The sequence below is a fragment of the Scomber japonicus genome, chromosome 17, assembly GCF_027409825.1.
Source record: "Scomber japonicus isolate fScoJap1 chromosome 17, fScoJap1.pri, whole genome shotgun sequence".
Classification (NCBI taxonomy): domain Eukaryota; kingdom Metazoa; phylum Chordata; class Actinopteri; order Scombriformes; family Scombridae; genus Scomber; species Scomber japonicus.
In genome coordinates, this window is record NC_070594.1 from 27030207 (window position 1) to 27174385 (window position 144179).

The 144179-nt window shown below is 40.2% G+C and overlaps 4 protein-coding genes across 4 annotated transcripts; 3 read left to right on the plus strand and 1 right to left on the minus strand.

Moving 5' to 3' along the window:
* The first annotated feature begins 378 nt into the window (after positions 1–378).
* On the plus strand, positions 379–7082 carry LOC128376889 (midasin-like). Its single transcript, XM_053336743.1, has 10 exons — positions 379–641; positions 888–1114; positions 2828–3052; positions 3714–3821; positions 3930–4122; positions 4668–4877; positions 5465–5596; positions 5715–5818; positions 6564–6678; positions 6909–7082. The coding sequence occupies exons 1-10, from the start codon at positions 546–548 to the stop codon at positions 7080–7082; spliced, it is 1584 nt and encodes a 527-aa protein (XP_053192718.1). The 5' UTR covers positions 379–545.
* Positions 7083–10301: 3219 nt separating this feature from the next.
* Positions 10302–60472, plus strand: mdn1 (midasin AAA ATPase 1). The gene is made up of 92 exons (XM_053336508.1): positions 10302–10466; positions 10652–10747; positions 10975–11087; positions 12669–12817; positions 12918–12978; positions 13199–13410; positions 13505–13608; positions 13692–13836; positions 15044–15140; positions 15268–15381; positions 16395–16542; positions 16713–16820; positions 17180–17331; positions 18617–18795; positions 21000–21208; positions 21739–21885; positions 22077–22218; positions 22304–22438; positions 22602–22740; positions 23747–23879; positions 24164–24294; positions 24481–24619; positions 24792–24906; positions 26198–26458; positions 26551–26748; positions 28261–28469; positions 28570–28692; positions 28841–29038; positions 29395–29502; positions 29607–29795; positions 30530–30619; positions 30727–30990; positions 31082–31346; positions 31446–31605; positions 32023–32139; positions 32223–32431; positions 32518–32666; positions 33486–33685; positions 33779–34002; positions 34263–34376; positions 34636–34765; positions 34885–34991; positions 35195–35328; positions 36060–36226; positions 36399–36519; positions 36683–36896; positions 37268–37508; positions 37611–37734; positions 38001–38162; positions 38259–38473; positions 38552–38939; positions 39264–39376; positions 39588–40257; positions 40388–40549; positions 41101–41380; positions 41518–41756; positions 42111–42206; positions 42380–42474; positions 43277–43401; positions 43551–43703; positions 44524–44633; positions 44728–44801; positions 44913–45096; positions 45233–45377; positions 46425–46571; positions 46676–46802; positions 46975–47080; positions 47244–47359; positions 47775–48182; positions 48296–48522; positions 48618–48755; positions 49335–49525; positions 49700–49861; positions 50347–50484; positions 50638–50773; positions 50864–51042; positions 51877–52008; positions 52144–52285; positions 52664–52983; positions 53064–53222; positions 53755–53856; positions 53956–54154; positions 54245–54421; positions 54505–54662; positions 54910–54999; positions 55344–55459; positions 56509–56683; positions 57695–57768; positions 57854–57968; positions 58351–58417; positions 59086–59228; positions 59317–60472. Exons 1-92 carry the CDS (start codon positions 10374–10376, stop codon positions 59500–59502), a joined length of 15018 nt encoding a protein of 5005 aa, XP_053192483.1. The 5' UTR covers positions 10302–10373; the 3' UTR covers positions 59503–60472.
* A 434-nt stretch (positions 60473–60906) lies between these two features.
* Positions 60907–62422, plus strand: lyrm2 (LYR motif containing 2). The gene is made up of 3 exons (XM_053336509.1): positions 60907–61034; positions 61681–61821; positions 62155–62422. Exons 1-3 carry the CDS (start codon positions 60990–60992, stop codon positions 62233–62235), a joined length of 267 nt encoding a protein of 88 aa, XP_053192484.1. The 5' UTR covers positions 60907–60989; the 3' UTR covers positions 62236–62422.
* Positions 62423–64599: 2177 nt separating this feature from the next.
* On the minus strand, positions 64600–90506 carry ankrd6b (ankyrin repeat domain 6b). Its single transcript, XM_053336510.1, has 15 exons — positions 90381–90506; positions 82944–83042; positions 81292–81390; positions 80242–80340; positions 79781–79879; positions 76253–76351; positions 75761–75859; positions 73749–73826; positions 73080–73184; positions 72295–72408; positions 72033–72203; positions 69255–69407; positions 67037–67150; positions 66487–66784; positions 64600–65289 (listed from the first exon to the last, which is right to left on the minus strand). Exons 1-15 carry the CDS (start codon positions 90504–90506, stop codon positions 64715–64717), a joined length of 2328 nt encoding a protein of 775 aa, XP_053192485.1. The 3' UTR covers positions 64600–64714.
* Positions 90507–144179: the final 53673 nt, after the last annotated feature.

Sequence of the window (144179 nt, forward strand, 5' to 3'; positions counted from 1 at the left end):
ACATGTTCGATTAAAATAAACCAATAAAATAATAAAAAACTCCGTACGTCCCGCCCACTGTTTAGCGGTCCAATCAAATGGGCTTCACTGGGAAAACGTCACTGTACCGTTCACTGGGGCTATATTTATATACTTTTCTCTCTTCATTTCAATTATGTATCTTTTTTTAACGCAATTGAACGTCTGCTTGTGTTTTTGTGAGTATTTTATACACATGTTATCGTCTCTCTAACACTCCCTGTAGTCTTCGACTGTAACGTTACCGTGTTGTTAATAAAGTTGAGGAGGAAGGTTGAGGGACGGGTGGGCGGTTTACTCCGACATGCCCCGGAAGCACTAGCGCTTTGCCTCACATGTGGACAGGATTTTAACCTAACGTACACAGTGACGGGAACGTGTTTGTGTGTTGTGATCCAAACATTAGACAAGACGGACAGACGCGGGATGAGCCTGGCAGTCTGCTGGAATCACAGTAAACAGAGAGCAGAGCTGTTCACACACCGCGCCGAGCTGCCTGTGCTGCTGCAGAGGAGACACATGATACGATGGAGAATCTAGAGTTGAGCCTGTCATCACTGGGCACCATATCCAGACATGTTGACAAAAGTCACAACGAACTGAGCCAATATCTGTCCAAACAGGTAAGATCTGATGATTTGCGAGTTGAAATAAGGTGTTTAGATGTGTTTGTGTTCACACTGTGGCTCCAAATGTATCCTGTGTGCACCATGCTTGAACCCCCCTCCCCACATGTGTACAGATCTCATCATTTTACAACATATTGTGTTATTAAATCTATGCTGCTGTCATGTTAGGTACTGTGATGTAAAGATTTTGGAAGGAATATGGATTTATGTGTGTTTTAACATTGGAATCTGTCTCCTCAGATATGGAGCCAGCAGGACAGGCAGTGTATCCTGGAGTGTTTGGCTCAGCTGCTCTTGGAGAAGGATTACACTTTGCTGATTGCTCGGCACCTGCGCCCGCTGGTCCTGGACCTGCTGGAGCGGAACGCAGAGAGGGTGAAAGCCGGCGGGAGGATCAACCATGACCTCCACGAGCGCCTGTGTGTGGCCCTCAGCAAACTGCTCGGCATCAGTCCTGATGCACAGGCGTAAGTGGGACCCTGTTAATCTTCATCCTGAGAGTGGGACATGTCCTTTCTCTTCAACCCAGCCTGTAAAGATGCTGATGGTCATGTAGGGCGCTGCATGAGGACACATGGCTGGGTTTACTCAGTTGGGGGCCCCGTTTGACACCTCCCACCACTCTTTCACCTTATACCTCATCACATGCATGTAAACAGATTAAACAGGTTTATTTTCATAATATAGATGTAAATAATCTAGCTATCACAACTAGTGTTTGACACATAACCTGAAGATTAAAGGTATAGTTCAACATTTGGAAGGTGTGTTAAATACATAGGTATACACACACACACACACACACACATTTAAAATACAGATTAAACAAACAGGGTACATCATGTTAATCAGTGACCATTAGAGCTGTATGCAGTAGGACCCGGCTGATACTGGGTTTTTGGGGCTGATACTGACATTAGGAAGTGGAACTGTCCCTGAAATTCTGATAATTTGATATATCGATATATTGGCCGATAATCTCGTATGTGCAGAATATATAAATAAAATGCACTTTTTTTGCAATAAAAATAACGGGTGCATATTGGACAACATACATGCTGATACTGATATATCTGTGATAGGCCAATATCTATATAGTATAATATAATATATAGGCTGACCAGTACTGTTTACCTCTGCTTCCAGTCTTTATGCTAAGCTGAATGGGACAAAAAGTGGACAAAAATGCACAGATCAGCAAAGAGCAGCATCCATTAAATGATCAGTCAATTGCCTGAAAATGAATCGCTTACTATTTTGAAAGTGAATTTTTTTTTTAATTCTCTTGTCTCAACTTCATGAATGTGAATATTTCATCATCTGTTTCATCTTCCTTCTGTGACAATAAACAGAATATGTTTGGGTTGTGGACTGTTGGTTGGGACTAGGGCTGGGTATTGTTTTAAAAATGACAATACCAGCACCAATCCAAGTACCTTTTTAAAGTGATACTGATACCAGTTGAGTATTTCATTGATACCCATCATGTGAATAGAAGCATTAGATTGCATAAAATGCCACCACTCCTCCACATCTACATGAAATAATTTTTACACAAATGCATAGTAGACCAATCACATGTTGCATGCATTAAATCAAAGAACGCTTGCATTGATTGGCTGTAGGTAAGTCCATACAAATAGTCATATATTCTAGCTCTGGGTGCAAATATGGATTGCAGGTATCATATGATGGGAGATGTTTCCATACTACTTGGTATATGGAGCACCGTTACCCAGCCATCTAGAAAAACAAGACCTTTGATGTTACAGCTTGGGCTTTGGGAATAATAATATATATGTCGCTGCATGTAACTGCACCGCCATCTTTACATAGTTAATCGATAATGAAAATAATCATCAGTTAGTGTCTATATCAGTAGACACCTAACATATACAAACTGTAATAAGGGAGTTATTATCCTTCTCCATGCATCTTCCTAGCACCCTAAACATCAAGCTTATGGCACAAATGATTTTTTGTTAAAATCTGCAATAATAGATCAACAGAATGAGGTCACATAAGCAGCAATGTTTGTCAGGATATTGTAGTGCACCTCAGAGGGTTGGGTTGGGGGAGATATACGCTGTGTGGAAAAGGAGAGTAATGACACTAAAACCAAAGTGTTTCTGCAGGCTGCATCCACTGTGACTCACTTTCCTTCTTCTCCTCTCCATCAGGTTTGCTGCGAGGTACTTCAACGATGCCCCCCCAGTGTTTCAGAGGCTCTTCTTCACCAGCGAGGAGTCGTCAGCTGTTCATTATGGCCCCAGGAGGATGAAGATGCGTGACCTCATGGGTGCCACCCTGCGCTTCCTCCAGAGTGATTGTGCTAAGTTTCGAATGCTGTGGGATTGGAGTCCCTGTGTGTCCCAGCTGCTCACCAGTGACGTCATGGTTCGAGGGTGAGTACCTGCTTCCTGTTAACACCTGCAGAGGGCTTATGAGACATGTAGTGTCTGATATCTCACAACTGGTGTCCACTAATGTGGCCTCTTGAGCGATATGTGAGCGTGGGTCAGTTCAATAATATTCAAAGCAAATCATCCAGAGTTGTTTTTGACATGTGTATCTTTTCATGCCTTAGGCTCTCTGCTATTAATGAATTACATTAATCATACTTTTTGGAATTATTTTTGTTTTAATATGTCATTGTTTATATTATATAATAAAATCTTATATTATTGCAATTGTATATTATTTATTTTTATTAACATTTTATATTATTATATAAATTATTATCACTGTTATTATTATTATTATTTTATATCTATTATTTTATTTACAATTTTTTATTATTTTTATATTATATTATTAAAATTTGGTGAGTTTTATAAGATATTGTTTTGTTGGAAGTTCACAAACCTAAGATATGAAACAGTCAGCAGTGATGTCAGCTAGTGTGTGGTTATTACAGATTTATAACTTTCCTCTTGCACAAGTTTGTACTTCAAATGACTCTGTATATATCATTCTATAACAATGTTAATAATACGACAGCTTTCTATATAACATCTTTACTTTGTCCAATCATTTGAACACAGTGTATGTTCTTGTCTGTTCCAGGTACACTGCTCATTGTTTAGCACAGGTGTCTCATATGACTGATAATCAGAAAACAATATTTCTGAGGAAGGTGTTGTCAAGTGATGAGATCCTGCACATGAAAATTAAGTATGTACCTTTTATTATTACCTTTCAATTAACTGACTAATCATCCCAGTTGTAAAAATGATGCTTTCTGGGCTACATTTCCTGACTTTCTCTTTGTCCTTTGCTTAGAGCGTTGGAAGAAACTCAGCAGCTGGAGGTAGAGAAAGCCCTGGTGTTAGCAAATCAGGGCTCTGTGATGTGGCGCCAGGAGAAGGCTAATAAGTTTACCAGAGGTCAGGTGGTATCAGAGGACCTGTCCCATAATGTTGTGGCAGTGTGTGGTGTGGTTCTACCCAGGATCGTTCCTAGACAGACTGAACAGGTACGTACACCGTGATTCATCACACACATAGTCTGCTCTTGACCTGTTTAGTCTTAATTAGAGCCCGACCCATATATCTGTCAGCCAACACTGGCCTATCACAGATATATCTGTATCGGTGAACGTGTTGTCTGATAATTGTTGAAGGTTATTTTTAATCACTTCATTTTATGTATACTTGATCCTTTTTCCAAATTCAAGTTTAATACATGTTTTTTTTGTGTGTTTTTTATTCATAGCTAATTATCATGATTGAATTGCCAGCACTGTTTCAGAGCACTCATCAGTCATTTTATAGGATAAAGTTTATTGTTAAACTGTAATAAATCAATATCCATTAAATATCTTTGTCACAACTAATTAATAACCACATTTACGGGATCGCTGCAACTAAAGTGTGTTTATGTATACATTCTTTACATATTTACTTTGCTAATATGTGTAAATATCAGATATTCTTTGGCTCCCTAATATCGGTATCAGCATTGGCCCCTAAAATCATCTATTGGTCAGGCCCTAGTCTTAATGTTGATTTGTGTTGATAGGTGAACCAGAAGGATCTGGTGCTGGTCGACTCAACCTGTCGTAATCTGAGAAGGCTGGCGCTGGCCGTGGCTTCCCAGAAGCCTGTGCTGCTCGAGGGTCCTATTGGATGTGGTAAAACGGCCCTAGTGGAGTTTATGGCTGCTGTCACTGGACATACAAAAGCTACAGAGATTCTCAAAGTCCAGCTGGGGGATCAAACTGACAGTAAGGTGAGAGAACACAGAAGAAACTTAAACCTGATGTCCCACTCCTCCAAAAATGTGTTTTTCTTCTTGTTCCTACAGTGGGATGTTTGTTCTTCTCTGTGTAGAATGAGGCAGTTTGTTTTTTCATACTGCTGAGGGAGGAAAGCTTCTCTGAGCTAATTGGAAGTCTGATTTTAAGGGGCGGGCTTAAGAGCAGAATCTAGTTTGGAGCCAATCCTGGTCCAATATTCAATTTATACAAGTGTGATGTGGAAACTTGAAGCCTCCAGTGAACAAACAAAGAGACATCTGGTGATCAGCTGTTAAACCTTTTGAAATTAAAAATATTTTTATAGATTCTGTATTTTTAACAAGGGAGAAGATGTTGATGTCATTTTTAAAGATTTTAAAGTGGTAATCACACATTTTTCTGTTTTTTTATTTTTTGAAATAACAAACAAGGATTGACACAGAGATATGGTGACCTAGCACACATAAAAATAAAAGACAGACAATACACATTACATAAGTATGTCTTAATACATGTCTGGAGGGGCTCTTTAACATTCAGAGACTGAAACTGTGTGAATGTGTTTGGTTTGGTTTGACAGATGCTGCTGGGGATGTACCGCTGTACTGACATACCAGGGAAGTTTGTGTGGCAGCCAGGGACCCTGACACAAGCTGTATCTACAGGCCAGTGGATCCTACTGGAGGACATAGACCATGCACCTCTGGATGTGGTGAGTTAGAACACATAGATTCCTGATAACGTGTTTTTTTAGTACTACTTGTCTTCATATTACAGCCGTTTATGTCATCACGTCACCGCCTCTAATCACACTGCTGTTATTCATTTAGATCTCCGTGCTCCTGCCTTTGATGGAGAATAAAAAGTTGATGATTCCAGGTCGGGAGGATTGCATTGACGTCGCTCCTGGATTTCAGTTCTTTGCAACGAGAAGGTAAGATTAGCACTCCACTGTAAATGTAGTTATGCAACAGCAGCTCGGCCGTCCTAGTTTTCCATCCACAGCGTTTTAGATGCTGTAGTGTACTGCAGTGACGTGAATATGATCAGGATGATTTTGGCAGGACTGGATTTGTCTTTGGAACATTTATATAAACATATATGATTTTTAGGCTACATGTGCGTCCCAGTTCTACATGCAGTGTTCTTTGGCCTCTGATCTCCTGGTGTTGTTAAGGGCTAGATATGCTATTAGGAAACTAGGTTGTACATGGTATTGTCCTCACATAGAGGAAAGAGTCTCGCAGTTGTAAATGGCCACACATCACACTGCCTCCCTGATCTCACTTTAACAACTCTTTGTAATCTAAAATTAACTGGCTTCCCCTCTAAAGGAGCAGTGTGTAGGATTTAATAACATCTAAGCGGTGAGGTTCAGATTGCATGAGGCCCAGTGAATCATACACGTGCATATGACACATATCACATAAAAAGTGATGGATGTAGTGGTGTGAAGAATGACAAGAGAGCTAGAGAAAGAGACAGCTTGTCTACTTTCACAACTCGTCATACCTGGCCGTTCACTGTGTAAATGCTATATGGACTGTGCTCACATATCAGTCAATCAATCTAACAGATGACCTGCTTTACCTCCTGAGCCACAAGTCAGTACTGCACACAACTTAATGAACTTTTCAGATATAAATAAGGAGTAACTGAGTCATGCTTGTGTCTGACAGGATGTACTACAGTGGTGGCAGCTGGCACAAACCACAGAACTCCCATGCAGCACTGCTGGACAAGTACTGGACCAAGCTGCAAATGGGCAACATGACAAGAGAAGAGCTGAAGAAGGTCAGTGTTGAGATGACATGTGGAATATTTAAACCATGGTTATGTTTTAAGATCTTATTTCTATTATTTGATGTAATAGAGAAGGATTTTTTGAAACTGCTATAATTGGTGTTAATTATTTATTTGCTCTTAAATGCAAATTACAAACAGCTGCACTGACTATACAGCATTCTGGTGATTACAAAGCTTCCCTCATGTATTCTGAGCTCACTATATGTCTTTGCGTGCAGGTGCTCATCAGCAGGTATCCAAAGCTGACGGTGGTGACAGACCGTCTGCTGGATATCTACTGCCAGCTGACTGGAGACAGACACTCTGACCTTGACACTGACAGCCTCCAAAGCACCGATGGCAGCCAGGACAAAACCACATCGCTGGAGGGCAGAGCGCTGTCACTGAGGTGAGGCTCCAGATCACTGCAGGCCTCTGCACTTTTTTTTTTGGTCCTTTTTGTCCGTGTTTCAATTACAGTTAATTCCTCCTTCACATTTGTCACAGTTATTATCATTTTGACCAAGTTCTGTTGGATTGTGGTGGAAACAGCTGTCAAATGTGCCTAGAGTCTGACACTTTTACATATAAATGAACCTCTGTTACATTCAAGCCTTTGCCAAAAGAGTTCACACAATGCTGATTAAGTCCATCACCACCAGATAAATCAGTAGAGAGATGAGGACGAAGAGACACACTCCAGCTTTAAAACATAGAGAGCAGTATTTTTAAACTACAGCTACTCTTCAAAGGCCTTTTTAGTTTTCATTTCCAGAATACATTTTTTGTGTAACATTCAATGCAAGAAGGCCACATGTTAGGACCTAAAACTTTTAACCAAACCACAAAAACATAACATACTTTCATAAATGTGAGCAGCTTCTTAAAACTGATTCATCACCAACACATAATGATATTGACTATTTATTTATATATCCAGCCAGGATATAACCTCCATCATTATCACCTCCAGTAGCACACTCAGTAACACACACAGTAGCGCGCCAAAAGCTGATGTAATATAAGGTCAATATCAACCAGCAGACATACTGATATAATCTACTGTCTGTCTGCCAGTGACTCATAAATAGCACTTGATAGTAACATTAATTAGTATGAAATGATAATAGATAAGTCTCATAGGAGAAATAAAAGTCACCAAAAGTCACCTTAAACCAGAACATACAGTCCATCTGGAAAGTATTCACACCCCTTCACTTCCCCCACATTTTGTTATGTTACAGCCTTATTCTGAAATGGATTAAATTACTTTTTTCTCACCAATCTGCACACAATACTCCATAATGACGAAGCCAAAATGGTTTTTTAGACATTTTTGCAAATTTATCAAAAATAAGAAACTGAAATATCGCATGTACATAAATAAGTATTCACACCCTTTGCTATGACACTCAAAATTAAGTTCAGGTTTTGTCCTATTTCCACTGATCATCCTTGAGATGTCTGTACAACTTGATTGGAATCAACCTGTAGTAAATTCAAATGATTGATCATAATATGGAAAGGCACACAGCTGTCTATATAAGGTCCCACTGTTGACAGTGCATGTCAGAGCAGAAACCAAGCCACGAAGTCAAAGGAATTGTCTGTAGACCTCCGAGACAGGATTTTATCGAGGCACAGATCTGGAGAAGGGTTCAAAAAAATGTCTGCAGCATTGAAGGTCCAGATGAGCACAGTGGTATTCATCATTGGTAAATGGAAGAAGTTTGGAACCACCATGACTCTTCCAAGAGCAGGCCGCCCAGCCAAACTGAGCAATCGGGGGAGAAGGGCCTTGGACATGGAGGTGACCAAGAACCTGATGGTCACTCTGAGAGAGCTCCAGCGTTCCTCTGTGGAGATGGGAGAACCTTCCAGAAGGACAACCATCTCTGCAGCACTCCAATCAGACCTTTATGGTAGAGTGGCCAGACGGAAGCCTCTACTCAGTAAAAGGTACATGACAGCCCACTTGGTGTTTTCCAGAAGGCACCTAAAGGACTCTCAGACCATGAGAAACAAGATTCTCTGGTCTGATGAAACAAAGATTGAACTCTTTGGCCTGAATGCCAAGCGTCATGTCTGGAGGAAATCAGGCACCTCTCATCACCTGGCTAATAGCATCCCTATGGTGAAGCATGGTGGTGGCAGCATCATGCTGTGTGACAGGAAGTGGGAGACTAGTCAGGATCGAGGGAAAGATGGACAGAGCAAAGTAAAGAGAGATCCTTGATGAAAACCTGCTCCAGAGCGCTCAGGACCTCAGACTGGAGCGAAGGTTTACCTTCCAACAGGACAACCACCCTAAGCACACAGTCAAGACTATGAATGAGTGGCTTCGGGACAAGTCTGTGAATGTCCTTGAGTGTTCCAGTCAGAGCCCAGACTTGAACCTGATTGAACATCTCTGGAAAGAACTGAAAATAGCTGTGCAGCGATGCTCCCCATCTAACCTGACAGAGCTTAAGAGGATCTGCAGAGAAGAATGGGAGAAATACCCCAAATACAGGTGTGCCAAGCTTGTAGCTTCATACCCAAGAACACTTGAGGCTGTAATCGCTGCCAAGGGGGCGTCAACAAAGTACTGAGTAAAGGGTGCAAATAGTTTTTTATTTTTAATACATTTGCTGAATTTTCTAAAAAAACATTTGCTTTGTCATTATGGGGTATTGTGTGTATATTAATGAGGAAAACAAAGGAATTTGATATATTTTGGAATAAGACTGTAACATAACAAAATGTGGGGAAAGGGATGGGGTGTGAATACTTTCTGGATGCATTGTACATATATTTAGTTATATGATTGTAAATATTTATTTTCATCATTTTTATTTAATCTTTATCTAGAAAAGCCTGAAAATCTCTATTTAAATTGTGTCCTGGTCACGTATGGAAGCTCATAGAGGACTTTGTTAAAATCATAATTCAAACTTGAACATGAAAATGTAAATCCACAATAGCATTATAATTTTACACATATTTATGTTTTATTGAGGTATATAATCCAATTTTCACTTACGTGATCTTGGCAAACACAACATACATAGAAAGCTTTTGCCCCATTGGCCTCACATCTGTCAGATAACCCCCCACTGCTCCCACCCCCCTCCTCCAATCAAAACTACCAGCCAGTCTGCAGCACTTTAATTAGCTTTCCACTAGCTGCTGCTGCGTTCGATAGATTATTGATTGGACTGTCCTCTGGACGATGGGCTTGAATCGTAGGTCCTGCTGGTCACTCCAGGACATCCTCATTAGATAACAGATTTATAGACACTTCCTCACGTAGCGACACTACTCGTCTGCCTTTTTTTTTTAAAAATTCCATATAGGGGGATAATTAGAAGGTGTGTTGGTTAAGACTCAGCTGTAAATCAATGTGTTTGTAGTTTCCATGCTGTGCACTTCAATAGTATAGATGCTTCTCAGTGGTCAATGTAATTAGCTGTGTAGCTCAGCCCACAATGCTCATATATGCTGGTCCAGGTCATCAGGGTTTATGTTATTGAACAAGATATGTTTAATCTGGGTTAACTGTCTTACTTGCTTCTGTTTACTTATAGCATCAATGATCACTGTTTCATATTATAAGGCACTGATTAACTTTTCCCGCCGAGATCATCATAATTTACTCCCAAGTCGTCCACATTTGAAAGGTTTAAATTCTGCATGCTGAGAAGTCTAAAAATCATGTGTTTTTGATGTTCTGCAGAGACTTACTGAAGTGGTGTGAGCGAATCAGCCTCAACTTTGACGGCACATCCTCAGCCACAGCACAACATGTCTTCCAAGAGGTTAGTAGATTCATGAAGGTAAACCAATAATGACTGAAGTGTCTCTCTTACACAGCTGCCCCCTCCCTAAATATGAACGTGAATTTTTGTTTTAATTTAAGTGTAAAAACTACAAATAGACACGCTGTTGTGATGTAATAGGTTATTTTTATTAATTGAAGTTTGATGGCGTTTCTCTCCGTCAGGCTCTTGACTGCTTCACTGCAATGCTGTCTCGTGCTGACACTCGACTGCGAATGGCTGAGATCATCGGAAGCAAGCTGAATATCTCCAAAGAGAAGGTATAAATTAATCAGTCTTATGGAAGGACAAAACAATGCCTTTGTGCTTAGAACCTCCTGTAAAGCATCGATTGATTGTTTGACATTAATGACATTCCGTACTTCACTGTTTTAGCCCCTTATTCAGTTATGAATTGCTGTAATGAATATTCCCCCCACCTCTGCACTTTCATGGTGAGATATCCTTTTTTTACAAAATAAAACTTAGTTATTCTGTCCTCCTCCAGGCGCAGCACTTCTGCCAGATGTATCAGCCTGGCATCTCGCTGACCGAGCTGGAGGCCTCAGTGGGCAGAGTCACTCTGAGTCGAAAGCAGACAGAAGCAGTGCAGCTCAGTGTGTAAGTGGGACATCCTGTCCACCCGCCCTCTTTGACCCCTGTTTACACCATACATATATCCATCAGTTGCTGTGCCAGCATTCACCAACTGATACAACAAACCGGACTAATGCTGGTAAACAATGAATTGATTTCAAACTACATTATGGTAAACAAAGCCATCTAATGGCTGGCCCATCAGGACATGTCCAAATATCCATATTGATTCTCTCCCAAAGGCCAATGTGAATGGTGTCAAACTTTGGACTGAAAATATGTAAGGAACTGTGGTGACAAATGCATTAAATGTAAGGTGAGGGAGTAATAAAGAGCAGAAATATTTATTCTTTTAGATAATTTTACGCGTGTCATTGTCTGAGATTTAATAAAATGGAAGAGTATCTAGAACATACTTTTACTCAATTTAGGAGTTTTACTGGCACAGCCTTACTAACTAATGTTAGCTAATTTGAGCTAACTTTAGACATTGCTCTTTGACTTCTCCACTTGTTCTACATTTATGCTAGGTATTAGCATTCAATGTTCTTTTGTATTTACTATTTGTGGCCACAGTCAATGCTGTTCAGCAAACTTATGTATTTAAGTTTAGTGTTTTTTGCTCTAGATTAAAAATATCTATTTTTAGGACTCTAGTGAACAGTTTTCACACAGACTATATCTTTGCTTTAAAGTACTTCACATGAAAACGCTCTACAATGAGGTCTGTGGATCATTTTTACATCAACAACCTTTTGTTTTCTTTTGTAAAATTGATATATCATATATATTACTGGCACAGCCTTACTTGGTTTGGTAAGACTACTAGTATTGTTGGGCTATTGTTAGCTAATTTCAGCTAACTTCAGCTTCTCCACTTGTTCTATTTTTATGCTAGTATGTTAGCATTCAGTGTTATTTTGTATTCACTATTTGTGGCTACAGTCAAACCTATGTATATAACAACCTTTTGTTTTCCTGTGTAAAAAAGAAAAAAGATATTTATCCCATTATCTTGTGAAAGCAACTTTTTGTGGATACTTTTTTGGAGTTAATTATCTCTAAAAGGAATTTTAAAAATAACACCTTAGACTGCTGTATTAAGGTAATGTTTTACAAATTGATTTGAATAAAGTAAAAAAATATAATTCATTCAATTAATAGAAAATATACAATGCCTAATAATATACTATTAACTAACAATTGTCAACCTTCAATTTCAGAGATAAAATGATGGAACTTTATAAGATTATTAGAAGTTTTTACCCATTGAACATGTTTCCTTTTGTGTTTTTGAAATGGTGAGCAGAACAGGAGATAAACACAATAGATAGGTAAAAAAGAGAGCCAGATATAAAAACTAAACTTAGTAAAGTCACTGCAAACAAAGTGTAAACAGCAAAGAGTAGGGCTTGTGTGTGAACATTGAAGATAGCATTGAAGGTGTTGACTATCGATTCGTTGTTCGAATATGTTCCAGTATATTATGGTTGAGGGGACTCAACTTTGTCACTGGTGTCTACATACACATATCTACAAAGCATACAACCCTGTGTGTAATCATTAAATATGTGGGGTTCTTTTTTGTTTAATGTCCATAAACAGTGAAAACCAGACGTTTGCTGCCACTCGACCCTCTGCTGTGCTTCTGGAACAGCTGGCAGTGTGTGTGGCCAAGGGAGAACCTGTTCTCCTAGTGGGAGAGACAGGAACTGGAAAGACCTCCACTGTCCAGCACCTGGCCAAAGTTACAGGTGAGCCAGACTGAGGAACCTAGTCACCAGTTTTTGATTCAGATGTTCCGTTTTCTCTTTGCCCGTACAAGTGAAGTTGAACTGGGACTGTTTGTTTCAGGACACAGGTTGCGGGTTGTGAACATGAACCAGCAGAGTGACACTGCTGACCTGCTCGGAGGGTGAGTGATTTGTCCCTCAGATTATTTCAAGTGCTCCACAGATTTAGCTTTGTACAGTATAACATCATCAGACTCATAATGGATGACGAAAAAAGGATAATTTTCCATCATTTAGCAAATTTCATTCATCATATCAAATGTAAGTCAAGGTGGTGCTTGAAGTAAACATCAAGACAACCTGGATAGGCTCAAATGATGGTAATTTGTTTGTCTTTTGTAGGTACAAGCCAGTAGACCACAAGCAGATCCTGCTCCCTCTGCGCGAGGCCTTCGAGGACCTGTTCTCCCAGACCTACTCGAGGAAGCAGAACCTGACTTTCCTGGGTCACGTGCAGACCTGCTTCAGGGGGAAACGCTGGCAGGATCTGCTCAAACTCATGGACCACGTCTGCAAGTCTGCGATCACTAAGGAGCTGCAAGATAAATCAAACGGTATCGTACCAGAAAGAGCTTTCACTGATGACAGTTAGTGTAGCGTCTGCTGTAGCGTGATGACAGACTGATATTTTCCTGTGTGTTTGTGCAGCTGCTTTGCTGCAGGAGCAGTGGGAGGCATTGGCGGGAAAGCTGAGTCAGACCCAGCAGCAGATCCGAGCCTGTGAGACGGCCATGGTCTTTGCTTTTGTAGAGGTAAAGTCCTGAAAAAAAACACAGAAGTATGTGACTCCAGCCTTTGTGGAGCAGCTCTAACATGTGTCTGTGTTCCTCTGTAGGGAACATTAGCCCAGGCAGTGAAGAAGGGCCAGTGGATCCTGCTTGATGAGATCAATCTGGCAGCAGCAGAGACTCTGGAGTGTCTTAGTGGACTGCTGGAGGGCAGCGCTGGCTCTCTGGTGTTGCTTGACCGTGGAGACACCGGTGAGGACCACCATCATCTTTAACTGACATGTGATATGTTACATGTGCTGGTCATTGTACCAGAAACATCTCTGGTGTATTTCTGGCATTTCACAAACAAACACATGAGAGAGACAGAGAAACCAGGAGATTTTCTGTGCTCCCTTATAAATCTGCCGTGTTTGTTGGTAGTTCTAATCATCAGATAAGGAGACACTGGTTTGATACAATGTCATTCTGTTGTGAAGTTGTTATACACATATCAACAGAGGAAACAGAGTGGCAGGCTTTAACTTTTGCAACTTTGTTGTAATCTCAAAATGATTACAAATGATCTAACTGTAAACCTAACAATAATGGAGACAGTGAGGAGAGAGCAGGACAGACATACAGGCCTCATCCTGTTTCCTCCTTTCACCTTTAATCTGCTCTGATGATGAACGCGAGCAAAGTCGACGCCAGCAGCTATCAGCAGCCCATTAGGAGAGAGTCTCCTCAGTGTATGAACCTTTTTAATTTGATTGTGTGGAAATCTGATGTTTACACATCACAGATGATGAAAGACACTTTAACAAAGTCAAACCATGAGAGCTGACATGTAGGTTGGCTATAGGAGCTTAGTGAGTGGCAGTTGTTTATCAACAATTTTAGGCAATGTGTGCTAATATAAAAGCTTTTTCATGTAGAGTGATCAAGTATTTAACACATAAGCTCTAAAATGTTGATTTTGAAGATTAGTGATATACAGTATGTATATGTATATATATATGTATATATATATATATATATATATATATATATATATATATATATATCACATGTTACATACTGTATTATTACCACTATCAGCATAGCAGCTCATTAAGAGTTGCAGCTGGTTCTAGTCCTCAAACTAAAATAATTAAGATAGCTTCTGCAAATGTATTAGCAGAAGAATAAAGAATGTCTGAGAATAACTCCTAATAACATTTTCTCTAATATATACACAATGCTGGCTAATGGTCAATCAATTAAAAATAGTCAAAAATCTAAATTGTCTCTCAAAACTGCCACTATTGAATAATTCATCAAAGTGAAAAGCTTAAGCAATTCACACCATTCTGCATATGGATAAAGATCAGTGAATGGCCTATAGACTCACCTGAAAACTTCATTTGAATCCACCTTATATTTACACTGTTATATTTCTTGGGATTATTGCTGATATTGTTGTGTTTATTGATCACAGAGCCCCTGGTCCGCCACCCAGACTTCCGGCTCTTTGCCTGCATGAATCCAGCTACTGACGTAGGGAAGAGGAACCTGCCTCTGGGCCTCAGGAACAGGTGAGGAGGGCAGAGAGGAGAATGAAGGGAAAAGCTTTTGCTAATGAAACATTCAAACAGTGATATGATAAAGAAATGTGACATGTTTCATGTATAAATCTGCTGTGTGTATGTGTGTTTCTACCAGGTTTACTGAGCTGTATGTGGAGGAGTTAGAGAATGAGGGAGATCTGCGCATTCTGGTTTCAGACTACCTCAAATGCTTGAATCCAAACAGGAACATCATCAGTGGAATCATAAGGTCAGACTCTTAATGTTGTTATTTAAACCATTCAATTCACCACCACAATTAAATACAATCCAGTAATTAAAGGTTTAGAGAATAAAATACTCAATATAATATGATTTTGGAAATGTAATGAAAAAAGGTACATTTAGAGGTTCCCTGACCGGACTTGAACTAGATATATTGTGACATAGGTCAGTTTAGGCAGCTTAGGCCACCAGGATGTCCCTCCACCTCCAGTGTATTTAGTGTGTGCAGCACTCCTGGCTCTATTCAGAGATTATCTGCAGCCATTCACCCAATTCAGCATTTTGAATCAATGGCAGCAGCTGTTGTTGAGGGAACGCTGCCTGTTAAACCTCATGAATCACTGATTCACCCAATAGTTGAGATTTTTTTCCTCATACATCATTTGTATTCTGAGCATTTTACAGGACATTTGCCAGCCAGTTTATTTTATTTTTGTATTATTAGTGCTGTACAAGTTGACAATTTCAGTGTTGTTGGGTGATACAGGTTGCATTGGATTTTATTTTGGGGTGGCACAGCATGTACAGATGTATGTGTAAGTGAGTGTGCACCACTGCCATGATAAAAAAAAATTAGACTGTAAATACAGGGTTTCTGGTGACTGTTACTGTTGTGCATGTTCATGCCTGGAAAAAGACAAAATAAGTAGATCCATGCATCCATTTTCTGCCACTTGTCTAGGACTGGGTAGTGGTAGCTTCAGGCTGAGTTAAGAAACCCAGACATTATTCACCACGGCAACAGCCTCCAGCTCCTCCTAAGGGATCCCAAGGTGTTCCTAAGCCAGCAGAGATATGTAATCCCTCTAGCGTATTGTGGGTCTGCCCTAGTGTCTCCTTCAGGCACCTGGAACACCTCAACCAGGCTTCTTCTTACTAAGCCAGCCCAAACCCAACCCTCAAGCCTGATCCTCATTCCTCATTGTCTACATGTGAGCCTGCAGTAGACTGTGTTGAATTACAGTTTAACATCTCTATAATGGTTGTGTTTGTGTGCAGTTTTTACCTGGCAGTAAGGAGAGAGGCCAACTCACACCTGGTGGATGGAACGGGCCACAGACCACACTACAGTCTGCGTACTCTGTGCAGAGCTCTGAAGTATGTGGCATCAAACCCCTGCAGCAGTGTGCAGCGCTCTCTCTATGAGGTAGGAAACTACACAAACATAATCCATTAGCTATATTGAGACCTAAATTCCTGCGGATTTGTGTAGGCGGGTGCTGAAAGAAGTTGGGATTCACTGTTTTTTGAGTTTGTTTGAGTTTCTGCTGTATGTGTTCAGTCAGAGTAGACACTCTCCCTGCTTCATGTTTACAGGGTTTCTGCCTGAGCTTCCTGACTCAGCTGGACAGAAGCTCCCATCCTCTGGTCCAGAAACTGGTGTGTCAGCACATCCTGTTGGGGAACGCCAAGTGTCTCAAACAGGTAAGACATACTCACAGTTAATGTCTTCCTTTATAAAGTCCTGTCATGTTTTATGAGAAGATATGCATATGTCTAAATGAATGTGTGGATATTTTTCCTTTGATCAAAACTTTAAAACCAGTAATAACAATAGTGATCCAAGCCTTCATTTACCTGAACTGCAGAGGGATTCTAGCCAATGAGACAGGCGTACATTAGAGAATTTTATACATATGGCTTATCATATGTATTTATCATCTAAAATGAAACTTTTTTTCTATTTCAGTTTGCTGCTAAAGCAAAAAACCCACCAATTAATAGTGCATTTGAATCTCAGATGGGTAAATAATTTCGTAACCCTCTTGTTGTGTTTCTTCCAGGCCATCCCTGCACCCTCAGGCCGGCTCTGCGTGGAGGTGGAGGGCTACTGGGTGTCCCAGGGCGAGATGGAGCCGGCTGTGGACCCCAACTACATCCTCACCGCCTCAGTCAAGCTCAACCTGCGCGACCTCGCCAGAGTGGTGTCTGCAGGGTAGGAAAGCTGTGGCGCAGCCTGCACCCACCGCTGCCCACGATTTCACCCTAAATCAATGGGCTCATCTATAAATGTCTAGATGTCTGAGCTAATTCTGGCCTTTTAGGAAAGAGAACAGAAAAAACAAATGTGGTTGAATTGACTTCCCCTGCAGTGAGTGACCTGCAACCGTTTTATGCAACAGTATGACTTCTGACCAGGACAGCTGACCTCCTGAAATCTTAAATAGATATTGATGAGAGATTTGACAGCATATTGGGTGATAAGGTTTGGCTCACAGTCAGTATTTTCCAGTAAACGGGGTTGACACAAAGTTGGAAGAATACAATGTCTAAAATATCACTTTCTTTATTTGAACAAAGCGACCCAGACTATGAAAACTAGCCCCCCAAAAATAGACAAAAAAATATAATAATAAAATAGGAATAAGAATACAAATATAAGAATGTGTGCAGATGTATCTACAACATACTTCACTATAGAAACACTTCCATCAGCAATGTAAACATGCTCAGATCAGTTGTAGTGGTAAGAGTTTGATTGGATTGTCATAAAATTCTTAAAGCTGCATTAATTGATAATTTAAATACATCTGTCAGCAGCAAGGTATTAAAGAAGCATTATTCATAATGACTGAACACTAAAAGCAAGAAGAGATATCCTAAAAACAATATTTTCCTCCATCAATGTTATGAAGTTCATTTGGTGAACATGTTGTTGTTCTTTAACAGGATTACAGTATTCTTTGATGAATTAGTTTTGGTATTTATTTGATTTGCCGCCATATAATTCAATTGAATTGAAAATTGAATTATGCCTTTTGAGCCACTGAAAAGCTTTTAACAGCGTACACAAAAACATCAGAGTAGAAAGGATTGGGGGAAGTTGGGGTTAACTGCAGAGTTGGTGAGTACTCATAGTCAATTGATCCGTTGTTCATATAAAAGTAATGGATTATTACAGCTTTAAAGTATGAATTATTTAATCATTCAATTGGAATCTGGTCACAAACATAAAGGAACAAAATGTGTGTTTTGTCATTTTGCTGGGTTTTAACACTCAGTGCTCGTCATGCATGTAGAGATGTTGTGCTTTTATTATTGTCAGCGCTGGCAGCTGTATGACTCAGTTGTCCCTCCTCACTCAATAGCCATTAAGGTTAGTTTGCTACACTCAGGTTACACATAACTCTACACTGAGTTGATGACAAATCAATAGTCTGGCCTCCCATAACACACTCTCTCTCTCATTCTCTCTCTCTCTCTCTCTCTGTCCCCCACAGGACACACCCGGTGCTGATCCAGGGAGAAACATCCGTGGGGAAGACCAGCCTGATCCACTGGCTGGCTGCAGCCACAGGGAACCAGTGTGTGAGAATCAACAACCACGAACACACAGACATCCAGGAGTACATCGGCTGCTACTCGTCAGACGACAGGGGCAAGCTGATGTTCAAAGAGGGTACGAGTTCTCATGCCGAACTTCCACACTGTCATGCATCCGTTTCACACTGAGACACAGACCTATGATATCTCCACCTTCTATGTGTAGGTGGATGAAGTCAAATCAAAGCAGTATTAAGAGTAACAACCAGAATGTTTAAATTTAAGAAGGAAAATATCCTCACTGACATCAGACAGTGATCAAATCCAAAAAACAAAAACCTGTAACTAGCAGGGGATGCTGGGGATTTTGCCCAGAAAATATCAAAATATACTCCCAATAACTGCAAAACAAAGATATTATGATATGTATCAAAGTATAATATGTAACAAAATCTAACAATTTGCTACCCGCACATTGTGCAGTGAGAGTGCTGTATCCACTTACATTTGTTGTGGAAATTGGGGTCTAGGGCCAACTGAGGTCGAGCATCAACCATAATCACACATTGTTCCATTTCCTATCGTCAATAAATCCCATTAAAAGACCCAAAACAACAGTGAAATTGATCTACTAACAAGTACTGTGTGTGTATCCAAGCCTGATGTATCTTATTCCATGGGATGGAAAAAAAACTGTTAGAGACATCAGTGATGCTCTGGACAGCTGAAGCACATAGACATTTTTATTAACAGTAGAGAGACAGGAAATCATGGGAGAGAGAGGGGGTGTGACATGCAGCATAGGTCCTCTGGCCGGGATTCGAACCGAGGTTCGCTGTGTATGTGGCATGGGCTCTAACCACTCGACCACCAGGGCGCTCCAGAAGTACAATATTTACTATTTAAAGTCATACAACAATCAATAAAGAGAACTTTATTTGTATAGCACTTTTCATACAGTGTAATGTAACACAAAGTGATTTACATATTAAAGAAACTCAAAAAAACACACCTATTAAAAACAGGAAGTGAGGAGACGTTATCATAATCTCATGAATCTGCAGTGAATAAACACCAGAGGTAGGATTAAAATGTAAAAATGAATAATACCTAAATAAAATAAAGTAGGTAAAACCAGAAATGTGAGGATGGGTATTAAAAGGCAAAAGATAAAGGATGAGAGGAAAATCAAATAATAAAACAGCTAAGAGGAAATGTGATGAAGTAAAATCAGACATAAAAGTTGGGTTATGAAGAGGAAAACAATCAGGAGATAATATAGAATAAAAGGATAGTCTAGTTTAATTGAAAGCCAGACTAAAAAGGTTGGTCGTCAGTTTACTTTTAAAAATATCTACACTCTCTGCTCTACATGGGATTTAAAAGACCCATAACAATACTTAGTACTATATACCTAGTAGATACACACACACACGTACACATGGTGAAATGCCCCAATTAATAGAAACGTTCACAGAATTTTCTCTTCCTCTCAAAATCTATCTTTCTAATCTTGTGTGGAGTTGCAGGTTGGACATTAATATGGCTGGTTACAGTCAGTTCTCTAGGTGACATGTTCCTTCATCATCATGAACACTCACTGTATTTCATTTTGACTCAATCCCACACACACCATCCTGCAGCCACAAATACTCATTAGATCACAGAATGTGGATTAATCCGCTGCAGAAAATAGTCCCCAGCAAATGCACTATTTCCTCCTGTTTGAGTAACGTTTGTTAAAAGATACATTGACCAGCTCTCGCAGAAGATTACTGAGACTTCTTGAAAAATGAAACAATATACTTTTGCTGTTGAAATATTTATTTCTTCAGTAGGAAGCAGAAGGTTTGGTGCTGCGAGTCACAAGACAGGGAAGGGAAGTCAGTGAAGTGTTGCGAGACATACTAAGACATTTTGGATTTGGTTTTTATAATGGGATTTATTGAAAGTAACAAAATTATAGGACATTTTCAGACTAATCCTTTATGATTTAGATTCTGGAAGGGGCTGTGACTAGAGACACACATCATAATTATGTCTGTAGAATAAGTCAGATTATTTCATTCAGAATCTAAGAAACTTTATATTATGACTCTGGGTATTAACACATATCTTGCTGATTTTTAGTCACTTACAGTTACATAGACACAATCTATAATTAAGCATTAATACAGTTAAATGCACTAAATGTAAATATGTACAATGTATTCTAGTCATCTGCAGCCACTCACCCACTGTGACACAGCGTAGCAGCATTTCACCAGTTAGCCCCCATCTGCTATTGAACTCTGGCAGCACCCCAGACTAATATGTCGCTTGTTTGTGTAACTGCTGCAGGCGTTCTGATCGACGCCATGAGGAAAGGCTACTGGATCATTCTGGACGAGCTCAACCTTGCCCCCACCGACGTCCTGGAGGCTCTCAACAGGCTGCTGGACGACAACAGGGAGCTCTTTGTGGCCGAGACGCAGGAAGTCATCAAGGCTCACCCCAGATTCATGCTGTTTGCTACCCAGAATCCACCTGGCCTCTACGGTGGTAGAAAGGTATTGTGTTCATTGAGCCGGGGAAAGATTTTTCTGATAGCGTGGGCTCAGTGTGGCTCTGTAGGGTCAGGACAGCACTGATTTTGTCCCTTGTTAAGGTCGATGGTGTCAGTTGGTCATTTTGGTCCATCGTGTAGGTTCAGATGGAGACACGGTGGTAACTGCTGGCCAGATGTGCGTTAAGTTTCACATCGATACTCATGATCCCCAGAGGATGAATTTTAAGGTTTTGGTGACTCCTTCTAGTAACCAACATCAAGAAACATTAAAATAGTATGGACAGATTGCTGTGAAATTTCATCCTCTCAAGAATATAAACTATTCTAATTTTAATGATCTCATAAACTTTCCTACAGCACCATCCACTGGACAAACTACTAGTAAAAGTCTTAAATCATAGAGCATAATAATAATAAGCTTCATAAAGTTACTATTCATTGTGTGGATGTTGTATAATATTTCACTGCTTCTACTTCTGTCAAACCAAATCTAAAAACAGACTCACTAAATGATCTCCATCACACACTCAGGTGCTCTCCAGGGCTTTCAGGAACCGCTTTGTGGAGCTGCACTTTGATGAGCTTCCCAGTGGAGAGCTGGAGACCATCCTCCACCAGAGGTGCAGCCTGCCACCATCCTACTGCACCAAGCTGGTCAAGGTCATGCAAGACCTGCAGGTAACTGTACACTCTTGGATGTTGTTGAATATTGGCCAGATTGTTGTAACTCTGGGTTTATGTGTGACAACAGCCGTCCATTGTGTCTCACAGTAGATGATGCTGAAAGGAATACATTACTTGTCCCTGTTACTGACCTCTTTTTTTGATTCATCCTGACTTCTTGTGTGTTACGTGTTCTCCTCCTCCAGTCCTTACGCAGGGGATCTTCTGTGTTTGCGGGGAAACATGGGTTCATCACCCTCAGAGATCTCTTCCGCTGGGCAGACCGCTACAGGCTGGAGGAGCAGATGGAGGCCTCTCAGGACTGGCTGCAACATCTGGCCGATGATGGTGAGGCTTGTTAAATCGCCAGCAGACACCCCTGTTTCCATCGGAAAAGCCTAAAATATAACAAAGCTTTTGTCCTCCTCATCAGGGTACATGCTGCTGGCGGGACGTGTGAGGAAGCCTGAGGAAGAGTCCACCATCCTGTCCATCCTGGAGAAGCACTTCAAAAGGACGGTGAACCCCAACAACCTGTTCTCTCAGAAACAGGTCACCAGCCAGTTCAGTGAGTGGAGCACTTCTCAGTTTATGCATTGGAACAATTTGATTGAATCATGCCGGATGTTGTAGCTTTTGGATCCACGTGAAATCCCCAAAAATCAAAGGAGGGCCAAAACCATCCAATATGTCTGATGAACTCAGTATAATGCTTGCTTCATGTTTGCCAGGTCCCTTCATTGACAGCATAGCAGGAGTTCCAGAGGAGTTTCGCCACGTTGTGTGGACACACGGCATGAGGAGACTTGCTGTGCTGGTAGGACGGGCAATGAGATTTGGCGAGTCTGTCCTGCTGGTAGGAGACACTGGGTAAGATAACCTCATCTTTAAGGAGGTATATGAATGAGGAGGGACTGTGTTAATAGGTTGGTTTTATTTATTTTTTGACACCGGGTGAATACTTGGGTTGTACGTAAATTTGTGATGCTTGTTTAAAAACGATATATGAGTTAATGAAGGAGTAGTGAGAAAGGGGCAGGAATTTAGAATTATATACCTCTTCCTACTCCTTTTTGAACACTATATGTATATAACATTCATTTAATCAGGCCATCTTGGATTCTAAGAGTGAAATGGACATGGTCATTTTTCTGTAGCTTTTTTAAATAAATTCACTTTACATTTTCTACATACTGTACAATCCATCACACTGTGAACCATAAATGGTAAATTGACTGTACTTATATAACACTTTTCTAGTCTGTTGACCACTCAAAGTGCTTTTACACTACATGTCACATTCACACATTCATACACTGTTGTCACAGCCGTCTGAAGCGACTCTTGGTTAAGTATCTTGTCCAAGCACACTCTATATGTGGGCGACTTACTAAAGGAGGCAAGACAGTCAAGTATTAGCTGACAGTGACTCAAAATTCTCAAGTAGCTGACCAGGTACAAATGTAATGAGAAAGAGTGTGAGACAAAGTCTGTTTTTTTGTTATTGTTTTAAAAAAAATTAAAGTAAGAGATGACTGGAAGTAGTAGTAGGAGGAAGTACGTACGGAAATACTGTGTGCAAAGCGTGAAAGTGTGAAAACATTAAAGAGTCTCAAGTGCTGAGGTTTGTTTTTGCAGTTTCCATTGCACCTACAGTATGTCCTGGCCCTTTTTACACAACACAATAACCACCAATAAACAATAAACACCAGCAACAAGAGAAACAGTTGAAAAGTACTTACAAGAGTCCAATGCTCAGAATGTTCACAATGCTTTGGATCCTTTGATCTTGTGTGTGATATTACCTCCTGCTGTTAAGTCATAGAGTTTTAAGAACTTAATCATTCTCAGCTCTTTTGTCCCATTCCCTCACCAGATGTGGGAAGACTACAATCTGCCAGCTGTTTGCTGCTTTAGCCGGACAGAAGTTTTTCTCAGTCAACTGTCACCTCCACATGGAGACATCTGACTTCCTTGGAGGCCTGCGACCTGTCAGACACACACATCAGGTACTGTGGTGGGCGGGACGGATCAATCTATAACATAGGAACAAGTGTGAGGCACACAGGCAGAGTCTCACAGAAAGATGTAATGATTATGATAAATCTGTCTTTTTATTCCTGGAACGTATTATCATGTTGTTAGGAAAAATACAATAAAATCATATTTATAATAGAACTAGTTCATAATTTAATTTTCATTGCCGCTTTTTTGTCTCACTAGAAGCCTAGAGAAACAATATTAGTGATTATGTGTTGATTATGTGTTCATGTCTGTTTGTGTGTGTGTGCAGGCTGACGGGGAGGACTGCAGGCTGTTTCAGTGGCATGATGGTCCTCTGGTGCTGGCCATGAAAGAGGGAGGAGTGTTCCTCATGGATGAGATCTCCCTAGCAGATGACTCTGTGCTGGAGAGACTCAACAGGTAGATACACACACACGCGCGCATGCACACACATACATAGGCACACTGTTTTTCAATTGACATCAACTGTATGTATTGTGTCTCAAAATGATTTATATGTACATTTACATTTGGAAAGGCACAACCACATACAGGTGCATAACACACTCAGAAAAGCCCCTGACAGTGTGTACTATCTGTTGTCAGTGTTCTAGAGACAGAGAAGTCCCTCGTCCTGGCTGAGAAGGGCAGCGGGGACAACGACGACGTGGAGCTGATAAGTGCAGCTGCAAGTTTCCGTCTGGTAGCCACCATGAACCCAGGAGGAGACTTTGGAAAAAAGGAGGTACGTTAAAAAAAAAAGAAAGAAGTTTCTACACACAGTGTTTTCAGTGGAGATTAGGATCAAGGCAATGAAGTCCTATTTGCTCACAGGAATTTATAATACATATTCTGAATGTAGGAATGTACGATGTCCAAGTTTGTGTTTGTGACTCCTTTTTTTTTTTTTTGCACAGCTCTCTCCTGCCCTCAGGAACCGTTTCACAGAGATCTGGTGTCCTCAGAGCAACAGTCGCAGTGACCTGGTTCAGATCATCCAACACAACCTGCGCTCCGGCCTCTCCATCGATGGTAAACTTAAGCTGAAGCAGTCATTCAGTTACTGCTATGTTAACAGATTTATTTGTAAAAACACCAAAAATGGCTTAATTGTAAATTATCAAATAGTTGACAATCTAAGATTAAGTTGCAGTGATTAGTTTCATAATGTACAATAAATAGTTCAGTTTTTGGGCTGCTAGACCACTGACCAGGTAAACAAGTAATCTGAATGTTTTCTCATTAAAAGTGATAGATAATCAACAACCTACATTTGATTGAACAGCACTGAAAATGTTTTTTTTCTAATAGAGAAAGATTTATTGTTTAGTTTTAAGGGATATGTTAAATGATTTGGAGAACTCAGTCAATCAATCAATCAATCAAACTTTATTTATATAGTTTATATCATACAGGTTAATGTAGTTCAAAGTGCTTCACAGTTGATTGACAAGCTGATAATAAGAAAACAAATGTAGAACAAAAACAACATAAAGAAAAGGAACAAAAACAAAGAAGTAACAAATACAATACAAAAAACCAATGCATGCATGAGAAAAGAATGATAAAATTCTTTTAAAATTGTAAATGAAGTGAAAGAAAGTAAGAGAAAAAATAAATACATTATGAATAAATACATGGAGTAAAAACTAAGTTAAAAAAAGATTGAAAGAAATTGGAGAAACATAACAGTGTGTTCCTTGAAAATGTAGGGCAGAGTTCTGCAGTTTAGAGGCGAACTGTAGCTAGCTGTGGTTTATCAGGAAATCATTTACTGTGTTTCCTGTTCACAAACCTGCTGGCACCATCTGACAGCTGACATCCCCCCTCGCTGTAGTCTTTCTGTCAAGATAGATTTAAAGCTGCACTAATCAGTGTTTCAGTGTAGCCTATTGATTAAATGACTGTATGTAATGTAAAAGGCTTGTAGTGACGAAATCCTAAAAATCATCAACTACTCTGTTCCCTCACCTCTATGGAGCTTTTGCCTCTTTTAGCTCAGCGATTTTAGCATGAATGCTCTTATAAACCCTCTGTCCACTACCTGCTCAGCACCAAACAGCTGGCAACTAGCTGGTGAACATAGTGGAGCATTTTGCAGCTAAAGAGAGTGAGGGTGATTTTTATCATGAGTTGGTGGAGACCAAAAACAGAGCTTATAGAAGAGTGACTATTTTGGAATATAATGGATGACATTGCAGAAAAGCAGTTCAGCCAATAATCATGAAGGCCATATTCTTATAAACTACATGACAAACAGTGCAGGTCATACTGAATATTGAGAACAGTAGTCACAGATGTGCTTCTTTTGAATCAAACACAGGTGGCGATATCGCAGAGCTGATGCTGGACTTCATCGAGTGGCTGACCCAGCAGGACTTTGGCCGGCGCTGCATCCTGAGTGTCAGAGACATCCTGTCATGGGTTTACTTCCTCAATGTTGTGTGCGAGCGGGACGAGGACGGCTTCATGACCATGGGAGCCCTGGAAGACGAAGAAGAGGCAGAGTGGGATCTCCGACTGGACACCGTTACCGCCTTCATCCACGCAGCCTGTCTGGTCTACATAGACGGCATCGGCTCAGGTGAGCTGATGGCTTGTTTTTACTTCCATTCAGAGTTTGACACTCACAGGAGCTGTTTGGAGAATGTGGTCTGAGTCTTCCTTTTCTTGCAGGAACCACAGTGTCCTGTGCAGACAACGCTTTCCTGGCTCGCCGGCTGAGCCTGGGCTTCCTGCAACAGCGGCTGAGCAAGATGACCAAGCTGGATCAGGAGATGCTGGACGCCCTGAGAGTGTATGACACCAGCCTGCCCAGGGAACCACAGTGGGGTGAAGACTTCTTCGGCATCGACCCCTTCTACATTGCCTTAGGTATGGACTGTGATGATTTATAAGATGCTTTGTTAAGATGCATATTTATTCCAAGATGAAGACCATGTCCTCAATCATCTACTTCTTGTGTTTTTGTTCATAACTTACTAGTCATATATCACTTTGAAATGCTTTGTAGCAATACATTCCTGGATCAACTGGTATAGACCCTGCCAACATCTGCCTATAAATCTTTGCCACTTATTGCCCAAATTGAACCAAATATGGTACACCAACCCATTGATTGGGTCTAGACATGTCATGCCAAATTTGGTGCATATCCAACACCTCTTTCCTATTATCTCATGATTAAAGCACCAGTTCACAAATTTTCAAGTCTGTCAAAAACAACAGCCTGGAGCCCAGATGAAACCTGTTTTTCTTGCTGTAATAATTCCTTCTGTTCATACTGACCATTAGAAGATCTCTTCATAATGCACTTACAATGGAAGTGATGCAAAGCAAAATCCACAGTCCTCCTTCTGTGTAAAAATGTATTTAAAAGAAGCTAATATGAAGCTTCAACCATCCAAATGAGTCAAATCTTCATCTTCTATGTTTCAACGTTACAGTGTTTTTAGTAGCAAAGTCTTCTTGTTACTATACTTCCACCACAGCTCAACAGGAAACACTAAGAGGGAATCTGATGCTAAAAAGACTGTAAATCTGTCAGATATCCTCTTTTACAGTTCATATGAACACACACTTTAAGACACACTTGAAATATGAGATTCTCTCCTTTTAATTTATTCAAATTTGGTTGCAACTGGTGTCACATTTTAAAATATTGATTAATAATTGATCTACAACTTAGAATACATTCTCTAAATGAAATCAGATTTGGTATGCACCTCTAGTATAATAGTTTTACAAAATGTTGTACAAATATAACATTCGGTTGCATTATGATATAGTTTTGGTATTAGATCAGCAATTCATTGATCAAATAACACCACATTTCTTATGCAGATCCATTTAGTCCTAAATCACTTTTCTTTTTAATTGAATTTATATGACATTTTGCTTTTCATGGTCTCGTGCTCCCATCTGGTACCCTTCAGAGAACAGGTGCTAACTGTTGTCTCAGCCTGCCATAGTGTACAAACAAATGAAAGCACCTGTCCAATTAAACCATGCTCTTTGCTTCCCTGTCTCTCCAAATTTGCACACATTTGGTTCAGAGATGTGTTGGGTGCTTGGATCCTGGTACACCTGCTTGCAAGTTTATTTAAGTGAAAGAACAGTTTGACATTTTGGGAGCAATACTTTTTTGACTTATATTGACAGTGTTTTAGCATTAGCTGCTTTGTTAAATGCTTTAAACATTTAGCAACATTAGCCCCATATTCCTTCTAAATGAGCTAAAACTTAATTAAACTTCCAAATCAGAGTTGATGTGGATAAATAAACCCTTGGTTATTGCTTTCTTTAGTAATGTTCACATACACTTTAATTTCCTTTTTTCCTGATTGAATAGCTCATTACTCTCTATGTATCCATATTTCCCTTCAGGGCCTCAGACAGAGAGCCGTAACCTGTCAGAGTACGCCATCGCAGCAGGCACTACCGCAGTGAACGCCCAGAGGCTTCTGCGGGCGCTGAAGCTGCAGAGGCCGATGCTGCTGGAGGGCTCACCTGGTGTGGGAAAGACCAGCCTGGTGGCAGCGCTGGCAAAAGCTTCCGGAAACCACCTGGTCAGAATCAACCTGTCGGAGCAAACGGTAACCATTGATAAGAATGTTGACAAGCTCTCCGCTCTGCTGCTGAATGCATTTCAAATAGTGAAAGGCTCCAATGCTGATGATGTGTGATCTCTGGCAGGATGTTACTGACTTGTTCGGAACAGACCTTCCAGTGGAGGGAGGGAAGGGAGGAGAGTTCGCATGGCGAGACGGCCCCCTTTTGGCTGCTTTGAAGGCAGGTCACTGGGTCGTCCTGGACGAGGTAGGCACCACTGTTTAAACATTCCTATACAGCAGATTTCATGGCTGGGAGTGTGTTCTTACTTGTAAACCTCTTTTAAACCAAATTATAATAAAGATACTGAGATAATTTGTGATTTTAAACTGTCCCTGGTTGTTCATGCTGACAGCTGAACCTGGCCTCTCAGTCGGTGTTGGAGGGTCTGAACGCCTGCTTCGATCACCGAGCCGAGATCTACATTCCCGAACTGGGCATGAGCTTCCAGGTTCAGCATGAGAAGACCAAGATCTTTGGCTGCCAGAACCCCTTCACCCAAGGCGGTGGGCGTAAGGGGCTGCCTAAGTCCTTCCTCAACAGATTCACTCAGGTAACAAACATCATTGGGAGATTCAGCACCACCAAATTTTACACCCTGGTCCTTTAAAAAGTGCTCTAAGATAACTTTTGTTGTGATTTGGTGCTATATAAATGAAAATGAGTTGAATACACACATTTTTCATATGTTTACAATGGCTGCTTACATGTTCACAGGTGTTGCAAATATTCCTGATCATAATTCCACAAGTTTATTGACCCCGATTTGAGCCCATAGAATGTGTTGTGAGGACATGTAACACCTCCATAGTCGCCCTCTGAACCTCAAAAAAAGGCCAGAATTTATCTGCTGAGCAAAGTAATTTGTGTTTTCATAAAATCTGACTTGTGGTACCTCTTTGTTTCCAGGTTTTTGTGGACCAGCTTACCAGCAAAGACATGGAGTTCATAGGAGACTCTATCTTCCCCAACATTGATAAGGAAATCATTGCTAAAATGGTGGAGTTCAGTAACAGGGTAGGTTGCCTGTCTGCTGGAGGGATTTTACACTGTCAAGCATCTTTTTACTTGTTAGTGAGTTTAAAAGAGGCCTGAAAGCTTTTTTTTCCTGCCTCCTACAGCTTGTCCAGGAGGTGTGTGTGGAGCGGCGGTGGGGTCAGAAAGGAAGCCCCTGGGAGTTCAACCTGCGTGACATGTTCCGTTGGTGTCAGCTGATGCAGGCCGACCAGTCGCCGGGCTTTTTCAACCCAGGCCAACATGTAGCTGTGGTGTACGCTGACAGGATGAGGACAGAGGCCGACAAGGCTCAGGTACACTGTTTAACCCATGCTGAGCCATGATGGTCCATCTGCAGCATCATTAACTACAGTGATTTCATTCATTTCACAACATTGAGTGGCTGAGACTGGTAGGAAAGTCTGAGGGTATTGGTAGACAGATGGAGATCCTTTTTAGAAAAGCATGAGTCTGGGAATGTGTCACAGTGGAACAGAAACCAAAGAGTGTTTGGCAGTTTTGCCTCAATGAATGACTTAAATAATAACTGAATTATCAAATAGCTTATTCATTTTCCCGTTGATGGTCTGTCAATTAATTCATTATTCAGCTCCATTCACAAACTATGTATTCATTCAAAAAACTAAAAAAAATAGATCAAATACACATTCATGTAATTCAGAAAGGATCATTATGAAGATAAGGCTAAGTAATCAAGTGACCATATGTAATAGATCATTTAATTTAAAAAACAATACCCAATTAATACAAATCTCAAATAAAATTTAAGAAGTAAAAATTAGGATTTGATTCAGCCATATGACTATGCAGTGCAATGCAATGCAATCAGATATGATCCATTTAGTGAGATAATCATTTGGGGAACGAAGTTATTTGTGACCCACTTCTCACCTTTGCTTGACACAATCTTTTTAAACTGAGGTATTTGTCAATCAATTTAGCACATTGAATATTTAAAGTGACCTCTGAATGGTGAACATGGTAAAACATGCAGTTCAGTGTGTGAACCTCTTCCTGTCCCACACAGGTGCTGTCTGTGTTCAGGAAAGTGTTTGGGGAGGACTTTGAGCCGTACACAGGCTCCAGGCAGTTCCACACCACTCCTCTCAACCTGCAGGTTAGTCCAAAAACAAAAATCATCATCATCCTGCTTTTCGCTCGCAGATATTTTAAAAATTGTAAGACAAAGTTAAGGATTTCCTCTCACATGGACTTTCCCCGTAGGTGGGTTACTCAGTCCTGCAGCGCAGCGGCGGAGCCCCTGTGGCCTTGGACCCCCCACTGTCCATCACACACCAGGCCCTGCGGCCGCTGGAGTCCCTGATGAAGTGTGTAGAGATGGGCTGGATGACCATACTTGTGGGCCCCACAGCCAGCGGAAAGACCAGCCTGGTGAGACTGCTGGCTCTGCTGACAGGACACCGCCTGAGGGTCATGGCCATGAACAGTGCCATGGACACCACAGAGCTGCTGGGAGGCTTCGAACAGGTAGTTAGGAACGCAGTTTTCTAGTTTACAAAGCTTGTGCATTTGTCTTAAACATCAGATCACCTCCCTCTGCACTCTCTTCATTTTCCAGGTGGATATCATGCGGCCATGGCAGCAAGTGCTGGAAAGCGTGGACTACATAGTTGCCATGGTAATAAGGCGCGGCCTGATGTCGCTGGATGTCGGCATCCAGGACACAGAGTTCCTGCTGCAGACGTGGGGTCTGTTCTGCCACTGGCTGAAGGAGGAAGGGCTGCAAAGATCTGGGGGAACGGTCAACTCTGAGGCACTGAACAAGCTGGAGGTCATCATCCTCCTCCTGCAGAAACTCAACACCAAACTCAAAGTGTTCACAGGTAATGGTCAACTAATAACTGCATACAGCCTGGTAAAAAGGAAATCTGCATATGAGAATGTGTTTCCAGGGGTGCAACATACTTGTTCTTGTCCTCCAGACATGTCCAAACTGCAGATGGACTTCACACTGCTGAAGGAGCGCCTGGCTCAGCTGGAGGACGGCTGGACCAACGGAGGCTTTGAGTGGTTGGATGGTATGCTGGTCCAGGCCCTGCAGGCTGGTGACTGGCTGCTCATGGACAATGTCAACTTCTGCAGGTGAGGAAACAACAGTGTTCTTCAATCATTTGTCTACTTGTTGATGTATGTGTAGAGAATATTCAAAGATTAGCTTAACATTCTTTAGACATTTTATACAAGGAAGTGGTATTTTAATTGGTCCTTTATTATTTATATTCCTCATAAGAAGCTAACAGTGATATTGGCATGGTTGTGGTAGATAGTAACAAAAAAAGTATACTTAATTAAAAAAACTTAACTTCTTGACTACTTAGAGTTTTACAGCAGTTATGCATATGTGGGAATTCAATATAATTTCAAACTATTTTCAGTTAGTTTGAAAACTAATTTCAAATTTTAATCCAGTAATTTAGGAAAGTCCAAGGTCTGGAAAAAACAACAGATTCACCTTTCCAGCATTTAGTAATTTGAACTAATTGTGTATTATGTGCTCAGTGCATCTGTCCTGGATCGCCTCAATGCTCTGCTGGAGCCCGGCGGATCCCTCACCATCAACGAACGCGGCGTCATAGACGGAAAGACCCCAAAGATCACCCCACATCCTAACTTCAGGTAGTACCCAAAATTGGAGCTTGCTCACTTTTTTGTAAGTCATTAAAGACGTTGGTGCTCAGCTGATGTGTGGGGCTGTGCAGGTTGTTCCTGACCATGGATCCTGTACATGGGGAGCTCTCCAGAGCAATGAGAAACAGAGGGGTGGAGGTTTACATCCCTGGGGAACATGAGGGGGTCTGCTGGGACACACTGGACCTGAAGACCCTGCTTCACACTGCAGGGGTGACCGGGGACTGTGTGTGTGATCTGCTGATTGCAATACACAAAAGCATCAAATCTGCCATCTGGGGTAAGCCTCGACAACATGATAGCAAATGAATATGTCAGGAAGTCAGTCTGCAGAGTTAATCAAAAACACTGGTTTGTACCTTTCAGATTCCCCTGCTTCATCGGTGGCCTCCCTCCTCCATGCTGCCACCCTGCTTTCCTGCCAGCTGCAGAGAGGTGTAGATTTACCCAGTGCACTGCAGCATGCTTGTGGAGAAGCCTACTCCCTCACCCAACGCACCACTGCCAACCAAAAGGTATCAACCCCACCTGTAATATTTCTCCTGTCTCACCATCATCTTTCTAGAGCAGAGATGTCCAAACTCTACAAAAGTTCATGTGGCTGCAGGTTTTCAATCCTACCAAGCAGGAGCACACCAGACTCGACTCATTTAATCAGCTGGTTGGTCGAATCATGTGCTCTTGATTGGTTGGAACAAAAACCTTCAGCCCACATGGCCCTTTGTGGAATAGTGTGGACATGCCTCATCTAGAGGGACCTCCACTCATCACATGTAGTATCCCACAAGTGTCTATTCCTGGACCACTTTGTTTTCTACACATATGCTGCCACTGGATCACTTTTTACAGAAATTTGACATTATATTCTACCTATATGCTGATGACAAACTGCTATATGTTCATATACGCCTGGTGACCTATTTTAACCCAGATCTTATCATGTTTGTGAGTAATTAAAACCTGCACCACTTAACCAGTCTGTATTGGAGATTGTTCTGTTGTTCCTATTGTCTTTCATCAGTTTTATCAAGCAGGCTCATTTAACATTTGAAATGAAGGGCCATGTATCATGTCCACTGGAGAGCTCACAACATTGTAACATCATTACATTACATTAAGTTCATCACAATTTGAATGAAGATTTATTCCATTTAAATCTTTTTTATGTTCATTTTATTGATATCTGTCTCCTGTTTTATTACATCACCATTATTATGAAAGAGCATAAATCCTATTATTATTGTGTACTCACTGACCACTCAAACTGAAATCTAGTGAGTACATTAATGTTCTCCAAAGGATGAATTCACATATGTGCATTATTATCCCTCCAGCAAGCCCAGCAGGTGATCGAGCAGCACTTGGCCATCCTGGACACAGAGGACTGGGGCAGTGGGCTGCTGTGTGCTGGAGTTTGGCCCGACGGTTTCCCCTCCGCCCTCCTCTCCACGGAGGATTCATGCTTCTCCGCTGTCCTCCGAGATGGACAGGTCCTGTCTTTTTGCCTGAACACCCTCAGCCTACAGGGCAAACGGTAAGGATGAAAGTAGTGGCAGTGTCAGTTTATGTATAAACACTCCATCAATGTGAAAAAAGCTTTAACGCTAAACTAATTGTGTTTGCGAAGGAGTCGTCCACTGAGTCTGAATGACCTGCAGAGGGCGCTGCAGAGCAGTGGTGTCCATGAAGGCTTGGTGTTCTCAGGAGGAGTAGTGGATCTGGAGGATGGAGATGCTCTGCGTCTGATTCCCACAGCAGTGAGACTGCTCACAGAGAGAGCCTCTCATGGAGACTGGATCCTCCGCAGCAGCTGGCTCTCACACCTGGGAAAGAGCTACAAATATGCTCCTGGTATGTTACTCTGCACACACAAACACACATATCAACTCAATATTTTAGACTTAAAAGTACAAGAGTTGTATGATTTTCCAAAACAAGGTATTCCTGTGTAATATACTGTACAGTTTCTTGGCAAGAATTAAAGTTGTTTAATTGTTTTTGTCAAACTGCAAATATTCAAGCCCATTGCCGGTCCACATTTATTACATTTCAGTTCATAACTAGACTACACTTCAGAAAGTAAAATGCCATGTGATTCTCGACTCTTCCAGATCCAGCTCTGGTGCAAGTGGAGGCAGGAAACAGAGCTCTGAAGGCTGTGTTTGGTAGCAAACTCGCTACTAAAGGAAAGTCCCTCGCAGAGTTGCTCCAGCCACACAGCATAGGTAAACTTTCTTTCATTTTCTTGTTTTTGTGTGGAAACATTTCTATTTCATTTATTATATCTCCCAGTCTAAAATGCCAACCACCTTTCCATGTAATTTATATATATATTATACAATCTCATAATTCTGAAATTAAAATTGGTATTTGAGTTATGAAACAAAGCCTTGATGGTGTAGTTCATGACAATGCTAATTTTAGGGAATCATCAATGTGATGATTCCGTATGTCTTTTAAATATTATTTTGTGTATATTGCCAGATGAATACAGGATTCTGGTGGACATGCGCTGGAACAAGCAGTACCTGGATATTTTAGCCAACAAGTGTAACTTTGAGGACGAGGAAAGATACATGGAGTTTCTGGAGGCACTGAATGCAGTTGCCAACAGGTAGACCAACTTTATCCTCATCGCCATATGCATCACACAAGCTCAGACATTTCAGCAGTTATTTGGGTAAAAGAGTTCTAATGGTGTATAAAGTTGAATGATTTGTTTGTGTTTTACAGAATTGTTCTGATGATGGACAGAGAGGAGAGGTCTGTCATCTGTACCTGTGCTATCAACCTGTCTGCTCAGAACAGTGCCCTGAGAATAGCCACAGCCTTCAGCAAAGGTTTGCACAGGACACATTGGCCAATTATGAGCTGACTAAAGCATAACCCATATGTAATAGCACGATTCTTGAAACCTGGCATCCACCTGTATAACAGAGTTACATGTTAAACATCTACAAACTGAGCTACAAAGGCTCTGTGATGAGCAAAGCATTGTGTATAAACCATAATGAGCATGAGTTGTGTTTTCCTGTCCTCACAGGGACTGTGGACATTGGTCACCTGCCTCACCCAGTGCTGATGCACCTGCGAAACTTCTTTGACCTGTGGGACTCATTCACTTTGCAGGCCGTGCAGGGAGGACAGCCCTACATCTCAGACCACATCATGTTTGAGGTCAGAACTGTTTCTCTTTATCACTGAGTCACTTTACATTTACAATTTCTCCCCATGGTCATTCTGCTGTTACTGTTACTATTCCTGCTACTGCTGTTATTGCTTCTGTAGCTACTACTACTACTACTACTACTGTGACTGCTACTACTACTACTGCCACTGTTACTGCAAATACTACTGTTACTGCTAGTGCTACTGCTACTGCTAATGGTGCTACTGCTGCTGTTATTGCTACTACTACTATTATAACTGCTGTTGCACTACTACTGCTAAATTATATTATTAATACTGCTATTACCACTGCTATTCTTAATGTTACTGCTACTACCGCTACTATTACTGCTGTTGCTACAACTGTTAAACTACCACTGCTAGCTTCTATTATTAATACCGCTACTACTATTGCTATAGCAGTAGTAAGGCTACTACCTCTACTATTACTTTTACTGCTACTGGTACTACGGTTGCTACAACTGTTACTTCAACCTGCTATTCTTACTACTACTATACTTTTAATTAACTACCACTTTTGCTATGACTGCTGCTACTAAAACAGGAATTCTAATATTATCAGTAACCCACTACTACTACTTAAAATGTAAAAGCCACATTAACTTGAGTAATATTACTTAAAAATCATGAAGAAAAAGCATATCCTCAGTGATTACACAGTGGCCTTCTTTGCTATGTGTCTCCTCACTCATGGTACTCTTCCTGTCTTGTGTGTTTAGATCCTACAGCTACTGCAGTGGCGTGATCGTTTCTGGGATGTTTGCAGCACACTGCCGGCTGACTCTCAGGGCATCTCCGTGTTGTCTCTGCACTGGCAGTGGGTGCAGAAACACCTCATCCTCCGATTGACCCAGCTGCTGCTGGGAGATGCAGAAGTCACTATTGAGTAAATTGATTTCTCCTTATGACATTACACTTATGATGATTTGACTTATTTATTGATTTACCAAATAAGATTGCAATAGGATGTTTTATCTGACATATATTTGTTATAAGTGGTACTGCTTTTTTTCTAGTTAACACTTACTGACACCTGTAATTAATCTACTGTACTCCAGAGGTCATCAGGAGCTGCAGGCGGTCTCAGCAGCCATCCAGACCGTTCTGTCCACCCCGGTGTCTGTGGCCACGGCTCTGAAAGGCATCCAGAAAACTCTGGGAAAAGCTCTGCCATTCAAGGTAGGGAGATACTCCATCTGCACAACTTAGCCACAGACCTAGTCTTCACAGATCATCATTTTTGTTGATTAAGTTTTTGACAGATAATTTAGAGCAATGTTTGTGAATGTTGACCTGAGATAATTTGAATTACTATAAAATTTGTATACATTATCTTCTGCAGTTGGACTCAGTGGCAGAGTGTGCATCTCGGCTCAGGCTCTTGAGTAAAGCCCTGGATGTGAGCGATCTGAGGCTGGATGGTACCACTGGTCCTTGGAAGCAGGAGCTGGTCCGTCTGCAAGGTGCTGGGCTTGGTCTGGACATAAAAGAGAGTCTGCTAGAGGCCTGGGGCCTCGTTCTCCTGGCAAACAACCAACTGGATCCACAGAAGTCTGGTGAGCTCCTGTGAAATGCTGTAAAACAACTTAAATACAAATTCTGGGTGTTAATGTACTTTTGGAGGCATTTTATGGATATATTTGATGGGTTGCACCCTCTCTCTGCTACACAACCAACCTGCTTGCTTGATTCTCATCTGAGTCAGGAGACGGGGAGATAAAAACCTGTGCTAATGTGGAGCAACACCTCAATCATTTATGAGCTCTTTTTCTTCAATAAAATAAAATATATAGAGAGATTGTTAAACTGATAGCTTAGCTATATGCTACTTTGCTACTCCAGACACTAAAAAGCTAAATTACTCATGTTCATGTGAGGGACCAATGTGTGAATTATCACTAAAAGCTGTAATATATTTTCTTATCAGGAGTGATGGAGAGGTTGGTGGCGAGCGTGGAGCAACAGCAGCGCCAGATGACCTCCAGCGGTCTCTTGGAGGTCTGCACCATGTCTGAAGGAGATGAGGCAGGAGATGGAGTCCACCTGTCCAGAGAGGAGCTGCAGCGGCTCAGCCGCAGGGCTCAGCTCTGGCCCCTGATGGAACAACTGGCCATACTCAACCAACTGAGGCTCAGCACAGACCTGCTGCAGCTGGCTCTCTCTCCTGGGTAAAAGCTCTCTCCTTAACCAGACGAAGCAAAAACATTGATGGAGGCTGATCTTGAACTAGTTGCTCGACTGTTTGGTGAACTCTTCCTGTTGTTTTGCAGCGACCAGGAAGCAGAGGACAGCTTACGGCGGGAACTCTCCAGACATCTTCGCTACTGCCTCCAGTCCTCACCAATGAACGTCAGTCAGCTCCAGCCACTCTGGTTCCTGCTCAGCAGTGACAGGGTTAGTAGCAAAGGATAAGGAGTGCAGTATTTGATAATATGCAATCTGCCTGTGCTATGCTGAACACTTGCTGATTCCAGGTTCTTTTCTCTGCTTATATGAACGTAAACTGAACATCTTTGGGTTTGAGAGACTGTGATGGATGTCTGCATGCTTTTATACATTTAGTTGGAGCCACATGTTATTTGCACTAACAAGCAGTTGAATAGGTGTACCCTCATTGAGTAGCCACTGAGTTCATGATGATAATTGTATCTGTCCTCCAGCCGGCAGAGGAGCTGCAGTTTGTGTGGTGTGAGCTGCTGTCTGAGGCTCTGGCTGCTCTGTGGACCAGTAGTGTGACGTCAGACCCTGACCGCTGGCTGAAATGGGACCCAGTGAATCCTGAGACCAAGTTGACTCCAAAGCTGCACCACGGAGCAGATATGGTATCAGCCACTACTACTAATATTTACTGATTATAAAACACAACAGATTCGTGCTGATTTAATGAAATCACTGAGCAACTTTCATGTTGTTTATAGGGACCAGCCCTGCTGAGTAAAGCGGTGTGGTCGCATTGCATGCTGGGAGTGCTGAGCAGCAGTGAGACTGGAGGTCGATGGGAACCGTCAGGGACCGCCCTCCTCACCCTCTCTCATGTCACCCTGGGGGAGTGGAAGGAGAGGATCCAGCAGCTGCAGGATGTGTCTGCAGTGTTGTGGGACAACATGTCCATCCCTGCGCTGGCTGAGTTCAGGTACGTTAAAATATTAAAAATGTTCTTCACAATGACTTCCTTCTTTTTGGTTTTGTTAATCACATCTTGTCTCCACAGAGGCACAGACTTCAGACTGCAGGGGGCGGTCCTGCGCAGGCAGCTGCAGAGCATGGCTGACCTGCTGCCTCCCAGCCTGCAGGAAGGCTACATGGAGAGCTGCGAGAGCCTGGTGGAGGACCCCGACCCACTCATAGCAGCCCAGGAGATCCAGACGGTCTTCCGAGATTTCTTACCTCCCAATATTCTCCCCGACGGTCTGGTGGAGGCCTGCGTCACCTGCCTGCAGCAATACGTCCAAAGCAAAGTCCAAGGCAGCAACTCACTGGCTCGATCTGGAGTCTTCTGGGTCAACATGGGCCTGCTGCTGATCAAAGTGTGGACACCACAGACCATCTTTGACCCAGCTGTGAAGAGGGCCTACAAACTCAACTACGCTCAGCAGGAGGTCAGCAACTGTCTATATTTGGTGCTTTTCATACTATTACATGAATGAAATCCCAATGATCCAAGTGACCCCTGACTTTTCCTTTAATGCTACCATGACGCTGACATTAGTGTACATGTATTTTTCAAACCTGGCAGAATTTAGCGAGTTGTACATTGGTGAAATATGGCAAATAAGAGGTTACCTGCTACAATATCCTCCTTCAGTCCTATCCTGCCTTCAGAAAATGTGAACTCAGATATCAAATCTTTTTAGAATTTTAAGTTATACATGTAATACTTTCACTGATGTTTGAATTGCAATGTTTGTCTCTTGTTCTTGCAGCTGGCTCTGCTGCAGGAGGAGTGGAGAGGACGCAGCCTGTCGTCTCAGCTGATGACTGGAGCAGAGCTGGAGGAGAGCAGCATCACTGATAGTTTCCAGCATCCTCGAATCAGGTCAGAATTAAATACAAGTTGCTGTAGTGGGATAGTGTGGGAGGCTTTAATCATAAGCCGAAAAGCTGAATATCCACATGGGGAAGCTATCATTTTTACTATGAAGAGGAGGAATGATTACAGTCACACAAAACTCTTTCAGTGTACAAATGACACACAAGTTATGATTTAAGAAAAAATTCAAACTTCTCCTTTTAATCTCTGGTTGTAGGTACCTGTGGATCCGCATGCAGCAGGTGAAGGAGCAGATAGCTGAGCTCTCCAGGAAGCAGGCCTGTCGTCCCCATGAACCTCAGTATGGCAGACTCTTCCAGGACCTCCAGCACTACCTGTGCAGCATCGGCCAGGCATCAGCAGTGGAAGACCTGCTGTCCCACCTACTGAAGGCCGTGCAAGGCTCCTCCCCCAAATCCAGGTCAGCGGTGCAGGGTCTGCTGAAGGAGGAGGCTGTGTGGCAGAACTCCCAGCAGCGCTTCTGCCAGAGGCTGCTGGAAGACTACCCCCTGTACCCAGACGTGGTTGGACCGTTGCGGACGGGCATCCTCCAGCTGCGGCATGGCATGAGGCTGGTGGCCTCCCAGGTGGCCGCCTCACTCACGCCTGTACCAGGTCTTCCCAAGCTGGTGTCTTGCCTGCTCGCCTTCCCCTCCCTGTCCCCCAGCCTGCCATCACACCTGGCCCGGGCAGACTTCCTCTGCTCCAGGACTTGTATGGACATTCTGCGCAGCCTCATGAAGCTGCTGCCACAGCAGGACCCCGATCATGTGGTTCCCCAGTCCTCCACACTGCTTCTCAACTCTCTGCTGTATGTGCAGTGTCACACCATGTCCACAGGAGAGTTCAGCAACGAGGCTCAGAGCCTCTTCAGACACATCTGTCAGGTCAGAGTCTCTGATTTCTGAATTAAACATCCTTTTATCTTGCCGATTTATCGCTGAGGCATGATTTTTCTTAACTTTTCAAATTGCACACTTGTTGTCACTATGTTGACTGTATCATGATGCTCTTCAGGCTCTGGTGAACGAGTGGGACGAGCAGGAGAGAAAGCGGAGGGAGCAAGAGCAGATGGAGGCCAGTCTGTACCGCAACCGCAGCCGACTGCACGGCTCAGGACTGACTGAGGACGAGCAGGAGGAGAGAGATTTCAGACGCCAGTTCCCTCAGTTTGATAAGGTATTGTTGATGTTGTTTTTGTAATGAGTCCATCTGCCTCGTCTGTGCCAAAGATTTGGTGAAACTGCAACAGATTGGCCTGGTTGCAGTGCCATAATTAAAATCAAAAAGTGTTGTTTTTCAGACACGAACTGTTTGATTTTGATAAAAGATGGATGGGAAATGCATTGTCAGTTTTATACATTTGATGCTGAGAGACATTGTGACCTTGAACTGAGTATTCGCCAACAAATTGAAACACATTCTTAAAGGTTTTCAAGACTCCTAGTGTCTCCTACAGGCTGTTTATTACAAACCACATTACCTCATAAACATAAAAATATGTTTCTCTTCTTGTTCCTACAGTTATATGCTTGAGCTTTACTGTACATAATAATGTATGTTTTCATATTTAGTTTGGTAGTTGTTTAGATTTGATTCAGAGTAAGATTTCTTGTCCATCTTGAGGATGTGCCTTCAGTAGGGCAAAAAATCTGCTGTCCAGACAAAAAGCATTGAAAGGTTTGTTTAGATGCTCGTCAGCTCACTGTATGTGTCCACACTTCATCCAGGACTTTGCAGACATCACGTCTCAGCCGAGTCTGGAGGGTCCAGCAGACAAAGGGCTGGAGGAGGAGGAAGCTCAGGAGGAGTCCAATGAGAGTGGCTTCCTGTCACCTGCTGCCATGAACACGCTGGTACAGATTCATCAGAGCCTGTGTCTAGGATATGCCCAATCACTGTGGTACCAGAGCACAGCACCAGCCAATCACAGCAAAGAGCACATCAACACCCTGGTCTCCTCCTACCAGATCGCTGCCCCCATGATGTCACGCTTCTATCATCTGATTGGTTAGTGTTCTTGCTTGCCTTCACTCATCTATGAAGACCTAATATGTTATAGTAGGAACGCAGAAAAGTACTCCTTTGAATGTATCACTGATGTAAAATGAAACATGGATTCTTACTTCCTGTGTTTCCCCTTTCAGATGTAGAAATGGACCAGCAGCTTACAGGCAGTGAACTGCTGCTCTCTGCCCTCCTCCAGAACACAGTTCAAGGTTCAGGAGGTCCTGATGGCCTGGCCGTCACCTCAGAAGGAGCTTATGACTTCTACCAGCAGCCTAACATGAGCGAGGCCCGTCTCTGTCTTCCTGTCCTAGAGCAGCTGAGCGTGGCCGTGAAGCAGAGACTAGACGACTGGCCAGAGCACCCAGCTCTCATACAGGTCAGTGACACTTTTACATCAAGGCCCAGAGTGAGGGAGCAAGAAAGGAGGGCTTAAAAACTCTAACTTTTTATACATTTGAGTTGAGTTCAGTGAATGGATGGATTTGTTTGCAGTTTAGTATAAATATACAAGACAGACAAGACAGGCCCACTAATTGAAAAGCTGTATTAATATCCTCATCAGCCAAACTGCCTATATTTTGGCATCTTTAATGGCAAAAATAATTTGCTTACCTCCAATGTGTTCGAGATTACTGGTGACAAACTCAAAATGTACCTAACATAAGAGTGTCCATATAGGAAAGTGTGCAATTCTCCTGCTCTAAATACATGTGTGTGTGCTGTGTTCCAGCTGACAGTAGTGGTGGAGAGGATCATGGCTTTCACTCTGGCCAGCCCACTTGCCAAGTTCCTCAACGGTCTGGAAATACTACTCAGTAAAGCACAGGTGAGATCTGTTAGCAAAATGTTTAATGCTTTCTGTGTCATGCATGTTTACAGGAGTGTATTTCAGAAAATAAATTGGGAGCATTTTTTATAGGTGACACCACTAATCAGATAAAAAATACCTAAAATTTAAAGATGTGCCATCACCTCTTTCCTCTGCTGTTCTTGTGTCAGGACTGGGAGAATAATGCCAGCCGCTCAGTGTCTCTGCGGAAGGAACTGGAACCAGTCACCCAGCTCATTATCCAGTGGCGCAAACTGGAGCTCAAGTAAGACACAGTGGGCCTGGAACCCTGTCAGTAACATACATAGCGTGCCTTTTTACATACTTATTGTAAAGTTATCATTCTTAACATTTTGATTGTTATGGCCTACATTTCTTGAGTAACAGCTATTCTGTGTATTTACATTCTGTAATTAGCATTGTGTGTAGTAGATGGTATTGTTGATGTTGCTGATGGAGTTTCCCATGCAGGATGTAAGAATTTTACGAATTGCCTGCACATGCACAAGTGATTCACAGGACACAATATATGCATGTTCTTTAAAGTAACTGTTCATAATTTCATCTCACTGATAATAACCTTCATTTTTATGTGCAGTTTTATGTTACTGCAAATATTTTTGGTGTTTTTCATTAAAAATTAGCTAAATGAAATAATAAATAAAAAACATAAGGTTAAATCATCAGATATCAGCTCTGACCTCAGTGACAAATGTATTACATTGAAACAGATCACAGAGGCTCAGTTCAGCAGAACTGACTACATTTAGAATGGAACTACTGTCTTGTTAATAGTTAAGATGTGCACAATTTGAGTTATCTCAAGGTTTGTAAAGGTCATGTCTTCTACCTGAGATAAGCTCAATTAGGATCAATAAGAGAATCATGGAAAGCAGCTGTGCAGAAATATGCTGACATTAGCTTTACAACAAAAGACCAAAGCACACACTAAACTAAACATTGTGCTCGTGTGTGCTTTCTGATTTTGAAATCAAAGCCATGTATATGTATAATGCACATGCAGAAATGCTCTGATTGTGTGCCGTTATCTCACTCTTGTGTGGTAGCTGTTGGTCAAGCAGTCTGGACAACGCATTGAAGCGACACACTGAGAAGTCCACCAAACACTGGTTCTCTATCTACCAGCTGATAGAGAGATATCTCCAGGAACAGACGATGGATGCTAACACAGGTACACACACTGACTCTGAGTTCACTTTGACATTGATGAAATGTTTTTTTTTCACTTGACTAAAGTGGGAGTTTAAAAATATAGCACTTAAAATGAACTCACCATTCCAAACTCTGAGACTGCTAAAACGTTTGTTGTCCTTGTTACAGATGAGGAGGTGGAGCGGCTCTCCCTGTCCTCGGTGTCTTCCACCCTCCAGGCCTTCATTGAGGGCTCCACCCTGGGCGAGTTCCACACCCGCCTTGCCATGCTGCTCAGCTTCCACTGCCACCTCCTGCTGGTCTCTAACCAGTCTGGACAAGGTAAGCCATCACCAGCGTCTCCTATAGAAGGCTCTCATATCGCATATATACCATGAGAGAGTTCTTCCTGCTCTCCATTCATTACATGACAAAAATCCCAAAATCCCCATTATCCTTTTTATCCTCATTAAACCAATCTTTAATTTATATATCACCAACATTACAAGTAACCAGTAAAAAGATGCATCATTGAGGATCAGTGATGAAACTCAAAATATTGTTGTGATTTGATGATTAATTAGAAAGTTGGATTTGTTAAAATAGACATTTCTGTTAATTAAAATATGTGTGTTTAATGTGTCTTCTAGAGTGAAAATGTAAAAAAAACAATAACTGCAGACTAAAGAAAGGCTGCAGTGGTCTTACTTGGTGATATTAGTGTTAATTATAGTTTATTATGTGAGGAAAGCTTAAACTTCAGTTTTAAATATAGGACATTGTATATAAAGACTTCCACCAATTGACAAATCACTGCGTCATTTCATCATCAACTGTGCAGTTGCAGATGGATGGACTTCAATTTGTCATCTAATTAAATCTTGACAGGTCAAGTGGATATTGGCGAGTTCATTGATCCCATGACCAGACAGGGTCAGCTCCAGTGTCCACATGTCATGCATTAAACTGTTTCAGACATCACTGATTGGATTTCGACTAAACGCAACAGCACGATGAAATGACTGTGTCATTACTGAAGTCTGTCGTTTCAGAATAGATTTGACCTGCAACCTATAGCTGCAGGTCAAGGTCCAGCTCGTGTTGCTTTGTGACTGCAACATGGATGCAGGACTCACGTGTTAACCGTTGTTTTATTGTACAGAATCACTGTCCAGTCTTCTGTGGAACCTGCACAAATACTACAGTCAGTTCTCAGACTGCATCCACACCAAAATCAGCCAACTCAGACAGCCCATCGAGAAGGAGCTCAAGGTATATTTTTAGTGCTGTTTTTAATAGCAGAAAAGCACTTTGAAACTTTGTGACATTCATAAGTTTCACTGTAATGTGACTCTTTTGCCCACAGGACTTTGTCAAGATCTCAAAGTGGAACGATGTCAGTTTCTGGTCCATCAAACAGTCTGTGGACAAGACACATAGGTAAGATATCACCATGAATGTGCAGCCTTATGTCGTACATTTACCCTTCAACACTCAAGAGCTCCCCTACAGGATGGATGACTCTTATCTGCTTATATTTTTTCCTCTCAGGACTCTCTTCAAGTTTGTCAGGAAGTTTCAGGAGGCACTGAGTGGTCCGAGTGTTCCTGCTCTGGTGGAACAGGGAAGCAGTGCCAGCCTGGACAGTGTGGACACCAACCCAGAGGAAACACCCATCCATCGGGTTCACCGTGCACTGAAGAGCACCCTGCCTGGAAAGGGCAGAGATCTGCAGGTACAAGTCTCAAATTGTCATTTGTTATCTCAAATGTGTCATCTGTTTTCCTTTTTTCACCATGTTTAATCAGTTATTATCATGTGCTTTATCATAATGAATAGTAAGTAGTACTAAGCTAATCTGGCTATTTCAGAATGAGGACCCAGAGGAAGGAGTTGAGGCTGCATCTCTTCAGGGACGTCTGCCTGTTCTGACCAGGAAGATGAAGAAAATGTGTGTCCAGCTGCTGAAGAAAAACCCAGTGCCTGAGCTGGCTGAAGACCTGGACTGCTTCACTGGTAAGAAAGCCTCTTACACACAATAAATATCAGTGTGACTAGATATTTACTGAGCACATTCATCCTGCTGAAGACATAAACACTTTTTTATTTGAATGACCTCATGTCCTTTTGCACCAGCCTTATGATAATTGTTGCCCCTGACATTACTGGTCAGTCTGTCCACCATTGTAAAAGACAAAAAAAGTCCACACACTGTAGCTCCAATAGCAGATGTAGTTTAATGGGGGTATCAAGAATGACTGCTATTCTTCAGACTATAACAAAATTTATAGTTACCATCCTAAATAAATCAAGGTTCACGTCATATGGCAGTCACTTGATATGTGTCAATACCATTCCATATTTACAGGTGTACATGTAAGTGTACCACCACAGTCTGTCTACCACTACGGTCCACACTGAAATATCATTACAACTGTCTACTGCAAGAGGCTTAGTAGTGCTGGGTTATGGGAGGTGTTTCTGATATTTGTCCATATATAAATTAAGATAAATGTTAGAAACAATTCTCAGTATAACCCAGTGCTGTTCAATAGCACCACAAACTACAGCTTCCAGAATGGCCATAAAAAGCATAATAATAATACCTCTCTAAAACGAACTACATGATTATTTCAGGGCTGTTATATTACACTGCTATTTACTTGAGATTGTCAATAACAAATTTCACCTTTAGGCTTCTTATTTTAAGCACACCAATTTGATATGGGTTAAATAAGTCACCTAATGACAGATACTAAGACCTTGTTGAGGGGCAGAGGACTAATATTAGTAAATATTAGTTTAGAGGCTAATTTTACATTTTATACATAAGGTTCTGTTAAACTACAATTAAATCCACGATATCAGTTAGGTAGTCTGAGAGGGCTTATAGACATACAAACCATACAGATCATTCATTTTAATTAGCATCATCTTTTCAGTTTTAGTACTGCTGATTGAACACATACTGCTGCTGTTCACTGTACTGTACCACACTGTACTGCTGTGAAACTAGAAGCCACATATGTGCTAAGCAGTGTAAACTAAATGATCTCTTTTCAGGCGAGGTCATCAGCAACCTGCAGGACCTGCAGAGCCTCAACGTCGACATGTCAGCAGATAAAGAGAAGCAGAAATCTGAGGTCAAACACATCCTGCAGCAGAAGCAGAGAGCTTTGTCCGACCTGTTCAAGATGCTCACAGAAATAGGTGATTTCCTCGCTCTGATTCACAGATGTCTTGTGGTATTTTTGTCACAGAGACACAAAAAACGGTCAACAAACCTGCCTCATTGTTTCTGTTGTCCCATAAAGGTCTGTCGTACCGTAAAGGCCTGACATGGAACAGGATAGCTGAGCCAGAGAAGCTTCTCTGTATGCAGCCGCTGGAGATGAACACAGCTCTGTCTGCTGTCAGGAACCAGGAGCAAGCTGAGAAGATGTAAAGAACCTGTCCATCGATATTGCATTTATCTAGTATTTTTTTTTTTTACATCCATAACCTGACCAGTTGGTTAGTGTAAGCTAGTGTTAGTGTTAATTTTACTAAAAAGCTTGGTAAGTCCTAAGTACATGGTTGACAAACCTTTTTCTTTGCATTCTGGATGTTGTAGGTTGTTTACAGAGTTGTTGACAGCATGGGATGGTTGTCAGAAGTACTTCTACCGTTCATGGGCCAGAAGAACAGCCATGCAGACCGCTCTCCAAAGTGCTGCCAAGGTGAGAAAAGAAATATGGATTATGTGGTGGAAGATCATAATTCCTCCTACTCTGACAGTTTGCTATCTGAAAGTTAGAATGAATGAAGACTAAAGATTATGATTGAGTGTTTCGGCCCTGTAGTCTGAAGTGTTTGTGTGTGTATGTGTGTGTTTGTTTGTAGGAGCTGGGTCTGGGGAACATAGAGCGCTGCAGAGGTTTCTCCTCTCACCTGTTCAAGCTGCTCCTCAGACAGAGGCACCGACTGGCCAAGCTCACCGAGCAGTGGGTCCATCTCAGGTCAGTCTGCTGCCACATGACCATGGAATGTTATAACAGTCAAACAGTCAATGAGATATCAGAGGAGGAAGATGATACTGGAGGAGACCTGCAGAAAGACCCTCAGTCAACTACTGACATATAGAAGCTACTGTGCTGAAAAAATCATGAAATCAGTGTCATATTTCAACTTCAAATGCATTCAGATTAAAATATTATGCTTTCTGGTCAAATGAGGGTGTTGAAAGTCTTGACCACTTATGAATTTCTCTTAAATAACTTGTGTGCCATTAAAGAACAAATCTGTTCAAAGAGGTTTTTTCCCCTTTTTGTAATAATTTGTTGGTATTTTATATGTTTATTTGACAGTAGTAGTAACAGCATCTTCTGTCTTTCCTTGTGTCCTCACCACACACACACACACACACACACACAGGAGGCTAACAAGCAGCGTCCAAGACGTCAAGACCCACCTTCAAAGCCAGAGCGACGATGCAGGTTGCACGCTGCCGCCTCAGGCCTCTCTCCAGGATTGGGTGAGCAGAGGGCAGTCTCTGTCCGCTCAGTGCAGCACCCTCCTGCAGCAGCTGTCCTGGATGCTGCAGTGCTGCCCCGAAGACCCCCAGCAGGAGGAGGAGACAAGCGGCTGCAGGCAGCACACCCTGAGGTGCCCGTCTCCACTGGCGGCCCAGCGGCAGCCTTCTGGCTGTCTGATGAGGAAGGGAGATGGTGCCTGGTGCCAGCTGAACCAGCGTGTGACTGCAATGTTGAAGCAGACCCAGAACCTGAAGACAGAGCTGGACAATGTAGCACAGCAGACATCAGAAAGAGTGCTGCACACATGGTAACACACAGCAGTTTATCTGGTCTTAAAACTCATACTAAGAAAAGACAAAACTAGTCATTTTATCAACATGTTATTATTATTATTATTAACATTATTATTATTTTCCACAGGAACTATTTTGTTACATGCTGTTCAGCCTTCGACCAGCTGGCGGCTGTGGCGGCTCAGATGCCCAGCATAGAGCAACTCTTCACCCCAGCCGAGTGTGTCAGCAGCTCAGACAGCCAGCCAGCCATCACACAGAGCCTGCAGTATGTCAGAGGACAGGTGGAGGCTGACATCACAGAGTTCACCACCTGGAAGACCCAGCTGCTCTCTCTGGGACACCAACACTCAGGTGAGTGCACTGAGCAGTCACATTAATACAATCATTCCTTCAACTATAACTGACAGTTATACACTCAGACTAACTAATGCTGCTGTTACTTCCAGATGAGCAGCCTGCCTTCTGTTCTGAGTTCTCTGCTGAGCTGGAGACTCACATCAACACAGTGCTGTGTGCTGTCCAGACGCTTGTGAAGAGAAGCGAGAGAGAGCAGCAGCGAGAGCAGAGTGGAGACGTTAAGAAAGGTGAGAATGTCATGATGCAGTGGAGGGCAGCCATCTGTGTCATGAAGCATGTTTGATTCAGTGTAACCTGTTTTCACTGAGCCTCACACTGATGATCCTGCATTAATGACACTGACACTTATCAGCTGGCTCAGTTAACTCTTAACTGTTTATCAGTCCAGCCATGAATGTGTTTATGTGCTTTAGGCAGAGTTGTTCATTACAAGTAATATAATCAGAAGTACAAAAATATGAGATGAAATGAAACAGATACACACAGAGAATGTCTATAGTTGCACAAAACTGTATTAACTATGGTGTTATATACATATATACATTTATATTTCTGTCACAATAAAAGACACTGTAGTAACAACTTAAAATCCAAAAAGTCTGATAAAAATATAATGATATATTATAAATATAAAAAAAATACTGATGTGATTTCAGTATGTGAAGTGCAAAGAAGTGCATAAAATTAATGGATGATACACCTTTTTTATCAATTCAGTACTAGAATGTTCTGTTTTATGGATTTTTGTCCATTGAGGGCAATTAAATGTCAGTGGCTCTCTACATTGTTGTTACTTTCTGTTTCAGAGAGTGGTGAAGAGGAGGATGAAGAGCCAGCGGAGGACCTGCTGAAGCCCGGTCACCTTACTCGTCTGCTGGAGGAGGAGCTGACGGCTGAGGTGGAGGCTCTGTGTGTAGGAGAAGTGAGCGGCGGCCTGGAGAAGCTGCTGAGCCGCCTGAGGACACACAGAGACTCCTGTCAGCCACCACAGCTGCAGGTAAACACAACAGCTGCAAGTATTTACTGTCCAGCTGATACGCTTCTACAAGATGTACATGTGTGAGCCCCAACACTTTTTTTCAGTTTGTGGGCAGTTGAATATTTCAGAATTCGAGCTGTTCATGAGTTAAATTGTTTTTATATTCTCGTGTGTGTGTGTGTGTGTGTTCAGGAGGTGAACATGGCGTGCAGGATGCTTGTGCGTCTGGAGCCTCTGTTGGGGATTTTCTCTGAGCTGGTGCGTTACTACCTGGCTGTGTCACTGGGAGTCCACAGGAGCACTGGAAAACTTCTGTCTGTACTGGCAAGCATCTTCACTGAGCTCGCTCAGAAGGTACACAAACAACAAGTCTGACTCAGCCTCACTTTCATAGATATTTATTAGAGATCTGGGCATATTTAAAAGCATCAGTATTGATTTAAAATAAAGCTGGTTGGCAAAATATACAGATTCACTTAGCCCCAATTCTAACTCTTACTTTCCTAACTCATTGAACATTGACAAAGTATTGTTATATTTCCAATAACTCCATCAAAGTGATATATCTTCTGTCTAGCTGATCACATCAACTCAGATTCAGGAGCCTCATTCTCCAAATTTCATTCATATTAGATCAGTCATTTAAATTGATCAGTTTGATAGTTTTGAGCTAGAAAGTTCAATATTTGGAGCTCATAAAAAATGTGCCAAAGTCAGAATGCTACAGCTGATATTTCACTGTGACGGATATATAGTAAGTCAATATGAAAAAAACCTGATTGGGACAGTATTAGTAAGTATAACTGAGTGTGTCCTTACTGTTGTGTTCTTCTCGTCAGGGTTTCTGCCTGCCTCAGGAGCTGATGGCCGGTGGAGACGGTGAAGGAGCCACAGAGTTCCATGACTATGAGGGTGGTGGTATCGGAGAGGGCGAGGGCAATAAAGATGTCAGCGACAAGATCGAGAATGAAGATCAGGTGATGAAATACTTATGGTTTGATTACTAACCTGAGCCTGCACGTTTGTTCTTTACCATGGAGACGGCAGGAAATACAGAAATCTAAACATAAGTTGCAGATGAACTTGTTTTTGACTGATGATACAAACTTATCCCTGTTATCATGTTGTAGGTAGAGGACACCTTCCAGGAGGGCCAGGAGAAAGAAGAACAGCAGGATAAAGGGAACATCAAGGAAGAAGACAACGCTATCGAGATGTCAGAGGACTTTGATGGCCAGATGCATGATGGGGATGAGAAGGAAGGAGGTAGGTTGATCAGAGATGTGGAGGTATCCTGTAGGCCTGTACACTGAAATAATGTCACTTTTACTAAGAACATCTGTCTGTCATTTGCAGGTGAAGATGAGGATTCTGACAAAGAGGAAGAGGAGGAGCTGGACAAAAAGATGGGCGACCTTGGTGAAGGACAGACAGACACTCTGGATGAGAGGATGTGGGGGGATGATGATGATGATGATGATGATGAGGCGGAAGGAAGTGATAAGGAGGAAGAGTCTGGCCAGGGCATGGACCAGGTACAGTTAAAATAGACAAATAAAGTCCAGTTAAAGCTGTTATTACATCCTAAGTACAGTGTATTATCTAACCACACTCTGCTTAAATCATACTGAACATATGATCAGCTCACTCAGAATGTATCATAATCGCTTTGGCAACCATCATTTAGCACCATTATCAGGTCAGAATTTTAATACCTGCAAAACTAATACCTATTCTCACCAGGCTCAAGTGTAGTTTGTGTTTAGTGCAGATTAGCATATACTAACTAACATACTAAACTAAATAGTGTTAGTTTAGTATTACAGGATAAGGCTGGTGGATTTTTCTCCTCTACAAATCTCAGGAAAAGACAAAAATCAACGTGTTAGGTCATCTCTTAATAAATTCTGACTTTCAAACTAACTCATTGATTCCCAGTGAAGATATAAATCCTTTAAGAATGACTAATTTTATTTTTTTTATCTGATCTTTCATTTAACAGGTAGTCTGATTGAGATATGGATCTCTTTTTTCTAGAGAATAGTCACATACTATTTAAGCATAGACAGATACACAAATAATTCACAGGCACATGTAATACATACTGTCTTCACATTAAGAAAATCAATGATAAGTGGGGTTGCAATTACATAAGCACAGCATTTTAGTGAAATTAGAGATTGTAAAACATGCTCAGTAATTTGATAAAACAGCTGGTCACTGTAAATGTTCATCTCTCTGCACATGGGATTTGATTATATTATGAAAAATGTGAAATATCACCAGACTAATGTTTATTATTTAGATCAAAGCACTGCTTCCATCTTGTTTTCACTGTATCTTAACTTGTGACACTGTTGTTTGTTTAGGGTGAATCTGAGTTGGTTGCTAAAGACGACAACCTGGATGCTGCAGACCCCAACAAAGACAAGAAAAACCAGGACAAAGATGAACAGATAGATGCAGAGGAGAAAGAGAAAATCAACGAACAGGGTGATGAGGTAATTAGGAGAGAAGAAGTTATTAGCTATCTTCATTGTCATTTCCTTCTTTTCAGTTCTTTTCACTTTTGTTTAAACATCACTTTTGACAGATGACTTCTTTGTTGTGTCTGACCTGTGCTCTCTGTCTCTCAGAGGGAGTTTGATGAGAATGAAGTGGACCCTTACCACGGTCAGCAGGACAAGAGGCCTGAGCCTGAGGCCATGGATCTGCCTGAAGATCTCAACCTGGACAAGGATGAAGAGGGTGGAGATGATGGAGAGGGCGAGGGTGATGGTGAGACCTGCTGATTAGTACACATGGGCAAAGCCTGCTTCTGGAATATACCGCATTAAGTGCATATGGCCGCAGTTATTCACAATTTACAGATGTTACAGATGTTCATTTCTTTTTTCATTTGATATAGATTTGACAGGAATACAGGAACAGATTTGAAGGATTAACAGATAAAAAAGAGAAAAAACCGCTAGATAAAAAACAGAGTAGCTGCTTTTTACAGCAGTTACATACGTAAAGTTTAATACTAATGTTTAATGATGCCTCTTGGTTTCTGTTTAACGGTAGCTGTTTCCAAACCCAGTTTTTGTTTTGACATCTAAATCTGGATATAATTTCATCTCAGTGGAGTCTTATGTTGCATTTTTGATTCTTCAGAGGAGAATCCATTCGACATCGATGAGAAGACCACGGCCCTGGATGAGAAGGAGGATGGACAGAAAGATGAAGAGGAGGGGGAGGGAGCAGAGGAGATGGAGGAGGAACCATCTGACCAAGCAGCAGAGGAGAACGGTCAGGAGCCCAAGACTGAGGAGGAGCAGGAGGAGGGAGGAGGAGAGAAAGCAGAGGGAGATGAGGAGTCTGCTGAGAAAAATGAAGTAGAGGAGGAGGAGGAGGAGGAGAAGGAGGAGAGAGGAGATCAGGCAGGAAAAGATGAAGATCTGACTGTACCAAATGACAAAGGAGAAAAACCAAAGGTGTGTATATAAACCAGCTGCAGGATCTATACACAGTTCTTTTGTGTGTTTGACTCTCGTCACTTCTCTCACTCTCGCAGGATGAGGAGGATGAAGGTGCGGATGAAGATGAGGAGCAGCCAGAGTCAGCTGAGAGGAAGGAGCACAACGCAGACGGTCAGACTGGAGAGCAGAATGTTCAGAGTGATACAGCTGTGGAGCTGGCAGGAGAGGCTTCAGAAAGAGACCAAGCTAAAGAGGTGTGCTTCACTTTCACTCACTTCAGCTTCCTCAAGTCTGGTAGACCAGATGAGACAAATCACAGGACTCAGGAAGCTTATAGGACATTATTCAAGATCTGCTACAAGTTACAACATGATTATCAGGCATGGGTGTGAGCCTTATTTATCAAGTGTTTCTCAAAGTAGAAAATCACTCCTAACTAAGAGTGATTGTGGTGCATTTTGGTCCAGCAGAGAATCACACCTGTCTCTGCCATTATTTAATAGAGTTGGAGAGGTGCTCTAATCCGTTGCAGGAGATGACAGAGTAAAAAATAAAGAATAATATTTGTGACTAACCTTGCTCAGGATGCAGAGAACCAATGTCCTCACCATGTTTACTTTACTACAACAGTAAATAAACAATTACAGCATCATTAATTAAACTTTGATCACACTTATGCACATCATGAACATAATGTGCATCTCCATCAAGTAGGGTAATAAGAGGTAGTTAGTCTGCTTCACAATCAAAATCAATCTAAATATTTCTTTTTTCTCTGTTTGTTAGGAGCATGGGAGTGGAGCAGCTGATGCCAGCCAATCAGAGGGTCACCAGTCAAAGCTGACAGCAAGAATGGCTTCACAGAGACAGACTCAGAGCAAGACTCAGGTACGGTATGCCTCCAAAACATTTACATCCTCATTTCATTTATCTCTGCTTTGAATGAGTCTCATCTCACTTTTGTTGTCTTTAAATCTCCTGCTGCAGAGCTTTAAGAGGAAGCCTGGTCAGGCAGACAACGAGCGCTCTACGGGCGACTACAACGAGCGCATCAACAAGCGTCTGCGGACGGTGGAGAGCTCTAAAGATGGCACTGAGGACAGCACACAGAGTGACGCCAAGCAGGAGTCAGACCTGTACGAGCACATCAAACAGGGAGAGACGTCCTACGACACTCAGACTTACGGTGAGCAGCAAACACACCACAGACAGGAATGTTAACTGTTCAGTGATCGGTTTGAAGGGATGTGACGTGTGTTGGTTTCGCTGCTTCCAGATGTTGCCAGTGCAGACCAGCAGAAAGCAGCAGGGCCTCAGCAAAACCAGGATGAAGATCAGAATGATGATGATGATGTTGCCATGGAAACAGAGGATCAAGAAGAAGACCTCCAGGCAGCTGAGGTCAAGGAGCTGAAGCCTGAACAACTGGACTCTACCAAGAACTCTCAGAGAGGTGTCAACAGATCGTCTCATCCTGCAGATTTGTTCCTAAATAACTGGAATGTTTTTGCTAAATGAATCCATCTTCCCGTACAGGTGTAGACAGTGGAGAGATGGAGGTGCAGATGCAGGGAGAGGAGGAGGAAGAGGACAGGCTGAAGGAGCACCAGCATATCAGAGATGAAGAGCGAGCAGAGAGGAGCACAGAATCTACAATTCACACAGTTCCTGAGCTGCTGTTGGACACCATGCAGGTACACACTGGAACTAATATACAATACATACAGTCATTATTATTATTAGTAGTAGTACTGTAGTTATTTTCTTGTCATTTCGACAGTTTTTAGTTGAACAGCCTGTTGTTCTCTCACTGTTGCAACATAAGAGAAGATCTACTGTAACTTGTACTGACCTTAAGGCCGTGTGCGTGTGCGTGTGTGTGTGCGCGTGTGTGTGTGTGTGTGTGTGTGTGTGTGTGTGTCGGTATGTGTGTGAATACAGAAAACAGAGAGAGACCCAGAGGAGATCAGGAGGGAGATGGAGCTGCAGTTGGAAGCCTGGCACAAACTGCCTCCAGGAGCTCAGGAGGAGGTGAGTTTTGCTCTAAAATGATTCTTCCTCCATATGCACGCCATGACATTTACTCCATTATCAATAAAATATTAGAAACAAGCAATTAAGTTTCAAATTTAAAAATGTAAAAGCTGTATTAAAATCTAGTGTCTCACCATAATCGTATTTAGAAGTAACTTCACTTCATATTCATAGACATCACAGCTCCTTCTGATTCTTTATAAACTTGTTTGTAAAATGTTCCTGTTTTAGACACTAAACATGCCTTCTGACCTGATCTTTACATAATCTTCCATGAAATATCATTCATTAGTCATATCCAGATGTGCAGTATGTGACCTTGTGTGTGATGTGTGTTCCAGGAGAGTGCAGCAGCCTCCATGTGGCACCAGTACCAGACTCTGACCTCAGCTCTGTCCCAGCAGCTGTGTGAGCAGCTCCGCCTCATCCTGGAGCCCACGCAGGCTGCCAAACTCAAGTCAGTGCCACTACACTCCATCCACCACACCATCACTCCATCCACCACAACATGACTACATCCACCACACCATCACTCCATCCACCACAACATGACTACATCCACCACACCATCACTCCATCCACCACACCATCACTCCATCCATCACACCACACTCCATCCATCACACCACACTCAACCATCACACCACACTCCATCCATCACACCATCACTCCATCCACCACACCATCACTCCATCCACCACAACATGACTACATCCACCACACCATCACTCCATCCACCACAACATGACTACATCCACCACACCATCACTCCATCCACCACACCATCACTCCGTCCACCACACCATCACTCCGTCCACCACACCATCACTCCATCCACCACACCATCACTCTATCCACCACACCATGACTACATCCACCACATCATCACTCCATCCATCACACCACACTCCATCCATCACACCACACTCAACCATCACACCACACTCCATCCATCACACCATCACTCCATCCACCACACCATCACTCCATCCACCACAACATGACTACATCCACCACACCATCACTCCATCCACCACACCATCACTCCGTCCACCACACCATCACTCCGTCCACCACACCATCACTCCATCCACCACACCATCACTCTATCCACCACACCATGACTACATCCACCACACCATCACTCCATCCATCACACCACACTCCATCCATCACACCACACTCAACCATCACACCACACTCCATCCATCACACCATCACTCCATCCACCACACCATCACTCCATCCACCACACCATGACTACATCCACCACACCACACTCCATCCATCACACCACACTCCATCCATCACACCATGACAGCTGCTGTGTAAAGATCCAAGTTGTGATCCATGCTTTAACTCTCTGTTGTAATGATTCTATGAGTTACTGTTGCTCCTGTTGTCTTGAGTTTGTCCTCTGTGATGAAACCTGTTCTAATGTTATATATCTAATGTGGTTGACTGTAGCAGCAGTGTGTCATGTTTGATGCTGTTTCTCCTCCACAGAGGTGATTACCGCACAGGGAAACGTCTCAACATGAGGAAGGTTATACCTTACATCGCCAGCCAGTTCCGCAAAGATAAGATCTGGCTGAGGAGGACCAAGCCCAGCAAGAGAGAGTACCAGATCTGCCTGGCTGTGGACGACTCCTCCAGCATGGTGGACAACCACTCCAAACAGGTGAGAGTCTACCTGCAGAGATACTACTGCACACTGAAGATAAAATGAATGTCATCTAAATACTAGTTGAGCTTTAAACTCAGTATCCACTCAGCTATTATTAAGTGATGAATGACTACATCTTTAGTGTAATCTGAGTTTAGACTGGGAGACAGAAGGCCTCCATTATAAACTAGAGCTATAGAGATTACCAGGCAGGAAGGGTTTATTTTAGCAGCTGCTGATTGGATTTTGATCATTCTTCAGTAAGCCAGTCTCTGTGAGCAGTATAATACATTACATACATATAGAAATGTCATGTGAAATAACAGTGCCACCAACACTAGTAGATAATAGTGTGTGTGTGGGAGAATCATGACCAGATTAAACCACCACAGGTCCCCAGGACTCCAGAACTCCATTAACCTCCCACCTACTGTGCAGTGTGTATACTAGAGACAAACAGAGCACATCTGGCCGTAATTGAATGGATCAGTATCGACTAGAATAAATCCAGATACTGCTGATCCTCATCCTGCACAAAGCTGCTCTCAATACTTAGGAGTACACCAGAGAAAATGACAGTGTGTGAATGAGAAATCATTTTGACACACAGGTTTGAGTTAGTCTGATTTCTGAGTCAGCTTAAAAGTGAATCTAGTTTTGAAGCTACACGTTGACATTGACTTTGCTACTAAAAACACTGTAACGTTGAAAAATAGAAGATGAAGATTTGTCGGCTGAAGCTTCATATTGGCTTCAGATCAATTCTTAAATACAATTGAAAGAGGATTGTGTCATTTTAACCAGAGTTAGAAGAAAAGGTACATGTCTGACTTGTATCCAGTACAATATTTGTTTTACTGGTTTTATGAATGGAGGTTATAAGCTATTATCTCACATATGGTCGTGTGTGTGTGTGTGTGTGTGTGTGTGTGTGTGTGTGTGTGTGTGTGTGTGTGTGTGTGTGTGTGTGTGTGTGTGTGTGTGTGTGTGTGTGTGTGTGTGTGTGTGTGTGTGTGTGTGTTGCAGCTGGCGTTTGAATCTCTATCAGTGATCATCAACGCTCTCACTCTGCTGGAGGCGGGCCAGGTGTCTGTGTGCAGGTACAAATATTCATTTTAGCGTTTTGAACATATAAGCACAGTGTTGACACTCACACGCTAACATTTAACATCTTGTGCTCTCTAGTTTTGGTGAGGAGGTGCAGCTGCTCCACCCCTTCCAGCAGCAGTTCAACGATGAATCTGGAGCTCGGATACTGCGACTCTGTCAGTTCCAGCAGAAGAAGACCAGAATAGCACAGGTATGAATCATGAACTACACTGTTCATGTAGAAGGCATTCTTCTGTCTGAATGAAGTTTAATTCATTTTGTAAGAAATCATCTTTTATTTCTTGACTTCCTTGACTAAGCCTTCTAGGAGTTCTAAATCTATTTATTTTTAATGCAAAAAAAAGGTGAATGGAAATATTACAAGCACAATGTTTAGATGGCGTAGCAGTAGGTTGACACTTATAATCAGTATTGAGACTAAACTCACCGTCACATTATGAACATTATAAAGTACTTCACATGAGACACACACAGATTATTTATTTTATTATTCATTCCAATAAGATGTATTTACCTTGAAGCTTGTGTTTGGTCCTGAACACTGACCCTGTCCTCACACCTCTTCTCTGCAGTTCTTGGAGACCTCAACCAAAATGTTTCTAGCAGCACGACAGCAGATTCCAGGATCTACAAATTCAGGTAATGACGGGAAATACGTGTTGGATCATTTTGATGACACACTGTTGTTGGAAAAGATATCATGTGTCATGATGAAAAATGTGAGATGTGGTATCATTTAGTATAAAACAACCCTATGCTGTGTAGTGTCCTGACAGAGTTACAGGAAGCAGGATGAAGCCTTTTTAATACTTTAAATTATGACTTTAAAGACACGAATAGGAACCATATTAGAGTTCTTTTAATTGATGAGATCTGTTTGGTTGGTGAAGGTTAGTGTGGCTGCTTTAGAAATGATTGTTGTGTGCTGCTTTAACTGTGTGCCAGTAAGTAAATGGAGACAGAGTCCCGATTGTATCTGATGTCCAACAAACAAGCCCTCAGTGTGTCAGGATCAGAGTCGGGGTCCTCTGAGGTAAAAACAAGTGATAGTGAAAACCTGTGATGGAGCTAATGTTAACTTTTCATGAAGCTGGGACACAGGCAGAGTTCTAAAGCTGCTCAGTCAGCAGCAGGCCTGTAAACACTGACTCATAGTGAGACTGTAGACTACAGCACTGTTTTAACAATAGTTTCTGAACATATTTGAGATGTGAGACTCCAGCTTCACCACCTCCACTGGTTTAACTTGATATAGAAGACCTACTTTATCTGAGTGTTACTACATAACTCTCCACATGTCTCCACAGAGACGGCCCAGCTGCTGGTCATCGTGTCTGATGGCAGGGGTCTGTTCCTGGAGGGGAAGGAGCGGGTGATGGCAGCGGTGCGGGCGGCACGCAGCGCCAACGTCTTCGTCATCTTCGTGGTACTTGACAACCCCAACTCACGGGTAAGAGATGTGTAGATTTGACATTGTATGGTTCTCTAAATCTAAATGAAAGTGTAAGTATAAGTAAACCGTGGTGCTGTGCTTGCAGGACTCCATCCTGGACATCAAGGTACCCATATTCAAAGGGCCGGGAGAGCTGCCGGAGATCCGCTCCTACATGGAGGAGTTCCCCTTCCCCTTCTACGTCATCCTGCGAGATGTCAACGCCCTGCCAGAGACGCTAAGCGACGCTCTCAGGCAGTGGTTCGAACTTGTCACGGCAGCCGACCAGTAGACCAATGAGAAGCCATCTTTTTATTTTATTCTTTCAGGAGGGGGAGAAGTGGGCAGCAACCAACTGCACAACGCCACTCTGCTGCTAGCCTCTCAGAAGGACTCAACAAGAAAAGACGGTTTTGCCGCTGTACATGTGCCTTTATTTTCTTATTTTGACTGTCATTTTAGTAGACTGTAGAGTTTGATAGCAACCTTTGCTGTTTTGTGTTTGTTATCAGGGGAATATAGTTTCTTTTGTAATGTAACCAGGATTGCTTTAACTTGCACGTCTGAGATGATATGATAGAAACAATAATGTGATTCCCTTGTGTGTGAACCGCCTCAGTGAAGTCAGTAAATACCTCTTTCCCTGTGTATACCCCTGATTCACATTGGTGTGGATGTTTTAGTCAGTGTTACCATCATTTATCTTCATTGTGAACACAAGCCGATGATGTACAGAGCTGTGGGATTGTGTTTGGTGTAAAAGAACTTCCTAACAGTAGCAGCATGTCGGGACGGTCGGGACTGACACCCGGAGGAACTCAATAATGTGCCTTGGAGAGGAGAACAGTTTCTCACTTCACACCTGATACAGCTGTTGGGGTGATGGGTCAAGAGGCGCCGTCACAGCTCCGTCAGACATTTCGGCTCTCACGCACTTTGAAGCACAGAGGCTGCAGACTCCAGTTTTGATAAATGCTCCAGTAATAACCCATTTTAGTGGTTTTAAAAGACGCGTATCTGCAGTGTTCATCTTCCATCCATACTTGTGAATTCCGCTAAACGAGAGCTGGGTGCTCATCACTGTCTTTTTAGGAGTAGGTGTCGAAACGTGCATTGAAGTGTTTATTATCACCTCTGTGTTTTGTAACGTGGACTTACATATACACAAACATATCGGTCATATTTAAAAAGGTTGTTTCTTAATGCATCCATGTGTCAAACTCTGACACCTATGATCCTGACAATAAACCGTTTCCAAGGTTGCTCTGTGTGTTTGTGCTGTTCACTGACACTTTGACTCATCACTGCAGGAAAATCCCTCAATTTTTGACAGTAATAATCTATAATCATATATTATATTCCATCATATATAATAATATATCAGTCAGAGGGACCAAACTACTACTTTTACTGTAATACTGCATACTCATACTACTTATGTACTTTTACTGTAATACTTTAACTACATTATTCATAATACTTTAACTTGTAACGGAGTATTTGAACATATTAACATTTAACTGTGTTGGTATTTTTACTCCAGTGAAGGATCTGAGTACTTCCATCACATGTGGCCTTTAAAACCAGCTCAGGTATCTGCTGTTTGTTATACAGGCTCTTCTTGCAGTTGTCCTCCTCTCCACCAGAGGGCGACACAGTAACTAGCAGATATTATTTCTGTCATAACATCCGTTCGTCAGGCTCAGGTTCATTACCGTGTGGTGTCACAGCCTCCAGAATCCATCCATGCTTCCAGCTTTATATTCATAACAGAGAAAGATGGCAGGCTCAAGGTTACCGGCCGCTGCGCTCACTTTAAAACAGGTAAATACACTCAGCTGCGGAGGAACATGTAGCTTCAAGCTAAAAGCTGTACTGTGTGACAGACTGTAGCGACAGCAGCTGCTCCACACCTGAGGAACACTGATATTCTGTCCTTTAACTAACTTACTTTATTAAATGTAACTGTTACGATGAAGTAAACGAGTGTAAATATGTTTAAATATGTGTATGTGGCCACCAGAGATGACCTGAAGTTAGATTCTGATTCGGAGTTAATGGAACCTATTTACACATGTAAGAAATATCATATCTGCCTGTTTGTGTTTTCACAAGCAAAACAACAGTTTCATAGATGGAAGTGTGTTTAAACAGCGTTAAGGTGTTTGTTAGAATATCAATGGATAACAGTTGATACATTAAAGGAAATCAGTGACAGATGTGAATTCATTAGAGGGAAGAGTCTTTGCAAATCAATACAAAGTAATTGTCAGTGATCATCTTTATATGATGACACATTTCTATCCTGATGGGAGTGGTCTCATCCAGGACGACAGTGCCCCCATCCATAGAGTACAAGGGGTCACTGAATGTTTGATGAGTATGAAAATGAAGTGAATCAGATACACATGCTACAGAATGTGATCATTATGTTTCTAATCATATGTTTTTTAACTGGTGTGTGCATCAGTTCCTACAGAGGCAGAGAGTTTTGGGGATTTACAGAAACATGCTGAGGACCATACGGAAGGTTCCAGACGAGACAGACAGGAAGTACCTCAGAGACTGGGCCAGAGACGAGTTCAAGAGGAACAAGACCGCCACAGATCAGGTGAACATGTCAGGATGTTCATTTTAATCAGACACAACTGAAGAAGCTTTTCAGACAAGATGCAAAATGTACAGAAGGCCTGTTACCTTTGACTCAGCAGCTCTACAGTATATCATGTGACTTGGATGGTGTTCACAATCACATGACAATAAAACACTGTAATGTGTGTTTTTATAGACACATACACGCACATATATATATTCCTCAGTAACTAAGGGATTACAGTTATTTAGTCATTTAATGATATTACATTGTTACATGTAACTAGTTACTCCCCAACACGGCTTCTCTGATCTTATATGTTATCTTAACTTATCTGTTATATCTCATCAGGATGCCATCCGAATGATGATCACACAGGCTAACAACCACCTGGAGGAGCTGCAGACGTCTCTGGCGTTGGCTGGAAGTTAAACACTGTGTCTGCTCTCTGATGCAGATTCTAACTCTTTGATACTGTTCATGGTTGTTGATTAATGGGACTGACCTGATTGTGAACATCTTTGACTGATGATGACTGAAACTGTGAGCCCACCTGACACAATCTTGTTTGAATTGTATATATATGTATATTTATGTATGTATGTAATAAACAGGAACACATGAAACACAGATTCAGAATCTTTTTTTTATATATATAAACAGTTTTGTGGCATCATCATCATCATCATTCTGCATTACTACAGCCCCTCCATCTAAGTAAAAAATCAAGTAAGGCCTGACCTTGATGAGATCAATGTGTGGATCTAAGTAAGGCTATAGACTTAGGCTTAGGCTTAGGGTTAGACTAGATTAGACCTAGACTAATCAGTTGTTGTGATTTTATGAGTCATCCACACATTGATCTCATCAAGGTAAGGCTATAGCCTTACTTCGATGTAGGGGCTGTAGTAAGGCTATAGCCTTACTTAGATGTAGAATAATTAGTTGTTATGATGTATGAGTCATCCACACATTGATCTCATCAAGGTAAGGCTATAGCCTTACTTCGTTGTAGGGGCTGTAGTAAGGCTATAGCCTTACTTAGATGTAGAATAATTAGTTGTTGTGATTTTATGAGTCATCCTCACATTGATCTCATCAAGTGCGTGTGCGAGGGATAAACTCACCTGGTAAAAGTAGGCGTGGTCATTACATCATTGTGACAGGTGTAACCTACTTCTATTGAAGTTAATTGAGCTGAAAAATGCTTATAAAAAACACACATTATATTTATTTATATTTGAATGTAAATGTGCATGCTTATTTTTCTTATAAGTGTCTAATCAGATCACAGCTCTGACCAGCATTTAAACTCTATTCAAACCACTGTTTGGTCCAATAGGTCCATCAGGTCTGATCTATTGATCACTGATCAAATCAATTTATTAATGACTCTGATTAGAACTGGCTGGACTGTCATCTCAATGTCAGCAGTGTCATTAACACATTAATTGTTACCAGTGCCCACTGTGGGTGCCATATGATTTTATGATCACTTGTTTCAGCTTTATGACAGCCTATGCCAAGTTTGATAAAAATGTCTCTGAGACAATTTAAAACAGAGACAAGTTGAAATTCCTCCTGAACTGCTCCAAACAGTTTTCATGTGATATGTTCTATATGTTCTGATGATTGATATGTTCTGTGATATATCTATATCTTTAAATTTTCCATTTAACCAGCTAATATATTCACATTAAATTATCACTGTGGACAGACAACATTGTCTTTATTTGTCAATTATTGTAAACAGACAAAAAACACCCATCCATCTAGTTTAGCAAATCATAATATAAGTTATTAACCCTATAAACCTGTTCTTGTGTGTCCATTATGCCTCACACTACATCATTACATTTATATAATAAAGTGAAAATATAACAATTTTACAAAGCCTATTGTTGTTAATATGTTTATAATAGTTATTGAGTTGTTTATTATTGATAATAGTAATGATTAGTATTTTTATCATTTTCTGAGTCTTTACAATGCAGCTATGATAATTACACTGCTGCAGTAACCTCTGTGTGTGTGTGTGTGTGTGCACGTTAAAGCAGGACACACATGACTTGTGAGACACATCAAACCATGCAGCAACACCAACATGTTCACATTTCAATGCTTTCTTCTTTTTTATTGCTGTCAAACTGAATTATGAACACTGACTTCATCTAAATGGACTTACTGGAGCTGGACCATCTTCTCTGAGCTCCGGAATCTTTTCAAATCTTACCAACATGTATCCCCAGATAGTCACACCTTAGCCCTGACTGCTGCTCCTGTCAGTCTAATCTAAGTGTGAGCAGAGGAGTGAAGTGATTGAAGAAGAAAGAGTGTCAAGACAGAGCAGAGACAACAAGCTTTTATACAGATCAACAGAAACATGATGAGCTTCATGCTTATGTCAGCAAATGACTGAAGAAACTGTTACAATGATGCACCTGTGTGTTACTGTCACCTTCTTTTATCATCATGTATATATACAGTGAGCACATTCTCATGAAGAAACAGCAGATCGTCCTTTTAGAGTCACGAGTCTGATTCCGGCATGCAGACAACAAGAAGAAGCTTATAATGCTGTGATTCCCTCCATCCAGCCAGCTGTCACTGTCATCATCATGTTAATGTATCCTAATAAAAATGGCACATTAGATCAGTTTTTTCCACATCTATCTTTACATCTACTGCTTTATTTACATCAGACAGTACAGGACAGCTGCCTCATTACTACACTACTGTATGTACACATCTCCAGTTAGCAGGTTCTGGTTTTAGGCATCTGCCAGCCCTGCAAGCCCTAGATATAACACAGTGACTCATCAGTTCTGTACAGTGTGTTTAAATGGCAGTTGATAAGAGTGAAGTGTAGCCTGTGTGTGAAGCAGCCGGGTGGAGACAGGTGAGGTGTGTGTCAGCAGTCGTCGTGTCTGTTAGTCCTCATCATGCGCAGTTCGTCCTCCAGGTATGTGATCCTCTCTATGAGCGCCGCTTTGTCAGCCTGAGCCCTCTGATCGGCCTGCCAGCGAGCCTCCTGCACCTTCCTCTCATACCAGCGCTCCATCTGCGTCGACACCGCCTCAAAGAAGTACTGCGTCACCTCCAGAGCGTGCATGTTGTCCCTCTCCTGAGCGAAGGAGGGCTCGTTCGATTGGTCTCCGAAGACCTCCAGGGTTTTGACCCCCTCAGTGTTCCCTCTGGACTTAGTCCTGCCCAGAGAATGCTTCTTGTGGTGCTTCCCTCTGTCCCGGCCTCGCTCCCTCTCTCTCATCCTGCTGTCGGTCCTGCTGCTGCAGCGTCGCTCTGTGGCAGGAGATAGGCTGCTGGCTCTGTGCGTCCCGCCCCCGCTCGCCCCGCACCCCGTCACCTCCGCGTCCTGCTGGTCCTGAGGCTTTGAGCGCTCCTTTGGGCGAACCACCTGGGTAGATGTGAGAGGGCTCCTGGCTGCTGCAGGAGAGGTGATGTCTGCATTATGAGCCTTATCACCATCTGTTGAACGTTCAGAACACACTGAGTTCACTGTGGAAACACTGAGCAGCTTCACTCATCTGATCATTAGCATGGAGCAGAGTGACTCAGCAAGTCATTATCAACAGCTCACTGGCTGCAGTCTTACTGCTTCCAAATGAGTTCCAATCTTCCAAAAGATCTTACAATTATATAACATTAATTACATAAGTCATTAGTGCAATGAAGAAAATATACTCTCATATTCAGATGTGTTTTCTGACAGTAGAGTGAGACACAAAGCTCAGCTATCAGCACATTCTCACAGGCTTGAAAGATGATTTTTGGAACTTTGGACTAGTCTCACTGGTCTCATGTGCAGAGCTGATCAAATAAATGATGCTGGTGTGAGTTCAATAGTTAGGTTGTTTCTAAAAATCTGCCTCAGAACAAAAACACATTTTACAGTTTTTTTTCTTTATGAATGATTTGCTCGAGTGTTCAAACAGCGACCTGCTAATATGTCAGTTAGTATAAATGACTTTACTTCAACATTGCCTATAAAACAGTCAAAACCATTCATTTCCAAATGTAGTCTTTAAAATACAGTGCCAATTACTAACAGGTGAACCATTTCCTGTATATGTATTTTAATATAGTTAGTACACCATTCATGCATAGTACAACCATTATTATAAAGAAATTACAACAATTATATTAGTAAAGAAGCAACATCTAGAAGTTTGTGAGAGGTGTCAGGGTTTAATTCATCTGATTAGTACTCAAGGGTGTGTGTGTGTGTGTGTGTGTGTGTGTGTGTGTACTGTATGAAGAGAACATACACTCACTGGTCTCTTCATTAGCTACACCTGTACACCTGTGTCTAATTCAATCCAATACAACAGCTCTGCTTTAAATTCTACATGTATGAAGTTTATACAATTTCAGTTTTTATTGTCAGGAAAATGATAATTCTACTTTATGTTTATTACTGAGGTCATAGTGGGTGATGGTGGTGTATTAAGGTGCATTATATTGAATGGTGTTCCTAACATTTTGTCCACTCCAAAGTAGAATTATCACCTTTTTGACAATGTTAACAAAAAGTGAAAATATATAAACTACATAAATGTAGAGTTTATATCAGAGCAGTAGTATTAGAGTGAATTAGACTGCACAGTTGTATCTAATGATGAGGCTGGTGACTGTACATGTTGATCTGATTGGATGAGGCTGTACCTGGAGAGCTCTCTACATGAACCACAAAGTAGTGATTGGCTGAGCCGCCCTCTGCCACGCTGGTCTCTGCCCTGCTGGAGTGCAGGAGAGCGGGGCTGCTGTGGAGCTCCAGGCACTCTGCGCTGCCTGTGTGTGTGGCGGGCAGCACGGTGAGGCCGCCTCCCTCTGCGTCGTTCAGGCCCTCTGCTGCTGACGAGCAGCGCTGCAGCTTGGTGCTGCCCGGCTCTCCTGTGATGCGACCCTCCATGTTCTGCAGCTTGGACAGACACCAGTTCTTCAGCTCGCTGACCAGGGACGCCTGCTTAAAGAGCACAACACACACACACACACACACACACACACACACATAAATACAATTACTTATATTATCATGTCTCATTTGCTGCACACTGTCCTTTCTTCTCTTCTGTTATAAGTGCATCTTTAATTCTAATGTATGTAAATATTCTCCCTGCAGTTATGTGGACAGTTTCAGTTGCTATGTGGAACATTATGCAGGCCTTTAAAAAGCAGAGAGAGCAAGCAGCTGTCTGTGGTTGGTTGGTGTTACCTGTCTCTTCTCTGCCTCCAGCCTCTCCTGCAGGGCCTTCTGCTCGATCCTCTGCACACACTCGCTCCTCTCTGCTGACACTCTCTCCACTGTCATCTTATCAAGAGCCCGGATCTGACACAGAGACCAGACATCATATGAGAAGCGCCAAGAGTTTGCTTCTAGTCATTCTCTGCTATATCTTCTCTAGTTTTACAGCATTCTCTTCATTTTCTGAGTAGCAGTCTTTAGCCCCAACTGACCAGCAGGCCTGCAGGGAAACACTGTTCTTCCAGCTTTGTGTCCCTCTCCTGTTTCACTTCACTTCCTGACACTTGTCACTGGTAATAACCTGACTGTCCTGCATCAGTCATGACCTCAACTCCATCCAACACCTTTGGGATGAACAGGAACGCTGCTCCCTATCAGCCAACATCGGTGCTGCACCTCACTGATGCTCTCGTGGCTGAATGGGAGCAAAGGTTCCATCTCCTTACACCAGCAGAGTGGAGGCTGTTATAAAAGCACATTATTTTTGTTGCATGAATTGAACAAACTCACTCCAGCTAATCCAGCTGTTGAGTTTTTTTTATGATGAAGTTTTTTACTGAAGCAAAATAGCCAACAAATACACTGAAAACTATTTAAGTGTCCCCTATTACCCCTCAACCACAGCCCTGGTTGTTCACAATTTGAAAAACAGAAAACACAGAATTCAATCAAGTAAGGTATGAGGTGCTAACATATGCCAATAAAATATATACCATAATATTAAGGAGCCAATAGAGACACAGGAGTACAATGTTCCATACTACAGTGAACAGTGTTAGTCTTCCAGTCATTCAGTCAGTAATAGGTCCTCCTGTGTTTTGGCCTACATACCTGCCTCTGTTGTTGTTTTGATCTTGTTGATTATTCACTGCTGCCTTCATCCACTTCTGGATTTTCTCAGGCAGCAGTGATGCTCACACGTCATGCATGGGTGACCTCATGCAATCTGATAGATTGCTTTTATCTGAAGCTGTGAGCACATGTATATTGGATGTGTGGTGACTCCGCAGGGAGATGGAGTAGCCACACTATTACCTTAATGTTCCATCCAGTCAACTGCACAGGGAATACAAGAGCTGACCTGTGCTGTGTGTCTATACAGAGCTGCAGTGAGAAGACTTCTGTAGAATCAACTCCAACAAACGATCATGACATCAAGACTGAAGATGTTCAGAGCGGTTTTAAACTTTAGTTTCCACTCATTCTCCATATTTCTAGGCTTATACTAAAGATTTAGTTTAGTTTATTTATTTAAAAAGGGACAGTGTACATTCATGGACATTTCAAATTAAAATGTAAATGCACCGGAATTAGCCAAGATAGCTAGTTTTCATCCGTTGTCCCTTGGCAGGTCAGGACAGAGAGAAAGAAAGAGTAATAAATAAAAATAAAAGTCAAAAAAAAAAGTCAAAAAAAAAGAAAGAAAAAGAAATAAGATAACACTGGTGCATCATCATGATGATTATACTAAAATGAAAAGTCTAAAGTTTCACTGTGGGAGCTTAAAGCTGAAGTGTTTCTATGTGTTGGGGAGCACTGCAACTACAATTGACCCAAGTGATGTCCCTTGATGGCTGAAGACTACAAGTCAAGTTGATGGTTGAGTTGCATTGTGGGTAATGTAGGCACCAGGTTTCGACAAATAAGAAGAATGCTTGGAGTAAAAAAAAGGAGTTCTTGTTAAAATACTTTTTTCTTTATCCTGAAATTTGATATGTTCCCCTAACGAGACCCACAAAGAGTGTACTGTTAAACCTGAGGACTCTTCTGACATACAGTGTTAATAAAGCAGGACTCTGTGTTGTGTAACTGTTAATTGGAGAGAAGGCTCTAGTTTAATTTCAACACATTTGCCTTTAATATTTGGGTGGTGCTGGTGTCTCATTTTCCACTAAGTAGCAGGGAGTGTGACCAAAGGCTCAACATCTGTTTATTCATGGAGAAAAAAAGCAATCCAATCTATTTAGTGTCCTGTCACCTCCCCTTCCTCTGATTTGGGAGAATCAAACATCAACAAACAAGTATGAACAAGCAGAGTCTCCTCCACTCTCTGCTCTAGATCACAGCTTCCACACAGGGCCTCAGAACATTTTCTATTGGAGATTATAAGATTCAACAAAAAAGCTTCACAGGTCAACAAATCAAACCATGACTGCAGCACGGTGAAGCTTTCTGCTGGGGACAGTACCTGGTGTTTGTTCTTGCGGTCCAGCTGGCCCATCTTGCTGTTCATCAGGTCCTGCACGGTGTGGATCTCAGTCTTCATCTCCTCCTTAGTGGCCTCCAGCTGGTTCTCCAGTTTATTGATGAGAGGCTCGCAGCGGCAGCCGTTCAGAGGAGCCTGCAACACACAGCAGACACCATCACAACTACACACACACACACACACACACACACACAGCTAACATGTTCAACAAAGACTGACTAAAGGTCCAGGTACAAATAATGCAAGTATTCAGTCTTTCACACAGGCCTTTTGTACTAAATTGTAAAAGCAGCATTGTTAACAGTGGGCTGTTTTTAAGAATCATCCAACAACAGTTGAGTCAGTGAGAACACTTGTGACAATGTTTATTGCATCAAATGAAATATGTATTTAAGGTCAGTTTACAGGAGCAGCCTCCAGCCTCATATTTCACACACTGTTTTATCTCTGTGCTTCTCTCAGAACCTCTCTGCTTAAAATACAAAAATAAACTTATTAATAACTCACACACATTCTGTTTTTGTGGACTCAGCATAAAATGTCTCTTTTTTTGAGAGAATATATTAGAGGATATGGAAAAAATGTCTAAGTAGTGTAACCATAAAAACTAGCTCAACTTGTTTAAAAACAGTAAATAGTCAATAAAACACCATATCAACTAGTTTGACATGATCTTACATTATAACTTTTATATTAAATAAAGCTAATGTTCTAAATATTACATTTAATCTGAGGAATCATGGAGATCAGGAACCATTTACATTTTTTAAATGAAGTAATTATTTGTGTAAGTTCACTTAAATACACTGTAGGTGGTATGATATGATAATCATAAGTCAGTCTGTTAGATTTTTAGACCCTTTTACAGCAAAACTGAACATATTTAATTTCTGAGAACTGAGCAATGGAGCTCTTTTTATTGAGCTGACGTGTTTTTTTGACTAATATTTCATCACATGTTCTCCTCTTCAGTCAGAAGCAGAGAACACTTTTACTGTATGGAACATATCTGAGTGCTTTTTGATCCATGGTGAACAAACTGTTATGAACAAGTAGTCAAGTCAGGTGTTTTTCTGCTGCATCAGCAGAGAATGAAAAGTACAGAGTGTGTTGAGGAAAATGACCTGATCAGGTCTGCGTCTGTGCTCCATTTACAGAGCTAACTAACAGCGTGTGGACTGTTCTAATAAAATATATATACACAGTAGCGGTCAAGTGTTCGGGCATGCTTACTCATGTAGGGGATTTTCTTTAGTTTTGCAGAGTTTCTTTATTTTTAAAGTGTTAAATAAACCAAACTGTGTTTCATATTTTAGATTTCTCAAAGTAGCCAGTGTTTGACTGCTGGCAGTATCTTAACCAGCTTCATGAGGTGGTCACCTGGAACTGTGCCGAGGGAACAGTTGTGCCTTGTCAAAAGTTTATTGCTGGAATTTCTTGACTTCTTATGTTTTGGAGACCATCAGTTGTGTTATGTGAGATAGTGTTAGTATACAGCAGATAGTCCGATTCCACTACTGTAACCCATATTAAGGTAGGAACTGCTCAACTAAGTAAAGAGAAACAACAGTCCATCATTACTGTAAGACATGAAGGTCAGCCGAATCAAAAAAATGTCAAGAACTTTAAAAGTTTCTTCAAGTAGTCACAAAAAGCATCAAACGCTGTGGTGACACTGGCTCTCATGAGGACTGACCCAGGAAAGGAATATAGAGTTCCCTCATGCCTTCAGGGTCAGATTGCTGCAAGGAAAGCACTGCTGAGGAGACCAATGAGAGGAAGAGAACAGATTGGGCCAAGAAACAAAGAATGGACATCAGACCAGTGGAAATCTGTCATTTGAGTCCAAATTTAAGATTTCTATTTCCAGCTACTGTGAGTGGATGGTTATCTGCATTTGTAGTTCCCATCATTCAGCATGGAGGAGTAGGTGTGATGGTGTGTGGTTGCTTTGCTGGTGATGCTGTTGGTTACTTATACAGAATTAAAGGAGCACTTGAATTGGCAAACTCAAAATTCAACAGCAGTTGAACAGATCCAAAACACACTTTAAGACTATATAAGAGCTATTTGACCAAGAAGTAAAGTGGTGGAGTGCTGCATCAGATGACCTGGCCTCCACAATCACATGACCTAAGAACTCAACAGAGAAGGTTTAGGATGAGTGCAGAATGAAGGAAAAGCAGCCAATAAGTGCTCAGCATATGTGAAAATGTCCTTCAAGCATTCCAGGTAACGACCTCATAAAGCTGGTTGAGAGAATGCCCACAGTGTGCAAAGCTGTCATCACAGCTAAAGGTACATACACTCACTGGCCTCTTCATTAGCTACACCTGTGTAATATAATGCAATCCAATACAACCACTCTGCTATAAATTTATGAAGTTTATACATTTTCAGTTTTTGCTGATATTGATGTCATTGTGGTGGTGTACTAGGATACATTATATTGAATGGTGTTCCTAATATTTTGTCCACTCCATTAACATACATGAGGGGAAAAAATATTAGGAACACCATTCAATGTAATGTACAGTACACCACCATCACTTAGTACAACCTCAGTAATAAAGCAGAATTATCACTTTTTAATCACGTCAAAAAAAAAAGAAAATGTATGAACTTAAATAACATAAATGTAGAATTTCTAGCAGAGCTGTTGTATTGAATTGAATGAGATTGCACAGGTGTACCTAATGAAGTGGCTGGTGACTGTATACATACATGTAAGGTGAGTGTAGAGTCAGTGGGTGCACGTACCTGCATGATTTTACCATCCTTGCCTCTGTACAGTGTGTAGAGCTGATAGGCTTTATAGTTGTGTGGAGGGATGGGTGCATGAGGTGACACTCCTCTCAGTTTGCCTTTCCTCCTGTGCAAGGCTTCGCTGTGCTTGGTTTCTCTGCGGCGGAGCGGGTCAGACAGAGATGGCTGCAACATCAGCAACACATGAGGTATTAGTGATTACTCTTCCATCAGCCACACTGTCTGACCAAAAAAGTGAGGTGATTCAGGAAGCTACCTTTTCTTTCTGCTTCCTGTTCTTTCCTTTCCTGGTGTTTGACTCTGTCACCTCAGCGTGTTTGCAGGCCACTCTGTCACTGCTCTGCGTGTCATCTGCAGCAGATGCACTGTCCTGCAGGAAGCACAGAGGAAGAGGGGGGGGGTTTGGTAAAAACATTTCGGGACATTTGAAAATATTACACATTCACAACACTAAGAAATAGACACTGAACATTTTTCTAATTCAAACAAAATCTATGGAAATTGATACTCAGCTGTTTTGTGTTCATTTACATATATTGTATGTGATGGATGGAATAGTGGAGTCATAATAAACATGGTTTTAGGTTTGTGTACTTCACTGAGTGTAAACATCCTAGAGCTTCAATAAAGAGCTGATTGTGAACTGGTACAGAATATTTATGTCACTGTCAAACCACGTGGAATAAGATCATTTTAACTACTTTAAAGCTTCTTAAGCAGGAATACTGTACAAAGAGAAAACTGTTACAGGATAAAGTTGGAGTTAGTCAATGCATTACTCTCCTGGACACTGCAGCGTGTGTTCACAGCTACTCAAACAGAAAGAAGTAGTGCATTTGTTTTGGGTCTATTTTCTGTGGTGGAGGAATTCATATTTGGTGTTCTAGTGAGAATCTGTGGCAGTAGAATAATGTATGTGGGATAAAATAAACTACAGTATGTGTTCATGGTGATGCAACAGTGTGACTCATATATGTGTTTTTTTATAGTTAGTGGACAGCAGCGGAGCTCTATGGTTGATACACACATTAAATGTTTTACCTTACAGGGCAGCATCTCATCTCTGGGCACAGACTGAGCTCTGCCCTCCGCCTTTAGCTTGTCTCTCCTCTTCCTCACGCTCCTGCCACGTGCATAGCTCTGCACCTGAACACACACACACACACAGGAGATTAAATGTTAAGTTATGAAGTGCACGCAGATAATGAATTCTTTCCTTCTCAGCTGTTCTGAGAAGGAAGGTGGTGCAAATAATCCAACAGAGGATGTCCATAACAGGGCAGAGAAACAGAAAGCTTGGGATGTAGGGAGGTACTCAGAGATCTCCTCAATGGTTTCACATAATAATCGGACAAAAGTATTCATTGAAAAGTCCATCTTCCCTTCTTTTCCAGGCTTTTGCCACAAAGCTTGTAAGTTTAAATACATCAAAATTGAATAGATATTCCATTTTCCATTTTATAAATGAGGCTCCTGATCATAGCATCTTTACAATCTATTATCTTTCTCTTTTTCTTTATACACCACAATATAATAATACAATGTTATAAAAAGCAGTCTTAGAATAAAATAATAGTCAGTCATTTAACAGTATGAGCACAAAAAAGTTTTAAGTATGAGTTTGTGTGTGTGTGTGTGCGTGTGTGTGTGTGTGTGTGTGTGTGTGTGTGTGTGTGTGTCTGTATGTAACAAAACCATTACTGGATTTACCTGTGGAGCTTTGGTGAGAAGAAGAGCGACGTCTGGGTTGTTGTGTTCTCTGGCTTGGTCCAAAGCTGTGTGACCTGCCTGCACACGCGCACACACACACACGCGCACACACACACACACACACACACATACACAGAGAGAGAGAGACAACACATGACAACACATAGTTGCCACTGGACATCTAACCTCAATGGAATTTGAAACAGGCTGAAATCAGAGACAAGCTTTTACTTCCAGTTAATGCAATCCTCCATGTTAACATGATTAATCCACTATCAGATACATTTACAAAGAACTAATTCCATCAATTCAACAACTGAGTCACATTATACTCACTACTGAGCAGCTCTCGCTTTGTCTTCTTAACTGAAACACTTCTTTTATGAAATACTGTAAATTCTCAAATACTGACGTCAGTGGCATAGACACCTCCTCCATTAATTCAGCGTCTTAATTAATTCAGTGTGATGTTCATTTGCACAGCACTAATTCCATCACTCACTGCCTCTACCCCCAAATGATGTTACAGGATGGCTTCACATTTTTTCAGTTTTCTGTTCTATAACAACAGTCAGATGTCTATATGAACATGAAACCTGTTTTTCTTGCTGTAATCATTCCTCCTGTTCATACTGACCATTAGAAGATCTCTTCATAAAGCACTTACAGTGGAAGTGATGGAGGACTAACTCCACAGTACTCCTTCTGTGTAAAATATGAGGCTTCAGCATCCAAATGAGTCAAATCTTCATCTTCTATGTTTCAACGTTACAGTGTTTTTAGTAGCAAAGTCTTTTTGTTACTATACTTCCACCACAGCTCAACAGGAAACACTAAGAGGGAATTTGATGGTAAAAAGACTGTAAATGTGTCAGATATCACTTGATATGACTAACTCACACTGATGAAGCTCAATAGAAGCTGATCATCTACTTTTAAATGACTGTGTGGACACACTGTGGATTTAGTCCTCCATCTCTTCCATTGAAAACACATTTGAAGGAGATCTTTTAATAGTCAGTATGAACAAGAGGAATGATTACACAGCATCTTTCACTGTTCATATAGACACCTGACTGCTGCTTTAAGACATGTGAAACATTATGAAACTGTCCTTTAAACGACCATGAAGCAGATTCCCTTTGTTGGCAGTATTTATATGAAAAAAGACATCATGAAGGAGTACAGCAAATATGACTCAACTGGCATTCATTAATGTATGACAACATTATTCATGAAATAAAAGAGGACATCAGAGCAGCAGAGTGGTGAGTGCAAGATGACTCTGTTGTTGTACTCATGTACAGTCCATTACACTCAATTTAGCATGTGAGCTGTTGTTTGTAGGTTACAATAACCCTTCCCCCTGGCTTTTATTAGCAACAGCTGGCCACTCCTCCGCCTAATATTTGAGACTGAGCTGTTATTTGAACACTGGCCTTTATAAGAGAAATGACAGTAATTACTTGTAGTCAATTCTAATATGTTGGTTTTGATTGCTGTTAAGCTACTGTCAGTGAAACTCAACACTTCTTCCAGCAACTCAACAGGAACAATTCCTTCTTTTCTGGGTAGGATTTCACTGTGAGTCATCTGCAGGAAGTGTTGAATTTACTTGATAGTAGTTAAACAGCAATGGAAAAAAAAGGTTTGATGTTGTACAAGCATTAAATGTTTTAAGTGATTCGCCTTTATTTGTTCACTCATTCTATAATTATATTAAATCTTGTAGACACGGTCACAGACAAAGCTTCTCTGTATCTAATGTCTGTAATCCTGACATTACAAACTGTGACCAATTTGTGCTACATGGAGTCACCAACGTGTAATGTTGGCGAGTGCAGCGTTAAACAGACAACAGGAAGCGGGAACAGCACACTGCTGGAAGAACCCTAGAGATGAGACTGTTAACAGCAGCAGTGTGTGCTGAATTGAAGATGAAGAAAAGGCAAAGTGAGTGCACAAACACTTCTCCTGCATTAATGATGTAGAAAGAGGCTGCGGGCGCTCACATTGTTGCAGATGCGGCTGTCAGCTCCCGCCTCCAGCAGCAAACGTACTGTCTTCTTGTGATTCAGAGCAGCTGCCACGTGTAGTGGTGTGTCCCCAGCCTACACACACACACACACACACACACACACACACACACACACACACACACACACACACACACACACACACACAGAAGGAACAAGAGGTGGTGGTGTGAGAGTGTACCGTTTATGTTGTCAAAACTCCAAGACATTTGCTGCTTGAATGAACATTTAAGTCCTATGCATTAAACAGAGGATCTCATGCAGAGTGACACATAAAACTATCCATGCATTCACTGAATATGGATCTCACATTTCTAGAACTGTGCACCTGTCTCAGCAGGAAACTCAACATTTTCTTCTCCAGCCAGTTTTTCAGGTTTTTGTAAACATTAGCTAAAGGTTCCATAGTGGACACTAGTGTACGTAATAAGCACAGAGTTCAGCTAGTAAGGTCAGGTAGTAACTCACCAGGTTCTTCTCTGACACAGAGCAAAAGGCTCCCAGCAGGATGCGGATCATGGCCACGTGGTTGTAGCGGGCCGCCACATGGAGACATGAATCCCCTGCCTGGAACAAGATTTACTCACATTAAACTTTCATTTGGAAACTAAGCTACATTTAAAATCTGTCTCTGCACCAACAGAAAATACATTCTAATACTTTCTGAATGAAATGTGATGATCATAATCTAATCATAATTAGATTAGGTACATATATCTATCTAGATCTTTATTTATCTATATGACAACCATCAACAGAATGGATCATCTCTTTCTGCAATCAAATATCATTTTAAACTTTATTGTTAATATTCTTTTTCCTGAGTGGAAGAAAAAAGCTGAAAATGTTTGATTGAAGGCTGAGCCAGCAGCAGAACCAAATAAAACTGTTCTGACAACTGGACCTTAAAAGGGAGTGTGATTTGTTGGCAGTTGAAGTTTATAGGGGACTTATTATGCTTTTCTTTATTTTCAGCCATATTTATGATGATAGTATCTAATGTTCATATTATTGTCATGTGCCAACGTGGCAAATAATGAGGTAAACATATGTAGAAGTGTTGTGTGCACTGCTGTGAATGCTTGTTTTTAGGGATGCACTGAAATATATCAGCCAAAATATCAAATATTGGCCAATATTCCCCTTGTTGACTAATATCAGCCTATTGAAAATAAGAAAAAAATCACAGCTGTTGTGGTTATTTGCGGTCAGACAGTCAGACTCAGACAGTAGTAGCAACAGTAGCTATGGAAAAAAGACATTTCTTAAATTAATCATTTCATACATTTGCTTGTGACAGATTTCTTTATATGGTTATCTTCTCCATGCACAGCACACAAACCCACTGCTCTGCTCCTCTAACATTATGGCAGTTTTGCATTGTTTTGAGCTATGACTGGAGTCCAGCTGTGAGTGGTTCTCAGTTACACAGTAAAATGACCAGTTTGGTCTGTGTTAGTTCGAGAAAAGAGACATCACTTTGGGTTGCTGCAATGAGCTTTTGTAATTTGGACATTTTAACGAATAACAATTAATTAACAAATCCAAAACAAACTTAAGATTAATCAATACAGGAATTGCTTTTAAGTCCTGAAACCCAATTAATTAACACATCAACCATTTCTACACTATTTCAATGATGTCATGTCTGGCAGTTAATGAGAACATGTGTGAGCATCTGCCACAAAATCACATTTTATTTAAATATTGAAGGTTGACTGTCATCACATGAGTAAAGCTTTCAGCAATCAGGGGGACATCTGAACACATCTGCCTCTGATCCCCCACCACCACCTCCTCTTAGATCTGTTTTGTGCTGAGTAACTACAAGCCTCCCCCACCCCCCCACCCTCACCCTACCCCGTGAGGCTGCAGGATTATGTTTGAAGTGCAAATGTGCCACGCTGTTTCACAATTAAGAGACTTGTGTGCTATGTAAACAGTAGCGTGGCAGCAGTGGACTGCCAGGAGCAGACCGTCAGGTGGATGGAACAGGTACATTAGTTGGTTTTCAAAGAGAATTTTACATGAAGAGATGGAAAACTTGGGGGAAAAAGGTGATGATGGCACAGTAACAGATGTTGTTGTAAATGAAGGATATAGAATGCAATATGTTCACTGACTGAATGTGAACCTGAGAAATATGTCTGCCTTCCATTTTTACACCCTGCTTTAGGTTTTTAATATTTTCTATACAGGCCTATTTCATATTACATATTCACCTGATAACATGTGATATTACCTGACTTTACCAGTAGTTGGGGTTTTGCCTTAGTGCTACATTAAACATTCTACCAGTTCATATTGGGTTGTGGGATACTGAGTACTGTGCCAGTTTTGTCTTCCAAATTCAGAAATAAGGAGGTTGTGTTTCTTGGCTGCATTTACAAGAGGCTTAGAAATGAGAGTGTTTCTGTTGGCCCGTTTGAAATGCAGAGAGTTCAAGCTTCTGAACTGGGGAGCGGCTACAGTGTGACAGCAGGGTAAACACAGCTGCACATGCAATTACTGACACGTTTGATTTACGTGTGCCACATAACGAGCACTGACTGCACAGTTGGGAAATGTGAGGAATCTCTGCTGCTGGTTCTTAGTTCTTATCTGGTTCTTTGATAACAGGTTGAAGGTACGAGCCGGCCGACGCTACGACTCCCAATGTGCAAGAGACATCCAATCACAGAGCTTAAAATGTTACATGCACCGCTAAATTAAAGTGTTGAGGAAACCCATAATACAATTTGCAGATGAAATCAGTTTACTTTGAGATTAATTTGAAATTGATCAGTACCATTAGTTTAATTTAATCTAATACACATCAGTAGGAGCTGCAGCTGTAGAGGTAATAGGCAATGTTATGAGGTTCCTATAAAAAGGCTGTTTTAAGAAACAAGTTCATGTATTCTACTGTTTGTTGAGTAGTTTACAGCGCTGTCAAAATCAAAGAGATACATTTCAAATTAATTTGAAATACTTAAACAGGTTTTTTTTAGACATGATTAATGGGTTACTGTCTTTCAGAGGCTGTAGCAGGCTCAGTTTTAAAGTTAGATTCTGGTGTCATATGAAACTAAATAACTTGATGCATCTACTGATACCAACCATGTGACGCTAGCTTGTTGAGAGGGGCGATAAATAACACTCCAAAATGAGTTTAATTTTTAACTCTGTGTCTTTGATGTGTGAATCAGAATCTGTAGATCACAGGAGAGAATCTGTTCAGAGTTAAAAAGATGCTATTCAATAATAGGATTTAAATTTAAATATATTTCCTTGGTGTGGAGTCTATATTTATTCTATGATTTTACATTTTTAAATCCATAATTACAAGCTTCAATATTAAGTAGAAAAAAGGTATTCATCAGAAAACTGTGCAACTAATTAGTTCATGTCTCTTAATTGCCTGTAGTTTATTTATAGCTCTAGGGAGAGCAATGGCAGTGCGTTGGTCCACCACTTTGGTGTAGACTGAAATACCTTGACAACTATTAGAGGAATGCTATTAAATTTGCTACAGATTTTGGGCACTTGGGAGCCAAAGCAACAGCAGGAATAGGACTTATGGACAGTTATGTGTTATAGCAGTGATTCCCAATCTTTTTGGCTTGTGTCCTTTTAAAATAAAACAAATTGTATACCTGGGATCCTTCATCACATGTTGCAATGTCTACCAGTCAAAATAAAGTGAGCTTTTTGAAAAATGTTAATAACTTTTAAACGTTTGAGGAGTAAAAATACAGTAATTTACAATAAATAAAGCAAAAGGTTTAAGGAGAACTTGGAGGAAAAAAAAGGAATCAGAAGTATGCTTTTTTTCTGTTGTTGTTGTTGTTGTTGTCCTATCCAACAATTCCTTGTGGAGATTCCAACTCACAGGTTGGAAACCAGTGTGATATAGGACCAAGAGGAGAAAGAAGACTCATGTGTTTGTATCTGAAAAGTGTATCCATCTCATTATGTATGGCAGGTGAGTCCACCTAAGCCCTGCTGGAGACTTACATGGTTCTTGCTGTCGGGCCTGGAGCCTCCCAGGAGAAGAACCTTGGAGCTCTGAGCATGACCGTTCTGACATGCAAGGTGGAGAGCTGTGTTTCCTGCCTGGAGGACGAGTGGGAAGAGAGAGAAAGTCACTATTTATTCATGTTTACTAAGGTCTGATCCTTATTATCTTATTCAGTTTGACTGTATTCACATTCTGACATTGATGGCAACAGCCTCATGTCAGTCATGCCACTGCTGCTTTTCTGTGCATGTGTGTCTACAGAGGAATACATGAAATATGGGATTCATAAAAGAATGTGATCCATGGAGACATTTTTTACTTTTCCAATCAAGACATGCCGTCTCCATATATGTATTAACAAAGTGGCATCATAACATACAACATGTGTATTCTTGTGATTTCTGTATAATGTATATGTTATAATATGTTTAATCCAGTTTGTCAGGTGTAGAATCACCTTGTTTTTAGCGTGGGCGTTGGCTCCAGCCTTCACCAGCAGTTTGACAGACTGACTGAAGCCATGCCAGGACACTTCATGGAGAGCAGTGTTGCCATCCTGACAGGACAGAAACACACAAACAGAGACACATTAACAACACACTGACTGATCCACTGGACTCAATGCAAACACACAACCTCACGTTACTTGAAATGATGAAGAACCTCCTCCTTCATTAAGATAATTAAGAACTACATTCATAACAGCTTTAACATCAATTCTCAAAACAGCCAAGTCTCAAATAACAGTGTGCTACTGTATAATAGTTATGATAGTCTGCTGAGTTTCCTTCTCTAACACTAATACAGTTTTCATTCACTATTTAATCCTATTTTGCCATTTCCTTTGATTTCTGCTGACTCAGCCTTCTGCAGATGTCATATAAAAGGACCTCCACTAAAGACAAGAGTGATGCCCTCTCATAATTAACAGGAAATTAGAGCAGATATGAGGCCTGTGCAACATTTGTTAGAAAATTAGAAAAGTCATCAAAAAGTCATCAATGTAATAAGTTACATTACTTTGATGAAGTCATTGACTTCATCAAAGTAATAGTACTTATTACATTTTAAATAGAGTAACTAGTAATCTGTAACCTATTACATTTCCAACCCTGAATTTCATTTATATTACATAAAGTAAACTGTCTATATTTAAAAGTGGTTGACTGTAACAAACTGGGACACTGAGAAAAACAGCTTTGTTAAATCTGTGGTGTGTATCATGAAGTGTAGAATGTTAAGGGACTCTAAAAAGTACAACAAGAAAATCTAAATTTAATAAATCTTTATAATCTATAAACTTTAGGTCCAGCTAATTTTGTGTACAGTTCTTTTTTGTAATTTCTCTGACTCTAAACCCTACTTTTCATAGTGGAATGAGGCTAAGCAGATTATCAGATGCTTTAATGCAGGCATTATGATAGCTTTGAAATCCCCCTGTTGTCTTGACTGACTGTAACAAAGGTGCTGCTAGCTTCCATGTGTGTTTCTGTCTTTAGACGTGCACCTTATCCTGTCTGTCCAGTGCACATCCTTCCTGGATGAGAGCGCCGATAACGTCACTGTTTCCCACCACTGCAGCCCGGTGTAACGCCGTCTGCTCCCCCTGCCCACACACACACACACACACACACACACACACACACACACTATACATTATACAGGATGAAACTGCTCACAAACAAGAAAAAGTCAAGCATCACAAGAAAACCAGCATCAGTCCAGAGAAAGAAAAAAAACACTCCATCACATGAAAATCTTGGAGCCCCAGTCTGGTATTTCATGATGTTGTTAATTTAAATTTTCATGCCACCAAGGTTCAGAAATCTCATTTAAATTCATCTGTCTTCAGTTTAAAAAGTTGTTAAAAAGTTAACATGGAGATACAAGATTTTCATTAGTCAGAGGTGACACACTCTCTTGAAGGAATAGGAATATGAACTCCTGCTTACTTTGAGTAGAACAAACATGTGGAAGTCTTTGTATATCACTGCAAGCAATTTAAAGATATGGTAAGTTATTGCATATTAATGGGACTGAAAGAAACTGAAAGAAATCCACTCTTAAACGTCTCTAAAGATGAATAGCTGCTCTGTGTGACCTCATCTATGTATGTATAAAGTTTAAAGGAGATTTTGGGTGCGACAGTACTCTAATTTACTTGCCAGCTCTTTCTGAGAGTGAGATGAGGAGCTCCATATCAATATCATGTGTAGTTTAGTATACAGACTGGGGGCTTATTTTTAAATAAGCACAATAAGTCTCCCAAAGCTCAGACTTGTTACTGACTCAAGCAATGATGATGTTAATATGGTCCTAATGTAGCAGTTAAACTAATCACATCACTTCAATTCAAACACTCTGAGTCCACTGTGGTTCATTCCACCATGTGAAAGCAGTGCAGAGTACAGTCTCAGAGAAAAAGCTCACATTTATGCTCAGCCATAAATGCAAATTCCTGCACACAGAGCAGATTAGTAGTGAGTGACACTTCGCAGGCCAGGTTAGACATGAGAGCATTATGAGTGATGATTTTCATAAGAGAAAAAAGGGGGAACAGGAGGGAGGAGAGGAGAAGAGGCTGGCCATTCCAAGCTAGATAAGAGCAGCAGCAGCAGCAGCGGAGGAGGAGTTGAGTTTCAGGGGAAGGAAGGATGAAGGGATGAAGAGGGGGCAGATTTTCCACTGGTTCAGTAAGGAGCAGGGTTTGGCTAACCTCCTTCACTCTCCCTGATCCTTCAGGCTCTTTCCAAGCCCTCCTCCACTGTCTTCTCCCCTCCTCATTCTCCTCCTCCTCCTGCCTCAGTCTGCAGCTCCTGCTCCCTCCAGTCGTGGAGGATGGACTGCAGCCTGTTGCGGAGCTCATTGACCACAGAGAGTGAATTTGGCAGTGCCAGAGATCTGGGTTAAGGCTAACTGTAGGGGAGGGGGGTCTGCATCCTGAGGGAAAGCCCATGAGAGGGCAGTCCAAAGAGTCCCATTGAAGGCCACTAGAGGTCATTAGACTAAAGCTGTGTTTGTGTTTTTAAAAAAAATTAAAAATTAAAGTCTATAATGATTCCAGTATAACAGAAGTAGTCCACTGGTCAATCATCAATCAGGACTGAAGCACAAGCTGGAAGTGGGTGACGTGGTTGACAGACAGATGCATCTACTCACGTCGTCTTGGATGTCCAGGTCGCAGCCAGCTTTGAGCAGGATACGCACAACCTCAATGTGGCCTTTGTAGGCTGCCAAGTGCAGGGGGCTTCTGCCATACTGTAGACACAAAACACACAATTCAGCACAGTGAACAAAAAAAACACCAGAGGGAGCACAACATGAGCACACAACCTCCCTGCAGAAGCACAATCAAATGGAAAAGCAACCTCCACTGTCCCACAAACACACAATGGCTGTACAGTGAGTCAGATGGAACTGTACTGCTACAGCATACGATCCATCTCAATAATGATGTCAAAAATATGAGAGAAAATAGTTTTGACACCACTTCTGGAGGCACAAGGAATAAAAACAATAACATCTTTGAAGAAGTCCAGTAGAGTGGTAGACTGGTTTTACAGCTGCTCTGGTTGCTGCATTATGGTGGTAACACAATTACATCACACCCGCTACAGATTCAAGCTAATTACAGTCTCACCGCTAAGTGAGCAAGTGATGGGACAATAGTTATACTCTCAAAGCATAAGGAATGACGTGCCTGCTGAATGCCGACCAATACTCCTGCTGCAAAGTTGGCCTCTTAATGACATCAGCGCAAATAAGACATACATTAGATTAAAGAGGCTACATAGGATCAAACACTACAGAAATAAATGCATTCTAAAAGTTTACCTTATTGGTCTTAACTTAAGAGTTGTGTTTTTTCATGGAAATACATCTGAAAAAGTGGGGACGTCTTATATTTGAGGACTAGACAATTATGTATTCCTGGTATTAGATATTGTTTCTGAAGGTACATCTACTGTGTTTTTCTGCCACAGAGGAAATAAATGAAGTGAAAGCAAGTCTTAATTTTTTTCCGAGGTCTCTACTGCAGAAAACAGAATATGTCAAGCTGCCAAACATCACTGTCATAGATGATAAGCAGCAAATGCTGGAAGAAGTCATTTTGACTGCTTCCATGAATATGTAACTAAATTAAAATGGTAATGTTTAAAAGGTATTTTTCTAAAAACAGGTGTTGGACAGGTGTTGGACAAGTGTCCAGTATTTAGGAACCGATTGCTTTATAACATCTGAGGTTTGGTTTTTTTAATGGTTACCACAACGGAATTAATGGACTCACTTGTGTGGTAAAGGAAAAATAAATACTTTGACTAAAAACACAAAGAATGGAGACAGCTCTTCTCCATGTGACAAACGACTTATTCCTGGCTGTAGACTGTGGACACTGCAGGACTTACATGCAGCTTTCAACACAATCTCCTATTAAGAGACTGAAGAAATGGGCAGGAATCACTGGAGAGCAGCAAAGTTTTTGTCTCCATGGAGGATTTTAGATCATCAACAGCTAGCACCATCCATGTATTACCCTAAAGATCTACTCTGGGACCAATTTTATTCTCTCTGTACATGTTACACCCCTTGGACACATTCGACAGCACAGCATTTCTTCACGGTTATGCTGATGATACACAGTTATACCTCTCAGGTTTTGATCTTTGGTCCAGATCATCACAAGCTACAGATACAGTCCCCCCTTGGTTCGATACCAATGTTAAGTCCGTGGCAAAGAACCTTTTGATAGCCGCTTATATATATTTTGAGCTAGGAATATTATCCAAGCTTGTTTTTATCAATTAAACCAAGAGTGAGGGATTTTTTACATATAAATAAACCTCTGTTACATTTTTAATCTGGTGTCTGGTATGACATTCCTGTGCAGGCTCACCGATACTGATGTGTTTTGCATCTACCAGAATTGACAGGTTCCCCCTCAGACTGATAATTGATCAGGAGATGACTTGTGTCAGGATCTGGGTGGTTTATCACCTTGGCTAGACTATTTCATGACGTAAACTCTTCAAAGGCAAATAAAAACATACTACATGTATGGCTAGGTACCACTAGAGTGAAAAGAGGAACCATCATTTTGTCACAGGTGTAAACTGACACTTTAACATCCGTTGGTAATGGAACATGTGCCAGTCAGACTACAGTGATGCTTTGTAATTTACCATGGAGGCTGACATGACATCAGGAATGTCAACTGTGGGAAATCCCTTCTTTCAGCAGCCAGGAGACATTAGTTCAGTCATTGGCAGGATCAGGTTAAAAGCTCTGAACACATCCTCACATCCTGCATGTTACATCCAAGATAATGACCTCTGTTTAACTGAACCGAGCAGAATGGCCGAGCAGGATGTCAACATGTAGGTAACCGTTCAGACTTCAAACACCAGATCCATGTGATCTGTGTTAATCTTTAATTATACTCTGTAAATACAGTTTAATTACAGATCAAGTGTGTATTCCCACACAACAGCACAAGCCGCATTACACCCCAGGTATTATCTCGCTGTTTTGGAGGTTGGTGCTTTGTTTGGGTGCGGCACTGCTCTGCTAGGCATTCATGTGCTCCTCAGATTGAGTTACACTGGGCATGGCTTGGCGAGGAGCCACGGGCCGAGCTCAGGTAAACAGCCGGCTTCAGGCCAGCAGGAGGCCTCTGTTGTCTGCAGACTGACTGAGGGTCTGTTTGTGACTCGATGGGCTGGTTTTTTTCAGCGGCAGTTGGTATGCTGGGTTCTTAACGCTCTGTTAGACTGTCTTGTGGAAAGTGTCCAAACTCAAGTATTTGACATATTACAAAATGGTTTCAGAAGGGTTTTTACCAGGCTTGTCCACTAAAAGTTAACAGATCAGTTGAGAAGCCCTGGTATTAACTTGAAATACTGCCTTTTGTTTTTAGCCACATCATTATACATCAAGTAATGCAGAGTGATAGCATGACTGTCTGTACACTTTTCCTGATTCCTGACTCATAATCACCTAAATACATAACTGTGAATGAAACAGAGAGGAGCCCAATGTAGAGCAACTGTTTCCTGTTCCCAGTTCTCAGCTCTGGCGTAAAATGCAGTGAAGTCGGCTAAACTCAGCTAAAGATGCACACTTTTTTTTTTTCTTCTTTCTGACACTGTGGAAATCTGAAGTTTGAAACACAAGTCTTACATGTAACATTATGAAACTCATGTTGGCTGTGTGAGGGTAGTGTGTTAATGTTGTCTAGTGTTTAGTTTAGTGAATGAAAAGTGGATTAGTACCCCATGTTGGATAATAGAGACATTTGGGCTTTGAGAGGCTTTGAAACTGAAAAGAAGCTATAGGTTCTCATTATTCAAGCCCATCTTAAAACAATACTGGTATTGGTTACTGTAATCATTCTTCCTGTCTATAATGGCCATATATGTTTTGCTGTATATTATAACCAATGTATACATGCTTCACAATAAAATCTCTAGGTCCACTCAGTAGCCTTTTCTAGAGCTTTCAACCTGATCTTACCATCATCAAATTAAATATTATGGTCTAAATTAAAAAGTATGGTCTAAACCTGCTATATATGAGAAGTCCCTCGACATGACTTCTGTTGTAATTTGTAGCTATATAAATAAAAACTGATTGATTCATTAATTGATTATCAGCAGATAAGAGTGTGCTCAGTTTTCTGTGAACTGTCTCTAATGTAGTCTAGCAGAGTGTAAACCTGGATGTGATTAGCTACTGGACTCCAAACTATCATCTCCTCATTTTTTCTTCTTCATTACCAGCTTCATCTCAGCCCCCACTTAATCCTTCTTGCCTTCTTTTATTTTCATCTGTTTTATGTTTTTCTCCCTCAGTCTCAACCCATTCATCATATTAGCCTTCCCAAAAACCTCTCCCTGCATTCCTTTTTTCCTGAGCAGAGGAATTTTTCATATCAAACTTTGCCCCCTTAATCCTGGATTAAACGTTCATAATGGCACACAGCCAAAATACCCAAATACAGCTGGTTGGAACAAAAATCATCAGAGCGAGCGGCAGCAGATGTAATATTGTTGTAGCTGTTACAATATGATGCCATGTGTTCATGTACCCATGGAAAATGGGTTTGCGGTGCCAGCACGGAAAACACAAAGCACATGATACACAACAAAAACAGCCAGGAGAAAGCACTCATAAATGAACAGTACTCTGCTCTCTTTTCATTTCAGGCACCTGGAATAAAGTGTAGTTTAAAAATATCATTCAACCAGGACAGCATTTGTATCTAAACATAACAATTTGACTAATTTCCTACATCCAGGAAACACACAGCACTAAAGACCTGTTGTCACTGTGTCCGGGGAGGAAAATTTATGACAGTCATCAGCACCATTATACTGCAGGCTGTAAAGATAAACAGATAAACAACAGAGACCCACATGCTTGACCTACAAAGTGCCTTCATGACCTGAATTTCTTCAGTAGGGAAACAGTCTTTCACACAGGGCTGTTCATTCCTGGTCATGAAACTCAATGAGATGTCACAGACTGATAATAATATCAAGCTGAATGATGAAAATCTATGAAAACAATGCTGTAGTTTGTAATCTGCCAGTGTAATATTCACACACACACACACACACACACACACACACACACACAAGCAGAGTAATAGCCCTGCTGCACATGAGAGAACATGAGAGAACCTGCCCCTGTGAGAACCACAAACTGTTATTTGTACCCTCTGGTTTCTGTATGGACAACACTGATACAGTTTAATGTTCAGCCTTGTCTCTTCTAAAAGTGAAAGACACAGACAGTAAGAATCCAGACAGGCTTATGTTATGTTATGTAATAGGCTGACTAGCTCTGCCCTGCAATGCAAGAACAATGATGTTTATTTCCATGTTTCATGTTGCATGGAACATCAACTGTTGAGGATGATGACTTTTTTTTAAACTTGTGACATGTAGATTAAGCCTCAGCCTGTGTATACCCTGCAATTACTTAATGAGTTCATTAATTAGCATGAAACAGCTGATAATATCAGTTATCATTTCAGATGGCAAAATCAATGGTTGTCTGCAAAAAAAAGTGAACTCTGCTTTAGTCTGCTATTATCTGCTACTATCTGTTTGATAATAGTGAGTTCATTACCCAGCACTAACACACTGCACCATCTGTGTAAAGGGGGGTCCTGCCTGTTCTCACTGCACCTCATCTAACATGCAGACCATTGTTCTAGATGAGCAGTGGCCCTAACTGGCCTTCACTGGCACACGAGAGGATTACATCACATCCTGTGCATTGGTAATTCTCCACATAACTGTGCTCTGTGTGTGTGTGTGTGTGTGTGTGTGTGCGTGTGTGTGTGTGTGTGTGTGTAAAAGAGTTAAGTAGAGCTTCATGGGACTATGTTGCCAGTTGTGACTGTCACTGTATGTGTGTATGTTCTTTCAATAAAAATCTGTGTGTGTGTGTGTGTGTGTGTGTGTGTGTGTGTGTGTGTGTTTGTGTTTGTGTTTGTGACCCCTTAGAAAACTGTGTCAGTGTGATCCATCTGGCCACGCAGCAGCTCAGCTGTGATACTGTTAAACATCTGGGTGCAAACACACCGCTAACTTCTGCTGGAGGTTAAACAGCATGCAAAATGTGTGCTGGCTCAATTACACTCAGCTGAATCAATGTTACACTCAGTCTCTGCTGATCCAGGTCAACACATACAGTACAATGATCTAAGGTTTATCTGCAAATCCAAATGTGCAAATTCTGACATGAGGGAGGAAGGAGGAAGAGAGAATGAAAATGCCTGAAAGGTGAACTGAGGAAACTCTATCCACTCATGAAGATTGTGAGATGTGGTTGAAAGCTCTGGCAAAAGCTTATAAGTAGATCCTCAGTTGTCAGGTAAAAAGAAGAAAAAAATAATTGTTTCAAATCCTCAATATAATCCAGCCCAGTTGCGTGTCATTGCAAACAATGTTTTAAAGCCATAAATCTCTTCTGATTTGCTTTATGTGACATTAAGCAGACAGAACTCAAAATGATATTTACACATAAGAATACATTCTAATCAGATTTATGCTTCATCATGTAGAAGAGCTAGAGCAGCAGTAACATTTCCTCACACTACACTCAGTGTAATTAGGAGGAGATTTCTCTGCCTCTGTGTGTGTGTGTGTGTGTGTTTGTGTGTGTGTGTGTGTGTGTGTGTGTGTGTGTGTGTGTGTGTGTGTGTGTGTGTGTGTGGCACCCACATGAGAACACACTTCAGCAGGAGGAGGAGAGCACTGAGACAGTCTGGATCAACTTGAGTGTCTGGCTCAAAACACTTCAAAGGGGGATGAATACATTGGCTGCAAATGATTCCTTTCCACTGATGGAATCTGGAGCTGCTGGAGTTATTTTCGCTTGCTGTGAAACGTGTAGGGGTCGCGTTATGTTAGTGGCTGCTAAACCTTTTATACTGTGCTCTGTGTCTAATATGCAGTGAAAGGAATGTCTGACTATCAATCCATGAGTCACACCAGTCACACACAATGAAAGCGACACCAGGGAGAAAAAGCCACAGACACAGACAGTATAACACAGGAAAGATACAACTTTTAAGCCAATCTGCTGCCTTAATCATCCAATCAGAGGACCAAATAAATTAGTCTGACAGTTGAGCTTTAGGGCTTGATCTAAGCCCAAGTGAATGCATTGTATAACTGTCATACATGAACAGCAACATTGATGAGGACCTGCTAAAATGTGAGAAAGGACACAAGCTCACAACACCTGTTTAACACCTTCTTACTTCCTGATGTTTAAGGGATAATCCTGTCACTGCATCCAGCTCTTATACAGATCAGGATCTAGCCTTGTTCACAGTTTATAGTCAGCAGATGAATTAAACTGTAGTTTAGCCTTGGAGTTCATTCTTGGACTTCATCCCTACTATCACACAGAAGTGGGTTGTTTGTTTTGCAGCCGAGATTCAAGAAAATAGACTAATATGAGTTCATTTAAACCCATTCCAACAGGTCTGCACCTTAATCGAGAAAATGGTTCAGATGGATAAGAAAACTGTAACCGAATAGTTATGTTAATGGTAAACGAACTGTACTTATATAAAACTTAGAGACTCTAGTCTCTTTGGCCAAATACTTTTACACTACATGTTACATTCACCCATTCACACACAGTCATACACTGATAACAGGGGCTACCACACAGAGTACCAACCTGCTCATCAGATGGAGACTAACATTCACACACATTCAAACACCATTGGCGCAGCCATCAGGAACAACTGGGGTTAAGTATCTTGCCCATTGACACATCGACATGTGGACTGGAGAAGGCGGGAATCGAACCACCAATATTCCGATTGGTAGACAACCGCTCTACCTCCTCAAGCACAAACACTGAGACACAGTTGATCAAAGCAGCCAACACCAAAATCATTTAGAATCCTCTGGGGACCATGAACACTTGTACCAACCTTGATGGTAATCTGTCAAGTAGATGGTAAGATATCACACTCTGGACATTAGTGTTGGATAGACACACCAGCTGACACTGACCATTCCCAGGCTAACGCTAAAGTAACCATTGGCACATGGAGGTCCGGTAACTCACCTTGGTGACGGCTACTTTAGCGCCCTTGTTGATGAGCTGGACCACATTGTCGGCTTGTCCCTTGTGTGAAGCTATGAGGAGGCGCTCGGAGAGTGCGAGGACCTCAGCCGCATCCTGCTGGCTCATGAAGCAGGGCGAGTGATGCTGCCGTCTCCAGACAAGGTGCTCCAGATGATGGGAAGGCAGCTGGTGGGGAGGTGGTCTCCGACGCCTTTTCTAACTCATGGTGAGCCTCGCTGTGCGCACAAAAAAGGTGTCAAAGCAGGAACGCCGGAGAGACTGCCAGTGCTGCTGCTTCGTCGGTCGCTATAAACTTCGCAAACTGGCGGGATTCCTCCCCTTCATCCTCTCAGCTGCTGGGAAGAGAACAGGAAACACATGGAATGAAAACAAGCCAGCATGTGCTTTGTTCATAGAAGGCTGGCAAACAGGAAAACAGGGGCGAATGGGCAGAGTGGACTGACATCAGCATCACTACTGTCCAGGTTGCTAAACCCATGTACAGTCCTCGTGGGATCATGTGAGCTGTACAGAATTAATCCGCAATGAGAGCCAAAAAGAGGGGTCAAATTTGGTCAGAGACTCAGTGCCTGCTGTACTGTAAACCCCCCCCCCCCCCCTTCCCTCCCCGCCCCCTTCACATACAGTGAGAAATTAAAAAACCACAAGGACGCAGTCAGAAGTAGCTCAAACAGCACAGACACACTTGTTCTTGGGTTCCACACATGGGTGGTTTTGGTGTAACCACAGGGAAGGTTGAGTGACTAAAAGGAAGCAGGCTGCCGTGCCTCGTGTGTCTCATCTCATTTCTCAACATCACTCAAACAGACAGATGTTGAGCTGTCATTTACTGTCTCCCGCCTCTACAAGTTCACTGGAATGCATTCCTGTCTAATTGAGCATTTCATAGGTCTTACCGTTATCTCTCAGTGTTTGTGTGTTAATGCTGACAGCTGACGTTATCTAAAACCTTCACTAAAATGACTCCAAGATCAAGCCGGAGATGTGGAAATCACTTAGAACATCTTATCGGGCTGTCCTCAGGTGAAAGAGTTCATGCAGGATTTAGGTTCTCTGTCAAACTATTCCTTCTCAGAATCAATTATAATCCCTTTCATCTGGAGAGACTTTCAGAGTGAAACATGTGCAGTTATCTGAGCTGTGAAAACTTTCAGCAACCATTAGTAACAATGTGACAGGAAAAACTAGAGTTTATTATGGCTTGGGATTTATTTTCGCAGCCTTGGGCACTGATTCTATCAGTTATGATAACATGGTTTAAACAAAAGTAGTTGGAGTGCTGTGGGAAAGTGGAAACGTCATTAAAAGATAGGTCCAACAAGGTGAGGAACATGATCAGATAAATGTAACTAACCTGGAGGATTGCTTAGCAGCCAGTCTGACTTGATCATGTCAACAAAACAAACATTTATATCACTCTGGTGACTCACCTACCTGTCATTTCTATAGATTTGGAGTATTCTTATTTCCACAATTAGATTCCTTATATATACTCATATTTACTGCTTTCATACTAATATTTACACACATCTTCTTCTCAGCAGGCTTTGCAATGTTTGTATTTTTAATGTGGGTTGTGGGTATATCTATTCTTTACTTTAGACATTTATATTTCTAATGTAGGATATGCATATATTTCAATGAATAGTTTAATAGTGTATTTTTCTGTTATATTTCTGTCTACAATACACATTTTTCAACTAGACAAGCTCATCAGGCTTAATTACATTCAGATACATCTATATGGATGCTGGGAGGTGCTGTAGCTGCCCTCTGATTGGTGTTCTCTTCCTGGGCTGTGCTTTACATTTACATACTGTCAAAAAGTGTCTCTTTTCACTGAGCCCTGGCTCCAACATTACTACTGTTCTATTTTAAATCATTCCTTTCAGTCCAGTGTTTCTGTTCATTTATCAATCAATCTATCAATCAATCAATCAATCTTTATTTGTATAGCACCAAATCACAACAAAAGTGATCTCAGGGCACTTTACACATAGAGCAGGTCTAGACCCAACATTCACACATGAGCAGCACTTGGTGACAGCGGCAAGAAAAAACTCCCCTTTAACTAGAAGAAACCTCAAGTAGAACCGGACTCTAAGTTAGTGTTTAACAGTGTTATATTTGATTGAAGGGCTTCAGTCCTGCTCATCCTGACAACAGTTGTGCAAAGTTATTTTTTTTCCTAGGGCAATTTTTATTCTATTTTTATTGACAAACATCACCTTTTTTTACTTTTACATACTGCCAACCTTCTTATTTACATCCCATAAAAGTTTCCAGTGACAAAAATAACCTGCCCTTTATATGATGGCACTACACACACAGTATATACAGTATATACAGTATATAGGTGCTTTTTATCTGTATGAACGGTGCGTGATGAAGGCCTGAGGACCAAAACCTTGTTAATAAAGAACAAATGATTGATGTGTGCAGTACTTTTTGGTCCTTTCAAAAAAAAAAAAAAAAAAAAATTACATAAAAACACTGACAGATGATGAGGCAGGTGGAACAGTCAAACTCTACAATATCATTAAAATATTCAGGGGCTTTTTTTTCATGACTGTTATCAATCCAGAGTCAAACTGTAATAGTGAAAACAGACGCTGTTAGCAAGTCCTGTCATGTCATTAAAGAGCCTCTATTACATGTTATTTAAGGCTGTCAGTACTCACAATTCTATGAGCTCGTATACTATAAGGATTTGTCCTTTTATAAACTTTACAATGCTAGCGGAAAACAACATTTTATGATCCGTGAGGTGCTTATTGGCTGCTAAAGCGGAGCTGCAGCCAGGATAATCCATGCTCGCTAAGCTCTATACAAGTAAACACAACTCACTACAGCAGGGCTACAGCACACACAGAACAAAGACAGTCACTTCAAAAATGGTTTAAGGTTAAGTATTTCTCCTCCGCACAGAGAGTACGTCTTTTCTTTACAAAGCTGAATACACACAAGAGGAAAAAAAAAAAAAAAAGCTTTATCCAGCAGCCACAAATCAAAAGTCTACTGACGTCAACGTGTGTTTCATCAGGGTTTTACAGTACGCTGACTTCAAATAAGAGCATAAACTCTAATGTCTTATTTTGTTAACTTATAGATCATTCCACTCTCTACTGCTTATCTGAGACCGGATACTAGTGGCATCAGACTGAGTAAGGGGGAAAAAAACCCAGACATCCTTCTCCATGGCAACACCTCCAGCTCCTCCTGAGAGAAGAGACATGTAGTCCCTCTGGCGCGTTCTGGGTCTACCCCCGGGGGTCTCCTACTGGCTGTGGACGTACCCGGTATTCATTTGGTGTTTTATATACAGTATATCCTCACATGGCTCTGCAGTGTGATTTCTGCATTCTCAGCTTTTCTATTGTTGGTTAGAAAACAACCAGAGGCCAGGCCCTGTTCTCTTTTCCATACACATTAGAGGCCTTTCAACCCAGTTAAGCAGCCCCCCCCCCTCCCATGACCAACTGTAGCCACGGCCCTCTTGTTCATCCACTCATCAAATAGTTGAACTCAATTAAGTGGATTAGTGTTAGTGTATGATGCTGGGTAGGCATGGGCCGGTATGAGATTCTGGCGGTATGATAACCATAAGCAAAAATATCACGGTTTCACGGTATGGCGGTATTGCTATTACAGCTCTAAAATGTTCCTAAAAGGAAGAAAAATAAAGACAGACATGTTCATTTAACCTGAATATACACTGTAATGACAGTGTGAGGGGTCGTGATACTCTACGTTGCAGCTGCACCACCTGAGGGATTTCTGACCTGCACTTCCTGTCTTTGACCAGACTAAAAACAGCTCATACCTTAGGAACGGTATGACAGAACATTTGGCGGTTTCGGTTATCGTGGCTTTTTCAAATCGCGGTATACCTTGATCACGGTTATCATCCCATGCCTAATGCTGGGCTTAAGTTATTAAAGAGATCCCTGAATGTGAAGCTCAGAGGGGCTGCAGAAATATCTACAGTATAAAGCAGTGGTTCTTTGTTAAGACCCCCTTTCACTCAGTTGGAGTAAAAATACTGAATAAATTAGTCTCTCAATAGACACATGCAGACTGCTATACTGTCTGATGAGCATCACCTGTTTCTTCTTTTCTCTCTCAGACTCTGTCCATCTGCTGCGTGACACTGTCTTCATGCTGTCTGCAGATATCATGCTATCCTGAAACATGATAGTCCTGCTCACAACACTGCACTGCTACTACTTTATCGTTCCCATGTGAATTCAATCCATATAACTATCCATGGCACATAGTTTCAATAGTTACAGCAGCACAGGTGGAAGCAATAACATTAAAAGGATGAGTTCATCGTTTTTTGAAGTCTGTTTTAAAACAACAGTCAGATATGAATGTTAAGGCTGTTCTCTTCATAATGCACTTACAATGGAAGTGATGGAGGACTAAATCCACAGTGTAAAAATGTATTTAAACGTTGATCTAAAGCTAATATGAAGCTTTAACCATCCAAATGAGTCAAATCTTCATCTTCTATGTTTCAACGTTACAGTGTTTTTAGTAGCAAAGTCTTTTTGTTACTATACTTCCACCACAGCTCAACAGGAAACACTAAGAGGGAATTTGATGGTAAACAGACTGTAAATGTGTCAGATATCACTTGATATGACTAACTCACACTGATGAAGCTCAATAGAAGCTGATCATCTACTTTTAAATAACTGTGTGGACACACTGTGGGTTTAGTCCTCCATCACTTGAAGGCACATTTGAAGGAGACCTTTTAATAGTCAGTATGAACAGGAGGAATGATTACACAGAGGAAAACCTCTTTGAACCTCTTGTGAACCAGCATGTAGCAACACACTATAATTCAACAGTTAATAAAGTTATTAGTTAACCTGTGGTATGAGAGAAGGAAAACTAGGGATAGTAGGAACATGTTTGGCAAAAGCAGCTCAATGACAGACTGCACTGAAGCAGAAGTTAGCCTGGCTGTGTCATCACAATTTCAGCCCTCTATTACTTAAGGCTGTCATTAATTATGAGCGAGCAAACTCATTAAAATCAAACAACTGAAACAGAACATAATGGAAGTGAACATGTTTCCTCTATGTGCTGTCAGCTCCCCTCTGTCTGAGCAAATGAGGGGACTTTTGCATGTTGGGAGTGAAGCAGCGTGACCCGTGGAAAAGGATTAGGGGTATGTAATCATTCTTCAGAGCCATACATACAAAAGCTGGTAACCTGAGAGGACGACAGGAAGTGAGAGACAGCGTTCTCTGCTCATCGCTGATTGTACGGCTCGTCTCTGCAGAGGAAGGAACATGTCCCATCTGATCCTCAGAGTCTAATCCTTTATGACTGCGCTCTAATGATGCTGTTTCATTAGTGGAGACTGGGCAGAGAATGAGATAGAACATGGTGCTGATGACATCAACAAGACTGATTCCCAGCGCCGCGGGCCTATGTGCTTAAATCCACATCAAAGAGACAGTAGCATTAATCTCAAGTCTACCATACACACTTGCTCAGCTGAATCATTTCCACTGGACACTGCTTCAATGTTCAAACACACTCCAGTCAACTACAAGCACCTCTTTTTAGGAGAAGACACATCAAAAATGAAATGGAATGGAAATGGATATCTTGAGACAAAGTACATTGTTTCTTGCCATTATGTGTTGCATTTTAATTCTTATTTTTTAGCAGGGACGGGGGGTTGCCTGTAGCTGCGCCTGGTTAAGACAATGCCTCTATATTCACGAGGCTGAACACATGCACGTTCTACATGTTTCTGTGTGAGCGGAAACACAAAACAGCCATTTGTAGACTCCAAGGGAAACTCTCAGTAAAAAACTTTACATAAGTTTTCCACAGCGCTTTATATATTGGTGTCCCCTCTCACCTGAGATAAAGAGCTCCTCAGTTAACATCAGAGGAGATGAGTGCACTACTGGGAGGTGGTTATTTCCTGGAGGAAACTCTGGCATCAGAGTACCAAAGCAAAACTGCCACTTTATTGTGCAGTGTAGTTTCCTCAGTGGAAACCTGTTTTACTATACACTGTTCACTCATAATGTTATTGACTAAAACGTGAGCTGATCATCCCTGTTTGGTGTGTGAGTGGCTGGCTATGGACTACAGCCCAACCCATATATCAGTTGTTCGCCTGTCACAGATATATCGGTATCAGTGCTGTCCGATACGTGCCTTTTTAAAAAATATATGTATAGGCCACATTTTCTGTCTATTTAATCATTTTTGTAATCTGTATATCCTTAAGGCCGTCTCCACAGCAGGACCGCCCCTGAAGGACAATCTCTTGGAACTTTTACAGGGTCAAAAAGAGTCCCAGCCTTGGGGTAGCTAGCTACTCTGTGCTGCCCCCGAAAAATTCCTGGCGCTGGTATTGATTGGGTATACTCAAAGCAGGATGTGACGTTAACAGCAAGCGCCAATGGAAACTGTTGTAGGATGATAACGTCACCTCCAGAGTGTGGGTCCTATAAAGGTCCTACTCTGCTATGGAGAGACAACAGCTGAGAGGACTGAGTGAGAGCGTTCCTGTTAAGTTACCACCGCCTAAATTTTACCCGGAACTTTCTTAATAGAAAATGGAACTTTTGTCCCAAGTAACTACATCTGAAAAAAAAGTGTGTTCACATACATATTCTGTATATATAAGATTATCAGCTAATATATATATCAGCACTGGCCCCATAAATCCAGCATGGGTCGGGCTCTACTATGAACAGTGTTGGAGATTGCTTGTCCATGTTGTTCCGTTTCTTACCAGCTGACTGGCCAATAGTAGCCACTGATACCAGCAAGGGGAATTTTTTTATTCTTTTTATTTTAGAGAGCTTATTAAAAATGAGAATACCTGGATACACTAGTATTATGAAACTGGTGTTAGTGTAGAGCAATTCAAAGAATAAGGACCCACAACAAAATACTACCTTACAACCTGAGGTCTCATTAACATGTTAAAAACTAACTTTTCCACTCTGTGCATTAGTGTTACTGCTCACTAATGTGTGGTTAAAAACTCTCCCTGAACCGCACCGCACACATTTACTGAAAACTGACACCGACAACTGACAACTCTTGAAAAATGAAAGCTATAAAAAAAAAGTGTCTCGGACAAAAATGGCACAGTGTTGTATTCATGCGCTCGGCAGGACGACATGAAAGAGTGACCTGAGGTTTGCAATCAACAAAATATCCTTGAAACATTCCCAAAAAATTCTAAATTAGACCAAAGAATGCATGAAAAAGGCCTCGGCGGTCTCTGTGCCTGCACTCTCACAGAGGTCAATTCACTTGAGCTGAAAAGGGTGCTAATGCACTATGGTAACATTTGAATGACTCCCTCCCTCCTGCCAGCTGACAACTGAATAAGATTAAGTGAATGTGAGGTGGGAGGGAGAGGAGGAGGAGGAGGAGGAGGAAGAGGAGGAGGAGGAGGGGTGGGGTCTCTCTCTCTCCTCTCCCTGACTGCATTCCTGTTGATTCTAAAGAAGATCCCGTTCAGTCAGAAACCTGCGCACACACACAAAGCAGGCCCAGACGCTCACAGTGAGGCTCCTCGCCCGCACGCCCGCACACGCGCACACGCGCACACACACACACACACACACACACACACACACACACACACACACACACACACACACACACACACACACACACACGCAGCTAGGCAACAGAGCTTTTGTGCAAACTTTTAGGAACTCGGGACCCGGTTCAAAAACAAGAAATGCCGAGCCGTCGCTTTTCACATGGCTTGAGAGAGAGGAGGCCCCTGGAGAATACTAATGAACCTGCTCAATACTGGAAAAACTGCCTCTACATATCTGGGATACATCCTTTATGAAAAAAGGAGCAAAAGGAGAACTTTTTTTCTTTCTAATGTGAGTTAGAAACTAAATTACTGTGACCTACATGACAAAGAACAGTTGCAAATAGTAGCAGTGAGTGTTTGGTAGTGTTTACTATGTGCAGTGCTTCAGCCAGGACTGTCTGGCAGCGAGTCAAATGGGGCCATTAGCATTTTTGTAGGAGGTCAATACTCCATCTATACTGTTAAAACATCCAGTGAGTGCTACTAATCATAATACATGTATATGATATAATAGAGCTGGGCAATATATCAATATTATATAGATATGGTGATATGAGAGTGGATATCGTATTAGATTTTGGATATGGTAATACTGTGATATGACATCAGTGTTACTTTTCCTGGTTTTAAACACTGCATTACTGTAAACTATATCATTTTCTGAATTTACCAGATCTGTTCTAGCTGTTCTGTTGTTTACCTTTTACCCACTTTGTCATTATATCCACATTACCAATGATTATTTATCAAAAAACTCATAGTGTAAATATTTTGAGAGAGCACCAACAGTCACCTCTACAACACTGCTGCAACATCGATATGGAGTATGTGGAATTTGGTCAAAAATGTTGAGACATTTGACTTTGTCCATATCGCCCAGCCCTATGATATAATATCATATCATATTAGACACTAAAGACATGAGAATAGGTCAGAAATGAGACGTCTAATGGCTGAACAATCACTTAATTTGAGCAGATCTCACATTAAAAAACCAAAGACCATCTCTATGTAGAAAACCAGTCAGCTCACATTAGTCCTCACAGCTACACTACTGGGATACTTCAAATGACTTCTGTATGTCTATGCTTTGTCAACTTGGTTTACAACAGCTGGGAAGTGAAGAACTATCTTTCTACATTAGGATTATATAACCCTATAAATAAAGTAAATGAATTCAGGAATTCAAGCTTCAGTTGACACTGGAACCTTGATTAGAGCCTGGAGGGAACCCAGGTGTTACACAGAGCTTCTAAACACGAGAAGGACACGAGAAAAACACGTCCACACCCACGGCCTCTGTGTCTCTTTTTAATGACCCTTCCCTGGAGGTGGAGACATGGGGGTCAGACTGGGGTCATCAGCCGGCTGCTCAACTCTGACCTCAGAGGAATGCATCCTGCCCATTGTTGTTCTGCATTCATTTTACCAACATTTCTACTGTACTAGACCTTAAATGTAGATATTCAAGCTGCTCATGTACTGAGCCTGGTAGAGCTGAATTCAACCAAATATGTATAAAAAGTGGTGATCACATAATGATCTCAATTCACTTTAAACACCAGACCACCTCTCTATGTAGTTGGCTAACCAGGGGACATTATATCATGCTCATATCAATGTTACATAATGAATATAGTGTAATGTGCATGTTTAGACAGTGGTTTGTGTGATGGAGTTCAGTGAATCAAGAAAGCCTCCTCTGACGTGTTCCATCGTGTTGTTCAGTCAGCTGGAGGTGTGATGGGCTTCATTGAGAGAAACAGCTGTTATGGGAGGTGCCCGCTTGATAATATCAGTGACAAACCTGCTCTGACCCTGACTCATACATGCGGGAAACATGTCTCGCAACTGGTGCTTTTCTACAGGCTGAAATGTTTTCATTGGTTGATTGGAAATAAATCAATTCTTGACGATGAAGTTTATGATCACCAAAAAGGAGTTCTCTTTATCTTCTACTCCTACTTTGTTCTAGTTGACTATTTTAGACTTGTTTAAATGTTTGATGTGCCTCGACGCTCACAGGAACTGATGGATGTAGTTGAAGGAACGTCCCTGTAGTAAAGAGACAACACACACCGTTTTCAATAATGAATTGGTGCTGTAGCGTTTCCTGTTCTGTTTCAGTGTTCTTGTCTGTGCTCCTGTTCTTTGGGACTTGTGAAATGTCATCAGTCGGCCCCACTTCTCTTCCAAGTTCGGTTACTTTGAGAGGCGGCTGGGTTCACGAGTACATCATGATATCACATGAGAATCCATCTCACCAGCCTTCGGGTTACGCGCTCGGGTCCAAACCACTGGCTGCTTGGACCAATCAGCATCCTTTAAGGATTCTTTCTTTTTTCCTTTGTTTTTCTAGGACGTCCACAGGATACTTTGTGCTTGTTCCAGTTTTAGAGCTACTTTTTATGGATTTTGTTAGGGCTGTGCAATATATTGATATTATATCGATATCGTAATATGAGATTGGATATGGTCTTAGATTTTTAAATATCGTAATATTGCAATATATCATCAGAATGGTCTTTTGTGGTTTTAAATGCTGCATTACTGTAAAATATATCATTTTCTGAACTTACCAGACTGTTCTAGCTGTTCTGGTATGTACCTTTTACCCATTTTGTCATGATATTCACATTACTGATTATTATTTATCAAAAAATTTCATTGTGTAAGTATTTTCTGAAAGCATCAATTTCATCTACTATATTGTTGCAATATCGATATCAAGGCAATTGGTCTAAAAAAATCTGGAAATTTGATTTTCCTCTTATCACCCTGCCCTAGATTTTGTGTTGCTGTACACTGTACCTTCCCTTTCTGCAGTCTTTGATCCTACACATGCTTACTCATATAAACTCACTTATGAGTGTATGAATGGCAAAGAACTCTGATGTCCAGGATAAACCAGGTTTCTCTAATCCTCTATCCTTATTACAGTAACCAAGAACTATAGCTATACTGACAACTATAAATATATAGAACTTAAGTGAATGGTGGAGTCCACACCACAACTATAGAGAATAATATCTTTGGATCAAAGAGTGATTTGATGAACGATATAAACACTGACAGCCAATCACAATTCTCCCCTTAAACCATACAGTACAACAAATTCTGCATCCAGCCTGATATTTAGAGTAAAACTTCCAAACCTGCAAATATCATGTTCATTTTAGAAACTGACTGATGACTTTATATATATATATATATTTATCTATTTTAATGCAGCTTTGCTCCTCTCTCACCATGGACTGACATGCTGTAAATTGGAGCAAAAATGACAACCAGGTGATTTCTTTAGGTGTGTCTCTTTATTCTACAAAGTTGATGGAACTTTTTTCTCTATTGTAAAAAAAGTGAATGAATCTTTTAAGCTTCAGGTCCATGCTCACAATGTGTTACTGCTTCAACATGTGCTGCTGTGGGTAGGCTCAGTTTGGTCTGGAACTACATCATACAACATACAACAGTAACAGCTCATCAATATCTATTTGCATTGGCTGCAGAGACAGCAGGAATTCCCAGTGTGGATGCTCACATCGTTGTCATTATAGTTGTTGTTACAGTTATCGCTCCTGTGGATGTCTCTTTACAGTTGACAAGACGGTTAAGATAACAGCTTGGGTCTAGACCTGCTCTATGTGAAAGGTGCCTTGAGATGACTTTTGTTATGATTTGGTGCTTTGTAAATAAAAATGGATTGATTGATTGAGCTTTCAAAAGTTACTGACACAGCAAATCAAATGTTAAGACATCCTAGATGACTAGCCGGCCAGTGTGTATGGTCAGTACCCTGTATACCCTGTACCCTGATTGGATGATCCTGCTCCAGTCTGTTCTCGTTGACCTTTTTACCAGTAAACTCTTGTGTGTTATTATATCATTATGACACATTATGTAACGTGAGTCCTGACACAGCAGAACAAATACATTCTCTGGAGAGACCAGCTTTTCCAACAGAGAGAAGTGTGCCAGATAAATCAAACTACCACAACATCATGACAGCCCTGAATTACACCTTTCAAAACAGTGTTTAGCCGCTGAGTAATGACCAATCTGAGACACACAATTAGTGCTTTCTTCTACGCGTTCGCATCAGGTATAGCTGTCAACACCGTCTCCTTGACTGAGAGGTGAGAAGGCGACCGGACATCCTTTCAGATCCCTGGACAGCAGCTGATATTTAAAGCATGGTAGGAATGTACCTGCTGGTGCCTGCCTGTCAACACGTCCAACAGGAGCCCGTTGAAAAGCCCGACCGGCAAAGCTTCCATTAAAACTTTAGTGGGTGGAAGAATTTTAGATGTCACGAATAAGGAAGCGATGCGACCCCTTCGCTGAACCTGGAAATGCAATGAAAAGTGCAACAGCGTTTTGTTTTTTAACTCGCATGTCAGGAATGGAATGTGGTGTTTTTTAGTTGAAGCAGGAATGATTAGCAGAGGGGTGAGGGGTGAGGGGTGAGGGGTGAGGGGTGGGGTGGGGTGTTTGTATGCTTTACCACCCACTTTGACAGATAACTAGGAATAAATGAAAGGTCTTAATCTGTGTTGAAAACCTACTTGGTTAATGAAATAGTAAAATACAATGTGTGGGGTTGCTAGGGACAACGTTTTCTACTTCTAAGGAGGAGGTGGGCTGCTGAGATACATCATACATTACACGGAGAGGCTTCATTTTGGTTTTTACACTTGAAACCCCTCCCAGAAACAAGCCAGAGCTTCTCACTTTACATCATGTTTTTTACTAATTGTGAAAAAAAAAAAAAAAACATGAAGCACCGTGCACACTTCAAACGCTGGCTTTGATATGTTTCACGCTTATAGAATATTTTTTAAAAACGTCCCCCGGAGGAAGTCATTAAATGTTCTCAGACACTCTGCAACACACGTTTTTTTTCCGAGAGGTCACAGCCTGCAGAAAAAAAAAAGAAAAAAAAATCCCTCCATGTAATACAAAATGTGTATTACCTTTGTGCATTGAGGCGGGGTATGAAAGCACTAAAATTAACTTGAGCGCTCTGAGCTACGACACTGCCTGCTGTACATTCACCATTATGTGGGTCATCTCTCCCCTCTGTTTATATGAGCTCCATCAGCCCCTTAAACAACGTCTGCACTGCTATACACAGCAGGAGCTCTCAACTTACAGATAACCTATGAGGTGCATTCATTGACCCGGCCAAAACTCAGCACATTTCATATCTCATATATATGAAGCCTGTGAGTTACAATAAGAAAAAAAAAACCTTTCTATAACCACACAGTGTTCTTGAAGTTGCTGGCCAACTGTAATGCACTGGTCTACCTGATTTGATTTGATTTGACTTTATTTTTTATTTTATTATTACAGTCATTCTATATATATATTTTCTTATTATTGATTTTATTCGTCTGTTTTTATCACTGTTATTTTTTCTCAAACTTGTCTTGTAACTTTGTCTTTGATCCTTTTCTTTATGTTGTCCTTGTTCTACACTTGTTCTGTCTTATTATCAGCTTGTCAGTCAACTGTGAAGCACTTTGAACTACATTAACCTGTATGAAAGCTGCTGTATTAATAAAGTTTGATTGATTGATTGATTGAAAACAGGCAACCACATGAGAACTTTGCCTAAAAGACATCTGAAATGATCGAAATTTCGAAATCGAGTTTAAATCAGGAAGAATCTGAGAACGTTACAAATCAGACATTGCGTGCCAGCTACAGTTTGACACAGATTCAATACTCAGTTTGAGTGACACAGTGAGAGATCTTTGCTGAGAAGAATGACTCCATGAATGTATAAAGAAACATGAGTGAAAATGAGATGACCTGGAGGAAAATACCAAAAACTGCTGAAGTTCCTGTCAAGCTTAGATATCAGCCTGGGTCTGAGCTGTCACACACACACACACACACACACACACACACACACACACACACACACACACACACACACACACACACACACACACACACACACACACACACACACACACACACACACACACACACACACACACACTAATTAATATTAGCTTGAACTAAAGAGTTGTAATTTGAACAGACAGCTAAGACTTTTCTGTTGTGTGCTGTTATCACATGTTTCAACAACTGTCAGTAAGTAAACAGCACAAGCCTCTGCTCCATGAACTATATTTGACTTCCATTAATCTGCTTTAAATTCTAATTTTTCATTCTGAGCTAAAGACTCAATCTGCCTACTTAGAGCCAATGGTGAGCCGCCAATTCACTGATCTCTGTTAGCTTGGTGAGAGCGTTACATTTGCTGGCTGAAATTCAGTTTGTACTTCATCGTGAGTTTAAGATGTGTATGAAATGATGCTTTTCTTTCTCATTACAATGACAGAAATCATGGAGTTTAATGAGTGGAAAGAATTGCTGCTGGGTTTAATGAGACATCCAGACTGTGGAGGCTTAGAGAAGCATCGCATTCACTTTATTTCTTCACTAAGTCTGTGTCACAATCAATTTCACACCAGTGTTTTAAGACTGAATAACTTCCTCACACACACACACACACACACACACACACACACACACACTACATTCATCTGTTCACTGTGACTAACACAAACGTCTCTGCTTTCACTGTTCAGTTCCACTCTGTCGCCACGGGAACCAAGTGCATAACCAAACCAAACCTTCTTCCTCCAAATGTACATTATACAGTACTACTTTGAAATCATGTTAGCATAAAGACATAGTAAGACTTCATCAAACAACTCACAATACAAGAATTTGCATCTTGTATCCATGGACATACTTGTATGGTATTGGCCACCATGTATATTTTCTACACTGTGTATTATATGTACAATAATTGTGCATTATATGAAAAAATGTATGTATGGTGCATTTATATGTATAAATGTATGTGTGGTATATTATATGTATAAAGGTATGTGTGGTGTATTATATGTATAAATGTATGTATGGTGTATTATATGTATAAATGTATGTGTGGTGTATTATATGTATAAATGTATGTGTGGTGTATTATATGTATAAATGTATGTGTGGTGTATTATATGTATAAATGTATGTGTGGTGTATTATATGTATAAATGTATGTATGGTATATTATATGTATAAATGTATGTGTGGTGTATTATATGTATAAATGTATGTGTGGTGTATTTATATGTATAAATGTATGTGTGGTGTATTTATATGTATAAATGTATGTGTGGTGTATTATATGTATAAATGTATGTGTGGTGTATTATATGTATAAATGTATGTGTGGTGTATTATATGTATAAAAAGGTATATATTAGGCATTATATGTATAAACGTATGTATGTGCATTATGTATAAAAATATGTATGGTGCATTATATGTACACAATGATATATATTACACATTATATGCTATTATGTTTTATTTATTTATTTTATTATGTATTATATTTTATTTGTCTAAACATATAATAAAAGTACATTATGAAATAGTATGCACTTGCATTTGGTTTATAAAATATCACATGACATTAAAGAGCATGAAGAGACACATTTTAATGTGTGCTTCTGTCCAAAAAACATCTGTGCACAGTGAAGTAGGCTGTGACACTATTTAGGTTTTTTTAGCAGAGGGCTCTTCCCCTCATACTGTACAATGAAGGGTCACTGACATGATGACTGGCTGATGTGTGTAAAACAAGTGACCAGGATGGAAGCCACACACACACACACACACCCCTCTCCATCCCTCCATCCCCTGGATTTCACTCAAAACTTAGCCATCTGTCTTTCCTGCACTAGTCAGGCACAGAGAGCCAAAACCAGATTAAAACAATACTTTGAGCCACTGGCTAATCCCAAGATCTGTTTCAGTACTATCTAGCTCACTGCAGCGGTGAGGCACACAGACAATCCCAGCTGATTCAAGCATTTACAATTGAGAGAAGAAAAAAAAAGGGCCATAAATACCCAGGGAGACTCTGGACAAATATTTATGGACATGTCGTCAGCGTAATCACCATCATGCGTTTGTGCATTTAGTGCAGAGAAGGGAGGCTCTCACACACACACACACACACACACTGCTGGTTAATCCTGAGGTCAATGCTGGGAATAATAAACCATCTGTCATAGATGTGACAGATGAGCTAGATGTGAATAGCCATCTAAAGAAATAGTACAGAGGTCAACTTAAACATATGAGTCAAAATAACAACATGCAATGTCTTTTTACGAGACATTTTAATGACTGAGAACGTCTCATAATATTAAACTGTCGGACTTTTTACAAGCGGAGAACAACTAGTAATATCTATACTCTGGAGACTGATGAACAGGTGTGACACTTGCAGAGTTGTGCTGTTATATCTCATCCCTCTTCATTGTATTCTATCAAATGGTGTGAAAATGAGCATGTGGAATGTAAAAGCTTGTGGGTGAACCTCGGACCTTGGTTCAGGGTGATGGTGTGTAGCGTCTGGAGGACAGTGGTGTTTAAATATTCCTGGAACATCTTATCAAAGTTATACCAGCGGCTAACAAACAGAGAGAGTAGGTCACAGCTGATAGAGTCAGATTGATGCTCTACATGTTCTCATACAGTCCTGCTCTGTCTTCTTCTGCAGAAAACTGTTGATGGTTTGATTTTAAGCCAAGCACTCAGAGTACTGCATGTCTGGACAAGGTGTTTCATCCATACTGTAAAACTTATCTAATGTGTGTGTTCAGACATATAATTCAGAAAGACTGGGAGTAAAACTTATACAAAAGGCAGGCGCAATTACTTAAGGGGCTGAAATAGGGCTGGGAAATATGGACAAAATCTAATATCACTTTATTTTTGACCAGATACCTTGATAGGGTCGACTACTGGTGCATTTTTATAAAATATTTATAAAATGAAATATTTGATAAATAATCACCAGTAATGTGGATATATTATTTATAAGAGCTACACCAGTCTGATAAGTTCAGAAAATGACATCACTTAACTGTAATGCAGCCTTTAAAACTAGAACTGTATCAATATATTAACTAGACCTAGACTGAAGTAACATCATCTTCATATTATAGTAACAATGTGCCTGTGGTAAAGAAAAGGGACATATCATAGCATATAATATAAGGGATGAAACTAAAGATTATTTTCATTATTGATTAACCTGTCACATTTTTTCCTCAATTAGTCGATTAATGGTTTTCAGTGTTCATTCAGAAATCAGTAGCGTTAACATGGGAGCATCTGTGTGGTACTCTTTGGAAACGTGAGTAAACCTGTGTGTTTCTTCTACCAAGAAGAGTTTGTTTGTGTGTGTGTGTGTGTGTGTGTGTGTGTGTGTGTGTGTGTGTGGTTGAGTGATTGTGAAAGAGCGAGCAACAGAAAAGTGATGGTGAGTGAGAGCGGAGCAGAGGAATAAGTCAACAGTAAGTCACAGTAATGTGATACACATCTTAGAATCAGTGATGCTCAACGTCAATTTCAAACTCTCCACAAACTACACAGATAAAATAACCTGATGACTGCGTCTGTTTTCATCTAAGGTTTACTTATCTACCTGAACAATCTAAATCAAGTGTTCACTGATTTCAACACTGTACACAATGACATCATAACAGCAGAATAATACAGGAATACACAGCTTAGTGTAAAGAGAATAGAAATATGTCAGACAGTAGACAGTATACAGTAGATCATACTGTGACAGATACAAAGCACTGATTCAATCCTGGAACTGATTAGCAGTTTGCATCATTGAACAGAAATTAAGAGGACAGAATCATAATATTCCTCTACTGGATATATACAAGCTTCTATCAGCCAAATATATATCTTTTATTATTTTATAGTAGTGTTAGTTCACTTGGTTTAGTTAGAGCTGACACAAACAGGATCAACCAATCTAACAGTTTTAACAATTAAATAATCATTAAGCATTATTTAAGCCAAAATGAAAAAACAAACAAACAATGGCTCTAGCTTCCTAAATGTGATTTTGTAAAACTCTTCTATGATAATAAAGCAGTAATCTTTGGGTTTGAGGCTGTTGGTCAGACAGAGCAACACATTTTAAACCATGAAGTCTTCACAATTTTTTTCACATTTTACAGACTTACTGATATTAAAAGAAGAGTTAGGGGTAGCTCTACTTTTAGTATTGAATGTTATATTCAATACACTCCCAGACAGTATTAGTACTGACCTGATATCTATTAACATCATCTGTTTTCTGAGGTTTTATTTTAGGCTGTGTGCTTTCTTTTTAGGTGTTATATCTTCTAGATATTTTTTAGATACTGAAGTGCACTTTTACTGGCACTTTTTGCACATCAAGTATTTTACGGTTACTTATTACATATGTACATATATTTGTTTTATTGGCACAACTTTTGGGTTTCTAGGCAGAAGGTTTTTTAGTTTTCTCCATTGGATAGTTAGAGATGTGCTTCTATATGTGTAAATGTCATTAGTGTGGATGTAGCTACTGTAAACCAAACTATTTTCTGTGAAGGATCAAAAAAGTATCTATCTATTAATATATCTATCTAATAACAAGTGTATTATATATATCATTATTATGTTAGTGTCACAGTTTTACTACAAACAACCTCACACTTAGTTTTTCCCATGGTCTTAACTTGGTTCAATGAGCTTCTTCTTCTTCTTTCTCATTGAACCAAGATCAAAGATCCAGCTGAACAACAAGGAAGAAGACCCTTCCCCCCAGTGCAGACACCCTCCGCCCTCCCCCGTCACACTCTGATAGCCATAATAATAATAATAATAATAATAATAATAATGATCACCTCCTGGTCCTGCTTCATTGTCCAGGAGCACTGAGCAGAAGAGGCTTGTTGTGACACAATGAGGTAGTGGTAGACATACAGCACCATCATAACAACACATGAGAGTAGGTACTAAGACTTCTTAAAGGATTATTCTCATTTAATACAACTTGGGTCTTATTGTCATTGTTTCTGTTATAATCAAACAGTAAAATGATTATCTCAACTCTCTGTTGTAATTACCTGACAGACCACCAGGTTCAGTTTGACCTACTGTACTTACTGTAGTTGTGCAGTGAGGGATGATTAATGATACTTCAGCACAATTCACACACAATTTCACCTTTAGCTCCAGATAAAGTGGTTCAGATCATGTGGATGAACTGCTGGCTGCTTTCCAACCTGTCTGATCGTCTCACTGTGTGTGTTTCCAGATCTCTGAAACTCTATTGGTGACTATAATAGTACCTAGGTAGGTACAATACCTAACAGAAGTGATGGACAAAGCTCTAAATATAAGATCCCAGTTGTAATGAGAATTAGCCTTTTATGTACAGACTGTTATGATGGTGTGTGTTTGTCTAATGATGACAGAGGAGGATCACAGCCAATGACAAAAGACTTCCATAAGGTTTTGCCTTCTGTAAATAAAGTCATCTCCAGTCATTAGTTAATATAATGAAGATAATGCACCACACTACAACATACAAAAATACGTCATTAACTACTTTACATACACACATTCTGTACATACACACACTAATATGCACACATTAACATTCACACATTCTGTACATACACACTAACATACATACACACTCTAACATATACACACTCTAACATACACACATACTGTACATACACACTAACATACATACACACTCTAACATACATACATACTGTACACACACACACTCTTACTAACACACACACACACACACACACACACACACACACACACACACACACACACACACACACACACACACACACACACACACACACACACACACACTTACTACCACACTCATAATGTACACACACACACACTCTTACCAACACACACAGACTGTACACACACACACAGACTTTCTAACATACACACTGTACATACACACACACTTACTGTGCATGTACACACTCTTACTATCATACACACTCTTTCTAACACGCACACTTACTGTACATATATGCACAATCTCTCTAACAGGCACACAAACACACACACTTACTGTACTCACTCTCTCTAACACACAACCCACAAACACACACACACACTTACTGTACACAACCAAAAAAGTAGAGCAAGAAGGAGGAGGTGTAGCTGCTCCCACTGCCACATCTCCAGCTGGGAGAGCCGAGTGTCAGCTGTGGGGCTGAGTATCCAACAACACCCCCCCAACACACACACACCCATACACACACAAACACACACACACAAACACACAGAGTACACTAACCCTGCACCGTCCCCATTGTCTCTTCTCTCACTCCTCCTATAAGAAGCGACCCAACATCAACACTTCCCTCCCTCCCTCCCTCCCTCCCTCCCTCCCTCACACTGTGAAAACTTAATGACGGCAGATGCAGCGTCCGCGCACGGCTCTAAGACTTCATTGTTTCAAGCCACCAATAAAGGGTTAAGTGGGATTTTCGAGCCCCCGCGAGGCAAAAAGACTTCAGAAAGCTCCTTTTCTAATACCACCGAGCTATTCACTCACCCCTGCAGTGCCTCAGTAGGAAGCAGCCCTATGACAAATAGTGTGTTAATCCCAGGATTTGTCCTATTATACTGCCACCTGAAGCTAGGTTTCAAATTCTCATATGTAAATCTGATTCTAAAAGTGATGTCATCTCCTTTAAAAAACATCACAGCATTAATATCATAGATTTAGTTTACTATAGTGCTCAAAAAGCTCAATAAAACTAATGTGACGCCTTAATCAGTATTGATTTTCACTCATGAAGCGTGTGTGTGTGTGTGTGTGGGGGGGGGGGGGGGGTCGGCAGATCTCAGCATCTGTACTTGCACTTGAGAAACAATAGCCTCATCTCACCATCTGACACTCAAATCTAATCATCGCCTCTCATTTGGTGTCCGGTTTTCCCTCCCCTCCACTCTCTCTACCCCCCCTGCCCTGTAGCCCATTAAGGCTCATTATGTGCCCATTATACACCTGGTGACCTCTGACCTCGTGAGCACAGCGATGCGCTAATCAGCTCCCCTGGGGACGCGAGCAGACAGAAGGGGGCGAGGCTGTGGTTCATACTCTAACTTGCACAGGAGAGGATGGCTTTTTTTTTGTGGGGGGGGGGGGGGGGGGGGCAGCATTTTTTAAATATTAGCGACACCTTGACACCTTGCATACTGCTATTAATATTATTTATTATTATCCTTTGTCATACTTCTATACTCTCTCTCTCTCTCTCTCCTTCTTTCTCTCTTAATTCAAACAGTCAAGACAGATGGTTACCAGTCCAGTTCTACTGGAGGTTTCTCGCCGTTAAAGGGGAGTTTTTCCTTTTTTTCTCCTCGCTAAGTGCTGCTCATGTGGGAACGTTGGGTCTTTAAATTAAATCAAATACAAACTAGACCTTTTCTATGGGAAAAGTGCCTTGAGATGACTTTTGTTGTGATTTGGCACTATATATTTATATAAAACCAACTGAATTTCAATCATACACCTTTTAACACTTACATACTGTTCAGTCATTAATACATGTTTGATTAATCCTTCATGAAGAATGTACTCTATTTATTTATGGGGGGAAAAAGACATTCAGAATCACTATTTTATGGTCCAGGAGGACATTTGATAGAATATAAGGAATATAACACTTTGGAAAGGTGATATTATACATTTAAATAAATAAAAGAAGGTTAATGAGCAGCACAAAAATAGAAAGAAAATTGCATTTCATTTCCATTTTTGTATGCTGTGGGTCACATTAGGAAAATTAGAGCTAGAAGAAATGTATAGGGTGATTTTTACAGCTCTCAAAGCCCAAATTTGACTCTGGACAGTATGTAAGGGTTAAAAAGGGGCCAAGCCAGAGTCCTCCAGTTAGAACCTCCTGGTACCAGGCGTAACTATTAGTTAAAGGTTTTATCTCAGGTGCTTGTGTGTTTTATCTACATTATAAGCAGCAGCCAACCTTCACATTGTCTCACTGGGTCAACCTCTTGAAGAATCCTCATCTCATAATGACTCCCTCCAGATTCCTCGGACCCTCTCTTTATTTAAACACACAGCAGCCTTATAAACAAAACCCCATTCAAATAAACGCACTCCATCAAGGCTCCTATACGAGCTCACAACAAGCACTTCATCTGCCCTCTTGGGGGGGGGGGGGGGGGTTCTGTATTGTGTTGTAGTATTGTCATTATAACACATTACTGACCAGCCTTCCTTAATAAACTCATATCCTCCAACAAGATTTAATTGTTAAATACCCTCAATTTGAACCCTCCTGGACTTAAATATTTAGGTTAAGCCTTAGGCTAAGTTCCACACTGCAGAGAGGATTTCACTTGAACCTACTTTATTTCACATTTTCTCTGTATTTTGTCTCTAGCTGGAGCATAAATTTGCATCAGATTCAGCTCAGGCCATATTGCACCCACTTCTCTAATTAGTATTTAATAATTCCTTGATGTATTCTGTTCGTCAGACACCTCTTACTAATATCATCCGAGTCCAGATCAAAACATACCCTTTAAATAAAACATTTTGTTAGAATGCTGTGGATGCTGTAACATTAGCAAATCCCTGATGGGGGATAGTGTGAATATAATGAGAACACAGAGGGAATATCTTAGCGAGGTCATTCAACAGTGAGCAGCACAGACACTTACAATAGCTTTCTTAACCCGTAGATGCATGAGTGACTGGACCCTACACTCTTCCATAAGTGGGTCAAAAATGACCCGTGTTAGAATCTATGTGTTTTTATGCCACTTTTGTCATTTTGGTAATAAACATTTGTATTATATTTTGGTCCACACACAAATGATTTCATGTTCGAAATATTTTTTATTTTTCAATTTTTTAACATATAATCTGTGTGGCGGTTCTAGACCAGTTTTAATGGAGGGGCCAGTTTTTTTGTGTAGAGGGGCGCAGACAACCTCAGTACAAAATCATCGCAGAAGAAATCTGTCATTTTATTATTAATGCAGAGTCTTCCTTTGTGGGGGGCCACAGGGGGGTCCAGACTAAGAGTTATAGGACACTGGCCCCTGTTGGCCCCTCCCTAGAACCACCCCTGCCCATGAAATTCCATAGGAAATGAATGCGGATCATTTTTGACCCACCTATGGAAGCTTGGGATAGTAATACAAAAACTAGAGTTTCATAAAATGTACAAAAGGTAAGTTAACAATGTAAATGGCATGATATCAATAACATGTTTTTAGAGGAATAGCTGGAATATGATATTGCAAGAAAACAACATCACCAGGTCACTTTTAACCTACTTATGAATGTAATGGTTAAGAAATGCCTGACAGGCCTTTCACTTCAATTCTTAGCAAAAAAAGGAAAAGGAAAAAAGAGCAAAACACCCTAACCACTGGAGGCCAAACACAGGAAGCCAAGTTTAAAAAAGAAGACCCCAAAACTAATCACTAAATCACTATAAACTGTCCATTGAGCTACCAAACAGGCTAGCACGTTATTTTAATATACAGGTAGATGAGTTACACACTTTAAAAACAGCAGTTTGTGACCAAAACAACATATTTATGATGAAGTAGCAATACATTGACTAGAGCAGGCTGCTATGAAGCTAAAACTATCAGTAAAGTCAGTGTTGTTGCTAACATTAGCCGGTAAACATGATGTGAATATCGCAGTGATTTAGTTACTTGGGGAAGTCAAAGGAGCGTCAGTCAAGTCAGTAGAAACACACACACACACACACACACACACACACACAAATAGACAGAGCTCAACTCTAATATACGCAGTTTAAAAAAAAACAGCCGTGTAAACCCGCTTATTTTAGAGGAAAATGCCAGAAATAAAAATAAGGAATATATAAAGAGGCATACCTCGAAGAGAAACTGCCGTACAAAGTGTGGACTCGGGCGGAGAAGGTGCTCGGGTTTATATCCGACAGTCCCGCGGAGTGCTGCACGCTGTCTGAGGGGAAACACGGAGGCTAGTGCTGGAGCTCCGAGCCGCCGCCTCCCTCTCCCTCTCTCCCTCTCTCTCTCTCTCTCTCTCTCTCTATCTCACTCTCTCTCTGTGTGTGATTTGCATGTCAACAGACCAGCTGACAGACCCCGTCAGTACCGAGAAACGAGAGGAAGAAGACTCACTCAAGCAGTAGGCTACTTTCATAACTTTCTCCTCAAATTATACGAGTTCCTGTCCAACATCATTTATAGCTCTACTGGGTTTCTCCAGTGGTCTATACACCATGTTTAGCAGTCATTAGACAGACAGGTGAAACACGCTTTTCATTGCCTAATAAAATTATAAAGGGGTGTAATGGTTGGCAGTTAAACTGTGATATCACCCCTGGGTGTTAAGGGAAGGAGAAATTATTACAGCAAGAAATAACAGGTTTCAGTGTTCATTTGGGCTCCTGATTATTGTTCTAAGACACCTTTTTGGAACCAGTCCTTGAATATTGCACTTTCATAAAAACTATAAACTTGATAAACAGATTAAGAAGGAGAAAAAAAGATCATAATTGATGGAGCAGAGGCTGAGAGTGACTTGTCAAGGTATAAAGAAAATACTGTCTTTGGACATGCTTGGCCATAAATTCAAGCGAATACATTTTCAGTTTTTGTTAAAATGGTCCCAAAAAAAAGATAATTCTATTTTATATTTACTGAGGTCGTACTAAGTGATGGTGGTGTACTGAGGTGCATTATAGTGACTTGTGTTCCTAATATTTTGCTTCCCTTACACTTACAGTATGTATGTTAATGGAGTGGACGAAATATTAGGAACACCATTCAATATAATGCACCCTAATACACCACCATCACCCACTATGACCTCAATAATAAACATGAAGTAGAATTATAACCTTTTATGACAATATCAACAAAAATTGAAATTGTATAAACTTCATACATGTAGAATTTATAGCAGAGCTGTTGTATTGGATTACATTAGGTTGCACAGGTGTACCTAATGAAGAGGCCAGTGAGAAATGCCCTATTGTAAAAACACTTTAAAACAAAAGTCTTTCATTTACATGTTATTTGCATACAAGTATTATCAGCAAAATCATTGTCATGAGACCAGATCAGTCCTTGTCAGTGTTATATCATTATTGGAAATGCATTACTGGTACATTAATGTGCCATCAGTCATACTAACTGCTGTCAACTAATTGCCTTAAGGTGGCCACTACATGCCTGACATAGGTAACATTGGTGTCAGACATCAGTATTCTACATCCTTACATTTTTCATATTGTCCTGTGACACTTACACAGATACTGTATGTACAGAAATGTCCTCATTTGTTCTAACTTGCTGCCTTCAATCATTATGTCTCACATTTTTCAAGTGATGAATGGATCTCATTCTTGATATATTGTTAGACATAGTGACTGTAAAAAAGTCCTCTCAACTCAAGAACGGTGACATCTGAGCAAGTGTCTGTTCTATGACGCTGTCTCGCCCTTCCATCTACAGTACGGCCCCCCAAGCAACAGAGACCCGAGTGGGGCCCCGTCCTAGGGAAGAAGGGTGTGTCTGCAGCAACTTGGAAGTTTCATTCCACTCCTCTTTGTGCTCTTCTTCATCTGCTGTCAGTCTAAGACAATACTTTCCCAAAGAATGGAACTGGATATTGGAGAAGTGAGGACTGTTTACAGTTCACGATTCTCTGCCGATTCCTCTGTTGACACCGATGCACTTTCTTTAGCTATATGGAAGCGTCATTGTCTCATCCAGTGAGTCAGAGGGAAGGGAGCTGATCTAAATTGTGTTGCAGTGACCTCAGGGCTCGTTCACATCCATGCACAATGCAAAGAGCCACAGCTTCACATAAATAAGGTGCTCGCCAGTGTTGATTTCACAGTGAGAGGATAAAGTACAGACAATTCTGTGTGAAAGTTTATTAAAAAGGCTGCTGTCACTTATAAATTCAATGCCTGGCAGGTACTGTTTTGATTTTATTTAAGCTTTATTTGACCCTTTAAGTCTCTTGAGATAAGTCATCTATTCATAATCACATACTGTTTTTATTATTTTCATCTCCATGTAATGTTGGAAATGATGCAGTCTGGAGAGGATCATTGTAGACTTTCACAGTATTGAATTATAATCGATTTAATATATTTAATATTTGTGAATATAAAAAGAATTCCATTTCATTCAATACATTTGAATTGCAAAAACAATAAAACAATTGGCACCATACAGCCATCAAATCAGAGTTCCTTCCACTGATCAAATTAAGCACTGGATTTCATTTCATTTAAAGGAATAGTTCAACATTTTGGATTCTTTGCTTTCTTTTAGACAATTGATAGTTATTCATTTCATGAGCCTAGCTTAGTATGAAGACTGTTTTATCTGTACACAAACACAAAAATGTTAAATGTCAATGATGAATGACCATATTGACATTTCTGTTTGTGTATGCCTGACTCCATTCACAAGTTTTAAGGGTCAATGATGACTTTTTTGTGTCCATGTGGTTTAGTCAAATTTAAAGGGTTAAAATGTGAAAATAAACGTATGAATAATTTACACACATTCTTTTTTGTGGACCCAGCATCAAATTTCTGCTTTTAATCCATTTTGAGAGAATATATTAGAGGATTGTGGCAAAAATGTCTAAGTGGTGTAACCATGAAAACTTATTACTTATTACTAAATAATTAAACTTCCTTAAAAACACTAATAAAAAAACACATTATAACTTTTTATATTGAATAAAGTTGTTGTTTTTTAACTGAAATAATTATTAGTATGCACACACTTAAATACACTGTAGGTGGATAAAATATTGAATATTTATCATTCTTTTGTGGTTACACCATTTGACATTTTCAGGAGAATTCAGTCTTACTTTGGAAAAAATGGTGCAATTTTTATATTTGAGAAGCTGGAACAGAGAATGTTTGGCAGTTCTGCTTGATTTTATGCAAAGTACTTTTCCACTTTTGATAAATAATTAAAGAAGCTTGTCAGTTATCAGAATTGCTGCTGATTAATTGAAAGGTAATCTTTCCGGCACTCATTAATATGAATAGAATCAACGCAATACATTTCACACTCTAAAGATTGATTTCACATCTGGATTGGAAGGGTCAGTTATAGAAATCTTTTATTAGTGCTGCTCTATGGTCACAGGTAGTAATAAGAAGAACTAGTGCAACATACCTGTATATAATAGATGTGCTAGGAGCAACTTCTGTGCAGCTGCCCATTTGTGTTTAAAACATAAATCCAGGAGGAAGAGGAGCAGATTGACTGTATGATCCACTCTCAGAGATCTCACAGCAAAGACCACTGAAACCTGATACTGTAGGTGTAATCTTTTGACCCTGGACCTTCAATATAAAGCTCCAGGTGATTTGTTAGCTGATGTCAACGGCTTTAGTTCAGTCATAGTAACATTGCTAAGGTAAATGTGCTTTTCATGCCCACTTCACCGCTTCTGACCTTTGATGTTCAGCAGAGAGCTCCTCAACAAAAGCAGTAAAGATGTTTTTAGTCTCTCTCGTCTCAAATTCCAAGAGCAGAAATATGATTCTGCATTACGACATAACCTTCTGTTTTAGCCTCTGACTTTTTTGCCAGAGGTAAAGCGCAGCATTTTTTGCCACAGAGTGTAAGTGACGTCAACCTATTTGGAATGTGATACAAGGTGCTATCTATACTGTTGGTCAAAACACTGTCTAACAAGTTTAGATAAAGTTTGTAACTTGAGGAAGACAAACAGCCACACTTCACCATGGTATATAGTAGATTTATGGCTCATTAACAACACAAATAAGGTTGATGTAGCACTAAAAAAGAGGCTTCTGGGATTTTGCAGCAACACATTTTATATTTTTTGGACTTTTAATGCTGATACAAGATGACAGGAAGTCAAAAGAGGGGAGAGATGGTCCCTAACCAGCACACATTCTGGATGTTGCAGTAAGTGGTAGACACCTTAACCCCTAGATGACCAGAATGCCCCACATGTTGGTAACTTTTAACACCTGTGAGTTCATGTGTGTGTGTGTGTGTGTAACTCAAGTCCGCAATATGCAGGCCAGTTCTTTTGAGATTTAAAAAGAACTGGGTTTATCCCTCGACACATCATCAAGTTACAACATCACATTGTCAGTCATGATACTGCACCAACATAGCTGAAATCTGCAGCGTGTTCAGAACAGTGCATTTTATGGTATCACATATGTCAACACACATTTTCAAACTGAGCGCAAAGTTAATTTTAGATGGAAATGTTTCAACTAGAGTGATGGCCTAAAGGAAAATACCAAAAATATCAAATATCCTGCTATTGTAGAACAGAAACAATGAGCTAATAGTAACTAGAAATCTCTATACTGCTGAGTTGACAATAATTCTGCATTCACCAATTCTGGGTTCATCAGCAAGAGCAACACCAATTACATTTGACATCATCATGTAATCCATAACATAAATTGATTGATTCATGCAGCTTTCACAGAGACACCTAAACACCTAAAAACATTTAAGGTGATGATTTATAATTGAATTGGCAGAATATTGGATAACAGCTGAATAGCAGGTAAAAACTCATCCAAAAATGACTTATTGCTGGATGGCTACAGGGCCTTAATGGGCCCTTTAGCTGGCATGTGCCGGTGGCCAATTCTATACGTGCATAATGAGTGCTCATAAATCTGACAGGCTGTATTTGCACTTGAAGCAGCAGCAGTAGCAGCAGCAGCAGCACTGTGGTCAGATGTTGAGTCTAGGGGAAATAAACACAGCAGCATTTTCTGAACAGACCTGTTTCATTGTTTGCTCAGCTGCAAGTTCATGAATGTTTTTTAAAAATGTGTTTTTGTATATTTAAAGTCAACAATGTCCCTGAACATTCCCATGAATAATATGAGAAAAAAAGCATACCTGAGAAAACAGTAATGCCATCAGGCGTTTGGTAGCCACACAGTGCCATCGTGTGGTGAGATGAGTGAATTACATCATTAAAATGATTTCTGATTCAGTGATGATCTGGACTGTCTTGACTTCAGCAGCTGAAGCAATGCTGCTGTAATATACAAGAACAAAATGAACACCTTAATAGTAAAATTAATGTGATGGTCCCAACGCCTGTGACCTATTTCTTTATTGATTGCTTGGGATCTGGGAAGTGGCTCATTAGGAGGCCAACACCTGATCTTGGTGTGAATGTTCCTTTATAAATAGAAATCTGAGCATTCAGTCTCTCTCTCCTTTCTGAGTTGCTGGGTTTGTTTGAGCTTTGGTTATTTAGATTTTTGTTTTACACACACACACACACACACACACACACACACACACACACACACACACACACACACACACACACACCAAACCGTAGTATATGGCTACTACTGATGAACTGATATACATACTTCATTTAATTGATTTAAATAAATTTATTATTATGGAGACCAGATATGTCCTACCTTTGAGCCAGGTTGTGGGTCATTCAAATAAGGAGCATCAAAGCAAGTCATTAGTATTCTGTTAGAAACTGAGTCTAAGAAGGTGTGTGTATAATCAAAATGAATGAAACTAGAATCCTACAAAATAACTAGGCACACACACACACACACACACACATACACACACACACACCTCTACACACATAAGACTGGTCAGTGAGAACTTGGCATTCTGCCTATTTGTGGGAACCGTTGGATTACTGGGTCTCATTATTCTTTCATTTCAATAATCACTTTCTCTTTTCCACCTTTTTTTTTAAAAAGCAAAGTCGGTGTTTCATGTATAATTCTTGGATTTGTAATATCACAAATCCTGCTCATGGGACCACCACCGCTTACAATCTGATTTTCAGTGAGCACAGACAAACTCTCCATGCAAAATATTTGGATTACTGGAAATCATTAATCTGTACTTCCTTTCAAACATGTTTTTTTAATTCTAATTTTTACATATTTAATTTAATTTAATTTATTATTTTTTTAGCAAAAGCTATGTTGCATATTTTATTCCTGAAATGCTTTTCAGTTCAAGTGTTGCTGTCACATGGGAACATGTTAATTCAAACTGAAATAGTATTGGATTGATGTGGTCATATAAACAGCTTCACCTTAAAGATACCCTCCAGACATGAATTACAATATATAGATATATATATACTCTGCGTGTCTAATGTGGTTTTTCCATGTTAAAATCCTTATAATAGCTCCTAATCCTTCTCCACCAACAATTCCAAAACTTATAAATATGCAAATATAATTCACTTTAGAAGCTGAACTGCTAGATACACTCCTGCTTCACTGTCCATTCTCAATGTTTGTGCACTGGAAGCTTCAAGTTTCCACATGACACCTGTCTAAGTTGAATATTGGACCATTGGCTTCCAAACTTATTGTGATGTCTGAATCTTTTTTTAAATTTATTTATTTCAATATATGTTGAAGTCACTTTTTCTGAACAGTGACTTCAACCAGCTGCTGCCTGAATCTGACAACTCTGATTAAGACTGCCCTACTTATTATTTATTTTTATATGCATTCTTTCTGTAAAATTGTTAATAAGGACCCAAATAAATTAATACTAATGTTTGCAGTAGTCATACAATGCACTTTAATTAAATTCTGCACATGTGAACCATCAAAAAAAAGAGGCCCTGGCTCTGGGTGATCTGGGCTTTGACTTGGATCTCGTCAATTCCTAGATCCACCTTACTGCAATAAGAAGAAAAACAGAGAAAATCCCATATGGAACATGTACATTCCTGTCTAAGCAGTAACTGATTAACATCACCCCCTACATGACTCACATCCTTTCTGCATATGGCCATGTTGTGTTCCTAAACATGACAGACATGCAGCTGAGGCACTGCCTGATAACTTGTGAATGTACCTGTACAGCTGCAGCAGTGATCCCATCCAATCATGTAGGTGCTGACATACTGTAGGGGCTGGAAGAGTCTGCATTTCTGGATCTGTGGTTAAAGCTAAAAGAGGAATGTCAGACAGTCCCGTGTCTGAGCTGCATCAAGTTTAGGTTCAATAATAAGCAATAATACGGAGTAGTGGTTGATTTCAAAATGTATACTGTGTTGATGGGTGAAGAGTTATTTTGGGTGTGATTTTAGTGCACAGAATCATTATGCATAAAGTAATGGAGTTTTTGGGCTACTTTTTTGGTAGGGTGTTAAAAATATTTTTTAGAGCAAATACAAAAAAATGCTGGAGTAATTTGACTTTGTAATTAACATAAAATATACTATCTCAACAAGAGTTTTTGCTTTTATTGATTTCTCTTTTGACTACTACATTGAGTAAAATAACTTCTTTAAAGGCCAAGTTCATTTACATTGCATCTATAATTAGGTTAAGTGTCAATGGCCTTAAACAAAGCAATAACATAATCTAATAACAATAACTTAATCATTGACCTGTTTTTAAAATGAAGATATGTTTATAGTTATACTCTTTGTAGAGTTAGAAATGAGAGATGTTAGCTGACCCCTGTAGCCCACTCCTCATCTCTGCTGGAGCCTGGAGGCTACCAGCTCCAGGCTACATTTCCCACTGCTGGGAAGTCCTAGTCCTCTGCATCTAGACCCTCTGCACTTTAAACTGCAGCACATTCATTAACCAAAATAAGAGATGTAGGGCTTGGAGACACCCCAACTAAAGCTGGATTAATACTGCCAGGGGCCCCTGGGTACTACTGCAGCTCATGCTACATTTTTAGATTTCTGACAGTGACCATAATTATCACCATCAAGGGAAGGAGTCATGCCTTGTGTTGTTTTGTGCACACTTTTTTTTAATTCCATCATTGAGGGCCACTTTCTACTCAAGAGCCCCCTGGGCAATTCCCTGAGAGAAGCAGAATATATCAATTTAATGAGAGAACTGTGTTCCCCTTCTGCCAATAGGCCTGCCCTTGGTACACAGCTGCATAATGATAAAAAACGAAGTTTTTGTAATTGGATTAGGATGATTACACCATATATAGCTACATCAACATATACAACATAAAACCAATAATTATTGGTTCAGAATGAATGTCTCCACAAGGTTTCTAAGTGTAAATCACAATAGCCCTTCAAGGGACTGAAACTGATACATCGTTTCAACTGACATATTAAGTGCAAGCAGGTCTAATTTTCACATTTGAGGCCCTCTAAACTAGCTCTGAAATTATGTACAGTAATTACGGGGGGGCGTATTATCTTGCACAAATGAGGATGTATGTACCTTATTTGGATGCGGAAGTGAAGTCACGCCCACATTGTGTTCACTCACATCACCGGTTTTGTCTCTCTCTACTTTACTACTACTACTTTAGAAGCTGTTGCATTCAACACACTGTAGGCGCACATCACTGAGATGATTTCGGGATTTAAAACGGGACAAGTGAACTGTGAGTTCTGGGTTTTCTTTACTCCGTTCAAGATATTAAACAAACAGCAACGGTAAGACTTCATATGGACGCTTTAACTCATCATCAGTGCTGGAAGAACTATTCTTATCCTGACATTTACTTTAGTCAAAATGTCAGAACATCAACGTAAAATATTCACTTTACAAGTAAAGTTCTTGCATTAAAACGCATATTGTAATATACGTTTTAATCGTCCACCACTAATGTATGTCACCATAATGTGATTAACTTGAGCTAGAATAGAGTAAACTTCTCCATATTCACTAGTCATGACGTTAACTACGTTAACACGTAGTAGCATAGAGCAGAATAAAAACATTTTTGATAAACCGAAGCGAAGAAACATCCCCTGGCCGCGGGAGCGCGCATACGCTCCGGGAGTTCGCTCCCTGAGTGCAACGGTAAGACTTCATATGGACGGTTTCAGTGCTGGAAGAACTAGCTATTCATATCTTGATATTTATTTAAGTCAAAGTGTCAGAACATCAACGTAAAATATTCACTTTACAAATAAAGGTCTCGCATTAAAACGCCTATTGTAATATACTTTTTAATCTTCATACAGTATGTCATCATAGTGTGATTAATAAATGTGTCTTTATTAGGGATGAAATTGACATTTCTCCGTTGTTATTAGTTTATTCGTGTTCTTATTAGATTTAGGTATCTGGTTCTTAAATAAATAAAAAGTAGTGCCACATTCCTTCTTCTTTTTTCTTGTGTTTCTGTCAGCTTCACCTGCAAATCAGTCATCAGCCATAGAAGAATAACATTTTGCTTTGTATGATTATTATTATGATTATTACTTCTGCTAATAGGCCTGCCCTTGTTTTTTGTAATTGGATGAAGATGATTACACCATACTGTATGTATATAGCTACATCAACATATACATTACATAAAACCAAGACCAATCGTTACTGGTTCAGAATGAATGTCTCCACTTAAAAAGGTACAACAACTTCTAAGTGTAAATCACAATAGCCCTTCAAGAGACTGAAACTGACATATTAAATGCAAGCAGGTCTAATGTTCACAGTTGATGCCCTCTAACTAGCACGGAAATTATGTACAGTAATTACGAGAGAGGGGGGGGGGGGGGGGGGGCAGCGCGTGTTATCTTTTCAAAATGAGGATGTATATCAGGCTACACTGTAACGGCACATCACTGAGAGCTCTTCGGGATTTAAAACGGAACAAGTGAACTTTGAGTTCTGGGTTTTCTTTACTCCGTTGAAGATATTAAACAAACAGCAACGGTAAGACTTCATATGGACGCTTTAACTCATCATCAGTGCTGGAAGAACTATTCATATCCTGACATTTACTTTAGTCAAAATGTCAGAACATCAACGTAAAATACTGACTTTACAAGTAAAGGTCTTGCATTAAAACGCATTTTAATATACTTTTTAATCTTCCACCACTGCAGTATGTCATCATAGTGTGATTAATAAATGAAATGTGTCTTTATCAGGGATGAAACTGACATTTCTCCGTTGTTATTAGTTCATTCGTGTTCTTATTAGATGTAGGTATCTGGTTCCACATTCCTTCTTCCTTTTTCTTGTGTGTGTCAGCTTCACCTACAAATCAGTCATCAGCCATAGAAGAATAACATTTTGCTTTGTATGATTATTATTATGATATGTCCCCATTAAGCATGTTTTATGTATTAGTATTCACATGTTCTCATTGTTTGGAGATAACTGGTTTCGAATGTCACACTTCCTGTGTATACATGACTGCACTTGAAAAACTGAAAAATGTAAAATTGCATTTCTGTCATTTACAATAGAAATGATGAATGTGTGTGTGGTTGTAGTCCACATTGTTTCTGATATTAGAATCAAGGTTTGATGTTGTAGTTTTTCCTCTTCATGTCTCCTCTCCTCTGTCTCCTCTCACAGATTGAAGATGAACTGCTGGATCCTTCTTCTCCTCAGCATGACCTCCTGTGTCTCTGGTTAGTTTACAACTTTACTTTAATATCCATAAATATTAATAACAAAGTACATCATCAGCTTTATTAACAGATTTAATGACCTTCATGTTTGAATCTGTCAGTGATAACATTGGCAGAACTTATTAAAGGTGGTAAAACACTGCCACACAGTGATGATAAAGTTAATAAACAGACATAAACACCCAGACAGAACTACTGGCTCCTACAATGTTTCTGTACTCTATCAGTTCTCAGTTTGTCTGGTCCTCACCTTCTCTCTCTGTCTCAACAGGAACACAGACCTCCTATCAGGCAGAGGAGAACCACAACATCACACTGGAATGGATGTTTACAACCAAACCTGACAGTTCCTCCAACTCACTTATGATTTATCGTGAACCGTTAGTTGAGGGTCAGAAGAACTCAGTCCTGTATCATGCACGTGAGGGTGATGAGGTCTCAGAGTCTCAGGATGAACAGTTTGCAGGACGAGTTCAGTTTGACAAAGACGCCCTCAAAGAAGGACGGATCAGACTTCATGTGATCAGACTCAGGACTGAAGACTCGGGTCTGTACAGGTGTTCAGGTGATGGTGTGAGCCATGAGAAATACCTCCTCAATGTCACTGGTAAGATCATTCAGTAAATAGCATCTTATCAGTGATGTACAGACTGGACTGCTAAACTTTATGCACTCAGCAGCCACTGTACTGTTAGAATATGCTGTATGAAGACACAAATATCAAGTTCTGATCAAACCCAAACAGTTCAGATTGGAATTTTGGATATAAACTATGTAGGAGAGTTAAATGTTGACATAAGAGAAAACAAGTACATTTCTCATTATGTTTCTGTCCTTTACAGCAGCTGTTGATCAACTCAAACCTCAGACAGACAAACCTGCTGTGAGACCACAACCAGAGAGTCGGGGAAGGATCGTCCTCTACATTGCAGCTGGACTCGTTGTCTGTGCTGGACTCTGCTTTGCCTTCAGACTTTCTTGTAATCCTGATGGAAGAGATCATGCAGACAACACTGATGCAGCAGTGTACAAGTTGTGTTTCTCAGAGCAGACTGGTTCTTCCTGTTAAAAGAGAGTTTTTCCTTGCCCCTGTTGCTCATGTGGGAATGTTGGGTCTCTTTAAAGTTAAAACCTGAAGAGTTTGGTTTAGAACCTGCTCTATGTTTAAAGTGCCTTGAGATAACTCTGTTGTGATTTGGCGCTATACAAATAAAGATTGATTGATTGATTGATTGATTGAGAGTGATTCTGCTATGGTGTTTGATCTTTTCTTTTGTCTTTTGTCAATAAATGCTTTTCCATTTTTGGTAATATAACCTGTTCTCATGTCCTTCATTGAGTTGTGGCTCTCAAGCCTGCTGTGAAACAATGAGTAGTAACTCATGTAGTAGTAGGTGAGTTAATATTTGTGCTCCTAGACCCACGTTTACTGTTTCATTTCATTCAGTTTTCAGTTTTTTTTCAAAAGACCAACATCACTTTGTTGCATTTGTGCTGTAATCCTTTGTGGCCCTTGGTGTGTTCAAGAAAGCTCACAGTTTCTGCTTTTATGCCTCATCAGTTCTTGTACTCACAGTACTCAGTTATTTCTGTTTTATAAGATGAATCTTAATATATGTGGCACTTGTCAAGTGTTTTAATACAAAGAAGAGCCACTGTCAGTGTGTAAATGATAATAAAATAACATTTTGAATGTTCCTTGATGTTGATGAATCAATTGTATGTAGAACTATTAGATAATAGAAACTTAAGTTGTGTGGGAAAATGATGCAGTTCAGTTTTTTGAAAGAACTTAACATTGCAAGTAAGATGGACTGTTCCTGGCAACCTGGCTGAAAAGATAAGTTCATTTAATGAGCTGATTTTTATTACATTTATAATAATTGACTTGTTTGTACAACTAAAAATTAAACATTGATTCAGCAACATGTTAAAACAAAAAGAGGAATGTCAGACAGTCCCGTGTCTGAGCTGCATCAAGTTTAGGTTCAATGATAAGCAATAACACATGGTGAGTAGTGGTTGATTTCAAAATGTATACTGTGTTGATGGGTGAAGAGTTATTTTGGGTGTGATTTTAGTGCACAGAATCATTATGCATAAAGTAATGGAGTTTTTGGGCTACTTTTTTGGTAGGGTGTTAAAAATATTTTTTAGAGCAAATACAAAAAAATGCTGGAGTAATTTGACTTTGTAATTAACATAAAATATACTATCTCAACAAGAGTTTTTGCTTTTATTGATTTCTCTTTTGACTACTACATTGAGTAAAATAACTTCTTTAAAGGCCAAGTTCATTTACATTGCATTTATAATTAGGTTAAGTGTCAATGGCCTTAAACAAAGCAATAACATAATCTAATAACAATAACTTTATCACTGACCTGTTTTTAAAATGTAGATATGTTTATAGTTATACTCTTTGTAGAGTTAGAAATGAGAGATGTTAGCTGACCCCTGTAGCCCACTCCTCATCTCTGCTGGAACCTGGAGGCTACCAGCTCCAGGCTACATTTCCCACTGCTGGGAAGTCCTAGTCCTCTGCATCTAGACCCTCTGCACTTTAAACTGCAGCACATTCATTAACCAAAATAAGAGATGTAGGGCTTGGAGACACCCCAACTAAAGCTGGATTAATACTGCCAGGGGCCCCTGGGTACTACTGCAGCTCATGCTACATTTTTAGATTTCTGACAGTGACCATAATTATCACCATCAAGAGAAGGAGTCATGCCTTGTGTTGTTTTGCTGTGGCACTTGCTGATAAAAAAGTGCACAGTTTTTTTTACTTCCATCATTGAGGGCCACTTTCTACTCAAGAGCCCCTAGGCAATTCCCTGAATTGCCCACCATGACTCCCACAAACTCTGTGCATCCAAGAGATACCATGCTAGATAGGCTTTATTTTGTCACTATACAGAAGTACAGCGAAATTACAGCAATCACCCGTCTGTACATATACAACATACAATACATAATAAGACAGACATAACCGGATGACTGAGCAGTGCTGTGCAGGTTGTTGCACCGTTGTTGCACGTCAACAAATTATCAATAATATACCCTATTTGGATGCGGAAGTGTCAAGCAGTGGGCTTCACGAGAAAACGGTGTGCCTCGCCCACCACTGTGTGCCTCGCAAACTACCAAGCACATCACTGAGAGCTCTTCGGAACTTAAAACGGGACAAGTGAACTGTGAGTTCTGGGTTTTCTTTACTCCGTTCAAGATATTAAACAAACAGCAACGGTAAGACTTCATATGGACGCTTTAACTCATCATCAGTGCTGGAAGAACTATTCTTATCCTGACATTTACTTTAGTCAAAATGTCAGAACATCAACGTAAAATACTCTGTAAAATATTCACTTTACAGGTTAATGTCTTGCATTAAAACGCATTGTAATATACTTTTTAATCTTCCACCACTGCAGTATGTCATCATAGTGTGATTAATAAATGTGTCTTTATCAGGGATGAAACTGACATTTCTCCGTTGTTATTCATTCGTGTTCTTAGATTTAAATCTAAGGTTTAGATCTGATTCCTAAATAAATAAAAAGTAGTGCCACATTCCTTCTTCCTTTTTCTTGTGTGTTTCTGTCAGCTTCACCTGCAAATCAGTCATCAGCCATAGAACAATAAAAAATTCGCTTTGTATGATTATTATTATGATATGTCCACATTAAGCATGTTTTATGTATTAGTATTCACATGTTCTCATTATTTGGAGATAACTGGTTTCTAAATTTCACACTTCTTGTGTAACAGGAAGTGAGAAATTGTCTTGACAGCAGGAGCGTCTGTATCAGAATGTGTCACTATGTTCAACTTAACATCCTGATGCAGCCAATATATTTTTATGTGACAAAATACATGACTGCACTTGAAAAACTGAAAAATGTAAAATGTGTATTTCTGTCATTTACAATAGAAATGATGAATGTGTGTGTGGTTGTAGTCCACATTGTTTCTGATATTAGAATCAAGGTTTGATGTTGTAGTTTTTCCTCTTCATGTCTCCTCTCCTCTGTCTCCTCTCACAGATTGAAGATGAACTGCTGGATCCTTCTTCTCCTCAGCATGACCTCCTGTGTCTCTGGTTAGTTTACAACTTTACTTTAATATCCATAAATATAAATAACAAAGTACATCATCAGCTTTATTAACAGATTTAATGACCTTCATGTTTGAATCTGTCAGTGATAACATTGGCAGAACTTATTAAAGGTGGTAAAACACTGCCACACAGTGATGATAAAGTTAATAAACAGACATAAACACCCAGACAGAACTACTGGCTCCTACAATGTTTCTGTACTCTATCAGTTCTCAGTTTGTCTGGTCCTCACCTTCTCTCTCTGTCTCAACAGGAACACAGACCTCCTATCAGGCAGAGGAGAACCACAACATCACACTGGAATGGATGTTTACAACCAAACCTGACAGTTCCTCCAACTCACTTATGATTTATCGTGAACCGTTAGTTGAGGGTCAAAGGAACTCAGTCCTGTATCATGCACGTGAGGGTGATGAGGTCTCAGAGTCTCAGGATGAACAGTTTGCAGGACGAGTTCAGTTTGTCAAAGACGCCCTCAAAGAAGGACGGATCAGACTTCATGTGATCAGACTCAGGACTGAAGACTCGGGTCTGTACAGGTGTTCAGGTGATGGTGTGAGCCCTGAGAAATACCTCCTCAATGTCACTGGTAAGATCATTCAGTAAATAGCATCTTATCAGTGATGTACAGACTGGACTGCTAAACTTTATGCACTCAGCAGCCACTGTACTGTTAGAATATGCTGTATGAAGACACAAATATCAAGTTCTGATCAAACCCAAACAGTTCAGATTGGAATTTTGGATATAAACTATGTAGGAGAGTTAAATGTTGACATAAGAGAAAACAAGTACATTTCTCATTATGTTTCTGTCCTTTACAGCAGCTGTTGATCAACTCAAACCTCAGACAGACAAACCTGCTGTGAGACCACAACCAGAGAGTCGGGGAAGGATCGTCCTCTACATTGCAGCTGGACTCGTTGTCTGTGCTGGACTCTGCTTTGCCTTCAGACTTTCTTGTAATCCTGATGGAAGAGATCATGCAGACAACACTGATGCAGCAGTGTACAAGTTGTGTTTCTCAGAGCAGACTGGTTCTTCCTGTTAAAAGAGAGTTTTTCCTTGCCCCTGTTGCTCATGTGGGAATGTTGGGTCTCTTTAAAGTTAAAACCTGAAGAGTTTGGTTTAGAACCTGCTCTATGTTTAAAGTGCCTTGAGATAACTCTGTTGTGATTTGGCGCTATACAAATAAAGATTGATTGATTGATTGATTGATTGAGAGTGATTCTGCTATGGTGTTTGATCTTTTCTTTTGTCTTTTGTCAATAAATGCTTTTCCATTTTTGGTAATATAACCTGTTCTCATGTCCTTCATTGAGTTGTGGCTCTCAAGCCTGCTGTGAAACAATGAGTAGTAATTCATGTAGTAGTAGGTGAGTTAATATTTGTGCTCCTAGACCCACGTTTACTGTTTCATTTCATTCAGTTTTCAGTTTTTTTTCAAAAGACCAACATCACTTTGTTGCATTTGTGCTGTAATCCTTTGGTGTGTTCAAGAAAGCTCACAGTTTCTGCTTTTATGCCTCATCAGTTCTTGTACTCACAGTACTCAGTTATTTGTTTTATAAGATGAATCTTAATATATGTGGTACTTGTCAAGTGTTTTAATACAAAGAAGAGCCACTGTCAGTGTGTAAATTACAATAAAGTAACATTTTGAATGTTCCTTGATGTTGATGAATCAATTGTATGTAGAACTATTAGATAATAGAAACTTAAGTTGTGTGGGAAAATGATGCAGTTCAGTTTTTTGAAAGAACTTAACATTGCAAGTAAGATGGACTGTTCCTGGCAACCTGGCTGAAAAGATAAGTTCATTTAATGAGCTGATTTTTATTACATTTATAATAATTGACTTGTTTGTACAACTAAACAACAAATGATACATTGATTCAACAAGATGTTAAGTTTAAACAACTTACTTTACTGTTTGAACAACTAAAACAATACAAGTCTGTTGGTTTCACTAGTGATGTTATATTGTTATATAACCTTTAGGTTTGTACAACTTGAAATGTCTTGGTGTTACTAAGAACCTTCCTGATTAAACTGAAAGTATACAGCTGATGGGACTATTTTGTCAGCTCAACTATTTATTATAAAGGAACACAAGATATATGTGTAATCAACTTCAGTTTCTTAGCTTGTCAAACCCAAGGTTACAAATTATTTTAAGCTTAACCAACAAATTTGTTTTGACATTTAATAGACATTTACTAGCAGTTCTTCCTGTCCTTCCTGTAATGTTGACTCACAGTCTTTCACCTTAAGAAAATTTCCATTCCTTTTGTTGCTGATGTCACATCCTGTAATGTCTGGTCTTATTCTTAGGTATAGAACAGGGTGTTAAACCACAAGGGCCCAAAGTAAAGATGGAAGGAGCAGGGACCTGACCTGACCTGGTGGGTACCAGGGTCCAAATGAAGCGCAAACCCTTGGCTGCTCCACCAGTTTTACACATGAAGGTTTCACTGTTCACTCTTTTAGAAAAAGAAAAACCAGACAGTGAGGATGAATGAAAGACATCATTGAGTGATTTTAGAGGTTGACCCATAGTGAGGATATCTCAACCTTTGGTGGATACAGTGGAGTACTAATTATGCTGAATTTTAATGTGTTTCATTATTACATATTTACTATTAATTGATTATTTTTGGTGCAGTTAAGTGTTAACAGCATTTTAGTTAAATAGCTGGTCAATAGTTATTTTAGTTAAAAGTTAAAATAATAGAGTTATTTTAACTTGTGTATATGTTGTTGGGTAGTTTAAGTTGCAATACATGATATTTTAGAAGGTGGTCATATTTATTTATTGGTTGTTTGGTTAAACACATCTACCATATGGCACTATGGTAGCAATAATGAGATGAGAGAGAAGGAAGAATATCACTGACTTACTTTTAGTTTCCAGAATAATTAAGATCCAAATTTAAAATCTTTCAGTCACAAACTCATTTTCATAACTACTGCTTCCTGTTATCTTTTAAAGTATACAAGTTGAAAATATGACTCATGGCCTGTTCTGGATCTTTTGAAAGTGCTGTGTTCCTGCCACTGATAGACACACTGTTTGTTTTTCATTGCGTCACTCTGCTGCATCTTCCCTCACCAGTGTTCCTCAGCACATGCAGTAAGTGATTGGATGCTTGATGCGGACTGACAGCTCTCCTCCCATTATACGTTCTGTGTCACACGTCAACACGCGCTGAGCCACGGGGGTTTGTCTGCTGTTACACGCATCCTATTTCTTTTCACACCAACGCTAGATTTTGTTTCCACATACAAATTTTTAAATGATTAAAACGGGATGTCATGGAAACGCTGTTAAGGGAAAAAGTATGACAGGAAGCCTCTTATAGAAACTACTTTCACCTATTTATATTCATGCATTATGAATATATGATCAAACATGTTTAATAATGGTATCCATTACATTTTATCTTGTCCAAGTGGTTAAAATGTTCCATTTTTACACAACATTTTAATAGTTAGTATTGTGCCAGCAATTACCTTTAAAAAAACAACAACAAACTACTCAGCAGTTTGACTGAATTAGCATGTTTTGGACTATTCTGTCTGTGAGAAGTCACAGGATGTCCACAGGGCTGTTCTGACAGGAAGTCAGTCATCTCTTACATGTAAAACACAGAGGAACAGTACTCTTATCTTTACTAAGATTCCTCAGCGGATGGAGTTGCACGGTTTTCATACAGCTGATTCAGCTATTATCACAAGAGATTCAAGAGCTTTTATCATAACATGAACAGCAATAGTCAGTAGCAACACTGAAGGCAGTAGACTTTGGCTTCTTCAAGCACTAGTTCCAATTAGATCAAATAGATATTTACAATTTGAAAAAAAGGGGGCTCTTCTACATTTATGAAGTTTATATATTTTCAGTTTTTGTCATAAAAGGTGATAATTCTACGTTATGTCTATTACTGAGGTCATACTAAGTGGTTGTGGTGTACTGAGGCACATTATATTGAGTCCTAATATTTTGCCCTTTTCATGTATGTATGTTAATGCAGTGGACAAAATATTAGGAGCACCATTCAGTATAGTGCCCCGAATATCACCATCATCTACTATGACCTCAGTAATAAACAGAAAGTAGAATTATCACTTTTTTGACAATGTTAACAAAACTGAAAATGAAAAGTGTCATAAATGTATATTTTATAGCACAGCTGGGGCTGAGGGGGGTTATCACATGGCTTTAGTAATGTTTGAATGGAAAAAGAGAAAGAGGAATAAAAGCAAGAAAGGCAGGTAACCAACCTGCCACAGAGACAAAGTGGTGTAGGTCTACTAGCTTTCTAATGGCTTATGATCTGATGATGATTTCCTGGCTGCTGTCAGGTCCTCTAGGTGCTTCCTTCTTATTGAACCAAGAATTTGATACTGAATCGTCATTCAAAAGAAGTTAAAGTAAAAGTAATTTGGTGTTTTCTTGAATTTTACACCTTAAAACACTGACAACTCTCTGACTAAAGTGATTTGGAGATGACGTATACTAACAACTGAAGTATTAAGTAACTGAAGTACCAGAGAAAAGCCAGCAGATGTCAGCAGAATCCCATATAGCATATTATATTATATTATATGAGGCAGCACAGGAGACGTGGTCGGTTCAGTTGGGTTTCTTATTATGTCACCTGGTAGGTCCACATCACACAGCGGATGGTTGTATGTGTAAGCACTAACTATAGCTAAGGGCCCAAGCAAAGGATATGTAGACACTGATAGGGTTTCAGGCTGGGGCCACAAAATCCTGTCTGCTTCTGGAAATACACAAGAAATAGACCTTGTATTTTAAAAGTTATATATCTTAATCTTAATATGATTTTAATAATGTAATATTCACTAAAGTGAGTTTATTCTTCACCATGGAAACAGTTATTTGACTACACAATCATAAGGCAAGGTCTACTAACATTACTTGCTTTTTCCAGAGCTTTCAACCATATCACATGGTCTTCATTGACTATAGATGAAATAAGAACACTTTCTGAGCTTGTCAACAAATCATCTCCAAGACAAATGAGCAAACAGATGAAGACAGTTGAAAGACCTGGGAAAAAAGCTAGGAAGTGGAATTGTTTTATTTGGTGCAGTTAAAATTCTTTGCACGGTTTAAATTCTTATATAAAGGCTGTCCTCCAATCATCTGCTTACAAAATACATCTATAAATACACATTATAAACTACCCTGTATACTATAATGTTGAACATTTGCATAATGTGTATTCACATGAAGACACTGTTTGGACCAGTGTTACTTATGTCACTATTCATTTATCTGAATATGAAATGTTGGGATGAAAGGAATTCATTTATGTTTATGCCCTGGGTCTTATGCTGTGCTTTGAATGCATATACTCTTCATTTATTAGTAAAAGGCGATATACAGTTCCAATAATGTGATGTTTTAGAGGTTCTATAATCAAGTGTAACAAAACATTGCAGAGTGATGGTTCATTCTTGACCCTGGGAAGAGTAGTTTGACAAAATTATTTTATTCTTACTAGAAATTTGAGTTGTCATGGAGATGGCTTAGATGGTCTCTTGTGAACCAAGTATGGAAGTTTGGTAAAGCAGTCAGTAGTCACCATCTCCTTTTCTGAATCTCCACATGGAGTTCCATACTTTGGTCATGTGATGACAATGAGCAATCACCATGACGGCTGAGTCCACAATCTAAGGTTAAAGGTACTTACTAGCTTTTAGGGGCTTTCAACCACAGTCTTCATCAGCAAATGGAATGGGCTCAAGTGTGGAACTGTTGTCATGTGATAACAATATAATACAATGCAAAATGATATTATGCATACTTTTTATTTTTTATGAGTGATGGATTGAATGTAATGAAGCTAATCAATGTTGTTCCACTCTTCCATAGAAACAGTGGGAAGTGACATGACTAATGACACAATCCCTTTTTAAGAGCCCTTTTTAACCAGCCCGATGAAGGAAAAGTAGAGAAGTTCATTAACGACAAAACTACTGAGAGGAAATTCAAGCTCTCCAGGTCCAGATTTGAGAGGATGCTTGGGTGGGTTTGTATGCACAGAACAACTTTTAAGTGGAAGTGAGGACAGAATCATGAAAATAATCAAAGTTCCGAGGCCACCAGAGGGATTGTCTCAGAAGATTTGAGCAGCAGTAGGGCTTGATTTGTGTCCAATCTTCAAAGCTGCTAGTTCTCAGTTCTGGCAGTTTGTATCCCTCACATTCAAACTCCTGCTGAGAGCAGAGTTATCTCTGTTGGACTTTACCCAGAATTGAAGTGCCATCTAGTTAAGTAAAATCAACCTACTTCCTTGCTTTTTCATTTCAAAATCCAAACTGTATATACGTGTGTATGTATATATTATAAGTAATACTTCAAAGTAGGTGATAATTAGCATGTGATTTCTAACTAGTTTCTGCCTAGCTTGCTGACCAAGCCAGTTCTGCAGGCCAGTAAAGTGATGTACATTTTTTAACCATTAACATTGTCACCAATGTCTCTATAGTTTCAGCAGATCAGTCCAAATTTGTAACTAATTTAGTAAATGTCATTTTTTATACAACTTCAAAATTACGAATTAAGTTACTAATTGCCCATTTTTAGTCTCACTCTTTGCCTGCTCATTGAGGCTTAATAATAATAATGTGTTTACACCGCTCAACATGTTAAATGCCACTCTTTATATCTTGAGATAACAATAATGAACAAATTAATTAAAAACAGGAGGAAAAAAAGTAATGCTGACAAAGTGTTTGAATTGAAAACACAGCATTTACACCTCAAATAACACTGGGATGTCTTTAAAAAGGCGTCCAACTGTTACACATTAAAGAATGATGCTGTGGCTAATCCTTTGTGTAGCACATTACATTTAATTCCTGTAGGAACAGTAACAAAAACACATTAATATCAGTCCTTAGCGTCTGTTTTTCTCTGCATTAGTCGCACTGTCTGTCATCTCACTTTACTAGCGACTGGCATATTTCAAAACACATATTACAAATTAAACAAATCAAAAACATTCAAATTACAGTCAGATAATCATGCAATGAACACCTTTTAACCAAAAGTATTTATCTGAACTTCTTTTTAATCTCTATTTATTCTCAACTTAACTGTTTCACCTTTTAAACTTCTTAACTAAACTTATTACTGTTTTTAAATCAGTATTTATTATTGTCTTTGTCTACTACTTTGTCATCAAAAATAATAATAAACTTTAATACTGAAATCAGGTCTTTCATATAAACTCTTATTTTGAAATGTAACAGGAAAAACAAAGTTAAATATATAGTTTGTGTTCTTATTCTGAAAAACCCACATGCAAGTGCCTACTGTTCTTCTTGCCTATAATTGGTCAGTTCTGTAATGAACACAGGCTTATTTTGGTTTGGTTAGCATTTATGTCATTAGCCTTTGCTTATTCACACACTAATAAAACCTTTTAAACCTTTTCACATCATAAATTAGCAAGCGTTAGCTTCTAGCATCACTGTTTGTGGTTTTATTTACTGTTGCACATTTCTCACTTTAGAACAGCGTTTCATAGCTCATTTTCAATATCATTAGCATCGCCCACTATGTTGGGTTACTATACATTGCTATGGGCTCACCAGGGGTGGCCCGGGAATTTAGTACCTGACTGGCCCACTCAGGGGCCGGGGCAGCGGATGATGGCGGTGGATGATGGAGGTGGATGCTGGAGGCTGATGATGGAGGTGGATGCTGGAGATGGATGACGGTGGCGGACGCTGGAGGCGGATGATGGAGGTGGATGATGGCAGTGGATGCTGGCGGTGGAACAAATATGTTCACATATATGTGGGAGACAAAAAATGTGCATGTAATAATTATTTAAGGGATAATGACACATCTTTTAACCTGAGGCCATGATAAGAACAAATATATAATAGTTTTTATAGTTACTCAAAATAGTCTGCAATAGTTGCTTAATAGTGTGAAGACTGGTGAACATGTAAGTCACACTAATAATGATCATAACATAATAGTTAACATATCATCACCTTACTGAAGTAGCTATTTCTGCAGCAGCACACTTTTCTCTGCAACACTATCTATGATGTCCTCGCTGCTTACTCTGTAGCCCTACTAACTGTTAACAAATAGTAACTGCACTTGAAATGTCAAAATTTACTTAAACATATTAAGAACATTCTCCTACATCATGTTGTTTGATATTTACGTTTCAAACAGGAATATTACTGTTTAAATGTTTCAATTTCATTTAAGTTAAATGGAAAAATGTCACATTAACCTTTTGTGCTCAGATAAGCACAATTACATGTTCTTAATACTGAATAATTACAGCTCAAGTTTTACAAACTGCAAATAATAGGCTAGACTTTAAGAAAAATACAACACATTTCCTCTGCATGTAACCTGTCACAATTTATATATTATTCAACAATACCCACCCAAAAGAATAAAACTGACATTCAATTTAATGTTGGTGAATTAGCAAAGTAATTAAAACAGCAGAGCAGCATTTAGCTCACTAGCTTTAAGTGAAATACAAAAGAGATCATGTGAGATCAGACAGATCCTCAGCTATTTTATTAGTTGCTTAGCCATGACGGCAATGTTGGCTAATGCCCCTGAGCACCGTCTGGCCCTTGTAGTCCATACACAATAATGACGTTTTTACAGCCAGACTAGCCTAAATGCGTTGTGCTAAAAGTTAGCAAGCTAGCCAAGCCACCCACCTGACTAGCATCACGTTGTCCTCGACCTCCAGACGGCGACGCGGGAGCTGCAGGTGCCGCTGAGGATGGTGCAGATGATGCAGCAGCAGAAAATATGTTAGTCAATTTCTGACACTTGTCTTTTCTCTCAATTTTTCCGCTCCTCCATTTTTGCACACTGATTAATTGATTGACAGATGAAGAGGGAGGAGGGGACCGAAACCCTCGGTCTTCGGCTGTGATTGGCCAACAGTGCCACGACCGAGGTGAAAGCATAGACATATAATACACGTATATATACATATATACGTATATATGGCTATGGTCTATGGTCTATGGGTGAAAGAGGTGTGACACACCCATGTAGGCCAATGTTGATTAGCCAGACACTAGAGAAACTTTTAACATTGGTTATTGTATCAAAGGCCAGCCCAACTGCGCCGGAAGTCTTTTTTCTACTTCCGGCTGTACGGCCTGTCACTGCATAGACATGTGTCACTGACCCACCGGCCCACCGGGAAACACTCCCGGTACTCCCGGTGGCCAGTCCACCCCTGGGGCTCACTCGTCTCCAGTCAAAGTCACATTCTAAGGCTTTTACACGTTATATTACTTTCATATTTCATTCCGGTTATAATTTCTGCAAACAGCGCCCTCTGCTGACCAGGTGCTCCAACCATGTAAAACATAACCAGACCTGCTAGAAAATGAATGAAATCACACAGAAAATATCAATAAAGTAATTTAACATTTTTAAAGACCTTAGCTGTTTTTAAGTTTCTGAAAACACTTTCAATGTCTTTAAACACATCACTGTGTTTTTTGGCCAACCAGTGGTTCCACTCGATGAATCTGAGGTTCATCATAAGAGCTGTGGGCGTTCAGTTCCCCCTGAAGCAGTAGATGTTCTGCTTATTTGAAGGCCGGGCTCTCTCAGTGTGTTGTGTATGAGACGCTGTCTGTGCATGCACAAAGTGTCGCTCTATGGCTGACTTGATAATGGATGTTACCATCTTGTGACAGTTTTGATATGCGTCTAACAATCTGTGATAAAAAACAAAACTACTGAAGCTAAACTAGATTGGACATGAAATTCAAAAATAGCATCGAAATAACAATTACGCTAATTGAAAAGAGTGTGAGTGTGTGTTTGAATATATGGTTGCTTTATATACCAAATCAAGGATATATAGTAAATGTGACTTATGTGTAACTTTCCTCTTGTGGTAGGGAATCTGCTGCTGATCCTGGGTGTACACAACAAGCTTCTAACACAAATGTAAGGTATCTTCTGTTGGAACAAAATACTCTCATTATTATCAGTTATCAGTTCTTGATTGTCTTTCTTTCCAGTTTGAACTTTGCCTTTAGTTCCCTTAAATGTTGCTTATATTGGTGTTTGTCAAACTGGAGTTTCTCTATAACATCACTTCTCGTCAGTTGTTATTCTGTTTTGGGCCCAAGAAGAAAAAAATAATCTGAGATCTCAGAGAAAATAAAAATAGAATAGAATTCTCCTTATTTTGTTTCCCTTTGATTTGGTTCCTATACTGGCCTCTTGGAGCAACACAGCATCCAAATGTCAGCATCCTGACAAGATGAAGGCTTCCAACAGCAGTGATGATGATCTGGATGGCAGACAAAGCATCTCCACTCACAGATAAAATCATCCCTCAAAAAAACAAAACTTTCACAGTTATCACACAGTCCAAATGTCCTTGTTTCATTCTCCATCACTTTAGAATAAAAAGAATGAAATCTGCACCCACACAGAATGAAACAATCCTTACAATGACTTACATAAACATGGTAACACTTTCTATTAAACCCATGTCTATAATGGATTATAAACATAATGCAATATAATCATCTTATAGCACTGTACACTTATAGTTATAACAACTCATATATATTCGTAATGCTTTATAAGAATAACCACAACACATTATAACGCATTTTATAATGACTTATAAGGTCAAGTATCATAATACTTCAGTAGCAATAATACAAATGCTGACATGTTTTTGCAAGCATCATAATGTATTATAATTCTCATAGCTGTACATTAAAATGATGTACAATGTGACAATAATCATACCATGCCATAAGCAGATTATAGTGGTTTATCAGTATTTACTGTATACATATAATCCATTATTGACATGGGCTTCATAGAAAGTGTTACCATGTTTATTTTAGTCATTGATGTGATGGACAATGCAGCCAGTTGTTGTCTGTCTGTCTGTCTGTCTGTCTGTCTGTCTGTCTGTCCAACCTTCATCTAGTTAGGATGCTGACATTTGAATGTTGTCCTAGGAGGGCAGTAGTAGGAGCCAAGTTGTTGTCATGGAGACTGCTCATTGTCATCACATTGCCAAAGTGTGAAACACCATGTGGTCATTCATAGGAGTCAGTAACCTAATACTGCTTTACCAAACTTACATACTTAGGTCACATGAGAACAAATAAGCCATCTCCATGACAACTCAGCAAACTCCATCTGTTGAGGAATACCACATGGTGTGGTTTAAAGCTCTGGAATTGCAAGTAAATTAAGAGACTTTGAATACTATGTTGTGTAATCGTGAGGTGAGGTGAGGTGATTGTACAGTTGTACAGTCTGATGGCTGATGGTAGGAAAGAGCCACCCAAGCACTTTGAGGCAGGTGGCTGGATGAGTCTGTGGCTGAAAGGGCTCCTGAGCCGCCTCAGCACTGATTTTGCAACCAATCCATCTACCGACCAACCAATCTATTTTCAACTCTCATTCATGATATTGCCATAGTATTGTGGGTTTTGAGGCTTTTCCATCATGTAGGCTATGTAATAATGGTAGTAGGTATTTGACATGATGCCCATTTTGGTTTGAGACGTTGGTGTGGTTGGAATATTCATGTGCAGATTATATAGTAATCAAATCCAAATCTTTCCTTCTTTCTCTAGTTTTCACATTTTTTAAACAGTGTGTAGCCCTCACATTAAAAATAAAGCATAGAAACATTAAAAGTTTTTTGATGGCAGAATCTGAGCTCTGTCCCTGATGGTTAACAGTGCAGCCAACGCCCCCGGAGCAGCACTTGTTAGATTACATTCCAAAGTGACGATGATGTAAGCTGCAAATCCGTTGACAGTTGTCATCTTTCACTGACACTATTTGACATTCCACCTGAGTTTCCCTGTTCATGAGGGCTCAGATTAGGGAATCAAATAACGGGTGTTACATCTGTAACTCAGACTCTTTTTTTCCTACTGAGTAATGATTTTAAAAAAGGAAGAGAAAAAAAAACCCAGATCAGAAACCACTGATCTGGGTCATGCTCAGTTCAAATCAGATCCTTTTCCTTCCTAGTCAAATCTGTCCAAACTACCCAGAGCCATCAGCTTTGCACACGCAGGGATTTGTACTATTTTTATCGCGTTTTCTTTATTTAACCATGGCTTTTCAAGGAAATGTGAGTAAATGTTTATTAATTTATCCCAGACACAGCATATTATAAGCTACAGCACAAAAGTCCATTTGGGACAATAAGACCTTAAGGATGTGCCAGCGGGTATAAATCATAACCAGACATATTAGAGCATGAGTCAGTGCATTACCTTAAGCAGCAGATGCATTAATAAACAACACAGATGAGTGTGGGATCAGTTGCCTTACTACAGTGCTGTGTTCCTAAGTAGTGGTAGCATAGGAAAATCTGATGTGATTTGTTTATTTGAGGATTACAAGTGTCCACAGTGCTCTCTAAAAATCTGGATTAAAGACGGATGTGCGTCAGACAGAAGATTGTGTCTGATATATTATTCTTGGAAGTTAGGACTGTTTTCTGTAAAGACATTTTTGGAAGCTGAAAATCAGGACTCCAAGTGTGAAAGAAAGACTTTATTTATGAAATTTGCTCTGAAAGCATTACATTCTGAACATTTTTCTGAAGATGAAGGTAGAAATGATGACGGTTTGGAAGCTGACGGATCAACATCTGCGTTTTTCTTTCATGTTTTTCACTTTTTTGCACTAAGAAATGATATGACCTGCTGTTATGAGAGTTTCATTCCAAAATGATGTATGCACCATTTACAAAAAAAAAGAAAGAAAGAAAGAAAAGAAACATGGTTGCTGCCATGAACATTAACTGTATTATTGGTCACTGAAAAGATTAATGAGTCAAGTTGAGACCTTGATTTTAAAGGAATAGTTTGACATTTTGGGAAATATGCTTATTCAGAAGAATGATACCATTCTCATGTTTGCTCATGAAGTATGGAACTGGCTAACTAGCTAGTTAACTGGCTAAACCTTGCTGAAAATGAAAATGTGTTGTTTTACTGGCAGTTATGCACTGTAACTATACAAACTTGGACACAGGCAGTTTATCAATCCATCCAGTACCTCAAATTGTCCATTTTACTTTACTGTTTGTGTGTAAATTAAACAATTAGTCAATTGGCGAGCTTCAGAGATGTTAGTTGGTCTATTTTTTTTTACTTTGGACAGAGCCAGTTGGCTAGCTGGTTCCCCTGCTCCCACTCTTTATGCTAAGCTAAGCTAACTGTCCCCAGGTTCCAGCTCTCTAAGTGATGCACAAACATGGGAGTGATATCCATTTTCTCATCTAACTCTCAGAAAGAAATTGAATAAGAGCATGTGTAGCAGCCAATAACGTAACAATGACTGATAACTTAATAACAACCAATAACGTAATCATTTTGCACATTTTAAATGTAGTAAAGTCAATAACATAATAACTTGCCAATTATGTAATAACATTTCTGGACCAATAAAGTAATAACTTTTTGCCAATAATCTAATAAGTTATTGGCTAGGTTTAAAAATATTGGCAAGTCATTATGTTATCGGCTTTATAAAAAGTTATCACGTTATTGGCTGCTGCAGCATGTTTCAAAATCTTGAACATTCCTCACAAAGAGGATGTTTTTTCCAGTAGAATCATCTGCTTATTGACTTGTAAATTTAAGGTACCTGCATTTTAGTGGATATGTAGTACTGTGGAATGAAACTGTGGCACTTGTGATGGATGAAATCACACTCATCACAGCATGGCCAGCCTAGATAAAGCATCTGGCTTCTACATACTATTTACCCACAAATGCTAACTGGATGGAATACTGCTCAGTTAGTTACTATGCAGTAACTCATGGTGCCCAAACAAACAAATGAAAAAAGCCATTAAACAATAGTAGTGTATAAAAAAATGTTCACTTAAGGCGGTTCAAGTTGGTTACATCACTACTAAATCTTTCTATGTTTTGAAGTCCCTTCTAAGAAATATACAACTAGAAAGATACAGTCTAGCAGCATGCATCAAGCAGTGTTTGTACAAGCCCTGTTTCGTGCATCTTTGCCAACTTAAGGTGTAATGGCACATGGATCTCTTGCTGCACTAAAAATAAATAGATAAATATTGAATAAAAGAAACGGAGCCCATAAATACATAAATAAATAAAGACTTTGCTCAGCAACAGTGATGTGTGGTGTAGGTATACCTATACAGTAGTAGCATACTGGTTAGTCCTGGTTTTATGGATTTCTTCAATGTGGTTAATGCCAACAGTAGTCCATGAGTAACAGAGGGCAGCAGCATTTACTGTCACTTTAGTTGAAATGTTATCACTGCAGTTGGAGCGCTGCTAAGGGAAGGAAGCATTGTATTTAGCTTGCTTACTGCTTCATTAGCCATCTGCTCTGGACACATTCAGTTGTGTGACTCAGTCAGTTCCAAAGGTTGCAGAGGCAATAGCAGTCAAATTATACACTCTTATTATTTTAACAGTTTCCTGAAGACAGAAAGTTTCAAAGCAGAGAATGTTTTTCAGGGAATTGTAGTAAGGGGCTGGTTGCACAGATAGAATTTCATAGAAGCTCAGATCTAACAGTCCAATTTCAGATACAGAAGACATCTGATTCTAGTCGTTAAAGCTAACATTTTTAACTTACCTGAAAGCTACACTAATTAATGTTTTCTATACTGACAAAGGATCATATGACCATCCATAATGTGAGGTGAAACCCTCTTGTAGTAGATGAAACCGCAGAGAATTATACAGGAGTACTTTGCAGTTCTTCTTAACATACTAGGATTTTTAGTCTCTTCACAAATCTGTGCCTTGAACTGAACTGGACTATTTGATGTCTTAGTGGTATGAAGCGACATCTACTCGCTAACGCAGCCCCCTGCATGGTTTTTAACGTAGGGCTGATTTCAGTCAGAATGTCGGCTAATCAACCTTGATTTCAGCAACAGCGAGCAGCTGTCTTCTGAGAAAAGTTCTGATAAATCCACTATACACTACCTGTCCAGCGCCATACAGCAGAAACACACAGTTAGAGACTTGCTGATGGACATAGTGGAGCATGTAGCAGCAAACGAGCCAGATATGTTTCTCAGATGTAGGTGGACCCCAAAACAGGGTTAAAAAAAGAAAAATGACTCGAAATGAATGCTAATGTTGCTCTGTGTCTCTGTTATGTGATTTTCAACTCTGGAGATATTCTGATGCCTGGTATATTCAGTCATTCAAATCATTTCAGTGTTGTGCTCTGTTCTCCCCAGAAGTAAAACCAATCAGAGCTTTTCCTCTTCCCACCTATCTAGTTAACTACTGAACTACATCCATGAAGAAAAACGACAAATGGTCACAAACATGGATGAGATCACTACACCTGTTGTTGTACATCAACTGATAGAAACAACAACTCTTCTACATCGTTCTTTGATTCTTTGATGATTAACCCAGCTATTTCTGGCCCTCGGTCACCAGAATGATCAATGACTGCAGCATTAGATGAATATTAGTATTCTGGCTGAATCAATGCTCAACACTCAGTAAAAGATGAGCAAAGTTGGTCAGCTCTGTGTGAACCAGAGAAAATTTGAAAATATAACGATGTAGGGACAACAGTAAATAATGTTCATACTTACTTACAAAAAGGTATAGAAATATGGATATAAACAGTCAAGAGTGTGCATGTGTTACACAAGCTTTGAGTTTCAGTACCTCCAGCCATTG

Bases quoted from the DNA above. Each gene is read 5' to 3' on its own strand.
- mdn1 (XM_053336508.1), top strand. From the start codon at position 10,374: ATGTTCTGCAGAGACTTACTGAAGTGGTGTGAGCGAATCAGCCTCAAC. The intron at 21,886-22,076 runs GTAACTGTACAC...CTCCTCCTCCAG, and splicing joins AGGTCATGCAAGACCTGCAG to TCCTTACGCAGGGGATCTTC. The intron at 36,520-36,682 runs GTAGGGAGATAC...TATCTTCTGCAG, and splicing joins GAAAAGCTCTGCCATTCAAG to TTGGACTCAGTGGCAGAGTG.
- LOC128376889 (XM_053336743.1), top strand. From the start codon at position 546: ATGGAGAATCTAGAGTTGAGCCTGTCATCACTGGGCACCATATCCAGA. The intron at 5,819-6,563 runs GTAAGATTAGCA...TGTGTCTGACAG, and splicing joins CAGTTCTTTGCAACGAGAAG to GATGTACTACAGTGGTGGCA. The intron at 6,679-6,908 runs GTCAGTGTTGAG...CTTTGCGTGCAG, and splicing joins CAAGAGAAGAGCTGAAGAAG to GTGCTCATCAGCAGGTATCC.
- ankrd6b (XM_053336510.1), bottom strand. From the start codon at position 90,506: ATGAGCCAGCAGGATGCGGCTGAGGTCCTCGCACTCTCCGAGCGCCTC. The intron at 72,204-72,294 runs GTAGCTTCCTGA...CTGATGTTGCAG, and splicing joins ACAGGAAGCAGAAAGAAAAG to CCATCTCTGTCTGACCCGCT. The intron at 65,290-66,486 runs GTACAGCCTCAT...AACGTTCAACAG, and splicing joins TCATGTAGAGAGCTCTCCAG to ATGGTGATAAGGCTCATAAT.
- lyrm2 (XM_053336509.1), top strand. From the start codon at position 60,990: ATGGCAGGCTCAAGGTTACCGGCCGCTGCGCTCACTTTAAAACAG. The intron at 61,035-61,680 runs GTAAATACACTC...TGTGTGCATCAG, and splicing joins CTGCGCTCACTTTAAAACAG to TTCCTACAGAGGCAGAGAGT. The intron at 61,822-62,154 runs GTGAACATGTCA...ATATCTCATCAG, and splicing joins ACAAGACCGCCACAGATCAG to GATGCCATCCGAATGATGAT.